This window comes from Cryptomeria japonica, chromosome 1 (assembly GCF_030272615.1).
Source record: "Cryptomeria japonica chromosome 1, Sugi_1.0, whole genome shotgun sequence".
Lineage (NCBI taxonomy): Eukaryota > Viridiplantae > Streptophyta > Pinopsida > Cupressales > Cupressaceae > Cryptomeria > Cryptomeria japonica.
This window is the reverse complement of record NC_081405.1, coordinates 34,020,544-34,164,722: the sequence shown is the minus strand read 5'-3', so window position 1 is coordinate 34,164,722 and position 144,179 is coordinate 34,020,544. Positions and strand designations below refer to the sequence as shown.

Genomic DNA, 144,179 nt, shown 5'->3' with positions numbered 1-144,179 from the left:
CAAAGAAGGTGGTGGAGCATGGGTCATTGTGTGGAGGAAGGCCTGGAATGGTGCCAGGTGGTGGGAGCGAGTAGCAAGTGGTGGGTTCTAGCAGGGGTATTCCCAATTTCTCAAGAGAGGAAGCTTTGGGATGGTTTCGGAGTTAGGCTGGGCTAGTTGGGGTTAGTGGTGTGGTCTTTTTTTGTATTCGTAAGTGACCCTTTTTTGTGACTATGGGTCTTAGTAGGTAGATTCTTAGGTTTTTTGTAGTAGGGGCATGACCCCTTGGATTTGCAGATTGTCTTTCTGCCCCTCGAATGTAAAACTTCTCTTTCAAAGCAATATAATTCTATATGTTATCGATCAAAAAAAAAAAGAACAAGACAAACCTTTATTTATGCAAAGTCTTAAAAAGAACCTCACCATCCTTTGGTGTCTAAATTGATCCATTACTTTTTCTTGCATAAGTTAAAGAACCTCACTTGTTTTCAAGTTCTAGATAAAACAAAAGAGGGAAATCTTTCCCCTATCGAATTCATTTTGTTGACCATCTCAAAAAAATTTCTTTGTTGACCAGGATTTTATTACTTAGCTTAAAAAATCAGTGATTTGGGAGTTAAAAAGAACACCATCCTTTTTGGAGCAAGATCTCCAAATAGAAGTTAACAAATCTTTTCTTTGAAGGATAAAAAGAACTTTGTGTGCCTTGTCTCGAAAGTGGAAGGTATATGCTCTCCCCTTAACTGGGTGACCAAAAAGCCAAACTACTCTTAAAATCTTTCTTTACTTCAAGCATTTTTAATCCCTTAGCAAGCCTTCCCTCCCGAGTTGCTCTTAGAGTACCATTTAAATGGTCGGTGAGAGGGGAACGACCTAAGCGGGAAACAACTTTATCGCCAAGTGTTCCAACCCACTATAATCAAAAGTGGAGGGTGACAAAAGTCCCTTTCAACGGTTTTGTGCAGCGATTAGCCTTCCCCCAATATCTTTACGATACATAAAGCCTTTGTTCTAAAGGTTGGGAAGCCTCCTGAGAGAGTTTATCACTGACGGCTAAACAAGAAGCTTGATTACAAACCTTAGAAATAGAAACCTTGAGCCGAGCCAATATCCAGACATCTTCAATATCATAGTGCAAGGGCGGGGAAGAATCCGCCCCCAAGATTACTCACCATATATCTCCCAAGATAGCTACTCAATTGTGAAGCAATTCACTTTGAGTTAATTTCTGGCAAAAGGCAAAAAAATGGGCGCCCCCTAGGGGGTGACACGACTGTTTGAGCTGACGGAGTATCGAGACTAGTGGGCTATGGTATTGTTGATGACCCTTGAATAAAGAGTCTGCCTGAATTGTATTTTTTTTATCCAAACCTGTGAAAACATTGGGGATTTGAACACATCCTCGCAGAACACACACTCTTTGTTTAGAATAAGATAAAATGGTTGTCTTTTTCGTGTTGTGTTTGCATTTTAAAAATCATCCATCAAAGTTAAACAAGTGTTGAAAAATTTCCAGAAAACCAAAAACAAAACAAAGCAAAGTAGTTTAGCGCGTAGGAGAAACATCCTAGCTCATCTAAAGAAAACTTTAGAACATCAAAGCTTAAACTTAGTGCATTAATCCTCAAAAACAACACATAACAGTCTGAATATTTGGCAACTAAACATTAGCCCTTCTTAAAGACATATTAGCACGTTGAAACATCAGCATAGCGCATTGGGGGAAAACTGTAGCGCTTTGAGTCTAAAATTTAGCACATATTCAGGACAGATTAGCGTATAAACATTCCTGACATAGCAGAAGTCAAAACTCTAGTTTAGCACGTAGCACAGGCAACTTAGCGCATTGGTGGTTTTAAACAGCTCATCTAAGTCAAAATTTAGTGCATCTAGTCTCTGTCTTAGCACATAAGTAAAACTATGAAAAACAAAGAGCAAAAACTGAACATTCTTAAAAAATTTTAACATCAGTTTGAAACACCCTTTTGGATCTTCAGTCGACCTCATCAAGCAAAACTTGAGTTTGAACATCAGAAACTATTCCAAACAATCAAACAATCAAACAAGTCATTCTTAAAACAACAATTGTCAAAAATCTAAAACTAGCTAGGGATAAACACTTTCTCCTATGAAAATTAGGTAACATCATCACACTGTTCAAAAGGTCTACCAATTAAACATAATCCATCACCAAAGCATACCTAGTTTAAACCTATGTTGTCAAATTGAGTTTCCATCTCGAGAAACTCTTATTCCAAATCATTTGATGCACTTTGTCGTGAGGGGGCATGTAAACCTTCATTTGATAGAGTAGGCTTAAGTTTTCAAACCAAGTATAATAATCCAACCAAATCAAAGGAAACCATTGATCACCTGTGTATGACCACTCCTCATATTTTGAGAAGAAAAAATCTTCATCACAACACTAAGTTGAAGAAACAACAACCTAGTTCCCGGAAACTTGCTAAACATAATAGATTTCTCTACATCAATCGCCAACCCTTCAAATCTCATTGCACATTTCTCCGACATATGTGCTTATTTCTTCAAGACAATTCAAACAAATTTGACAAAGAGCTATTGAGAAGTAGAGCCTTTTGCCAAAAATCAACATTCAGTCAACGCTTAAATTGCAGAGGAAAGATCAATCCAACTTTCTTCCCAGAAGTTTGCATCACTTATAACATAGCTTGATTTGAATCACCAACCCCCAAACAACATGAAGAAGAGGAGTTCATCCCCTTTATCATAGAAAGCTTCTATTAGATGCCCGTTGTCACTCACTTTCAACAAAACAAGCAAAGTGAACCACAACCAGAGTCCAGTATGGGTCGAAGATTATCAAATCCTTTCGAATATCCAAAGCTAGAGGACACAGAGATTACTAAGGAGCTCCTCCAAGAATGTCAAGAAAGCGCCTCCTTTCAAAAAATTATGGAAAGACTCATAGAAGTTGACAAATAAAAATACATGCTCATGCTAACAAGCAAAGGAGTTAGAATTCCTGAAGACTTTGACACTGATATTTTTAGGACAAGATCTCAAAATTATACTTATAAAGAACAACAAAGAGAAGAGGAAATAAGTGAACTTGAACAAAACATACTTGAACAACATAACATACTAGAACACATTCATGCCCGAACTAGGGATAACGAAAGGGAAGAACCTTTCCCTTGGCAAACAAATGCGCCCATGGTCGCTCTTACACAACAAATGCAAATACTACAAAGACAAATACAGGACATGCAACAGGGGACAACAGTACGGTATTCCTTAAACTAAATTTGTCCTTACCCCTTTGACAGGAGATTGAACATGATACCTTTTCCCCCGAATTCTGACATACCCAAATATGACAAATATGATGGTAAGAGCGATCCTTGTGATCATGTTTGGGATTTTTCTACCATGAGCCTTGAATTTGCCCACGATGACACCTACTTGATGAGGCTATTCCCAAGAAGCTTGGGAGGACAAACAATGGAGTGGTTATCCAAACTTACACCTCCTGTCAGATCCTTTGATGAGTTGGTCAATAAATTTATCACTCAATACTCTTACAATATTCAAGACGCAATCACCATGCTAGATGTATGTAATACCAAATATAAAAACAATGAAACGTTCATGGTGTTTCTTGAACGTTGGAGATGGATGGTTTCGAGATATCCTTGAGATGTGCCCGAAAAGGAAAAGATGGAAATTTTTATCGACAATCTGAATAGTGAGATGAGTTACATACTCAAACTCCAATGCATACTATCTTTTGCCTAATTGATTGAAAATGGAATCCAAGTAGAGGAGGCATGTATTAAGAAAGGAACATTGAAGTTCTTCAAAGAAGGATTTAATTACTCCAACTCTCATTTCAACAACCAAAACAATAACAACTTAGACAAATCTAGGTTCTGGACTAGAAACAAGAACTCTGGTAACAAGGGAGGAACTGATGCTAATGATGTAAAATCCAAACAGCTAGTATTGGCTTTATCAAGGAATCCTCAGGCTGCCAAGAATCAAAAGGGTGATAACCAAGGCACTAACACTTATACACCAAATACCAATCTAGGACCTTCAAATACAAACAACACCAACAATACCCAAGGCAACAACACAAATCGAGGACCTAATCCAAATTCAAGGGGTAACACCAACAATTTTCCAAATAAGTGCATTTACACACCATTGGGGCAATCCTTAGAATCAGCATTTCGAGAACTCTTGGCAAACAAGATTATCACATTACCAGCTATAAACAACTTTGAACCCTAGGTCAAATCACCTTGGTGGAATGACTCACACTTCTGTGATTTTTATCGAAACAAAGGACATCAAACAAATGATTTCATGAGGCTTAAAAACATTGTTCAAGATATGATTGATAGAGGTGATTTAACGGTTGATGGTCTCAAAACAAATGGTGATCATGACACCTTTAAAAATACGCTTCCAAATTACAACAAAGAATGAGCTTCATCATCGAACGATACACGAGGAGCTCGCATCAATCATATATACAATAACACCATCAATCATATATCGAAAGATGACAATCAAGTAAATGTCATTAAAATCAAAGACAAACACGAACATGAATCGATCAATGTAACCACCAGAGCTCAAAATATATGTCTTGAAAGGCCATACATCAACAACAACTACTATTCCAAAGACTCAATATGATTTGGTGAGTCAACTACGCAAAACCCCTGCTCAAATATCCATACTCGAGTTACTCAAACTTTTGCCAAAACATAAAGACATCCTGGAACAAGCACTATTGGAAACAAATGTACCTCAAGATCTGAATATTGACAAATTTCAAGCCATGGTGGCTCACACGACAGGGCCTCATAATATCACCTTTGCTGAGCATGATAATATCTCGTTGAGCCATCCACATAATACTCCTCTTCACATTGAAGTCTTAGTCTATAAACATTGAGTTAAAAGAGTATTAATAGATGGAGGAGTTGGGCTCAATATCTATACCTTAAAACTTATCCATGCATTAGGCTTCTTTGAGCATTCTATTGATCCACACAAAAAGATCACCATCAAAGCATATGATGATGAAGAAAGATCATCCAAGGGAGCAGTAATATTACCTATTTAGGTAGGACCAATACAAAGGGACACTATGTGCCAAGTCTTAGACATAGACCTCACATATAATATTTTATTAGGTCGTCCTTGGATACATGAAATGCAAGCGGTACCATCAAATTACCACCAGTGTGTCAAATTCCCATATAATAGGGAGGAGATTTCCATATCAGCATATAATAACCCCTTTCAACATTGCAATGTCATGGGGGCAGCCCAAGACAACTTGGTTCCACATAACAAGGAAGCCCAAACTTCCTCAGCATCAAATCATCATCAAGAAAAGCTCAAATCTTTATCCATGGATTTCAAACAAAAGATGAAAATCAAAGAGCAAGGCATGGGAGAATACTCTTTTGAACCCATGTGTCTAACCAACTTACTAGCATCGCCAAAATCTCATGGGCAACCTTCTGCATCAACACATCAAGCAACACAGCCCATCACCAAGTTTGATGGCAAATTTATCCAATTAGGCACACTAGCACATGAATCATAAGAGAAGGACATCCTTAGTTGGATATACAAGGATGAGGAAGAAGTCAGAGTTGCTACTATGGAGGTAACTATACCAACACAACAACATGGAAAGGGATTCCTGATCATGCAACAGATGGGATACAATGGAAAAGGACCTATAGGCAAATGTCAAGAAGGCATTACAGAACCATTGGACCCTTCTTCATAGTTTTCTATGGACAAAACGGGATTGGGATATGGACACAAACTACCCCCAAGGCAAAAGAAGAACAAATATCAAAAACCTCAGTGGAAAGCAAAGAAGAAATACAAGGAGGACTCATGGCAGGAGGCACTACATGAATTAGCAGAAACAATTAGGAAAGAGCAAGAACACCAGGAAAAAGAGAAACAACAAGAGGAGTTGGCCATTCAAAGAGAAGAAGCACCTTATGCAAAAGTACACCATGTTTAGGAACCTATTCCAAACAAGGCAAAATCACCCCCTGAAGACATCACTACTCCTCAAGGAGAGATAGTATATGAAAAAATGCAAAGAGTACAAGCAGGTTCTAATACGGAATCAGAGAAAACTATCAGACTGGTATCAATTATCGGGGATCTCTTTTTGCCTTACAACATACCTGTCAGCAGCACTGAAAAACTCTGGGACAATACTTCTGAAACAGATTCTAATGACTATGAATGGGGCAGTTGTTCAAATGTTACTAAAAAATATTCTTGACGGTACTATTCATACACCCCTTTCTTAAGAAGGACAAGGCACATAGTTTAGATTGCTTGAATTTGGTCCACAACATATCTATGAAGCCAGAGAAAATGAGCAACGACATTACAAGCAAGTCTACATGGAAGATGATACCATCGAAGACCTTGACAATATCATTAACTTATCCAATATCCCAGACAACCTTAATGATTCCTTTATCATGACACTTACTGCAGCTGACCTTGACCCACCCAATGACTCTTTACCACTTGTATTTCCTGATCTCATAGACTGGGATGAGCCTGAACACCATGACTTACCCATATTTCCAGATGACGAATCCATTATCCATTACTTGTGTACTGTCAACCCGAAAATAGACTGTACCAGCAAACAAAGTAACAACATCTGCAATTAGGAGGGTGTCAAGTCTCTCAGTCGCAAAAATGAAAGAAATAAAGGATCTAATGTTGAAAACCAGTCAATGGCAGCACTAGATCACAAAAAAGTTAAAATAAAGGACGCATCTAAGGGTGAAAACCTTTTTAAGGCACCTAAGGATGGGAGACTTGACACTCTTCTTGAACACTATCAGGAGTGATCACCCATATTGATTGAGCCCACTCAATCAATCAACATTGGTACAAAATAAACAACTAAGAAAATACATCTAGCAGAATCACTGACAGAGGAAGAAAAACCAGTTTACCAAATTCTTCAAAGAAAAGCAAATCAATTTTTCTTGGTCCTATGCAGATATGCCCGGGATTGATCCACACTTAATCATGCATCATTTATCTATTGCTCTAGGAGCTAAGCCAATCAAGCAAAAAATGAGAAAAATGAATCCACATGTAGCACTAATGGTCAAAGTTGAACTAAAGAAGTTATTAGACATCAGATTTATTCGACCTATAGACTATATTGAATGGATTACAAACATTGTGTCAGTTTCAAAACCAGATGGAAGCATCAGGATATGCATAGATTTTAGGGATGTTAACAAAGCCTGTCCAAAGGATGACTTTCCTTTGCCCAGCATCAACATAATTGTAGACCTCACAGTAGGCCATGCAATGCTATCATTAATGGATGGTTTTTCTAGCTATAATCAAATCAAGATAGCTCTAGAGGATCAAGATAAAACAACGTTCACCTATCCTTGGGGAACACATTGTTGGAATGTCATGCCTTTTGGCTTAAAGAATGCTGGGGCAACTTATCAAAGAGCAATGACGACAATCTTTCATGATATGATGCATACCTTCATGGAAGACTATGTGGATGATTTACTGGCTAAGTCATTTACCTGGGCAGAACATCTGGGCATATTAGAGAAAATATTTGAAAGATTGGAGAAATTCCAATTCAAGCTCAACCCTTAGAACTGTGTCTTTGGGGTAACATCGGGCAAATTATTAGGCTATATTGTGTCAGCAAAAGGCATTGAAGTAGATCCAGCAAAGGTACAAGGCATCATGGAGGTGCCATCTCCCAAGAACATTAGCCAACTCAGATCTCTACAAGGATGACTCCAGTCAATTAGGCGATTCATCACCCAACTAGAAGATAAAAGTCTACCATTCAATCATTTACTACATAAGAATATACCATTTAGATGGGAATCCAAATGTACAAATCATTCTATCAAATCAAGCACTATCTAATGAACCCACCAGTTCTGGTACTACCAATAGCAGGAAAGCCGCTTATTCTCTACATATCAACAACAAACATATCATTGGGGGAACTATTAGCACAAGAAGATCAAGAAGGCAAGGGATGAGTTATTTATTACATCAGCAGAACATTAAATGGCTATGAGCTCAAATACACATTCATTGAGAAGTCTTGCTTAGCTATAGTCTTCACTTCTCAAAAGTTCCAACATTACATGCTAGCTCACACAATCAAGCTAGTAGAAAAAAAAGATCCTCTCAAGTATTTACCCAGCAAAGCAGCTCTCATAGGTAGACTAGCTAAATGGGTCATGATTCTCAGTGAATTTGATATCCACTACACAAAGCGTCGAGCTATCAAGGGACAAGTAATTGCAGATCAATTAGCTAAAGCACCACTACTAGATAAGAAACCAATGGAGGTCGAATTTCCAGATAGGGATGTCCTTACTATTACCACCAAGCAATGCACCCTATACTTTGATGGTTCCTACACTCCACATGGCTTAGGTGTCGACATCTTGTTCATCACTCCTGAAGGACACACCATACCAAGATCATATAGACTCATGTTTCCATGTATAAATAACATTGCTGAGTATGAGGCACTAGTCACAGGAATCAAAATGGTCATGGAATGGAGAATCATGGAGCTGAAAGTCTATGGAGATTCCCAACTAGTCATAAATCAGATCAACAATGACTACCAGACAAAAGATGACAAGTTGTTGCCATACAAAAGAATGGTGGATGACTTCAAACAATACTTTGTACACATCACCTTCAAGAAAATACCCAGGTTGGACAATAGAGTAGCTGATGCAATGGCTACTTTCGCTTCACTGCCACAAATTCTAGAGCAATAGAGTCGTTATGAGTTTCTGGTAGAGCAATTGTTTTCCCTAGCCTATGGCAATTCTACATCCCATGTTATATATACCTTAACCGGTTCCAACTCTCCTTTATACGAAACAATCTATGAGTATCTTAAAACCAATACCCTACCCATTGACCTATCTCGGAACCAAAAGTGCAACTTTATCCGGCAAGCCGCCTATTATACCTTAACTGCTGATACTCTTTACTGTCGAGGTCTAGATGGTACTCTTCTTCGTTGCCTTGATTGTAATGAATCTGACTCTGCTTTACACGAGCTTCATGAAGGTATCTGTGGCACACATTCAAGTGGTCCTACTCTTGCTAAAATACTTTTGAGAATAGGATATTACTAGCCAACAATGGAGAAAGACTCTTATCAATTTGCAAAGAAATATCCTAAGTGCCAAATCTATGGCAATTTTATCCATGCACCAACACAGGAATTGCATCCATTTAAAACATCTTGGCCTTTCTATCAGTGGGGAATTGACTTAGTAGGCAAAATACACCCTTCATCTTCAAATGGACACAAGTTCATTATCACGACAACAAAATATTTTATAAAATGGATTGAAGCAGTCCCAATGACCATAGTAACGGGAAAACAAATTGCCTCTTTTATTCTTAATTACCTGATCTGCAGATATGACATTCCCAGTTCCATCATCACAGATAACGGACGTCCCTTCAAAAACCAAGATGTGCGAGAACTATGTGAACGATTTAAAATCCAACTTCATTTCTCTACACCTTACTACTTGTAGGGGAATGGTCAAGTAGAGGCATCAAATAAAACAATATTGAAAATCCTAAAGGAAAGAGTAAATGATGCAGGAAAGGATTGGCATGTGCAACTCAATCCGACACTTTGGGCATAGAGAACTAGCATCAGGACACCTACAGGAGCTACACCATATTTATTGGTGTATGGATCAAAAGCAATTTTACGTGTTGAGGTAGAAATTCCATCACTCAGAGTATCTTTGAAAGGCCTTGTTACAGATGAGGAGTATCGAGTAAACAAATTGCACGAACTAGAACTTCTAGATGAAAAACGACAACATGCCTATAATCACCTCAAAGCATACCAACAATGCATGTGCAGAAGCTACAACCACAAAGTCATCCCTAGGATTTTTAAAGTCGGTGATCTCATACTCAAAGAAAATCCCCAAAATCAACAGGATCGAGAAAAGAAAGGAAAGTTTGAACCTAACTGGTTGGGTTCCTATGTCATCATCTTAGCCTATGGATCAGACACTTATCAGCTAACAACTACAGAAGGAGATGTGCTCGACGAACCAACCAACAACATCCATCTGAAGAAATACTATACTTGAGTGGATCAAAAAATCAGAAAAATACAAAAAAAAAAAACAACAAAAAGGTGCAATAAAAACAAATGGTGAAAACCTGGCAGCAAGCGCTACTTGTGAGAGAACAGCTTCTCTATCTATCATTACTCATATCTTTTGTATCCAAAAGTCAAAACTATTGGATATTGTTGGCATATGAGGAGATTGTTGGATATTGTTGGCCTATGATGAACTGGCATATTGATATGATGATAATATATGTTGTCATTGATGTCAATAAGTTCAAGTGAACCGGTATGGAGAGGTATGAGGAGATGCAGTGAACTGGTGTCAGGGTTTCACTAAGTGTGACTACCGGTTGGCAGTCTCAGCTCTAGGGTTATTGGTTTGGTGATCCAACTTATGCGATGCAACTGGTGATACTTTGTGATGAGTCAGCCAAGTGGTATGAGTAAGATCAAGGTGCCACATTAGCCTTGTGTGCATGAAGGATTTCCTTGAGGATCTTGCATGAGAAGATCAACTGTGTTTGAAGTCTACCTCAGGAATGATCATTCTTCTTGACGGTATGAGAAGAGAGCGTGATGGGTTACTGATTCCCATGTGCGGTGAAGAATGAATGATGCAGATTGTCTTGTGATCTGTTTGAAATCATAATACTCTATGCAATGTGTTTGGACAGTCAGGATTGGACCGTCTGTGTTGTAAACCTAAGATGCTTAGGGTTTAGAGTTAATGCTAGCGACCTAATAGTTGTCTATAAGATCGATGATATTTGTTATTGTAAAGTTGTTGGCAAAAGTTGTGTGTGTGTATCCAAGTGATGAGATACTTGCTAGACCAGTAAGTGGAGAACTACATAGTGTGATTGCAGAGTAGAGGAACTGAAAAGGATCTACCTTGGCATGTAGTGTTGTTATCAGATCAGAAGTTTTACCTGTTGTCTTCTAATCATTTCAACAGTTGGAAAATCCCTTTACCGAGTAGCTTTAACAGGCTTATTGTAAAACCTTTAACCAAGTGACTCAAGATCATTGAGTTCTTCAAATCCTCTAGCGAGGTAACCTTTAACAGGGTTTCAACCTTTAACAGGGTATATAGCCATCCCTTAACCAGGTGATCTCTAACAGGATCGGTTCCTAACGGAACCTTATTGTAAAGTCTTTAACCGGACTAGGCTCCTAACAGAGCGAGCTTCAAAAGAGTTCAAAAACAAGCTTGTGGGTATTCATTCCCACTGTGGTTTTTCCCATTTGGGTTTGCACGTGAAACATTTGTGTGTTATGTGTTACGCTTTTTTCATGTGATGTGTATGTATTATTTGGTTGAAAGATTATGCATGCAGAGTTGTTAGGTTATGGTATCACTGGTATACCACATGCATATGTTTATGGGTGAAGTTGTTATCAAGTATTGAATGTAGTTGAAGTGTTCAAAATTATCAGTTTATGATTATGAAGTCTTACTGTGTTTAATCGATATTGCCATGGTTAGGTTTAGTAATGATGACAATCAGTTGGTATTGTTTTAACTTGATAAGTTGTGGAGAAATTTTTTGCCTGTACTGATTCACCCCCCCCTCCTAGTACCAGTTAGGGTATTTGTTGTTCATCATTATTCATCAAAAACCACTAGCCATTGCCCGACACTTTATCAACAACATTATCCTGGACATACTTAGCGTAGTCACTGTCCTTGCTCATCTAAATATCAGTTCATTGTATCCCACCATGGATTGGTAATCACTGTACATATCCACATTGATCGGTATCTATAACTAGGGGCAACATTCATCTGACTTGAAACAAACAAGAATCGCAACACACCGAGAAAATCCTATCAACAACAACTCCAGTAGTCAAGAAAGCAAAACACACTGATCCGATCAACAACTTCAACACACATAATGGATGATTTTTTGAAGTATAATTTGTTAACACCTTGCATGAAGTTTTGGACTATTTTTGCACTTGAACCTTTTGAATTATTGGATCCCCTAAATTTTCTCAATGATGCATCGAGCTAGAGAAAGTGGTTGGAGACTCCGATATTTTTTAGTTTTCTGTCTATGAGGCGATCACTTGTACTGTGCAAATACTTGTCTTGAGACGTGCTTCAAAGCATATCACTGAAGACATTGTTCCACTTTGCGCATACAAATGGTTTAATCTTGTCTGTTTATATGCAAGCAACACTCAGGTCATCTTGGTTCAATTATACCTCGACGCTTGTGCCATCTTACAATATCAAAATCCATGTAACTTTTTCTCAGGTCATTATGGTTGAAATATACCATGATGCTTGTGTAAATTTTCAACATATCAACAACTCAATGATGATAAACACGAAGAAAGCAAAAACATGTGACTATATAGGAATGACAAACGACAGAATGAGGATGATCAATTAGTTGCATATCATTTTACAAATTAGTTGCATATCATGTAAATTTGCATTTAGTCGCAGCACATCATTATCATACATCTCATTTTCAAGATACATCTCACATCATATCATTATCATACATCTCATTTTCAAGATACATCTCACATCATGTCATTATCATAAATCTCATTTTCAAGATACATCTCACAACATATCATTATCATACATCTCATTTTCAAGATACATCTCATAGCATCTCATTTTCAAGATACATCTCACAAATCATATCACAACATCGTCATCATCAATCATATCAAGAAAATAGCAAATCAAGTGTATTTATCTAAGCATCGTATCATCATCATGGAACCATCATATCAATGCATAAATCATCATCCATGAAAACACATCACATGTGGATCAGAAAATCGGTGTCGTATATATATATATATATCTCAAAAATGGTCAAAATATACAAAAGATGTCATGTCTGTCAAAATACAACACAATGATCAAAATACAATGGAGACAAGTCTCTCAGGTATGACTATCTCCTGAGGCTAATGGTCTTGTAGCATATGTCCCTGCATCTGGATCTCTGGGTGGATCATGTCGAGATGTCCTGGTCACACCTCTGCTCTCTATCCTCGAATGAGTCCACATGGATCAACTGGATATCACCACAACATATCTAGGAGCTCTGTGATCTCTAGGAACCACCTCCTCATATAAACACTTGTAGTACTTAGTCTCCTTGGATGCATATTGCATCTCTCTCAGTGTGTCTCTCACAGAACCACCAGCCGTCACTCTCTCTAGGCTATCCACCCGAGCCTTTGCTCAACCTAAGCCCTCTACCACCGTATCCCACTCTGTGGTAATCTGCGTAATTTGGCATTGCTGAGCCAGTACCTGTGCCTGAAGCTGTTGCACTAACAACTATAGGGACCTAATCTATGCATCCTCTTGGTGGGTGGGTACCCGAACCTAAATGGGTACTTGTGTCGTGGTCCCCCCTATCCTTGTCCTTGTCTTAGGTGCTAGTGGAGGTAATACATCTGATCTCCTCCTTTGAGTCAACCACCTAAACTCATCCATCCCACCCATAGCTGCTATCACCTCACCCTCCCCTGGCCAACTCCACCAGCTCCAACCACCAAACCTCCCCTCCCTCCCTCACCAACTGCTCGCCTGAGTAATCCACCTCCTCTCCTCCCTCTATCTCCTCCATCATCTCCTCGTCTCCCTCTACCACCTCCCCTCCCATCTCCCCATCATCTCCTCCACCATCCCCATATCCCTCCTCTAGCTCCTCTCCCTCATCTCCTCATCTCCCTCTACCACCTCCCCTCCCATCTCCCCCATCATCTCCTCCACCATCCCCATATCCCTCCTCCAGCTCCTCTCCCTCATCTCTCTGTCTCCCTAGCCTCTCAGGTTGTTCATCCTCATCATCATCAAAAGCAGGAATCATCTCCGCTAGATCTGATATCTATGCTACGACATGGGCCATGAAGAGCACTCCAAACTCCTTCATCATCCCAACATCTACCACTCTAAACCTGTAGTCCCATATCTGTCCAGCCAAATGCATATACTCCTCCACCGCTACTGCACTATCAATAGCCGGACCCCACTTTGGCACATCCTGCCTTTGACGAGCATATAAACATGCTCCCTGTGGTACACCCTATTGTCAACCATATTGCCGTTGACCTCGGCTGTGCAAGAACCTCTCAATGATAAATGACATCTGCCCTATCAAGTATCGTGACATATATACATAGGGAATCTCTAGCCCGTCCTCCACCCACACCTCACAATCCATATACTGTCTCCAAATGACCGTATCAATGCCATCCAACACCCTCATCCAATGCTCTAGCTTGCCCAGCTTACACTGGACAACTATCCCTATGTACCCATATGCATATGCCCGACCAACTGGCCTATCATTGTCTGCAAGTGGCCTCATTGCGGGAATGTGCTCTCAAGCCCACACCTATAATAATGTGACCTCGACTGATAAACTACTATATCCTAAATACACCACCTGAAGCAGATCTTTGTACAGATGGGCCAACATGCAGGACCCCCATGCAAACCTGTGACCCTATGTCACCATATCCTTAAGCACCAATCCCCATCCCATTGCCAGTCCCTTTGACCTAGGGTCGGGACACAAGAATCCACCTACAAAATCTGCCAGTACCGAAGGTAGTGGGGCATAATCGAAATCTATCAACTCTTTCCAAGGGATCTCATATCCGCAAATCTGATCATCATGGAATATTCAGTGAAGAGCCTCTGTCCCATCCTCCTCAGTCTGCTCATAAGGCAATAGAGCTCCAATCACAAGAATTCGTAGAATCTGATAACAGTCCTCTGGGGTGATTGTAATCTCACTAGTAGCCAAGTGAAAGGTGTTTGTGTCACTGTGCCACCTCTCTGCCAACGTTGTCAACAAACCCCGGTTAATGATATACCAAGGCATGTCCAACAAAGAGGACAACCCACACCTCTCAATAATATCCCTCTCTGGTTGTGTCAATCGAGGAATCAAAGACCATGGTCTCAGAAATCACTCTCATGACTGTAGTACGCCAAGTTGTTCCTGTAACAACAAAACATGTCCACATATCAGTTTTCACATCTATTTGATATATTCAACATAAAAAATCAACTTGAAACAATGAAATATCAAATCAAGTTCCATATCAAAAATCAAATCCCATATCGAAATCAGAACATCAAACAAATTGAAACAATGAAATATCAAATCAAGTTCCATATAAAAAATCAAATCCCATATTGAAATCAGAACATCAAACATCAACTTGAAACAACGAAATATCAAATCAAGTTCCATATCAAAAATCAAATCCCATATCAAAATCAGAACATCAAACATCAACTTGAAACAATGCAAGTATCAAATCAAGTTCCATATCAAAAATCAAATCCCATATCGAAATCAGAACATCAAACATCAACTTGAAACAACGAAATATCAAATCAAGTTCCATATCGAAAATCAAATCCCATATCAAAATCAGAACATCAAACATCAACTTGAAACAATGAAATATCAAATCAAGTTCCATATCAAAAATCAAATCCCATATCAAAATCAAAACATCAAACATGAACTTGAAACAATGACATATCAAATCAAGTTTCATATCGAAGCATCTCATATCAAAATCTAAACCAAATCAACTTGAAACAACACAAGTATCAAATCAAGTTTCATATCAAACATCAAGATCCATAATGCAAGCACCATATCGAGCATTCATATCAAAAGACCCATAACACAAACAACTCAAAAATCCATATCAAGAACCATATTGAAAATCATGAATCAAAACTCATATCGGACATCCAATTCAATGGCAACGCAAAAATCCACAATCTAAATCAAAAGAAAATCAGGATCATCATTCAATCAATCAGCTTGGTACTTCAACAGCAAAAGCAATTTCAAAAATCTATCAAACAATCGCACATCAGCATAGCAGGCACAAAATCAGCTAAACACCCATCCCAGAGCACTTGGAAAATACCTACCCACCCCCCCAATTATCTTCCTTCATCTATTTTTCCCCCCACACCGCCACCTTTCCACTCCTTTCTAGCTATTTTTCTACTCGTGCGCTAAGAAAACCCTCCCATGCACTATGTTGCCACCTATGCTCTAGCTAAACTCGGCTACACGCTAACAACTTTACCCTATGCGCTATCACCATTACCCTCTGTGCTAACCTGCGAACCCTATGCGCTACCCTGTTCCCCGCATGCGCCACCTTGTTAGCCCTATGTGCTAAGATATCCTATGTGCTACCCTAAACCTGTGATGTGCTACCCGACGACTCCTATACACTATCCTAGTTCACTAACCCTATGCACTAACTGTTGTATCGTATGCACTAAGCGACATACCAGACGTGCTAAACCATGAAAATTTGACACAAAAAATTAAAAACGTGACCAAAATTGACAAAACAAAAAGGAAAAGAGGTAAAATTTAGATGACTTACAGGTGGACCATATGTGGCGACCCTTCGGTATCGACGAACGTGCTCGAATCGGTGCGAAGCATAGGGAATCGACATCTTTTCACTCTCCAAACATCACTCTCACCAAAAGTCAAAAGGTGCAAATGATACAAATAAAATCACTTTTTACTTTTTTTATAGGGTAAAAGTAAATTAGGTTTAGTAGGTGGGGCATGTATTTTGCTCGTTCTCTCGCTTTTAAACCCTAGCAAACATCATTATCGGGAGATGAATCAATTGGCACGCATTAAACATAGACAAAATTTTAAAATGCGATCAAATCTACAATGATTATCAACTCAACCAAATTTTCAATTTTTTTGATTCATCTCCCGAGGGGGAATTATCAATAACATTTATCAAATCTAGGGCACGCAATCGACATCTCGACACACGACATCACACCGATCAAATTTTGGCAACACATCAGATTTTTCTTTGAATTAACATGTGCACACACGTCACTTGAAAGAGGGGCAAAACGTAAACATATAAAATGACCACTTTCCTAAGTGAATATTTAATATTTATTTTATTCTCATTCCTCTATTTAATTAAATTAAATTAAATTTAAGCATTCACATTCATCTGTTTGATTAAATAAGTTATTCAATTTATTTAATTAAATTCACTTAGGCCTTTCATATCATTTAATTGAATAAATCACTTTATTTAATTAAATCCCCCCTTCCACTCTTTTTAATTAAATTTACATTTAATTAAATTGTTCACTTCAAATAAATAAATCGAATTTATTTAAATCCCCCACTTACATCTATTTTATTGAAATAAAGCAATTTATTTTAATTGAAATTACCCCCCATCCACTTGCATTTCCCTACATCTCCTACTTGCCTCTCTAAACCCCCTTCTAGATTCTTCTAATCCCTTCTAAATTAGCCTAACCCATCTACTAAATATTGTCACATCCCTAAGCAAAGGGAAGTCACTTCTCAAACCCTCAAAGTCTTTGGAAACTATTAAAAGCTTTATGTCTTCAACAAGTTAACCTTGAAAGTCTTCCAAACCATTAATGATTAACTCAACCCTCTTATATGATTAGAGACTTTCTCTCTAACTCAACGGGCTCATCTAGCCCAAGGGTCTCATCAAGCATTGATGGCTTTAAACTTGGTTATTTCTTTAACCCTTGCACAAGAGTTTATCCTTTGGATAAAAGCTTTATCCAATGGGTAATCCTAACCTAACCTTAACCCTTACCTCCTAAGGTAACCATAAGGTCTTCTCAAGAATTTAATGCTTCTTACATCTCCTCTCAAGAAGTCTTATGTTGACAATTATCACCATTTCATTGGTGAGAATTGTAAACATGGATTGAAAACTTTCAATCCCGACCCTTGATAGAATCATCCAATCCTGACCCTTCATTGCCCTATTTTCCCTATAAATAGAGTCATTCTTATATCATTCTAAAATCCAAGTTTTATGCATCTAATCTATACTCATTTTTATCAAGCATTTTAGTCTCTCTTTGAATAGAAATAATCTAATAATCATTTTAGAAGTATTTCTCTTTATCATAATAATCATATTAAGCTAGTGTATCATGTTAGGATAGTTCTCTTACTAATCCTTTCATCTTATCATCATATACATGCTAGTTTAATTCATATTTGTTAATATCATGCACATTTAGGATTGCATTCATGTTAGATTGATCAAACATCCCTCATTCTCATGATTGTCATCCCTAAGTCACTTTGCTCTGTGATATGAGAGCAAAGGCATTGGCTTGAGGGGTCTTGTGAGATAGAGAACAATGGAACATCCCTTGGGAAGTTGAGCTATTCCATATAGCTCCATAACTTGCACCAAGAGTCCCATTGGTGTGTGGACTAGTCCCGAATTCATAATTTTTGCTTCATTGCACCACTTTTCCCATAGACAACTACTTATCATAATGTCCCACCACCTTATTCTCAATCCATGCCTTCCTTCAATAATATCACACCATCTTCTCAATCAACCATGTCTAACATCAATTCTTCCACCGAAGCAACAATTAACAATCTTGCTCAAACTATGTCTTCCTTGCAACAACAAATTGCTTCCATGAGTCAATCCAAGTTTAGTGTGCCCACATTTGATGTTGCGAGCCCACTTTCTCTTGATATTGTGAAAGCCGTCAAACCTAAGCATGTTGAGGTCCCTCAATTGGAACTCTATAATGAAAAAGGTGATCCTCTCACACATGTTAAAACATTTCAAACCTTGTGTACCAATTTTGCTTATGATCAAAGATTACTTGCAAAATTGTTTACAAGAACACTAAGGGATAAGGCTTTACAATGGTATTATTCTTTGCCTTCTTATTCTATCACTTATTTTCAACAATTTCAAAACAACATTGGTCCTACAATCACTTTGACTAATTTAATGCATTGTAGATAAGGTGTTAAAGAAAAAGTGATTGATTTCATTGGTAGATATAAGCATTTGTGTGCTCAATTTTTTTTTCTATACCTGATAATGATATTCAAAGAATTTTCATTTCTAATTTACAAAAAGATATCAAGGAAAAGCTTGTTGTGTCTGAGTTTACTTCCTTTCCGTAGTTGTGTGCAACAATCCATAATTATCAATTGGTTGTGAGTCAAACGGAGCAATCTACTCCTATGGCTTCGAGTGATAAGGGGGAGAGTGTTCAACAATCATTTGTGAAGTTTAAACCAACAAAAAGCTTCATCAAATTCAATGACACAATCAACAACAACAATGTGAATGCTACAATAGGTGTGTCTCCTATTTCTAAATTCTTTAAAAGAGAAAGACAATTTACTCCTTTGAATGAATCTTTACATAGTATTATGTCTCAGTTGTTACAAAGAAATGTGATCAAACTTCCCTCTATCAAACCAGTTGACCCATTTAAGCTTGCATCCCCTTATTTTGATAGCAATTCCTTTTGTCAATTTCATCGTCAACCTGGTCATGATACTGAGAAATGTTTTGCATTAAAAATTAAGATTCAAGATTTGATTGATAATAATACTATATCCATGGCAGGTGTGAATGATAAGGGAAACAAATCAGTAGCTCCTCCTAATCAAAATCTTAAGATTTTTCAGTGATCCTTTGCCTTCTCATACCTCTAACATGATTGAGAGTGAACATACCTCTTTCTCTCCTTTTGATCTTACTACCACAACTTCGAATTTGGTGAACATGGTAGAGAAACAAAAGACACCTAAGGATCCTTGTATTACATTTGACCCTAGTGAGACCATTAGGGCACCTGATGGGCCTTTATACATAGGTGCGAAGGTTAAAAACATACCTTGTCGTGGTGCTCTTGTTGATTCTTCTTGCATGGTTAATGTTATCATTGAGGAATATCTCTTCACTTTACGATTGCATAAACCGATCTATGATGACTCTAATGTGGTTGTGAAGTTATTTGATATATTCTCTTGTCCTACAATTGGTTCTATCACCCTTCCCATTGAAGTTCACACTAAATCTATGGATGTCAACTTTTCTATCATTCCTTCTTCTGATCACTTCCGTGTGAAGTTGGGCTACCCTTGGCTATCTTCCATGAAGGCTATTTCTTCTCCAATTCATAAGTGTTTGAAGTTTCCTCACAATGGAGAGATCATAACCATGAACCATAACTTACTTCATCCATCTGAAAGAAGCCCTAGTGTTCCTATTGATCTCTTTTGGCCTAGGCAATTTCAATCTCTTCCACAAAGGAGCGATGCTCTTTTTCAATCTTATAAAAAATGGAAGAACGATATGATCGTATCCTCGAGTCAACCTAGATCTCCAACAATTGACATTCCCATCCTTCTTGAAGATGAAATCCTTCCCCTAACGGATAGGACTAATCTTCTTCCTAAGGAAAATCCTCAACCTATTCCTATGGATGTGACTATGTCTTCTCCTATGAAGAAGAACAATATTCCTCCTAAGGTTAGACCTATACCACCTCCTCATGATGGACCCGATCTCCTTCCTACACCTAATATTCCTCCTTTATATGGTGTTGTTCCACCTCCTTTCTCTTATATAGAGAAGAGGCCTGCCTCTCCTCTTGTCCAACCTAAAAGACCTCAACCTACACCTTCAACTATCAAAGAGGAGATTGTTCCTTCTTTCATAAATATTCTTCTTCCTCTGTCTTCCGCTAAGACTCGATGAAATCATTATGCGAGAGACCATCGATGAAGGCGTCATGCTCGAGCTCATGAAGTTGTTCCTCAAAACATTCCATCTCCCAAGACTCCAACAGTTGATATGATTTCATTTTCTCCCAAGAAAGATGTTGAACCTACATCTCCAAATCCTAAGTTGCACAAATGATGGTTTTACTCTTATTCATGTTTGTATTCATCTTTCTATAAATTTTAATGAAGAAATGAGTGAAAATGTTATTCATGATGGAAAAACAACTCCTAATTCTTCTAATAGTGATTATGAATATGTTGATGTGGACAAGCATTTATCAACTGAATTTTCACAAACCCTAATCCTAGCTCCTAGAATTGAACAAAGTGACTTACCACATGAGCATAGTCCTTGTATGGATCTTGTGATAGCTCCATCTGTTGTGTTCGATGTCACTCCTCTGAGATGTTTCTCACCTTCCCGAAATAGTGATCTGCAAGAGCAGGAGGTGGATGTCGTGCTAGATTAGCAATATTAGCACTGTAGATCTTCTCTCTCTCCTTTCTTGTTCTTTTGTGACTGTTCTTCTATGTGTATCCATGTTCTTCTATTTTTCCTCAATGTCTACTTGAGGACGATGCAAAGCATTGAGATTTCAAGGTATATCAAATGGATGTTAATTCTACATTTTTGAATGGTATACTAGAAGAAGAAGTTTATGTTGAACAACCTGAAGGATTTGTTGAAGACAAGAATAAAGATCAGGTATGTAAATTGAACAAAGCTTTATATGGTCTGAAACAAGCACCTAGAGCATGGTATGAAAGACTGCACTCTTATTTGATCAAGATTGGATTTATAAGGACAAGTGAAAACAACAATATGTACATGAAGAATGATGAGGACAATGGAATATTGATCTCAGCCATATTTGTTGATGATATTATTTTTTGTGGAAATGATTCTCTATGCAAGAACTTTGGAAATGAAATATGCAAAGAATTTGAGATGTCATTAATCGGTGAAATAAAGTATTTTATAGGTTTACAAATACTGTAAATGAAAGATGAGATTTTCATTACTCAATCCAAGTACATAAAGGAAATCTTGAATAAATTTGGAATGGAGGATTGTAAACCTGTAAGTACTTCTATGACTACTAACTGTAAACTATCAAAGAATGATGAATCCGCATCTGTTGATGAGACACTCTACCGATCTATGATTGGAAAGTTGCAATATGTTGTTCACAACAGGCCGGATATAGCACATGCAGTAGGAATAGTTGCAAGATTTTTTGCAGATCCCAAAGAAACCCATATGACAGCAATCAAGAGAATTTTCAGATACCTGAGAGGCACTGAAGACTATGGCTTAGCATATGAAAAAAGGAATGATTTTTATTTAAAAGTTTATACTGATGTTGATTGGGCAGGAAACATTGATGACAGGAAAAGCACAAGCGGTGGAGCTTTATTTTTGGGAGATAGACTAGTAAGTTGGCTTAGCAAGAAACGAGGATGCATTTCACAATCAACAGCTGAAGCTGAATATGTCAGCGTAGCATTGAATTGTACCAATATAGCATGGATCAAGCAACTGTTGGAAGGTATAAATGACAAAGCTACCAAGCCAGTAACTATATTCTGTGATAATACTAGTTCCATTAACATTTCAAAGAATTCGGTAATGCACTCTAAGACAAAGTATTTCTCTATAAAGTATCATTATCTCAGAGAAGAAGTTGAAGAGAAGAAAGTTGTGCTGGAATATATTAGTTCAAATGAGAAAATAGCAGACATCTTCACAAAGCCATTTCCAAGGGACACTTTTGAGTATCTCAGAAGCAAGTTAGGGGTCCTACCCCTATCTTCTACTCACTGACAGAGTTTGGTGAAAGCATCAATTTGATGACTATATAGAATATTATTGTGGATTGATGTTGATTTACACACTTTAGGAGGTTTTCTAAAGGTGTGCAGGAAATAGTGAATAGAGACAAGTTGCTTTGACCAAGACTGAGATGATACATGCGTAACACAACAAGGAAATTACTTCAAAAAGGAAGAAATCATGAACTAGTTCTTTTTCTTTTTGGCATTGTTGTCAAAGGGGGAGAAGACTAAGTGGAGAAGACTAAATGAAAAAAGATAGATTAAATGGAGAAAATAACAGACGACTAATGACAGGGGGAGAAGACTTGAAGAGAAGGTTTAAACAGTTCAAGGATAACAGGAGAAGTCTAACAACAATCTGAATCCAAATCAGTTGGAACAAATCAAGTTGGTATTGCCATTTAAAGTTGGTTTTGCCATCAATGTCAAAGGGGGAGATTGTTGGCATTACAATAGAAAGGAGATTGTTGGTATTTCAATAAGGATATTGAGAAGGTTGTTGGAGATTATTGATATAACTGAAGAAGGATGATTACTATCTTAATAATATTATATTGTCATTGATGTCAAGAAATTGATTTTCTGATTCAGTATGATGTTGCCATATCTTGAGAAGTATGTTTTGATGAGTATTAAGAGGTCGGTAAGAGACACAGAAAGAATGTGATAATGAAGGGGAGAAATAATTTATTCAATGGGCAACTATTACCGAGTTAGACAATGATGAGATCATGTTGTTTTTTATTGTTTTGATATCCTACATATGTTGCTGATTATAAGTTTAATACTGTACTATGTCACCGAGCAAAGAACCTAGTCAATAAACCCTAAGGTACCTAGTTGGTAAACCCTAACGTTATCGATATCGGTTAAAGAAGGTAGAATGTCTACCGAGTGAAGTTCAGTATTAACCGAGTAACAACCGAGTTATAATAGATCACATTGGATGGATAAAAGCATTATTTAATGAAGGATGCTGATGAGCTAGAGATGAATAAATGATTGGTATGTCGTGCAAGAAGATTGTTAAGAATCTACGACAATGGAAAATCAAGAGGAAGATCTACAACACAGATTGAACCACAATAACCTAGCACAAATTCCTAGGGAGGAATGCAAGTTCCAAGGCGAGGTAAAACATTTTTTCAGATCAAAGGATACATTGAACCTAGTCAAAGTTTGATGATCTAATGGCTAAAATTGATCATGGGAAATGTGATCAAGGAGATTAAGCGGTTAGAAGTTGTTTATAAATAAGGAATTGTTGATAAACAATATATGCGAGAAAATGTATGCACAGTGATGCTACAGGAATGTTTACCAAGCTCAGAAGCTTGAAGATCTGATTGAAGAACAGATTGAGAAGCCCAACAAGCCCAACAAGGGACAAGATAAGTCTTATGACAAGATTGTTTTGAGCAAATAGAATCTGCTTTAGCATTTCAGATGTGAAGTTGCTGATATAATTTATTACTATTATTTATTTTGTAAGTGACAGGAAATATCTTAACCGAGTGGACCTAACAGTCTTATTTGTTAACCCTCTAGCAAGGTAACATTCAAAATGAGTGTTTGAAATCCTTTGACAAGGTCACTTCTAACAAAGTGCAAGACTCTAACAAGTTTGAGGGAAATCCCTTAACCGGGTCACATCTAGCAATGTGTTTGTAATCTTTAACAGGATTAGCTTTTAACCAAGCATACTCTAGAAGGGTATATTTCTTAGTGGGTCTGAAATCCCACATTGGTTTTTCCCTATTTGGGTTTCCACTTTAAATCTGGTGTTATATGTGTTGTGATGTTATCTGTTCATGAGTTTGAATGTTTTACAGTTTTGGTTATATATTCTGAAGTATAAGCTACCGAGGTTGAATCTGTTGAATATATTGAACAAGTTAAGTTTGTATGATTCACCCCCCCCCCCCCCCTCTCATCTTATTAACTATTGGCATCAGAACTTTACACCTAAGCCAATGCTTAGAATAACTACCTTTTTGAAGACAAGTTAGGATTTACCTAACTTTTACAAAAGTAAGCCAAAAAGCTAACTTTAATTATAATTGGTAACATAAGTCACTTTTACAAAAAAGATAACTTGAAACTTGTGGCTTTCAACTCATTGGCATTATGCTGATGTATTTCTCCATCTTCGTCCACTTCATCTTTGATTCTTGTAACCATCTCACCATCTAGGTAGTTGAGAATGTGAAACTCAAAGTCTTTTTGTTGAAATGAATAGATAATCTCAGAGTCCTGCATACAAATGAAAATGATTAAGCCTTGCAACATGTCGAGAAGTTGGTATGTTGACCATTGGCACATAAACTATACATTAACAAATAAGGATATTACAGGTCTATCAATCATGTAAGTGCACTTGATCACCATAGGTACGAAATCCACAATACACACATAATGATATATTTATAGGAACAAAGTGAGAGTCAGTCATCAAATGAATGAGTTTCTAATCACATAATATATCCATGAATTTCCCTACACTCGCATTCCTGAATAGTGAATTTCAATTCATCACTATATCATCTTTCTTCATGAACATTTACTCTCCTTGTCGCCACTTTAACTGCTTTTCACAATTCTTCTAAGATGCTAACTTATGATTTTCTATTGTCATCAACCTATTGAAAACACTCGATAACCTTTCATTGTCGACATTTTGAATGTGACCTTTAACCTTTGTTTGGAGTTTGGAGTGAAGTTATGAAGTTAGGAATTATTGTCGATTCAATCTTTATGTCCTTACCATTTCAATCACACTCAACTTGCCCACTTAATGCTCCATTTAATGTTAGGATATATTCAGAGAGTGCTACATTAATTTAAGAACTTTGAAAGATTCCTTGCAAATGTGCACACACATTCTACAATCATCTCATTTCATGAGAGGACATTGTTAAACAATCCACATTCTTGTATATGCTTCTACATTTTGCAGGTTGTGAGGATGTTGAAAAAGGTAGTGAATTTGGTTTTGTCATTGCCAACTGCATTTCATGAAAGAGTTCATGTCTTTCAATTTGCATTCCATTCAAGGACACCTCTCTAAGCATTCCATTTGATGACATCCCTTTGAAGCGTTGTATCAAAACAAGCTGCGGACCTTGTCTAAGCTTCATGTCTCCCATTCATTTATAATAAATCTATTTTGTGCAATATCACCTCTCGCAATCATGGCTTTGTATGAAGTGGTATCTATTTGAGGCATTCTGTAGAGCTGTTATTGTGCCTTGTTCTATTCTTCAAAGTTTTCATCGATGATTGCCAAATCAATTCCATGTATAATATATGAGAAAAATACTTCATCTACTAGTTTTTGATGCATGTCCGAAAAATTGTTATAAAGCTCCCATTTTTGTGCTGACAGAAACAATGGAGGCAAAGATTGTAGAGTTTGTCTTTGGACCTGCATCTTTCCATTCGCTTGATAGTTACCAGGTGGTTTTATCAAGTTCATGTAGTTTCAAGAGATATAAGGATTAGTTAAAATAACTAACTCCTCCTTGTAGAAGGCATCAATGTTTTCATAAACTTGCACAAGTTTTCCAAATCATCGATGAAATAATAACTTACTTTCTCTTAAGAATGTATTGGCTCTCTGGCAACTTGATCAAATTATCAATAAATGGGTTAAGATAACTAACTGACCAATATTATTTCATTTATCTTTGGCATCTTCACTCCATTAGTGACTTTTGAAAGTGTCACAAGCTGCTGATAGTGGATTCTTTTGCCATCTACTCTTTCAAAACTGAGACAACTTGTCGATAATATTAATGAATTAAGATTTTGTTAACTTTGGAAACTTGAGAAAGTCCTCAACAAATGAGTGAAACTTCTAAAACATGCCTCATACAAGTGTATCGGCTTCTTTGGAAAATAAACCAACTTGTCGATGATGGCTTGGTCACCGAAAGTGTTTGAAAAAACTTGGCCAACTTGTTAAATCTCTGATGAATGAGCATTTACAACTAAATTTTCATGGATGGAATGCATGGGCATCTTTCGAAATGAAAACAATCCACCGACAAGTGAAGAACTAAGTGAAGTGTTTTGGTCTTTTTAAATACTCTGGAAGCTTTATGAAATGGCTGATTCAACATATTTAATACGAGCTCCTATACAACTTATCGACTCCTTTTATTCTTTATTCAACTCAACACTAGGTCGATTGGAGTTAACCTTCTCTTGCTACCATGAAGTTTCCACAACTTGCGTTAGAAACTCAAGCCACTTTGGCAAGAAAGTTTAAAGACCAATCCAACATACCTTTGTCCATGTTTGGAATTGATTTCGCAAGTACTTGGAGTGGAACATTGTCTTGAACGAGATGGATGCAATTCTTGATCAACATGATTCCATTCTAAAATGATAAGAAACTAAGCATTTTTGGATGATAGGAAACCTTCTATACCAACAATTATCACATGCAAGATTTCAAATGCCAAAATTTCAAAATTTTCCAAGTTTAAAATTGGGGCTAACAACTTGCAAGTACTTTCTTTCATCATTTGGTTTATTCCAAAACTGGGGTTTGACCTGAAGGCAAAACTCCAATCCCAACCCCTTTTCCTCTCTTTTCTGTGTGTAGGTTTCAGGTGCGCAATTGTGTTTGCAGATTCAGACTCCATTTGCAGAGGCTGAAAATCCTTTCCATTTCACGGATTTTTCGGAGGACCGTGGACACTTTCAACACGGTCCTGACAACTTTTTCTCAAATTCTCAGGGCGGCTTCGTCTCGACATATTATAGCTAGATCCAAGTCCACAACTTCATCTCATGCTTCTATCTCGATTTATAATCAGTTATTTTCTACTTTTACACTTAACATAATTAAGTCATTTTCCATTCTAATAGAGGAGTTAGCTTATCATTTATATTCCTTTATCAATTCATTTAGTATTCAATCTCTATCTTAAGAGATTAGATCTAGTGAATCCACCCTCTTTTAAATGTAATGTGAATAAGGTGTTTGAAGGGAAATCCGCAGTGAAACTTTCATCTCTCCTCAGAGGGAAGAAAAGTTTTCCTCTCAATCTCTCCATCATTCACCCTTTTTCACCATTACACCTTGTAACATATATCAAATCAAAATTAGTTTAGATTTGTAGGAACAAAATTTTCATTATTCATCCAAGTAATCATAATCAAAACATCTCCACAATATTATTACTTTATTTTAATTATTATATTGTTAATTTATTATAATTTCAATACAATATTATCGTACGAATTTTAGTATATAATAATACTATATTATTGATTATATTATTATATTGTTAATTTATTATAATTTCAATACAATATTATCGTACAAATTTTGATATAAAATAATACTATATTATTGATTATATTATTTTATTATCCAATTTTTATATTATTAAAATACATTAACATTATTAAAATAATATTATTAATTCATATTTTATGTGTGTGTGTGTGTGTGTTTATTTATTTATAGAAAGCTTTAAAAGATGTAGATTCTAAATAATTTGAAAAAAAAAATTAAACATTCTAAATATTATTTTAATGTACCTAAAAATTTGCCTAAAACAATCATTTAGTGAATTGTATTCCTAACCTCTTTGAATCCTAATCATAATTTAACCCTCACCCCAAATCAAAAGTTTTTCCTAGAAGCCTAATTGATCCTTAACCCTAACTACAATTTAACTTTATACGTAACTCTTACCCTAATTAAAACCTTACCCTAACTAGGTTTGAACTATAATCATAATTTAACCCTAACTCAAAATTTATGTTTATAACTTTAATTGAATCATAGTCTTAATCATAATTAAACTCTTACACTAAGACAATTGAACATAAATCTAACCCTAATTGAACTATAATCCTAACCCTAACTATAATTAAACCTAACTATAATTATAATTGAGCTATAATTATAATGAATGCATTTGGTAATATTTGTATTTTTAAGTTATTTCATTCAATCTTAACAATAATAAATATGTGTAATCTTAGTTGAATATTAGAGAATACATTTTTTATTATTCAATAATGAAATATCAATAATGATAGAGAATATATTTTTTATTATTTAATTAATATAAGTCATTTACTCACTTGTCATGGTAGTTACCCTGTAATGGTAACTACAAAGATTTTCACAATTATTTAGTTAAAATTATTAGATTTTCACAATCCATAATGATATATGTAGACACCTAAAATTGTCCTAACTTAATTAAAATAATATTTTATTTATTTAATTATTTTATTCTAAGTCTTCTATTAATTAAATAGATTCTTATCTATTTAATTAATTTATTTATCCTTTTCTAGCCTTTCCCTATTTAAATAAATATTTTTATTTAAATTATCTTTTCCCTAAATTAAATAAATATTTTATTTATTTAATTGGTCCCACTTCCTCTATTAATTAAGTAAATCTTTATTTATTTAATTAATTCATTACCTTTTTCACTCTATGACACATGTCATTTATCTTTTAATTTTTCCTCTACCTACCCCCTTCATTATTTTATTATTTCTTATACCTACCCTTTAATCCTAACCGACCATTTATTTCTTTCACCTCTTAATCTTATCCCTCCATTTTCTAAAATGTCTTCTATATAAGGGGATACTTTCATCTTTGTCAACCCTAACTAACACTTTTATGCAATCTAGCCTTCTTGTGATCAAGCGACTTTATAACCACAATCCGTTCTTTGTTGAGCTCATGTGCACAATAAAAAATCTAAGAGCAAATATATTAAACAAGATCAATGGAGATAGGAAACAATGAAGATCAAACCCTACTTAGCATATGAATGGTATTATTGTTTCATTTGTCAATTTGCATGTTCTTAGGTTTCTTCATTGGTGTATAGTGAATGTTTTATTGCGAGACTACGATTGTTTGTGGTTGGATTTTGTGGTTTTTCAATACTTTGTCATCGTCATTTTTCACCTCACATATTTTGGCACACCTAGTGGGACTCTTGTCCCTTAGTTTCTAATATTTATTTATTGTTTTATCCTTTTTTGTCAAGTTGCAGGTTGGATCAGCGACGATTACAGGCGAAATTGTGTTTACGAAACATAATTTCACGTCTACATCTATGTTCTATTTTCTGTTTTGCAGGTTTCAGGTATTTATGCATTTGTGTTCAGATTTCATCTTTGCGACATACATTTTTGTGTCTGTGTTTTTAATTCTATTTTGCAGGCCCAGGTTCTGGATTTCACATCTGTGACTAATTTGTCTGTGTTTGTGTTTTCTTTTCACGTCTCCGTTCTTGTCTGATCTTTTGTTTTGCAGGTTTCAGGTGTTTTCCGTGTCTGAATCATACTTCCACGTCTGCATCGAATCTTTTCGCGTCCGCATCATATTTTTGCATCTGCGTTTTCTAGGATTTTGGATTTTACAAGGTTTTCTCTTTCCACATCTGCGTTTACTCTTTCCTCATCTGGGGAAGGTATAAGCATGTTTTTGTTTCTACATTTTTTTTAGTTTTTGATTTTTCATTTAGGGTTTTCAAATTTAATTTTTTTGTTTTATTCGAACATTCTTGTTTCAACTAACAAAGTGGTGCAGTTGTCCAAAAAATTCAAAAAACGTATTGTTGAAGGCCCCTTTTTCACATTTGGATTTGGATTTTTTAAAATTAACTTAACGAGTGTGCGTGCAAGTGGGGGTTATTCAAAACTACTAATCACTTGTTGCAGGGGTAATCTTAGTGTGTCTCTTTGCATTTCAATTCCTAGTTTAATTAGGCTCACATGTTTTCATTGATCTTTTTTTTGTTTGTTGAGGGTTAATTAACTTGCTTGAAGTGTCTTGTGCCTTTGGCACGCTTGTGCTTAGAATAGAACCCTCAAGGTGATAACAAAATTATCCTCTCCCTTTTCCTTCCATTGGACCTTGGGTGTAAGAGAAATTGTTATTGTCTTTTAGAGGGTATGTCTCCCATCTTATGAGAGGGAACAACCCAAGCAGTATTTTGTTTTGGTCTACCATAGAAAAGATTGTGGTTTTAGATGAAAGCCTCTTATCACTTGGTGTCGATGTGGTATATCGATGAAGGTCTCCCTCAATACCTGTGAGGTGCATAAAAACCTGAAAGGGTTGGGAGGCCTCATTAATTTGAGTGAACCACCGCATGTATAGCCATCAGATGCCCCAAAACATGACTAGACACCTTTAGGATAGTGGGCCACCCTATTTTGACCGAACATCACTATAGTTTCAGTGCAAGGGGATAGTTGGTTTACCTTCCAAGATACTCACCATAAAGCTCCCATGAGATGAGACCTAAATCCTCAGCTTAGCATAATCTACGTGTAGCTTTCCGGGAAGAGGGTGATAGGGTTATCATTCCAATCCTGGAGGCCCCTAGTTGTCTGCTCATGAAAAAGGCAAAATTAGTGAATACACCCATTAAGGTGTCCCTACACTTGAGCTGACAGAGATTCTAGGTTGTGGATTGAAGTTACCACCATGAGAACATTGACCTTAGGTTAAAAAATTATTTGACGTGTTTTTGATTGTGCTAGAACTATGGAAATTGGGCTGATTCGGCCTATTGTACATACACATTTCCATTAAAATTTGACAAAACACCTTCTAACATTGTGTCTTCATTGTTTGTTGTGTTTTCTTGCCAAAAGACATTCAACAACAAGATCTTGTCACAATCAACAACTATAAATTTGGATAGATTACAATTTTTTAACCAGAAACGTGTCTGCATTATCTGAATCTGCATTTGTGTCGAAAAAATGCGTTTGTGCAGGGAAAAAGTGCGTTTGTGTCTTGAAAAGTAATAAATTGTCAAAACAACATAAAACACGTATGTGACAAATGAAATTGCATCTGTGTCCAAAACATGCGTCTGTGTTGAGCAGAATCACGTACTTGATCATCAAAAAATTCAAAGAATATTGCATAAATTGGTTAAAACATGTTTCTATCATAATAAGGTGTTCGCGCAGTATATTACCACAATTGAGTTCCTAAAACCGCGTATTTGAAAAAAAAATTATCAACTATAAAGAAAAAGCATCTGTGCAAGATAGCACCGTGTCTATGATTCACAAAAAACTGAAACTGTAATTGTCAACATTAAAAACGTGCTTAAGTTTTGAGATCAAAAGACCTTCTAAGGCATTTTCCTAAGGCTTCATTCTTAGTCAAACAGTCTTTATTGCGGCTTTGAAAATCCTTCATATATACCTTCCAAGCTAGAGTCAAAAGGTTCCTTTGTTGTCCATATCATATCTTACAAACATACTACAACATATCACTAAGTGGTGCCCGTATCAGATCTATCATCTTAGAGTCCTATTTGGTCCTCTTTAGTCAAGGTCAACTTACCTCATCAAGAGATCTATCATCTCTTTGAAAGCCACACCTTACTTTAGAGCACAGATATCTTGGACTTATACTCTTGGACATTGTAAGACAATCCTAGATTCGTTCCATCTCATATACCTTCTTGGTCTACCATAATCTTCACATTTTCTTCCATCTCTCATTTTAGCCAAGGTTTTATTCATGGTTGAAACTCGTTCCCAAAAGTCTAAAAGAGAAGTCGAGGAAGCTCTAAGATCTCTCAACATGAGTACCTATTAGTTTGGTGGGGATCAATTTTATAATCCACAAACTTTTGATAATCGCAATAATCCCCCGAAATTGAGAACAACAATGACAATGACAATGGCAATGATAATGTGTCCAATGCATCCATTATTTCCACACACATTGAAGAGACTATCATAGATCCAAGATTAAATAGAATGGTTGAATAAATCATGAGAAGAGACAAACAATACTTATTTCAAGTCATGGTGCAAAATGGAACAATATTACCTCATGATTTTGATGTGTCACAAATTCTAGAGGAGTATCCTAATCAAGAGAATCAAACAAATGCAAATCATAGAGGGAACAATGGTGGTAATAGGAGAGAAAATTTCATGCCTGAGTCACATTCATCCTTATTCAAAAAACTAGAAGTCACTAACACTCATGCTCAAGCCAATTTTCCTAGGAACTCTCATGAGCAATCCCGTTCTCACCCTCTCGCATGGAGGAGAAATGCTAATACCCGTACTCAACAACATGCTAGCACCCATTATCATACCAATGCATACAATTACACTTAAGGTAATATCCAAAATCATGACACAAGGAGACCCCATGTCAGATTTGGGGGAAATATCCAAGATCATTCTTATGATACCTCTTATCCTCATAGTCATGATATGTGCAATAGACCTAGGCCTAGTGCTCCACATTATAATACCATACCTAGTGGTCCCTACACTAATTAAAATTATGTCCCCCCTCCATATGAGAACATCTATGACCAATACCATCCATACACGCATTATATCCCTCTTCATCCACCCGGTGGCTTAGGCATGGGATTAACTCAAAGAGAAAAGATACCACCTAAGAATGACTTGCAACAACAAATCAAGGATTTACAAAAACAAATGGCAGATATGAATGCACCAAAGCAGGAATACAACATGAAATATATATGTCCTTATCCATTTGACAGAAGTATTCCAATGCCTCCATTTCTCCACATTTTGTGACACCAAAATTTGATAAGTATAGAGGCAAGGGAGATCCTAAGGCACACTGAAGTAGTCACCGGTAAGGAGGGACCTCAAAGAGATCAATCTGGACTGGTCAGCAAGAGTAAACACAACATAAACACAAAGATATGATGGAGGCAATGCATAACAGATTATATTATAACATGAAAATTGATTACAACCAACCGGTTACAACCGGGTTAAAACATAACCGGCTCACAGGCCTAGTAGAACATACAAAAATACAGAATAGGTCACAACCGAGACCTTGAATCTTAAGAAATCAGCAATTTTGATAGGAACAATTTTGATTGTACTCCTCAAGAGGCCAAAGAGATGGTGATAAACAACAGAATGCTCCTTGTCCTAGGGTGGAATTTTGAAAGGATATTCTTGTTGGATTAGATCCTGCGTCAAAAGGATCCCAATTTTGCAAGAGGGTTTGGAGAACATGGCTCTGGTGTCAATATAAGCTCAAAGGCTTTTGTTGTATGGTCAAAATCTCCTAGCACTAAGAAGCCCATAGTTTTGCAAGGGGTACAACACAAAATAGGGGATGCTATTGTAAGGACCCTAGAAGATACTACTGCTTCAGAAGTTGTGGCAATTTCCAAACATGCAGTCCAGTTTGCTCAACTTGCAGTGGAAGGTTTGAAGCAAAAACATATAAAGCTAAAGGATATGCATGTTGTTTTGAATACAAAATACAATGAATTATTTGTTGAGAACATTGCATTAAAGGAGCAAATAAAGAAGATGTTAGTTGATTCTTCTGGAGGGATTAGACCCAAGATTCTTGAGAAAATGAATAAAGAAATGCAAAGGATCAAAGATGAAGCTAAAAACAATAATTTTGAAATTAGGAAAAAATCAATTTTGAGAATTTCAAATAAAATCGTTGATAAATTGGATGAAGTTCACACTTCATATTCTTTGACTTCTAAGCTCTTGAGTCAGCTTGATGAATTCATGTAATTGTTTCAACCAATTAGAGCTATGTGGCTTCCAAGGGGTCAAAGCCTGAAGGAGGTCATGTTGGCAATGAAAATGTGGCTCAACGACATTAGATTGTAGGGGTAACCTGGAAAAACTATAATTTATTAAATAAAGAGTTACCCAACATAGAGGAGGAGAGAAAAACATTAATGGGAATGATTGATTCTTTCCAGGGGCTCAAAAAATGGCATGTCCCTACAATTTTGACAGATGATGGGCAGATTAAGAGCCTAGAAGAATGGAAATAGGGCTTCCAAGAAGCAATAAATGCAGTTCTGACATCCTTGGAAGGTGATCCAAACTAAGATGATACATTTCTTAATATTGTTGATAAGATTATGGAAGTTGAACAAATATATCATAGATTTCTTTTAGGAGTTGCATTTGTGCCTGCCCACAAAACAAAGGAAGTTATGAACAAGTTGCATAGCTTGAAGGGTTTTTCTTGGCCAGTTGATGAGATTGAAGCATTGCATAAAAGATATTGCTCCTTGGAAGAAGAGCAGCCTGAAGAGGAAGACTAGTCACAGTCATTCCATTTTTGTTATTCCTAAAAGTTTTGTGCAGGATGTCTATTTTGGGGAGAATGATTAGAGCGCTTAGCCAGCAAGGACCAGTCTCCAAGGTGTTTGTCGCATCATGCCAGATTGTACTTTTGATCCTGACAAGAGCAGATTTAAAGTACAAATGAGAGAACATCTTTTGCAGGACCACAACCCAAGCTCCCAGTATGATGCCTCTTCAGCCGCTAGCATTCAATGCAGGTTGCATACAGAAGTCAAAAACCTAGGCTTTAGGTCAATTTTGTAATTAGGTTTTGACATGTGTCTTCTTCGGCCTGAGGCTAATTTTGATCCCTTGTGTTATAAAAGGGAATTCAGGGTCAAGAAGAAGGATTCCAAACTTTTTGATATGTATGCATTAGAGAAAACTTTAATATAACAACAGATATTGTTTTGACAGTTTTGGGTGACTCATTGTAGCATTTTCATGAATGTATCAATTTTATCTTGAAAATCAATAAAGAGAACATTTATTTTCTTACTCATACCTTTTGTGATGTGTTGTATGAATTATTATGTTAAATAACATATGCAATTTGTCTTCTCTAATGGGGAATGTGTATTTTTTGATGGGTTTCATTTCTAGCTAAATGAATTAAATTTTGTCTTGAATATTGCGATAAATTATGAAAGAGTGTGAGGAGGTCATGAATGCATTCTCAATCTAAGCACTTTAAGCAAGTCTTAATTGTTTAGTATTGAACTTTAATGTTGATAATGTTACTTTGTTTGTCACTAGGACCGTGATTTGACTTTGTTTTCCCTTAGAACAAACACTGATCATACTTTCTTGAAGTTTGCGGGTCATGTTTATACTCTTATTTCACCTTTTATATTCAATTTTTAGTAGTTCTGTATTAGGAATAGAAGTAGATTAGAACCATTTTTTAATGCAAGCAAAAGTGATAAGAAACTAAGGTTCAAGCCAGAATTTGTGGTATGTTATGCTTTTCCTTGGTATATTTTCATTGAAAGCATCTGCTACATAGTGCATTGTCAAATAACATAAAGCCAATATATGGATAATAGTGCAATAGGTAAACCTGCCTAGGTCTTGCAAAGCTTGAAGAGTAGAAGATTGCAGCTTCCATGTTGAATCTTGTTCATTGGCCAAGTCCAATTCTAAGTCTATTCATGAGTTAGTGATTATTTCTTTAGGATTTAGGATCTGTTGATAACCTATATATGTATTAAAATTTTGAGCTTTGGGTGTTTTTGGGGGCCACTAATGGAGTAGAAGAACTAGGAAAGTATATGTACTAAACTATGAAGTTCATTGTTTAATAGGAGGGTGAAATGTATGTAAAATATTTTAGTGTGTATGCCACGAAATATGTGCAAAGGGTAAACATGGGTAGTGTTGGTATTATCTGCAACACTTCTTAATGATCCTTTAATGTAACACACATTCCCTAAAGTATTATCTACAATAACTCATGCAAATATCATAGACTTGTTAAAATATCAAGATTGGAAAACATCATCTCCTTGAATTAGATTAAGAGCATAGATACAAAATAGTATCAGGTGCATCATACATCATAATAGGAATCATTGTGTTATTGAATAACAAACCATTAAAAGGATTCATCCATTAAATTTTCCATAAATATCTTAGCAGGGAACACAACATGATGCACATATTTGTATTGTAAAAGTATAATGACTTGACATGCAAAGATACATGTAAAGATAATCACAAAGTACAAGTCCTCCCACATAATTAAAAACAAGTCCTCCCACATAATCACAACATTTAGATTTCACCAAAAAATATCAAGAAATCAATATCAAATAGATAATAAACTAATTGCATACATCATACATTTAAATCATGTTATTGATCTTCTTCTTCATCCAACTCTTTGTCTGTATCTTTCGATCCAGAATCGACATTGTAAGGATTATTGGTCATATCATCATCATCATCATCATCATCATCATCATGAACATTAACTCCTACATCATCGTGATCTTGTTCTTCTTCTTCGACATCTTCGTCGGGCACATCATCAACTAATTGTTGGTCCTGATCATCATGTACATCATCTTCTAGTTCTTTTGTATCTTCTTCTTCCCTAACATTATACTTTAGTAGCCTTCCTCTAGGATCATGTCTAACAACAAATGACCAACTTGGTTTATGTGGAACCTCTGAGTAAAATACCTGCTCACATTGGCTTGGAAGAACATAGGGCTCATTTCCAGCTTGCTCAAACGACCTTGTATTGACCATTGTAAATTCATTATCATGTTCAATAACAGTTCTGTCAGGATCATTTTCATTCAATCGTAGACTATACCATTGGACGATGAAAAGAACTAATTTAAAGGACCCAAAGTCACACTCAAATATATCATCCAAAATCCCATAGTGTCGATTTTCTGAGACTTGAGGATGTATGTCGCTTCTAGATGAAACATTAGCCACCTGAAATACTGCAGTACCTTCCCATGTTAATGCACGACCAGATTGTTGACATCGTTCAATCCATACCGTCATCCAATCCAAATTGTTTGCGACATACGAATGTACTACATCCCACTCTCGAGTAACTGTAGAAAAAATAACTAGAAATTTACAACTGATGTATATTGAAGATTAAGAATTAATTAACTACAATATATATAAAACCAAATGTAACATGTATTCAAATTAATGTCCATGAACATCCAATAATTACCTCTCACTTTCCTCAATCTACCTTTCCCCATCAGGTACTCCCCTTCGAATTTGTTAATGGAGTTGGGATCCCAAATGTGATCTGCATGGATCTTTGCCGCAAACTTAGGAAGATATTCAGTAATGTACACCATAGTCTGGTATACCATATGTCCCTCCACCATAGAACCCTCAGGATGTACTCTTTGTCGAACCAAAGCCTTCAAAAATTTCAAGTGCCTCTCAACCATCCACATTGACCTTGTGTGTACAGGTCCACACAATTCAATCTCCTCAACTTGGTCTATGAGGTAGTGTTCTTGTGCATTGAAAAATGTCGAAGGTAGACACTTTTGCATTTCACACATTAGATGAGGAATTTTTGTCTTCCAATATTTTATATCTTCTTTATGGATTTCTTTAAATGACAACCATCTATAAGTGATTCGAGATGCAAATATATTAACGAGAATTAACACAATAATATACAATATATAACATAACAAGTAAAACAAATAGCAAATATAATACCTATACAACAAATTGAACAAATAACACTACTTACCCCATGTATTTTCCAAGATCATATATAACTTGTTTGACATTATTGTCGAAGTGGTCTGGGAGAGATAGAGGTAGAACGTACTGCAACAATTATAAAATGATCCTTTCATTGTTTTTACAAAACTAGTACTAAACATTATACAATGAAAAGTACATGAAGTATACAAATATATAGAAAATATACAAGAAAACATGAATTACCTTAATGAAGATATGTAAATTATGCATTTTTATCTCTGACCCAAATTCACTTTTCTTTGTTACGAGATTTTTTATGTTCACAACAAATCCTGTGGGAAAACGAATTTTTCGTATGACCTTTTTTATAGCATTGCTTTGTTGCTCCGTTAATAACCAAGGAAGGGAACTTATATTAATTCGGTATCCATTGCTATTTAATTGAATGACATTTTTTATTGCATGATTGGATTCCTGAATGTCACTACAAATTTTGACAATTTTTTCTTTGTCACGCCTTCCATCCAATATTTTCCATAACGTCTCTGTTATATTCTTTCCAATATGCATAGTATCAAACAAATGCACAATTTGTAGCTTCTCATAGTAGGGCAACCTACTATATTGTTTGGGATAACTTTTTAGTCCCTTTGGAAGGTGGTAATTAATGCCTTGACGACCTTCATGAAGCATATAAGTTTAAAAAGTTAACAACTACAATCATCGTCAATTACAACATGAGTAAGCAAAATATAATATAAAAATATAAATTCCAAACATATCATATATGGTAGATAAACAATTAGATTGAATGACATTACCTTGACAATTGATTATATTATATTCCAACTTCCATAGGCGAGGTGTCATTCTCCCTGGTTTTGATGTAGTCTCTGCTTTCTCATTCAAAAGATGTTTTTCAGTAGTTCAATATTGTTGGTGTAATTATTTATTCTTATAGGATATAATTACTCTTTACTTAAGTTAACTTAGGATAATGCATCTCATCGTAATTTGGATATGAGACACTTAGGGAAGTGTGCACATAAGGATGTAGCTTGTAGGAGAAATTTCACCTTTTGTGGTCTTATCTTGTTGTTACACTCCACATTGAGTGGGTCATCCACCTCTTGTGGAGTATTATATTATTTCTCCTACCTACCCCTACTTTTTCTTACCTACCCTTATTTCTCATTGAGCCACATGTCATGATTGTGTGCTCACATATCCATTTGGCCTTGCCTATATATGCAGGCTTATATTCATTGTATTGGTTAATACAGTTGATCATTTGTATATTGATGAGAATACAGTTTGTTCTTGTCATACTTTTATCTCTCTTTTGTGCTTTTCATTGTGCCCTTGACCTTGGAAAAATCTCACATGGTATCAGAGCCATTGGGGCTTCATTGATTGGTTTTGGGAGACATCTTGGAAGACTTCTATTTTTGGATCTGAGGTATTGCACATTTTGGAGGTATCTTAGAGCGTTTTCGACCTCACCATTGCGTCCGGGAGGCCGTTTCCATAAAAATTGAGTATAAACTCGACTTATTTTGGTGAAAGTCGAATTTTGGGTGTTGGAGGAATGTTTTACCCAATTCAGGTAGTACGACATGGATTTTCGGAAAATATTTTTTTATTCTGCGGATTGTTTTATTTATTTGAAAAAAAAAATATAAATATTTGCAGATTTTTAAAAAATAAAAAAATAAAATAAAAAATCTATTTTTACAGGGGGAGTTCCCCCCCCTCATGTCGACCGTCGTACTCTGCAGGTTCCGTAGCTGCTTGTACCATCGTTGCCGCTTGTACCTGTCGCCTGTACCAGTATTTCTATCGTGTACCACCTGCCAAACACTTGTCGACTGGCTCGTGTTGTTCTTCAGCGTCATTGCTGCCTTCCTCCCGCTGACGTTGCTGCTGCTGGCACTGACCTGACACCTGCGTTCACCTCTCGGCCACCGGCAGCCTCCCGACTGTCGACCCCGACAGCCCGCCGACTCCGACAACCCGCAGCCCGTCGGCCAGCCACTGGCCTATCACCGGCTCCGGCCACCAGCAACCACCAGCGCCCTCCACGTCAAGCTCTATCACCTTCCCCGGAGAGCCCATGTCCGCCACATGGCAAGAGGCCATTGGCCCGTGGGAAAATTTTCTGACACGTTAGCCGCCACGTCAGCTATCCGTGCAACCATGGCGAAGGGTGTGACAACCATTTTGATGGTCATAGGACCGTCATATTTAACACAGTGATTTGCTGACGTCAGCTTGCGTCAACACTTATTTGAAAATTTTAGACCCCTCTCCATTGAGCAATTTGGTTTTTGGGGTCAACTTTAGAGGCTCATAACTTGCTCAATTTTGCTCCTTTTTGGGTGCTATTTTTTTTATTTGGGCTAATTTTTTGTGCTCTTCGTAGTGGTATGGTTATTTTCTGATTTTGGTGCACAGTTTTTTCAGAATTTTCAGATTCTCTCAACTGTACCTGTCCAGTCCTTAATTTTGCAACTTCAAAGGCTTCGTTTTGGTTCATATGACCTCCTTTTCAGGTGTCATTTTTTTTTTAAAGTGCATATTTTTTTGTCTACTTTCATAATATATGATGTTTTCAGAGATTTTGAGTGGATATTGTACTATCAGATATTGGTCATTTTTGGCCTACTTGGTACTTGTAATTTGCTTGGATCTTAGTTTAGATCTCTTGCATTCAGTTTGAGTCTCCTTTGGCCTCTTTGAGGCAGTTGTATAGTTGAAATCAGAAATCCACTTTGTCATTTTTTGCAAGTGGCTCATTGTACACACACTAAGTATAAAGTGTCAAATCATGATTTTTGGGGGGGTTCTTTGATTGAGTGAATTTGGGGGGGCGTCTTGTGTGATTGTGCCTCTTTTTCCTTGTGCTCTTTCATTTTTGTTGCTATGAGTCCTCCTAAATTTCCACCTTTAACTCCACATAATTACGTATCTTTGAAAATTAAAGCATGGAGCAAACTAATGGAAAAAGGGCTCACACATTACATAGATGGAACAATAGCAGCACCACCAGATCCTAAGGCTGATCTTAATGCTCAGTTAGAATGGTTCACTAAGAATTGCATGGCTCTTAGAACTTTGCGTATGTATTAGATGACCTCATTTTTCACATTGAGAAGTTCAAAGAGGCTTGGGACATCTTTCAGAAATTGTATGGTCAAGTTGATGAAATTGGAGGTTACAAGATTGACAATGAGCTCACCAACTTGGATCCCAAGAGTTTTGATACAATCCAAGATTATGTCACCAAAGCAAATGATCTAAGAGCAAAGCTTAAGGATTGTGAAATTGACAAAAAGGATGCTCAGTTGATATTCAACTTGTTGGACAGACTTTCACCTGAATATGCAGCATTTGTTTCTAGCTTCCAAACTCATCGTTTGATAGTGGGGAGTTCCTACACTATGCCTTCATTTGATGCTTTCACAGAAATGTTGATGTTGGAACAATCTAAGTTGTTGAACATGGGGATTCTCAAGTCTTCAAAGTCCAAGGCTTTGGTAGCTAATCAAGGGAGTCAAGGGAGTCAAGGCAAAGATTCCAAGAAGAATAAGAAGAAGCAATCTAAGTCAAAGCCAAAACAAGAAAAAGGACAATCATCCTCTCCATCACAAGGCGATTTTTCATCATCTTCCAAGAAGGGGGCTCCACCTAAGAAGGATAAACCAACTTGTTCTTATTGCAAGAAATATGGTCATGATGATCATCGATGCCACACCAAGCAAGTTGATGAGTTGACAAATCTCCTTAAGAAGAACAACATCAATTTTCCTTTCGCCTACAACAAGAAGGATTCATCTCCTTCCACTTCCTCACAGTCTAAGGGAAAAGGGAAAGCATTTGTCGCTAAAACAAGTTCTTCATAGTAGTGGATACTTGACTCGAGTGTCTCTTATAACATGGGTTCTACAAAGGAGCAGTTTTCTTCATTGGAGCCATCAAAGGTACCTCACATTTGCATAGGTGATGTTACACAAGTTGAGGTTGAAGGGAAAGGTTCAGTTAACATGGATGATGGAACATTTGAGAATGTTCTTTATGTTCCTAACTTGTCTACCAATCTTCTCTCTATCTACCAAATCACTCACTATGGGAATGAAAAAAAAGTTGAGTTTACACCTGATTCAGTTGTGGTAAAGGAACTTGATAATGATGCCTTGATAGCAGTGGGACAAGTCAATGACAACTCAAGACTTTATTCATTCTCCCACTTTGTGCCAAGTTCTCCTTCTAGGGCCTTGCTTACTCATTCAAATTCAGAAAGTAAGCTATGGCATGATCGGTTTGGTCAGCTCAACTACCACTATCTTGAGCAGCTTAGCACTAAAGACATGGTCACAGGTCTACCTCGAATCAGTTTTTCAGAGGGTGTATGTTCAGGGTGTTCCATGGGCAAGCATCCCAAGGAGAAGTTTGATAAGGAGAAAGCTTGGAGAGCTTTGGAAGTTCTTCAACTTGTTCACAGCGATGTAGCAGGTCCAATTCCATCACCTTCATTTAGTAAGGCCCGCTATGTCCTCACCTTCATTGATGACTACTCTCGCTTCACTTGGGTCTATTTTCTTGTTCATAAGAGTGAAGTGTTTAATAGATTTCTTGACTTCAAGGCTCATGTGGAGAAGCAATCAGGGAAAGTGGTCAAGATTCTTCGCACAGATAATGGAAGGGAATGTGAACAAAAGACTTGAGGATTTTTGTACATTTGAGGGAATTGATCTTCAGCATTCCATTGCTTACACTACACAACAGAATGGAGTTGCAGAACGCAAGAATAGAACTCTCAAAGAAATGGCTAGTTGTATGATACATGCACGTTCTCTTGATCCCGTCTTTTGGGCAGAGGCTATCAGTTGTGCCACACACATCCAAAATCGGGTTCCTCACAAAGCTTTGACATGTATTACTCTTTTTTAGGCTTGGGCTGGTAGGAAACCGATTGTGAGACATTTCAGAGTCTTTGGGTGTCCAGCATGGGCTCGCATTCCTTCGCAAAAATGCAAGGCATTGGAACCTCAGAGTAGGCCTTGTATTTTTGTTGGATATCCCGAGGGTGTTAAAGCATATCGATTGATGGATCCTAAGACACATGAGGTGTTTATTGAGAGGAGTGTTCATTTTGAGGAAAGCTCTCCTAGCTTAGCCTCTCTTCCTCCTCTACCTTCCTCTATTGTGGATAGTGATGAGAGTGATTCATATGGTGAGACTCCTTCAACTCTGACTCGCAGGGTTGCACCTATGCAGGGTCCACTTCCAGTTGAGGAGCCTCGTTCTCCACCTCCACCTAGACCTCGTTGGGCTCGGCAAACACTTGAGTCAGTGGGTTCTCTTGTTGGGGATCCTTCATATACACGAAGGACTCGATCACGGTATCGGGACCTTCCACATGCATACATTGCTACCACTTCCGATCCACAGACATTTCAGGAAGCATCAGGGGTTCCCGAGTGGGACCAAGCTATGGAGGAAGAGTATAGTTCCTTGATGAGGAACAACACATGGGAGTTAGTCCGTCTCCCTAAGGGGAGATAAGCGATTCGATGTAAGTGGATCTATCAGACCATGTTTGCAGCAGATGGTAGTGTGGATAAGTTAAGGCTCGACTTGTTGCGAAAGGTTTCTCTCAGGTTCCAAGTGTTGACTATACTAAGACCTTTGCGCCCATAGCCAAGATGAACTCCATTCGCTTGACACTTTCTATTGTTGTAGCTCATGGTTGGGTTGTACATCAGATGGATGTGAAGAGTGATTTTCTTCATGGGGCTCTTGATGAGGAGATATATATGGAGCAGCCACAAGGTTTCATTCAGGATTCTTCCTTGGTTTGCAGACTGAGTAAATCTTTCTATGGCCTTAAGCAGGCCCCCAGGGCTTGGTACGCCAAGATGGATTCCTTTCTTCTCTCAACAGGGTTCACCAGGTGTCATTCTGATCTGAATGTCTACATTTTGCAACAGGACGACTCACGCTTGATGCTTGTGCTCTATGTTGATGATTTGATCATTACAGGGAACACTGCATTCATCATTAGCAATGTCAAATCTGCTTTGCTGCTTTGCATGATAGATTTGCTATGACTGACTTGGGTCTTTTGCACTACTTTCTCAGGATAGATATTTCAAAGTCATCTTTCAGGATTACTCTTTTGCAGCCCAAGTATGCTCTTGATCTACTTGCACACTTTCATATGGCTGATTGTAAGCCTACATCGACTCCCTTTCTTTCAAGAGTCAAGCTTGAGCCTAGGTGCTCTTCTCCGCCAGTTGATGCCACATTGTATCATCAGCTTGTGGGTAGTCTCATCTACTTGACTCACACACGCCCTGACATTTCATTTGCAGTTGGCATGGTATCCCACTTCATGCAGAAACCACATGAGCTTCATTGGAAAGCCACCAAACACATCCTACACTACATCCAGGGTACACATCATTATGGGATTCACTATGCAACAGGCACAAGAATTCGCTTGGTTGGATACACAGACTCCGATTGTGCTGGCGATCTTGATGATTGTAAGTCTACTTCTGGTTACAGCTTCCACCTTCGTTTGGGCCTCATTTGTTGGCAGAGCAAGAAGCAGCATGCTATTTCTCTCTCTTCGACTGAGGCTGAGTATCGAGGGGTTGTTAACGCAACGATTGAGACTATTTGGCTTCAACATATTCTCACAGAGTTTGGGTTCTCCACTCTACGACTGACGGTTCTACATTGTGACAATCAAAGTGCTATTGCAATCTCAAAGAACCTGGTTCAGCATTAGCGGACCAAACACATCGAGATTCATATGCACTACATTCAAGAGGTAATTCAAGAGCAGGTTATTGATTTGCACTATTGTCCTACAGCGGAGCAGGTTGCAGACCAATTCACCAAACCCTTCACCGAGAGTAAGTTCCAGCAGTTGCGAGCTCTCTTGGGGGTGCAGGATGTCTCATTAGGGGGGGTCATCTGAGTTCTCCTTCCTCTCTTATGGGGGGGACTTTTTCCTCTTTGAGGTTTTGTCTTTCTTTGAGAGTCTTTTGTACATTTAATCTCTCTTTTGGGGGGAGTTTTTTCTTACTAGGTTTTCTCCCTTTCTTCATTTGTGAGAGATTGCATTGCATAAGTTTGCTTGCATTTGCATATTGTACATGGGTACCTATCATGGTCTAGTAGCCGAGACCCATCTTGCATTGTCAACTTGAGTCTTCATTCCCCTAAGTTGCACTTAAGGGGGGGTGTTGGTGTAATTATTTATTCCTATAGGATATAATTACACTTTTCTTAAGTTAACTTAGGATAATGCATCTCATCGTAGTTTGCATATGAGACACTTAAGGAAGAGTGCACATAGGGATGTAGCTTGTAGGAGAAATTCCACCTTTTGTGGTCTTATCCTACCTACCCTACTTTTTCTTACCTACCCTTGTTTTTCATTGAGCCACATGTCATAATTGTGTGCTCACATATCATGATTGTGTGCTCACATATCCATTTGGCCTTGCCTATATATGCAGACCTATATTCATTGTATTGGTTAATCTAGTTGATCATTTGTATATTGATGAGAATACAGTTTGTTCTTGTCATACTTTTCTCTCTTTTGTGCTTTTCATTATGCCCTTGATCTTGGCAAAATCTCACAGATACTTATGATTTTTGTGGAGGAAGTGCCTATACTCATCAAACACCTATTTTTCTAAACTTGTTGAATGACAAGATTTCATCTTTGAACCACAAATTGGACATGCAAATTTTCCCTTTGTTTGAAGACCTGGAAGATCATGTATAATTGGATTAAATATGTTAATTTTTATAATTATATATATTGAATGGATTTTTTTTAAAAATCCATGATTTATACTTTAAAAAATTGAACATTATTAAAGTGTGCAAGTTGAACATTATAACATACCACAAAAATGTGTTAGCCCTGGGGCATCATGAATTGTCCATACAAGCATTGCATGGAATTGAAATTGTCTTTGTCCTATTCGTCTAGAAACGGCATACATGGTGACACCATTCTATAACTCCAGCAACTCGTCGATAAGAGGCTCGATATATACATTCATATCTTTAACTTGGTACTTACCTAGTTGAATGAACAAAAACATTACATAACTATTATAACCATTTTACTGCAATATATATAATTTAATGTACATGACTATAAAATGAAAAAAATACCTGGAACAATCACTGTCAACATTATGTGCTCCCTCTTTATTGACATCCATGGAGGAATGTTATTGTTGATAACAAAAACAGGCCACATCGAGTTAATAGATCTTAGCTCTCCAAATGGATTGACATCATCCACTGCCAATGAAAGTCAGAGATTACGAGGTTCTTCTTTAAAGTGTGGCCATTTTTCCTCTATGTCCGTAAATGCATAACCATCAACAGGCATTCGAAGAATGTCATCTCGACTTCTATTGCGTGCATGGTAATCCATAAATTGCACCAAGCTTTCGCACCTAAATAATTGTTGCAAACGTGGAATAATGGGAATATAATGAAGAACCTTGCGAGACACCTTTTTGTTAGTTGATTTGTTCGATATCTACTGATATGACATTCAGGGTATTTTGTTGCAAATTCATGTTGTTTATGATATATAATATGATCATTGGGACATGCATCTATTGCTTGATACTCCATTCCAATATCTTTCATAATGGTAGATAACTCTCGATATGAGCAAGGTAGAATATTTGATGGTGGTAACAAAAAATCACCTATCAATCTAGAACAAAAAAAATAATTTGTTAATATAAAGAATATTAATGGTACATATTTCACCTTTTATTTATTAGTGATGAAATAACAACAAAAATAGATGAAAAAAGATGACATATATGACATACCTTAACATATGTGAGATTGTTATGTTGGATAAACCATTCATAACCTTCAAGCTCACCAACAACAATACAACAAAGAGAAGAGTTGTTTGAGAGTCTTCATAAAGGGACTCGTATACCTTCTCAAGTACAGGTAAATCATGAACATCAAAATAATCTTGATCATCATGATCAGTTGCGCCAGTACTAAATGTGTCATGGATCAATGTATTTGTACCATCATCTTCAACTGTGTTTTCTGGCGCATGATCATCTTCTTCCATAGGATCATTATCTTCAGCTTCGATATTCACACCTCCATGTTCCTCCATTTGGAAAACCACATTCTCTAGGTCGTGGTAGTCCATATCATGTGCCCTAGGGCACCCCACCTATATAAAAATAATCAATATAAATAAACCATGATCATGATCTCATTAACAAGTGATTTTTTATGTATATAAATTGTTAAAACGATATAAACATTTACAAATGCAATCAATATAAACACATGTAATGAACAACTTACCAATGGACGATAATCATGCCCCCCTTCAATGTGACCATGCTGCTACAATGTTTCTTAGCTGTTGTGATTAAAAGTCTTCTAGTCTTTAAGTCCTTACAATTTTTGTAGGGACAATAACATTTCCCATCACCTTTTCTTTTCAAGCTAGACCACAATCTAGCAATTGTCTCCTTATTTTGTTCTTCATCGATATTATCTGACACGATTTTTTTTTACAGGCAAAAAAATCGGGCTATGGAAAATTCGGTCTATAACCTTCACAAACCAAGCAAAACAATGTCGCAAGTACGGAAAACATTGTCTGTGCGATTTATTATATTATTTACTTGACTAACCCTAAGGGTTTTATTTATTTTTTTACTTTTTCACTTTTCCGTTTTTCGTCGAAATTCCGACAAACATCGAGCAACATTCTGACGATAGTTAGTTTCATCGGAATTTCCACAAACGTCAGTCAAGATTTAAAAATAAATAAATTTGACACAAATTGCCTCCTAAGATCCGACAAAACGAAAGAAATCTCATAGTTCGTCGGAAATTTTCGTCGGAAAATGCACCCAAATGAATTAGTGTGAAGAGCCCTTGCAGAGGAAAATTTTGTTCAAGACCATATGTAAGGTATCTGATAAGTGTTGTAAAGTTGTTATTGATAGTGGTAGTTCAAATAATCTTATTTCAGAAGAGATGGTGAATAAATTGAATTTGGAAAGATTGAAGCACCCTAAGCCTTATCAGATAGCATGGATTAAAGATGGACATAAGTTGTTAGTAAGTGAGCAATGTGGTGAAATTGAAAATTGGGAATTATCATGATGAAGTCTTGTGTGATAGTATGCCTAGGGATATTTGTCATCTTTTGTTAGGTATACCTTGACAGTTTGATAGGCAAGCAATACATGATGGGAGGAAGAATACATACTCTATTGTGGCCAATGGGATGAAACAAACCTTGTTGCCCTTGGAAGAACCTTTGAAGAGTGAAGTTTGAACGAATGCTAGAATCTGTTTGGTGGATGGAAGAAAATTCCTAGATGGATTGAGACATGAGAATGTGTGTTTTGTCTTAGTTCCTAAGAAGACTAAGAATCTGGAGCATGAAGAAGAAGAACCGAAAGAAATAAAAAATTTGCTGACAGAATATGGAGACATCATTTCAGATAATGTGCCTGATGGATTGCCACCTGTAAGAAGTATTAGTCATTGCATGTACCTAGTTCCTGGAGCTAGTTTGTCTAACAAAGTTGCACACCAGATGACATCGACAAAGAATGAAGAGTTGAATAGAAAAATGCAAGAGTTGTTGAAGAAAGGTTTGATGAGAGAAAGTCTGAGCCCTTGTGCAGTACTAGCAGTATTAGCACCTAAGAAGAATGGAGAGTGGAAAATGTGCACCGATTCCAGAGTAATAAACAAGATCATAGTGAAATACCGGTTTCCTTTGCCTAGGATGGATGACATAATGGACTGTTTGAGTGGAGCCAAATACTTTACAAAAATAGACTTGAAGAATAGATATCATCAGATCTTGATCAAAGAAGGAGATGAGTGGAAGACAACATTCAAGACAAATGAAGGACTGTATGAATGGTTGGTGATGCCTTTTGGGTTAACTAATGCACTAAGTACTTTCATGAGGCTGATGAATGAGGTGTTGAAGAAATTCTTGGGTAAGTTTGTTATTATATATTTGAATGACATTCTGATTTTCAGTAAGACAAAAAATGAGCATTTGTTACATTTGAGACAAGTTTTGCAGAGGTTGAGAGAAGAAAAGTTGATGATAAATCTTAAGAAGTGTACTTTCATGAAAGATGAATTAGTCTATTTGGATTTGTGATATCTAAGGATGGTTTGAAGATGGACCCTGAGAAAGTAAAAACAATTGTTGAGTGGCCTACACCGGAAAGCATTGGAGAGGTAAGATCATTTCATGTATTGGCTAGTTTCTACTGGAAGTTCATCAGAAATTTCAGTTTAGTTTGTAACCCTATGACTGAAACCACAAGGGGAGATCGGAAAGAATTCAAGTGAACCACCAGAACAAACAAAAGTTTTGAACTATTGAAACAGAAAGTGATTGAGCAGCCTATGTTGGCTTTACCGGATTTCAATAAAGTATTTCAAGTGGATTGTGATGCAAGTGGAACACCAATAGGAGCAGTCTTGAGTCGGGAAGGGAGAGCAGTAGCTTATTTCAGTGAGAAATTGAATGATGCCCGGAGGAGATATTCAGTGTATGATCAATAGTTTTATGTCATAGTTCAAGCCTTGAAGAAGTGGAGACATTACTTGTTGCCTAAGGAGTTTGTGTTGTATACAGATCATCAAGCCTTGCAGTATTTGAACAGTCAGAGTAAGTTGAACCAGAGACATGAGATAGGTAAAAATTTTGTAGAGTTACACCTTTGTGTTGAAACATAGAAGTGGGAAATCTAACAAAGTTGTTGATGCATTGAGTAGGAGAAGGAATTTGTTGATAGAGATGAGAGTGACAGTATTAGGATTTGAGGAATTGAAGACCTTGTATGATGACGACTCGAATTTTGCAGAACCTTGGAGAGCATGTAGAGAACCGGTTACGGTAGATAGAAGCAAGTGGTTGGATTACTTCATTCAGAATGGGATGTTATTTAGAGGAATACAATTGTGCATACCTTAGAGTTCTATGAGGGAGAATCTGATAAGGAAGAAACACAATGGAGGATTAGTCGGACATTTTGGTATTGACAAAACAGTAGCATTGGTGAGTGAGCATTACTTTTGGCCCCAGATTCAGAAGGATATTAGAAAATATGTGCAAAGTTGTAGAATTTGTCAAGTTGCAAAGGGTGGTAGTCAGAATGTGGGATTGTAGAAACCTTTGACAGTACCAGTAAGACCTTGGGAGGATATAAGCATGGATTTCATACTTGGATTGCCTAAAACACCGAGAGGGAATGATTTTATATTTGTGGTAGTGGATAGATTTTCAAAGATGGCTCATTTCATACCTTGTAAGAAGACATCAGATGCATTACATGTAGCAGACTTATTTTTCAAGGAAGTAGTGAGATTGCATGGATTACCTAAGAGCATAGTTTCAAACAGAGACACTAAGTTTGTTGGCTATTTTTGGAGAGCACTTTGGAAGAAAATGAAGACAAATTTGAAGTTTAGTTCTACTTTTCATCCACATACTGATGGACAGATAGAAGTAGTTAACCGGAGCTTGGGAAATTTGTTGAGATGTTTAGTTGAAGATAAAACCGGAAGTTGGGATTTGATTCTTGCACAAGCAAAGTTTGCCTACAATAATTCAGTAAACAGGAGTATTGGAAGAACACCTTTTGAGATTGTTACCGGAGCACACCCTAGAGGTATATCAGAATTATGAGATATTAGCAGTGAAGACCAGAGAAGTTCAGAAGCCGAAGAGATTTGCAGATCACATGAAGGACTTACATATTCAAGTTAAGCAACATCTAGAGGACATGAATAGCAAGTATAAGGAGAAAGCAGATGAGAAGAGGAGACATAAGGAATTTGAAGTAGGCGATGAAGTGATGATGTATCTGAGAAAAGAAAGATTCCCGGTTGGAACTTATAACAAGTTGCAGATGAGAAAATTTGGACCTTGCAGGATTTTGAGAAAGTTCAGTTCTAGGAATGCTATGAAGTGGAGTTACTGGATAGTTTGAGTATTTCACTTGTGTTTAACATTGCAGATCTTCATCAGTATCATGAACCAAAATTCAATGAGTACAATATTGCAGACTAGGAAAAACAGTTGCCCCAGAAGGAACCGAATCAGATCGAAGACATTTTGGATAGTAGGATTGGGCATAGTACTTAGAGCAGTCAATATAAGGAGTATCTTGTGAAGTGGAAGGACAGACCAATTGAAGATTCATCTTGGATTTCTCAGGCAGAGGTAGACCGCCTAAGTTTTCCTTTGAGCCTAGCAAAGTGAGAGACTCGCTTTTTTTCCACAACTCCGGATGTCTGATGCCGGAGCATCCCCTGTTCATAGCAATCTTGCATCAACCAAAAATATTTCCTTTCTGTTTTGCTTTATGTTTGCAATTTTAGCATTTTTTTTGTGTGTCCCGGATGTGGCTCACCAGAACCTGTGGAGTTGGATTTTGCTTGAAGACCTGATCATCTTATTTCCACACTGTGGAGCATTTGGATCATTTTCCAACAAGTTATCGCTACCGGTTTCCAAAACAGTTTTCTGTTACCAATTGCCTAGACCTATTTGCATTGGTGATCTACTGGATCCCTTCTGTAGCTTGTGGAGCCCTGAGCGTTGATTTCGATGTTCCTTGGCATGTGGCCGACCTTTTCCCATGATCTACACTTCATCCTTTGGATTTTCCAAAGGAATTTCTTTGGCGGAAGCTAACCTTGTTGGTTTTGCACATTAGGTCTTGTTCTTCGGGTTTTGATCCCTTTTTTTGGGTCGACCGGATCCCCTTGGATCGTATATATCATTGTAATAGAGCATTAAGATGTAATCAAGAAATGAGATTGAGCATTGAAGATAGATCTTAAGATTTGAGGTCCCGATTGTGACCTATTCTGTATTTTGAGCATGTTTTAGCAGGCATGTGAGTCGGTTTTTGTAACCCGATTGTTACCTATTGGTTGTAATTAGTTTTTATGATATAATTCAATCTGTTATGCATTGCCTCTATCATGTCCCTGTGTTTCCGTTGTGTTTACTCTTGTTGACCGGTCTGGACTAATCTCTTTGAGGTCCCTCCTAGCCAGTGACTGCTTCACATTGACATTCTTAGAACAAGTTTTTGGTGAACAATTATATGTTAGATTAGCATTGGATTGAAGTTACAAGATCAAAACAAGAGAATCTATGTATATTGTAAACATTACACTCGTCAATAGATTGAGTGGTGATGTGTTTCTTATCGAGAATTTCCCTACAAAAGGTAATCCAAGGTATATCTTGTATTTACTCTTATGTGTGCAATTGTTTAACACTATATTGTGCTAGTTGGCTCCTCTTGTATCGATTATCAAATCCAATATTCCAATGCTAAAATTTCCCTGTATGTCACAATTTCTCTACATCACTTGACATGTATAGTTGGAGTAAAAAAAGTTCCATTTCCACATTGCCCTAAACACCATGGCATACACAAAAGTAACCATCACATCTATCACATCTTACAAGTTTTGCTTCATATTTGTTGCAATGCTATGATTATGGATTATGGATTTTTGTGTACCATACTTTTTGCAAGTACAACTAATGATTTTGCATGCAAATGGAAAAGGATGGTGTGTTTTTGTGAGTACATAAAAACATTGAAGCATCATTTTAAGATCCAATAGTGTCTTTTCATGCTTGTCTTTCTTTTAGTACATATTTACTTTAACATGCATACCTCATACACTTTTACATAAAAACCAAAGTGGAGGAAATGCAAAAAATAAAATAAAAGTGCATACTCTACACTTTACACTACTTTAAGCAGATTTTATTGAATGTACAATCATAGTCCCCAATTTGACTTATTTGGTGCACTATCCAAATCATACACTATAATCCACCAGCCAACCACCACTATAGATCCCCTTGGTTTAGACTAATCACCATTCCTCACGCATTACCACCCAAAGACTAGGCTGCATGGTGCAGCCCAATCCATGGACTAGGCCACCGGACATGACCTTGTCTACCTTATTCAACTTCCAAATCACACACCTCATCGCCAAATTTTCTGAATATTAGAACCTCCTTGGCTCATGTGCCAAAAATCTCAAATTGAGCAATTATGGCCATATAATATAGACAATCCTAGGACACTAGCAAAGAATAAGCAACATTGGAAATCACTTCAAATTCATTCTATTAGAGAGCATCCAAAGTCATATCTCTACATCACATGACATGGCACTTGCATTTTACTTTGCTTGCAATGTATATTTGTGATTCAGGGGCTTGACTTGCAAACGAGACAAGCCTAGGTATTCTCCTTCTGTCAAAGAAAGCACCAGTGTGCTTTTAACACAACTCAGTTTCAACTATAGGTTAGAAGACACAAGCACAGCAATTTTTAAAGAATGAAACATTATTCATAAAGTTAATTTTGAATTATAGGTGTTGGATCATTCATCATTAGTTTTAACTTTTTGTTATAATAAACTTGGACATAAGAAGGATGACCTTCCTGACTATGAGGCCTCTATGGTGTAAATACCTCTAGTACAAGAGTTTCATTATGGCACTTAAACGATCCACATGTTTCTATCCAAATCTTGGAAATGTTGTCTTTTTCTAGAATGAAGATTTTGTAGTAAACCATTTGCCAAAGCTCTTTTGGATAACCTGTAAGAACATATATTCTGATTTTTCCCTGATCAAGGAAAGTTCCCTTAATTAATTTTCATATCAATTATTGTATTTTAAGGACTCTTTTTAATAGTAGTCTTTAAAAGGGCCCTTCAACTATGAGAGACTTTGGACAGAAATGAAGAAAGACACATTTAAGCCAACTGAGGAAACATTGCCTTTTGGATATCTTAGACAATTTTATCATTTTTGACAATACAAAAATGAATATACAGTTTGAATTCTCATTGCCAAGAAAGAGCTCACACGGTTTCATAAAATTCAGGATAGTAAAATTTCAAAAAAATTGACCATTTGATCAGTTAGCTTATCACATTTATCTGTACTCGAGCTGTAACTTCAGGGTGTAGTTTAATCTCTGCAACATATTGGCCAAGTTCACGGATCTCAGGAATGGTAATAATACGCTTGTCTATATTCCTGTCAAAACAGCAAAAGTATTCCCCTTGGAGATTAGGAAGGTGTTCCATGAGAAAACCCCACTGATATTTTTGCCTTTAAAAGACAATCAAATACATCACACTGACCTCTGCAGTTGTGCCTTGATAATATCTGATAGATCTTGCTCAGATACACTGGAAACATTTGAAGAAAACAAACAATAACAGTCAAATTTCTTTTGCATAACTATAAATTTCAAATCTGTGCAGCCATCAATCCTAAAAGCATTAAGTATCTATACATTGGAGAGGTTTCAATGGTCAAAGGATGTAGAGATACAATAGATTAAAAGTTAAAGTAAGAAGAAACTTACCGTCCAAATATTTGTTTACCCTTTCCTACAGTCTTACGCTTCACCTTAAAAGCTCCTGCAGCTTCCAGCATTAATGCAAGGGATTCCAACTCTTCCCTGACCTGATACAAACCAAATTGAAAACACACATTAAATTGGGACAAGGATCACATGTATATAACAAAAGCACTCAGGATGAATGCTCCAATCTGATGTTTAGACTGAAAGAGAACAGTTCCCTTATTTCCTTTCCTATAGACCATTAAAGGAGGTTTGTAGCAAGGATACAAGGGGGCATGTCCCCCAGAAATTATTGGGTGTCCCCTTTCCTGTACTGTTCCAGATATGTGAGGAAGGCAAGGAAATTTCATTAGTCATCCCTAATTTTTTTTAAAAAGCAACGGAAACACCCCACAAATGTTAACTCAAGATAAAAAAAACATTTCAAGAACTCCTGGATGTCATCATTGTGGCTGGGGACAGTCACTATAAAAAAGAAATAATCACTATTTTGTCACTATGTTTGTCTTAATTTTGTCAAGCATTTCAGCATAAGAACAGGCATGTCTAACAAATTAAATCAATCAAGCATAAATTAAATAATAAATTAAAGAAGAGAAACAGATGACAATATAAATTCTAAAGAATAAATTCTAACTGTCAAAAGGGTCTTCCATTACTAAATATGAAGCTCTCTATCATAGTATGGGCATTGAAATCTTCTTTTAGATGAACGACACATTAATTCAAAGTGATCTAAAAGCAATGCGATAATGATCTAATTCTGACTCAATGAGGAAACTGCTCACAATGCTTGTTAATATATTCACAAGGCAACATGTTTTGTCTGCATCTTAAAAATTAAATAAATTGGTACACAGCCAATCTCTTAATTTGCATTGTTGCTTAAGACAAAAGAGCCACTGCTGGAGGAACAAAATAGTGGCATAATGCTTTATTGCTTTAGACAACAAAGCCTTTATTAGAAAAAAATTAATTTTCATATACAACTATACTTAAATTTATTATTTTTTTCTATTTTCATGTTCTAATATACTTGTTTTAATTTATATATTTTATAATTTATTGTAATTGTAATTTTATTATTTAAAAATTTCCCCTCAAATTTAAATTTTAATGTACTAGCATCCCTGTTTCCATCGTAGAAACACTTAAACATAGTTTTATAGATCTTCTATGGCCTCTCACTGCATTGTCGTAACTCTGTTTTCAATTGTTCAGTTTTGCAATAGCAATACTTTTCATATTTTGACTTACTATCATATTAGCAGATTATTTGGCATATACTCTGGTACTGATTTGGAAGGTTTGGTCGTGGAGATTGCACCAAACTTAGTTGATCTGTAACATACAACTTTACATTTCATTATTGGATTTCATCTTTTTGTAACATGCAGATACCGCTGATTAAATTCATGTTGTTTGATGCAGGGAACATCATCAGCATCGTACACTTGGTAAGGGTACCCTGGTGCAAGAAACTAAATTTTGTACGGGCAATCTATTGAAGAGCAAAATAGTGGTGATCACAATATGAGGATTCTAATGTTAAGATCTTGTCATCTTGTGGGGGTTTGCTTGTATTTCTGGTCACATGATGGTGTGCAGTTATGGTCATAGTGCTTAGCATTTTACTGATCTTGTGTTATACTTATGTTTAAGTGACTTTGTGTTATGTTTAAGTAACTAGGTGTTATGTTTAAGTGACTTTGTGTTATGTTATGTCTTATGATCTAGTGTCTTGTTGGGAGCCCTAATTTCATTTTCCTATTTTTTGAATTGAAATGTTTATTGGTAAAAACTTTGCCATGTTGGTGGGAGGCTTGGAAAGGAGGCAAGGGCAGTCCAAGGACTGTGAACACTGAAAGCTCCTGGCCAAATGCATTCAATGTTGCACCTCCTCAAAGCTTGTAGAGGCCTTTGTGGCTTTGTTGTGGTCATTTTGGTTTTTATTTTCATTTTGGTTGTGTTCAGTGCTGGTTTTGTGCTTTTGAAGGCCATTGACTGAGTTGTTCTCTTTAGCCTAGATTCCTGCACATTTTGAGGCACCACCATGCCTAGGCTCGCATTGTGGCAAAGTAGTGGAGACTGGAGAGAACAGATGAATTTTTGGGGGAAGAAAGAAGAAGAAAAAGGGAAGTTTGACAATTGGCACTAAGGTTTTTACTGGAAGAGAAGAACTATCTCTGAACAAATTGGAGAAGATTGTTTCTTTGGTGAACAGTGGTTATAATTGCTTAGCATAGAGTCTTGGTTTTTGTTGTAAAGTGCCATTGAGGTATCTCTGAGTGTGGCTAAACTGATTTCAAGCTGCAGGAACGATATCTTTTGGAGCCGGCCTCCAAAATTGGTTTTATGAGTTCTATTATATTTTCAAGTGATGTATTTCGCTTATACTCTTTTAATACAGTTATTGTTTCTATAAATAGTCTTTGTTTTGTTCTAACTATTAACAGTGATTCTTAGATGCTTTATTTACTTCATGAATGTGGGTATCATTTGATCTAAACCTTTATTTTGGTTGGTCCATCAAGAAGTGCCATAATCATAGTCTTGAGGGGTTGTATAGCCACTGTCCGGGGATTTCATGTTAGGCATAGTTGGGCTTTCCAAACCTTGATTGGTAAGCCCTATTTTGATGTTGCCCTATCGTTGGCTTTGTTTCTATGAGAGATGTCATCGTGTTCTTTTAGCTTTAAGAATTGGGTGATGTTTTTTGTTTGCATGGGATACCACAATTGGCTTTAAGGCTATGGTAGCTACTAGCTATGGATGAATGTAATGTCCCTAGCTGGAAATTTTGTAAAAATATGCAATTTCTATTCTATTTTCTGATTTATAGTAACAGAAATAAATATGGAACATAGAATATAGATGCCAAACTCCAATAACTAAATGTTGATTGGCAGTATTTAGTAGCGACAATGAAAATGGGAAACCCTCATACATCAATGATCAAACATAAAGGGCACACAATATACTGAGAGGGAGGTGGGGGTGAATCAGTATATGCAATTTTTAATCATTCCTCTACACTAATTACCTTAAATGACATCTTCATGTAAATACCATATCTACCTATCTTATGTAAATCAATGATGCAGCACTTAAGGCATGCAATTCAAAACACATCATCCAAAGAACACAAAATATACGTGGAAAACCCAATATGGGAAAAACCATAGTGAGAATAGCTGCTCTAGATCTACTGTCCAAATCCAGCATCACAAATAATAAATATTTACATAAATTTCTAGGCACTGACCTACAAGAGACACCAATCTGCACCAACCCACTAGAGACACCAATCTCAAATGCCTAGTTTTAAGCAGCACCTCAAAGGCTAGGACCTCAATCTCAACAATATGAAAGATATACAATTAGGACCTTCAAAGTACAACTTGCCTCTAATCCAGTCAGCTCCAACATTCACTCTTCATGATCTTATAATGTTTTGATAGTGGCACACTTGAATCAGGAACTCTCCCTTTGATTCATTCTTCAACTCACTTGTATCCTTAGAAGTGTTGATGTGTTTTTTATGACACCATGCAACACAAAATAAAATACTAAGTATTCTATCCTCTCTTGAACAAAGACCTCTCGGATGCCAAACTATGTGATCAAATGAGTCGACTCCAAGGTTCCGATAGTCAAGTCTTGACATTATATTGTGGATAGACTCAGTGATAATAGATGTGATATTGCTGGAATCACAAGGGGACTTACGTTTATACTTGAACTTTGTTTGAACTTGAGATCTAACTAACTTAAAAAAAGATAAAAAGGACAAGGGTTTAGAAAGACTATGCTACTCCTAAGATCAATGATGATGATAGGTGTTACTTAGATAGACAAATTCCCTCAAATCAAGCCTTGCTTCCTCATGATGACAAGAACTACACAAGACCGATGCAATCTTCTAAGGAAGTGGAAGATTTTCACATTGCAAATACATCACTTAAATACCCAATACTGATGCAACTTGAACAAGCATCCACAATCGAACTTAGCACAATAACAAGGTTTAGGCTAACTTTACATTGTAGCTTACAATCAGCAAACTACAAAAAGTATGAACCAAGGAATTCATCACAATTCTTCATAGGCATCCACCATGATCAATGAACTTTATCTTAATTTGAGAAGTAACAAGGAACCATGCAAAATGTAGAAACACAACACATACATCCACCATAACTTCAATGAAAGTATTAAATTGATTTCAACATAACGTGGCAACAATTACAAGCTTCCTCCTCCTCTACTTCTACTTCTTACTATTGATCCACTATTATCTATTATCTATATTAACCTTTACAATGAGGAGACTGAGCCTTATATCGAGAGCTCAATACATTTCAATGGCTCAGATTGATTTTTCAAATCAATGGCCAAGATTTGCACAATGAAACCCTAATTAGGGTTTGTTATAACAAACTTCCTTTTGGCCAATGAGATCATTACATGTAATTGGACACATGTCCATCTTTGAATGCTGACCAATGAGTGATGAGGTTAGGTACATAGAACAAAATTTGATAATTGCCATGTGTCACTTGCTCCACCTTGAATGTGTCAAGTTCAATGTATCTGGACATATTGATGTGGCACAATCTGATATGTTGGATGATGACTAGGATGCCACCTCAGCTTGTTCCTAAATTCTTTCACTTCGAAATGTATAGCTTGATGCAGTTCTTGATTTTGCTATCATCCTCATGTCACAAATTTGCCCTTTCATTGATGTACTTGAAGAGTAGAACATGTTGCAAATGTGTATCTTGACATCTCCTTCATTGATTTTACTGATCTTCATTGCGATTGACTCCTTGATGTTGATCCTTGCATAGGGGCTCCTTGTGCCTTTCTGAACAATCCTTTGTTCATGGCGTGACTGATCTCCCTTTATCTTCAATGCCTTGAATGTCTTGGAGTTGCCTTGGATTTGTTCTTCGCTTTGCACATTATTGAGTGCATCCCTTAGGTGAGAAGGAAATTCTCATATCTTAAGGGCGATATTGCAAGACCAATGTGTAATTGTGCCCTTGTTCTTGATATTGTGGGCTTCCTCATCTTCCCTATATTGTAACAACTTATTTTCGTGCTCTTTGCTGGTGATCTTCCTCTTGATTGGCCATGTTGAAGTATGAATCTTGATATTGTAAGTGTTGCCCTCTTCATGTGGTGGAAAAGTTCTTCATTCCATGCTCCACGTTTCCTATTCCTTAATTGCATCAAACCTGGAAAAACAAGGAAAGAACCTTAAATTATGATGGTGAACAAAAACCTTAAGTAAGCAAAAATGCAAGATAATCACAAAATTTACTTCATGAAGCCCTTCAACATCTGGAAATGACACCTATGAGTTCTGGAAATGCATTCTCAGGTGTGGGAACATATGATTTGGGGTCTAGTTTTCCTCCCTTTGATCTGGAATAAATTTGTTTTGAAAGTACCAAGATCATGTTGAATGCTACAGGTCTGATTCTTTATTCACTTAGTCTGATCTGCCTCCTTTCATTCCTTCTTCCAACGATTTTCTCTCAACTTTGCCTTTAAATTGTGGAAAATCCGATTGAATTTCAACTTCCTAAAGTCTGCTGGTTGAGTGCGAACTTAGGGAAAATTTCTTGCTTAAAACGAATTTGCTGTGTTCATCCCTTGATGCAAATTTGTTATAGCTCTCCTTGGTGCGAATTTAGGCAGGTTTGAACTTGAATTGGATGACTTAGTGCTCTTCCTTTGCTTTATATGTCTTGTTTCAAGGAATCGCACCTTTCTATGCTTGCTTCCAGCTGACCTTGCATCTCAAGAAAAAAAGTTTTTTGCTTGCAATTAAATTAAAATTTGCCTCCCTTTCATGCTTGCTAAGTGTTGTGACCATTTCACACATCGCCCCATTAGAATGGGGACCCCCTCTTTTTGCTTTAGGTTTTGCTTTCTCTTTGCTTGTTTTTCTCTCTGCTTTTTAGGGTTTTGAGTGAGTGAGTCATCTGCCTTGGCTGGGTAGATTAGGGCTAAACCTTGGAAGCTCGTTTTAGGGTTTCTTTCAAGCTGAGTCTAGCCTAATTTTGGGGAGTTGTTAGCCGTCTGCCTGAAACTTCAAGTTTACCAGAATGAAGCATGCCTTTCAGGAGAGTCAAGTTGGTTAGATCAGGGGACAGGGAGAATAGGTCTCAGGTCAAGTCTAGATTGAAAGAAGGTTTTCTTGTCAGGGTCCTGTTTGTTTCCCTGTCTAAGTCAGTTAAGCAGAGCCAGTGAAGAAAAGGAGTTGGTTTGATCAAGTTTGATGGAGGATGAAGCGAATCAAGGTAACATCTAGCCTGGAAATGTCAAAATCGCTCCTAACCCTTCCAGAGGGTCCAGGGCGAAAATCATTGTAAACCTCTTTTTCTCCTCATTTTTGACTAAGTAATACTTCCTAGGGCATGTTTGGAGGTGAATTGATATGTTCTTGCCTGGAGAGGGATTTGATTGATTTTTGAAGAGCAAGATGATGCCTGAAAGAGGATTTTCGCTCCTGACCCTTCCAAAGGGTCCAGAGCGAATTTCATCCTAAACCCTATTTCTTGCCTCGGACAGATTTGCAACCTTGTTCTTAGCTTGGAAAAGGACCTAACTTTACCTTGTGAGATGGTTTGAGACTTGAAAACTGAGCAATTTGGCCTGGAATGGAGATTTCACTCCTAACCCTTCCAGAGGGTCCAGAGCGAAAATCTTGTTAGAGCTTATTTCTTCCTAACTTTGGCTAAGTTTTCATGTGCAGGGTCTCTTGGAATGAAGATTGGACATCATTTGATACCTTTGAAGATTTGGAAGCATGCAAAATGAAGAATTTTGGACAAGAAGGGAAATTTCGCTCCTGACCCTTCCAAAGGGTCCAGAGCGAAATTCCCAAATGCTCTTATTTTGCAATGAAAAAGGTCAAGATTTTGGCATGAATGAAACGAGAATAGCTTGCTTTTACCTATTGAGGTTGTTTTGACTTGGAAAAATGAAGGATTTTGCCCAAAAGGAGAATTTTCGCTCCTGACCCTTCCAGAGGGTCCAGGGCGAAAATTCCTCAATCACCTATTTTTATTGCAAAGTCAAGTCAAGTTTTGGTTTTTATGGCATGGATGAGAGAGGAATAGTGTTTTCTTCCTTTGAGAGGTGAATTCAACTTAAAATGATGATGAAATAGGCCTAAAATGAAAGAATCGCTCCTGACCCTTCCAAAGGGTCCAGAGCGAAAATCTCTATAGGAGGTATATCTTGTCTTGTTTGGTCAAATTGAGGTGTCAAAGGCATGATGAAAGGAAGAATGAGCATGTTGAAACCCTTGGGCATGTGTAGAAGTGATGTAAATGAAGGATTCTGGCCAGGACAGGAAATTTCGCTCCTGACCCTTCCAAAGAGTCCAAAGCGAAATTCCTTATAAACACATTTTTTAGCCTTTCTTGGATATGAAACCTTAATCCTAGCGTGATGAAACATGAAATCCCACTTGGCAAAGAAGTTTCAAGGTAAAAGAAATGAAGATTTTTGGTCAAGATTAGAAAAATCGATCCTGACCCTTCCAAAGGGTCCAGAGCGAATTTTCTCAAAATCACCTTTTGCTATCAAATTTTGCTAAGTCAAGTATGGGATAAGGTGAAACATAGAAAGAATTGCCCCTGGGAGTGAATTGAGGTTGCAAGAAATCATCAAAAAGTGAAGGAATTGAGCCAAATGGTGAATTTCGCTCCTGACCCTTCCAGAGGGTTCAGAGCGAAATTCCTAAAAACACCTATTTTCTTGCAAGGTCAAGACAACTTTTTAGTTTTTATGGCTTGAATGGGTGTGAGGAAGTGTGTTTTGCTTGTTGAAGATGATTGAGATTGTCAAGAGGAAGCAATTAAGCCTAGAACATGATTTTCGCTCCTGACCCTTCCAAAGGGTCCAGAGCGAAAATCCTCAAAATTATCCTTTCTTCCAAATTTTGGGCAAAGCTAAGCTTAGACATGGGTGTGAGAAGGCATTTGAATTGCCTTGAAGTGGAATTGGATTGCTAAGAATGCAAATTTTGAAGCCAAGAGGGAAATTCGCTCCTGACCCTTCCAAAGGGTCTAGGGCAAAATTTCCAAATCCTCCTATTTTCCTTGTAGTTCAAGATAAGATTTTGGTTTTCAGGACTCAAAGAGGAGTAAGGCATGATGTTCTATGCCTTGGAAAGGATTTGAAGTTGAAAGGATGAAGGAATTGCCCTAAAACCTAAAAATCGCTCCTGACCCTTCCAAAGGGTCCAGGGTGAAAATCCTAAAGCCAACATGTTCCTTTCAAGTTTGTGCTAAGGCAAGACTAGACCAAGGTAGAAAAGGCCTTTGAGACCACCTTTGAGTGGATGTTTGTTCCAAAAAATGATGATTCTAGGTCAAAAGAAGAAAATCGCTCTTGACCCTTCTAGAGGGTCCAGGGCGAAAATCTCAAAATCCCCTATTTTGCCTTGCAAAAACAAACCAAGCTTGGGTGGAGTGAATGAAGAAGACCATTGCCTAGCCTTGAGGGGTGGATTGAAGACAAGATGATGGAGGAGTAAGCCCAGGCAAGAAAAATCGCCCCTGACCCTTCCAAAGGGTCCAGGGCGAAAAACCCTAAAATCACCTTTTTCTTCCAGATTTGAGTGAGACTAGGCCTGAACTACAATGAAAGAACCTATTTGGAATGCCTTGAAGAGGTTTTGGACCTTCAAAAATAAGAATTTTGAGCTTAGCAGAGAAATTTGCTCCTGACCCTTCCAAAGGGTCCAGAGCGAAATTCCCAAAAATGCAATATTTCCTTCAAAGTTTTGATGAGCCAACTCAGTGATGGAGATAAATATACCTTAGAGATTGCCTTGAAAGAGGTTAATGATCAAATTAAGGTGAATTTTGGCCTAAAATGTAAAAATCGCTCTTGACCCTTCCAGAGGGTCCAGGGCGAAATTCACATTTTCCCCTAATTTCCTCATGTGAAAGACTAAAAATTGAAATGCAAGACTTTGATCAGGGCAAAACAAACATGAACTCGCCTTCCGAGAGATTTTGGAGTGAAGGGAATGAGGTATTCAAGACCTAATTGGAAAAATCGCTCCTGACCCTTCCAAAGGGTCCAAGGCGAAATCATCAAAAAACCTATCATTCAACATCGTTTGATTAAGTCTAAGGCAAATTGCAAGATTGTGAAGACAAAGTCATGGAAATTTGCAAAAATAAGTTGTGAAGTTTTTAGCTCATGAAGTGAGTAAGTCTAGATGAGAGGTTCAAACAAGTCTTGAAATAATCTAGACCTTCATCACTTTGGACATTTCAATGCCTAAGGGAGAAAGGAAACTTCATTAAGCCTCAATCAAAACTTAATATTCACAAATATTCTCTAAATTTGCCAAATTCAAGAAGTTAAATGAAATTCGCATGAATTAAGGCATTTGCAATTGGATTAATTAATTTTAAGCCTTAAAACAAACGAAAAAGGACACCTTTCAAGTCTTAAAATTAATTTTAAAATTTAAAAAAATAAAGGTGAGCGCTCAAATGCATTTATTTGCTTTTACAAGCAAGTCGTCCTCTTTCTAAAGGTAATTTTATTTGTTTTATTGCTAAAAACCTAGGTCGGCCTCATGGTCAATTAGGGTGAGCGCCTGTTGTGACGTTTTCACACATCGCCCCATTGCAAATAAGGACCCCTGCTTTTTGCTTTCTAGGGTTTGTTTTCTAGGTCTTTTAGGGTTTTGTCTGTTAGCCTTTGCATTTTGAGTGTCGCCAAGGGGAACCCCTGGATAGCAGGTTCTACTGGAGTGATGTCCTGATCCTGAAATTTGGCTAAGTCTGAGAGTCCTGATCCTGAAATTTGGCTAAGTCTGGAATGTCCTGATCTTGAAATTTGACTAAGTCTGGAAACTGAAAAACCTCCAAAAATTAGATTTTGCAATATAACTCCTGGAGGTCTGAAACCACTCTCAAACATCCTGAAAGTATATATGGAACTTTCTTATACTTAAATGTTATATTCCATAAAATTATCCTGACAGAGAGTTCAAAAGTCAAATTTCGCTCCTGACCCTCAGAGAGGGCCCACAGCGAGATTTTGATTTCCTTCATTTTGCAATGAAAAGAGACCAAGTTTTGAGCATGAAACGGAAATGAATGACTTTCTTCACCCACATGAAGAGGTTTTGGCTAGAAATAATGAAGGACCTTGTTGAAAACAGAAAAATCGCTCCTGACCCTCAGAGAGGGCCCACAGCGAAAAATCGCTTCTGACCCTCAGAGAGGGCCCATAGCGATATTGTTGAAAATCCTCATTTTACCTTGCAACAACAAAGCGAATTTGGTTGGAGTGGATTAAGGAAGGACATTGCCAAATGATGAATAAAGTTTTAATGAAAAATGATGAAGAATCAAGCCCAATTTGCAAAAATCGCTCCTGACCCTCAGAGAGGGCCCAGAGCAAAAAACTTCAAAATCACACCTTTTCTCCAAAATTGGATAGAGCTAAGTTTGCAGTTCAATGAAAGGACCTGGTTGAAATATCTTGAAGAGATTTTGGAGGTTGAAAAGTGCTAAACTTGAGCAAAAAATGAAAAATCGCTCCTGACCCTCAGTGAAGGTCCAGGGCGAAATTTACATTTTCACCTATTTTTCCTCATAAAAAATGTCAAATTTGAAGTGCAACACGTTAATGGGATATCAATTTACCCTCCAGGAGATTTTCAAGTTGAAATGTGAAATATTCAAGGCTAAAATTCAAAAATCGCTCCTGACCCTCAGAGAAGGTCCAAGGCGAAATCCTCATTAAATCTCATTAAGCCTTGTTTTAGAAATTCATACTCTCCAAATTGCATTAGATTGCCAAAATTGCTAATTTTGAGGCATTTGGGAAATTTGAATTAGCATTAAATCAAAAATATTTTGGCATTTAAATAAATTAATTTTAAGCCTTGGGAAAATCGAACTTTTATTTTGGAGGCATTTAAAATTAATTTTTATTAAATTAAAATTGAATATAAAGCGCTCAAGGCCTTATTTTTGCTTTTATTAACCAAGTCGGCCTACTCTTTTGAGGTTTTATTTATTATTTCACCTTTTGTTTGACAAGTCGGCCTCAACAGGAATCAAGGTGAGCGCTCTTAAGAGAGGGGTTTTGTTTCACATTTCAAATCATTCAATCATTTCCTTAAGTGCGAAATTGGAGGGCTAATTGGAGGAGCGAAATCCAGAAGATTGGAGGCAAAGTTTGCTAAGTGTTGGAGGTTAATGGAGGCATGATTCATCCAAGAGAGGGCTTTGATCTACACTTTGCCTAGCGAAATTCATCTATTTTTACATCATTTCTTAGAGTTTAATACTCAAGAGGAGGTATGGCAAAATCATCTTGACACCCTTGTTTAAGGTTTGATTTTTGGACATTTGTTTTGGAAAAATCTAAGTATTACATGGTTAATTAGGAAATGACAACTCAAGATTTATCATGAAGTTTCCTAATTAAAATCTTAAATCTTCTTTTTAAGTCTAGATTTCTACACTTCAAGATATAATGCTTGAGAACTAATTTTGAAATGTTGTGTAGGTATCAAGATGGCGACTCCTAAGGCTGAAAATCTACAGGTCGGCAGGCTCTCATCGAAGAAGATCCGGTCCAGGACAAAGATGATCTCCTCCAACTCAGTATCATCAAAGAAAATCAAGCAAGGATAAGGGCAACCTCCTCCAGTCTAGCATCATCATGACTAACCTCTTCCAATCCAGCATTCCAAGACGAGGTACATCATCATCCTGCACATCAAAGAAAAAAGAAGTCAGAGCAAGGGTTCGTTGAAGAAGCAGATAGTTCCAGAAGAGTTAATTAAAGCTAGCTTCTCAGCATCACCAAATTGGATATCTACCAAGTTACAAGTGTTAGACGAGGTGGCATCCTAGTCATCACTCCTCCAGTCGGATAGGTCCACCTCAGCGTGTCCAGATTCAATGTACCTAACTCATGGGAGGTGGCACAAACTTCTATGTACCTACCCTAGCTATCCATTGGTCGATTTTTCCAGAGAAGACATGTGTCCTAAAGATGTAATTTTATCATTGGTCAAGCATTAAATGTTATGTAATGGTTGTAACAAACCCTAATTAGGGTTTTCATTATTGAATCTTGGCCATTGATCTCAAATTAATCTTAGCCATCGAATTGTATTGTGGGCACTATATAAGCCCCGACTCTTCATTTTGTAAAGGCAGTTAGAAAGAAGTTAGAGAGGAGTTAGTGAATAGAGAATAGTTAGGAAGTGATTAGTCAGTTGATAGAATAGCAATTAGAGTAGAGTAGAGAGAGAAGGCAAAGATTGTTGCCAAGATGTTGTAAAAGGCTTGTAAAACTTCATTGAAGAAATGGTGAAATTTATGGGTCGATTCAACAATTTGCATGGTCTCTATACTTCTCATATTTGATTTCATGTTATTAGATGAGTGGAAGAAATGTGTTTGATTGATGGTGAAATTCGTACATCCATACTACTAGCAATTTGTTGATTGCAGACTTGCCTTGTGTAGTCAACTGGAATCATTCAACTTAAGCTTAACTTCAATTGTCGCTTCTTCATTGATATGCATCAGCATGATGGTGTCTATGCCTGTAGTGATGATCTGAACATCATAAAGCTTTCCTTCGAAGATCGTACTAACCTTGTGGAGATGGTCCTAGGATGCCAAAACAAGACTTAGTTAGAATTTCATCAAAGATCATTCATTGCTCCTACATTCTTAGTGTTAGGATTAGATCCTTTCCTCGCCCTCATCTTTTTTCCTTTTTTTCAAGTCAAAGCTAGTAAAATCCTGTGTTCCAGCGATATTCAAAGCAAATCAGACGTTCAGGTCATTGAGTGTAAGTCCCCTTGTGATTCCAGCAAATCACATCATACCACAAAGAGCTTATCCACATGTAGAGATCCTACAGCAAAGAACCTTGAAGTCATCCCGATTGATCCTTTTTGCGACATCTTCAGCATTCGGAGACTTTACTCAAGAGAGGATAAGGTACCTTTAGGTATTTTATTTTGTGTTCGCATGTGCATAAAAAACACGTCAACAATGCCCTATATAAGAGAGGAGTATTGTTTCAAAATGCAAATCATTCATTCATTGTTCTAAATGCGATTTGAGGAGCAGATTGGAGGAGCAAAATCTAGCAGATTGGAGGCAAATTTCTTACTAAGTTGGAGGCTAAATTCCAGAATTTGCTAAAGTCTTGGACGCTAGTGGAAGGTGAAGTGCTTTTGAAGGTTAATCAAGACATAATTCATCCAAAGGGAGATCAAAATTCAATCCTTATCCAGCAAGATCTGATATTCTTTCTTCATTTTTCCAAGGTTCATAGTTAAGCTTTCAAAGAAGGAGGTATGAGGAATCGAATTTTTGAAGTTTCTATTCAAGACTTATTTTGATTTCATGGCAATCTTTTAAAGTCTAAGTCTTGAAAATCTAATTTTCATTCATAATTAATTTGAGAATTTATAATCCTAGATTTATCATGTCATTTTCAAATTAATGTTTTGAATTACTCCCTTGAAAGGTCTTAGATCCTATGCTTTAAGATATGATGCTTAAAAAACTAATTTTAAATTTTTTGTGTAGGCATCAAATGACGACCCCCAAAGCCGGAGGATCAATTACTTAGCAGACTCTCATCAAAGACGATCTCCTCCAGTCCAACATCATTGAGGACGACCTTCTCCATCTATCCTCCCGTCCAGCATTTGAAGGAAGGCATCACCAAATTGAACATCAACCAAGTGTTGGACAAGGTGGCATCCCAGTCATCACTCCTCCAGTCGGGTTGGTCCACCTCAGCATGTTCAAATTCAATGTACCTGGTTCATTAAAGATGGCACAAACTTCGATGTACCTACCCCGGCTATCCATTGGTCGAATATTCCAAAGAAGACATGTGTCCAAATAATGCAATTATTTCATTGGTCAGAATTAAGTTTGTTGTAACAAACCCTAATTAGGGTTTCATTGTGAAATCTTGGCCATTGATCTTGAATTGATCCAAGTCGTTCATTGTATTTGAGGATGCTATATATGCCCTCACTCATTTCATTTTAAAAAGGGGGTTAGAAAGGTTAGAAAAAAGAGAGAGAGCTTAGAGAGAAAGTTAGAAAGTTATTGTTGTAGAAAGATTGAGTAGTGAAGAAAGAATTTTGAACAATTGTTGTCCGTTTGGCTATGAGATCAATAAAATATTGAAGTTATGGTGTTTTATTGCAATACTTGTGGCTATCTTCATGATTGTTTATCTTCTTGAATCACTCTCAGTTGAAATAGCATTTAAATTTTAAGTTTGAAGGATGAAGTGTTGTACTTGATCTTTGATAAGATTCACATTCCAAACCACTAGCTTCTTACTGATTGTAAGAACGCCTTGTGTGGTCAACTGGAAACATTGAGATTGATTAAGAATTCAATCATTCTTGGAAGTATTGATATGTATCTCTATGATAGTATCTATATCCTTGATGATTTGAAAGTTATTGAATCCCCTTAGAAGATCGCATTAATTCCAGTAGAGTTGTAATTTCTTGGCGATACTGAAATTGGTAGAATCCTATCAAGTCTAGTCTTCATTGAGTCATTCTTAGGATTAGTTCAAGTATTCCTTCCTTGAAACCCTTACCTTTTGACATTTTTGAAATCTGTTAGTGTTAGGAAAATCCTGTTCCTGCATTTAGAGAGAAAGTAACACGGACAAGCTTTCTCTGAAAGTACATAAGGCCCCTTGAAGAAACAGCATATACAATGACCACTGGTGCTTATCCACACGTAGAGATCCTACAAAAAAGAACCTTGAAGTCATCCCGATTGATCCTTTTCGCGACATTTTCAGCATTCGGAGACTTTGTTCAAGGGAGGATAAGATACCTCTGGGTATTTTATTCTGTGTTTGGTCGTGTACAAAATACACATCAACACTAAGTCAGCACCCTTTCATGTGACTTGCACTTCCAAATGTGGTGCACTAAAATAGGAACTCCATGTTATATAGCCTTTGTTTTAACTTGATCTCGACTTCCTTGTTTTTGGAGGTTGATGTGAACTTAGGCTTGAAATCTTTCGTGTTTGTTAAGGTAAATTCAGACAAGGTGAACCTCCACGTTTTTGAAGGTTGATTTTCTTCCTTGTTTGTGAAGGTAAATTTGCACCCTTTCGTGTTTGTGAAGGTAAATTCACACCCTTCCATGTTTGTGAAGGTAAATTAGCACAAGGTGAACCTCCACGTTTTTGGAGCTTGATTTTCTTCCTTCTTTGTTAAGGTAAATTTGCACCCTTACATGTTTGTGGAGGTAAATTCGCACCCTTCCATGTTTTTTGAAGAAGCTTTCTCAACAATTTCATCCAAACTTAACTTCTCAAAATCGCTCATCAAATTGCTAAGACCCAAACACACAAGATAAGGAAGGTTGGAATTTCCTTGTTTTTTTAAGGAAGATTATCAAATTCGATGCTCAAAATTGCCAAGGCTAGGAGCACACAAAATGATGAAGGCTCAGATTTCACTCCAAAAGTGCTCAAGGCATGCTAAATTTTCCTTGTTTTACAAGGTAATTCATTCAATTCCATTGCCTTAAAATTTTGCTCTCTCTCATAGATTGAAATTAAAATGCACAAGGGAGATTTTATTTCCTCATTTTACAAGGAAGATTTTATTTCCTTCAAAATTAACCCTTTAAATTTTGCTCAAGAGTGGAAAATCGATCTCCATAAGGAAATCTCAAATTTGTTTCTCATTCACCATTTATTCTCCAAGGGTGAAAAATCAAATCCTACAAGGAAATTTCCAAAATTTTCTCACCTTGACATTTTACAATTTTGCGAGATGACAACCTTACCTCAACCTACACCTCTTCCTCACTAGCAAAGGTTAACGACTAAAGAAACTACTACCAATTTAAAACCATACTAAAACACCTAATCTAAGCAAAACGTGGGGGTCCCCATTTGCAATGGGGCAATGTGTGAAAACGTCACAGCAAGAAGTACACTGCTACTTCACAACAACAAACTAATGACTCTAGGACACTCATATATATGAGTTCTAGTTGCAATTACAAACAAAAGTCAGCCACATACATAGCTAACCATCTTACAAGTCGTCCATTGAGTTTATTTCATCAAACGTGTAGTAGGTTAGGTCCTAATTAGCCCATACATAAACCAATATAAAGAATCTCATCATATGCTTCACGGATTAGCTTAATCAGGTTCAAAATGTTATCCTCACGTAATAATCGACAGATGCACACACTACATTCCTTCCACAAGTTGGCCATATCAAATGTGCAATAGGTTTGGCCCAGTAAAAAAGGATTCACACACGGCTCCCCAAATAGAAACTTGTCATGCGGATCTGGCCAAGAATCAAACTTATCATAGGGAGCATCCACCCTTAATTTCCAGCAGCCCACGCTCAAATCAACTGTCAAATCATTCCGAAACACAAATCAGGTCTGCTGGCTACATAGTAACAAACAAGTGAGCCATACCAAGAATCCAGAAACACGGGATACTGCTAATACTTGTGTAGGCATACTCACCATACAAACCGCAAGTCATTACACTTGAGCATTAGAAGGTACAGACCTCTTCCGGTTGCTAGAACAAACTCACTGTCTAGGTAACAATATCAAATAGTCTTGGAATAGACTTCCAGACCACTTCCATCAACTTGAGGAAATGCACCATGGTAATACACATGTTTCAGCCAATTCCATAGTCATATCAATCAATGGGACTGCATAAGACTACCATAACTCAAAAAGCACTGACATGACAATGAAAGTAATAAAATTAACTATCAGAAGTAGCTGCAACATACTCCTCAATGACAACTTTTGCCTCATACTTTGACATCAATGACAACTTCTGTTCAACAAAACATAGTTATAACAGCAGATCTGAACAATAAATGCTGATATTGATTTGACAATAGATGTAAGCAAAAGAAATACTTGTGTAACAACAGCAAATAGTGAAACCCTAACATATTTAAATAATATGACAAATATTGCAGGGGTCTGACAATAATTAATGCTGATATAGATATGGATGTTCATTTGCATCAAAACTACTCCAGTCCCTTCTCTTGAAGCATCACACTCTAATACAAAAGGAAGTAAGAAATAAGGAGCAACTAACACAGGGCATGAACTCATTACCCTCTTGTGCTTGTCAAAAGCTTGTTGTATTGAACTTGACCATGAGAAAGCTCCTTCCTTTGTCATATTTATCAAGGGTTTAGCCAAATATGAGAAACCCTTAACAAACCTCTTGTATTAGTTGCAAAGACCAAAGACACCTCTCACCTATGTCATGATCTTCAAAGGGGGCCAATCTAAGATTGCTTGTATCTACTATTGATATACCTGGACATCTTGGGTACTAGCTATATGCCTGAAGTAAAAAATCTCTATCATCCCAAACTCACATTTGGATGCTTTGGCAAAGAAAGACTACTTCTCAAGAATATCAAGTACCTCATAAAGATGCCTCAAGCGATCCTCACAAGTCTTGTGTAGACAAGAATGTCATCAAAGAATACTATCACAAGTTTTCTCAATTAGTTAATGAATACCTGATTCATACAAGACTAGAAAGTGGCACATGCATTTATCAAACTAAAAGGCATGACCAAAAACTCATAATATCCACAATGATATTTGAAATTTGTTTTGTGCACATCTTCCTCTCTTACCTTACCTAATGATACCTTAATCGAAGATCAATCTTGGAGAGCTAAATTGCCCTATTAAGCTCCTCTATCAACTCATCGATCTTGGGAATAAATTATTGATCCTTAATTGTCTTCTTGTTGAAAGCCTTGTAATCAATGCAAATTCTCATTGTGTCATCCTCCTCCTTGACCAAAACTACTGAGGAAGAAAGGGGTTGGAGCTCAACCTAATGTGTCCCATGTCAAAGAGTTTCTTGATTGCTTTCTTTATCTATTCTGTGTGCCTTCTGGGATGGTGATAAAGAATAGAAATGAGTGGCTTGGAATGTCTCAAGCTCCACTATGTGTTAAAATCCTCTATTTAGTGGCAATCCTAGTGGTATGTCATTGAATACCATACTATGCTTATGCAGAATAGACTGAATACCAACATGATAAGATTTTTCATCTATGGATGAAGTTGCGATTATCACCAAACAATGTGCTGCCCAAATTGCTTGCCCTTTTTGAAATGATCTCTCCATCCTCTTTGTTGACATATCTCTTTGGGCTTCATTTGCAACCAGTCGAAGGACTACTTCCATTCCCTTCGATTTGAATTTCAACGCCATAGTCTGATAGTTGTGAGTAAACTCCCAAGGGAATGCCAACATTGCACACTTAACACCATGTTGCTCTCTCCTAGACCCATAATATAGAAGTCATCACACATAGTGTGTCTACCAAATGTTATATCAAGTTGCTATATATGGTGCAAGGAAAGTTGAAGCTATCTGCTACTATGACATTGAATCTTTCAGAGACCCTTGTTCCAAATCCTCTTTTGGATACCAAATTCTCATCTATGAAGTTGGGGGTTGCCCCACTATCAATCAATGTCGTGACCTTTTTTCCCATGTAGAATTCAATGAACTCTGAAAGGAAGATACATAGGATCACTAGAAAGTGTGGCAAAGGTGCCTTCCAAGGCCTCTTCTTCTTCTTTACTTTCAAGTTCTAGTTCTTCTTCTTCAATCTTGGGTTCAAGATTCTCTTTTTCTATTCTTCCTCTCATATCATCTCTATGTAATGTACCTATCCTCAGCCAAGAAATCTATGACCAAGGTCCCATGGCTCCTTGCAAGAGAAGAACAATTTCTTCCTTCTAAGCTCATTCTTGGATTCTTCTTGCTTACTTGTTCTTTGTACCATATCCCTCTTATAACGAACTTCTTTTTGAAATGGTTTCTTTAGCTGTGACTTGGAGTACAATTTGGTCTTAGATAATAAAGTTTATAAACTCAAAGCTCTATTGATGGCTTCCTTTGAGAGGCTCGGTTGATCCTTCCCCAGATAAAATAGTTAATCTCTCTAACAGATCAAGTGCTATGATTGATAACCTTTGGAGTTTTACAATATCACTGTCTATTGTTCCACATTGCTTAAGCTGAGCCAACCCTCTAAAATAGATCTCTAAATCTTTCCTATCAAACATTTTCGTCAATCTTTGCCTGAATTCTTCCAATGTAAAAATAGACCTATGTCCTTACCTGACCATCTTGTTGATGTGTTTTTTACGACACCTCAAACACAGAATAAAATACTAAGAATTCTATCCTCTCTTGAACAAAGAAACCTCATATGCTAAACAATGTGATCAAATAAGGCAACTCCAAGTTTTACAATGTGAACAATCGACTTTAACGTTGGATAGACTCAGTGTATATGATGTGATATGCTGGTAACACAAAGGGATTTACATTTTTCTGGAAGGTGGAACACTTAATTAACTTGGAAAGTAAAAAGACAAAAGATGAAAGGTTAAGGAAATCTAATTTAGAACTACTTGTGAATTCTCCAAATTCAGTTTCATGCATGTTTTTGTAGATTATTTTATAGATTTACGTGTTTTTTAATGTACAGAAAATTTGTAAATCCCAAATCTGAGTCAAAGTTTGAGCCTGCCAAGTTTTTTCTACGTCCAATTTTTTGAACTATGATACAAGGTTAATGTATCATAAAACAATGTAAACTTCTAGGTTGTGCTGTTTACATTAAAAATAAATTTGACTTGTGTGTCTGTTGTGACCATTTCACACATCGCCCCATTAAAATGGGGACCCCCTCTTTTTTGCTCGGTTTTGCCTGTTTCTCTCTCTGCTTTTGGGGTTTTTGAGTCGTCTGGATTAGGGTTAAGCCTTAGGGTTTCCGTTTTGATGATTTTAAGCCAGAGTCCAGTCCAATTTTGAGGCTTGTTGAGCATCCTCGCGTAGATGCAATTTTTGAAATAAGGTAAATTCGTCAGAGGTCGAGTAAGTTGGTCTAGGTTCAGTCGGAAATTTGAATGTAAGTCCAAATTTTGCCTAGGTGTTGATTATGGAATTTTGTCTGATTGAATAATTTTGATCAAATTTTGAAAATTTTGATAATTGATTCCGGGCATTGGAAAAGTCTTATTGTTGCCTTGTCAAGTGTTTAAAACTCTAAAATCATGATATTTTGGCCTAGGGAAGCAAAATCGCTCCTGTCCCTCAGCCAGGGACCAGGGCGAAAGTGATATTTTTATGCATCCTGGTTATTAATTTGTTTCATTTGTCTTGTGCAGGGTCGCCAGGAGATGCGTTTGAACGCGAATTGAAACCTTTGAAGATTTTGAGATTTGAAAATGGCGAATTTTTGGAGTTTTAGGACAAATCGCTCCTGTCCCTCAGTCAGGGACCAGGGCGAAATGTCTTGTCTGGACCATTCTGACTTCATTTTGATCAAGCTAAAACATCAAGGACGTGATGGAAGATGGAATAAACGTGACGGAGCGTCCAGACTTAGTCGTTTGCGAAGAAAAGATGAACATTTGCCCTTAAGGACAAGTTCGCTCCTGTCCCTCACTGAAGGACCGGAGCTTGTTTCTTAAAATTTTACTGTCCTTGCAGGATCAGGACGAATTTTGGATTGAAAGAGATAAAGGGAGGCATGTTCTGTCCATTGAATATAATTTGAAGAAATTTGCAAACAAGGAAATGTGCCAGGAACAAAAATCGCTCCTGTCCCTCACTGAAGGACCGGAGCTTGAAATCCAAAATTGCCTTGTCCTTGAAAGATTTGAATGATTTCGCAATTTGAGAAGAACAAAGGAAGTACCTCTTATCAGTTGAATATAACTTGAAAATGCCACCATGAGGAAAATTGGCCCTAGAAGCAAGTTCGCTCCTGTCCCTCAGCCAGGGACCAGGGCGAATTTTAGTGATAGCTCCCGTCCCTCTCTCAGGGACCAAAGCGATTTTCCTTATAAGGCAAGTTTTGGGCAAAGATCAAGTAAGTGTTAAGTTTAAGGCAAGCAAAGGGGGCGTAACGAATCCATTGAAGATAATTTGAAGATTGCAAGACGCCAAGAGAAGCTCATATTGTCCTAGGTGCTCCTGTCCCTCTCCAAGGGACCAGAGCGATTTCTTCCTTAGACAAATTTCTCGCCAAGATGAAGCAAATTCCATGTCAAGGATGAGTGAAGGGGAGCATGGCGGATCCGTTGAAAACAAGTTTGAAGGTTGGCAAAGCACGAACAAGCCTACAAGTGAAAGTTCGCTCCTGTCCCTCTCCTAGGGACCAGAGTGAAATCTCTAAGTATACTTAAATTTTGAAGGCCACGTTCGTTTCAAGTGTTCGAGAAGGAATAAAGGACGTAATTTTACGCCTTGAAGATAATTTGACATCAATATGATGAAGGAATTGCACTATAATGCAAAGTTCGCTCCTGTCCCTCAGTCAAGGACCATGGCGATATTCACTAAATTGGCCATTTCTTTCAAAAAACCACGTCAAGGCAAGGTCACACAAGGTCGAAAATGTCTTTGGGAAGATGATAAGCAAGGAACCAAACGTCAAAAAGTGATCAACTTGAGCAAAGAGGCAAGTTTGCTCCTGTCCTTCAGTCAAGGACCAGGGCGATATTCATAAAATCAATTATTTTCTTTCCTAGATCACATCAAAGCGAAGTTATATAAGGTTGAAAATGTCATTTGAAAGGTGACAAACAAGGAGTGAATGTTAAAAAATCACAAATTTGAGCTAGAAACTGAAGTTCGCTCCTGTCCCTCAGCCAGGGACCAGGGCAATAATGATCATAAGGGGCATTCATTTACGACATTGAATCAATCAAGCACAAGATTCCTATTGAAATTGCCATTTTTAACGTAAGGGAAGTGATTTTGAACGTCAAAAACGAGAAATCAAAGCCAAAATGAAGTTCGCTCCTGTCCCTCAGTCAGGGACCAGGGCGATATGGTTTGTACCTCTTTACATCTCCCAAATTTTGGCGCTAACATAATTTTCAAATCATATTAAATGCTAAAATCGATGAAATTTGAAATATCCAATTAAAATTAGCATTTAAAAATTGCGTTAAACATTTAATTAATTATTTTTTGCCTTTAAAAGATCGAATTAATTAATTACGAAGGCATTTTTAATTAATTATTAATTTTAAATAAAAAATAAATTGGTGCGCTTGGATTATATTTTCTAGAAGTCGGCCTTAATTTTTAATTAAAATTTGTTTTAAATTGCTTTATTTGCCAAAGTCGGCCTAGAGGGGATTGAGGAGGTGAGCGCCTATAAAAGGAGGAGTGGTTTATTGCATTTTAAAAACATCACTCAATCGTCCTTTGCATGCGAAATATCAAGAAGACAAGGTGCGAATTTCATCAAGGTGGTGTGAAACATCATAAAAGGGAGTGCGAACTTAGGTTGGAGTTGAGCGAACTTGCCATCATCACGTTGAAGACCCCTTAGGTTGGCGAAGTTACTAAGGAAGGTGTTCGCTTGAGGAAGATCACGTTGAAATCTTCAAATTTCGATTTTTGCCTAGGCGATTTCCTTATTTTGCATTTTTAGAGTTAGCTCTCAAGTGAGGTATGGCGAAGTCTTCCCTTGTCTTGAATTTTCAATATTGATCTTAAATTTTGAATTTTGAAATTTTGAATTTCCTGTAGCTCAATCGAATTTAGGAAATGATAACTCGAAGACTTATCATGAAGTTTCCTAAATTCAATCTCTAATCTAATCTATATTTTTATATTGCAAAATCTATTTCTTATTATGAAATGTTGTGTAGGTGTTACGATGGCGACCCCGAAGGCGGGAGCATCCACCAGTCGTCCAGCCCTCATGAAGGAGGATCAAAAGAATGAAGAAGTGGAGACCAAGATCGTGTCTAAGTGGAGCAACATTGGAGATACCAACTTGGGCAACTTCAGTACGAAGAAGTTTCGAGAGGTCCCTTACATTGGCAAGCCATCACCTGTCGCCAGGAGGATAATTGAAAGTGGCATCATTAAGGCGGCCGGCTTCCCTCCAGCAATCCAGTGCCATGAGTTGATGATCGAGTGTGCTCGCCATTATGATCCTCAGTCCAGATCGATCGTATCCAAGGAGGGAAACACTTTGGCTTACCTTTCAGAGGAGGCTATAAGTGAGGCTTTTCATCTGCCAGAGCACAGAGATATGATCTACAAAAGCATAGAAGGAGCTAGGTCCATGTACGAAGATGATCCAGACACTTGCCTAAGCATCATCAATAAGAACTGGTTACTCAAGAGTCGTCCTCGCCTGAGCAAGATTCCGAATACACCACACAGGATCGACTTCCAGGAGGAGTACAGAGATTTGATAACACTGCTCAATCGAGTCACAGGAGCCCCTCAAGCCTTCTATTTTGAGAAGTGGATGTTCTACTTCATCCAAGTGATAGTTCAGGGAAAAGGAACAATTCATTGGGCTAGAATGATTAGCCATTGCTTGGACGTACAGTTAAGGAGATTGAAGGCTACCAAGTCTTTCCACATGAGTTCATACATCATATATGCCTTGGTTAGGAGCTTTGAGTACGCAGGACTACCTCACAGAGGAGTGATTGGAAGAGGACCCGGCGAGGTCAGAGTCTGTGATTCCTATGTTCACTTGCATCATCTGCCAGGAAGTAACTACAAGTTAGTTAATGATACCTTCACGATGAACATCACCAGGACGTTGCAAGGCGGAATTCACAATAGGCTATCACAAGATGCACAAGAGCTAATAAAGAGGTATGGTGCTTGGTTCATCCAATTTCCGAAATTTACTTATATTAGAATTCATGGATGTCCTTCACCTCCATACATGTTGCCGAGATATCCGACAGACAGAATGGTGTTACTTGAGGTAACAAGACAATTGGCAGCCTATGTGAAGGCATTCAGACACAGGCATGGAAATGGAGTTCCTGTGCCTATCATACTAGGAAATTCAGTTGAGGTATGTCCCAATGCTCTAGCCATGGATGATGCAGAGAAGGAGTTAGCTTTATATTCATTTTCATTCTTTGCTTTGAGAGAGAGTTTTGATCCTTATGGGCATATAGAGGAGACAGTCGGAAGAAAATATAAGCATGAGTTTCAGATAGAGGACTTTATGATGAATCTCTCAGATGATCTTGAAGTGAAAAGAAAGATGCATTCCAGACTACCTTTGGACTTCATCAGGAAAAGTAAAATTTACAGAGTGGCCGACCAAGCTCAGGACAGTGGCAGACATCTCCAATCATCTTATGATCGAGAAAGCAAATCAGTGAGGCTAGATTGGAATGAACCCGAGATTGTGGATCTAGATGCCTTGATGGCTCCAATTTTGTCTTGTACTCGCAGATGGGTTGATGTGCAGCATCAGAAGTTGAGAGAACAAGGCATATCTATGACTTTTACTTTGGAAGAAAAACCAGCTGAAGGTGGAGCAAGTGTAAGTGAAGGTAATCTTAATACCAGGAGCGCAAGTGAAGGCAACCTCCGAAGTGTAAGTGAAGGCAATCCCCATCCTAGAGGCTCAAAGAGAAAAGAAAGGCCTGAGAAAAGAGAATCCTCCAAGAAGAAGCAAGAGGCCAACCAAGATCGTTCATCCGGCACATCTTCTCGACAAGAGAAGAGGACACTTGAAATGGAGGAGTCTATGGAATCAATGGTACAGAACGATAAACAAGAAGAAGGACAGGCAACTCAACGCTCATCAAACCAATCTCTCCAAGTCAATGAGCTACATGAAGACAAGAATGATAACGAAGTGACATCTCCTCTCAGAGAAGAAGAAACATTGCTTAAGGAGATACAAGTTAGAGAAACAAGATCCGCCATTCCAGATTGGTTAAAGGAGAGACTGACAAGGGTGATTGTAATTGAGGACGAAGATAATGTGATTGATTTAGAGAGCCTTGTCGGAAATTCTCAGGAAATGACAGAAAGGAGGAAGGCCACTAAAATGTCCAAGATGATCAAAGATGAGACAGGATCCAGGAAATTACAGATAGCTACACCAGCAGTGGACAAGTATGAAGGTGAAATCCTTGCAGAGGAATATGATGTGGAGACATTTGAGCTCGGTCCACTCACAGCCGAACAGACACTGGATGAGGCCACTGATTCATTTGAAGCATTGAAAGACAAGCTTAGGGAAGAAATGGAGAAAAATAGAAAGCTTGAAAGAGAGAGAGGTGCATGGAGAACATATTTCAGCCATCTCAATCAGCCTTTGGGACGTCAGGATCTAGCAAGATCACCCGTACAGGCACTTCTCCTTCAATCAATTGGTGAGGCAGAGAGAGTCAGGAGTTTGGTCCAGCTTATGAGCTCTTGGATTGACAAGTCTCATACAGTTGCTATGGAATTTGTAACAAGGATGATGCAGACTATTCACCGAGCTATCCAGGTTCTTGAGATTATCCACAATTTGATGATAACGGTAGCCGCCTTTGCTCATACTAAAGATGTTATCATTCCTGTCCTGCAAGTAATCAGACAAACATCGAGAAAAGTCCTAACACAAGAAAAGATAGTGGATGGTGGACCTCATAGTTTACTTCAGTGATCGACTTTACTCCAGATGAAGGAAGTTCTCTTTGAGGACATTAGTACTAGATGCAATCATGTTGAGGAGGTTATCCACCCAATCCAGGATAGAGTGTTTGAGGTACTACGTACTATTCTTGGCAGGAGGATCGAAGTTGAGACAGATGTGGATTTGCAAGAATTGGAGGAAAGAGTTAAGGTCATCTTTTGCAAAGATGAAAATGTTATTACAGATGAGCAACGGGACCAGACGTTTGCTACCATGCTCCTGATTGAGAAGACCAAAGAACTTGAACCTGAATGGGACGCTGCTCTTCTCAAGGCTTTCGATCAGGTCATCCACTTGGAAGAACAAATGAGGAATCTTCCCGAGATTCCAATTGCTGAGATCGAAGGAATCGTATCCAGATTCATTGCATATGCTAAGAAGGAGCATTGGAAAGGGAATAAGATTCTAGAAGAAAGGTTGTTATAGATGACATGGCACCTTAATTGTCATTGGTCTATGTCTCCTAGATTTTTGTGCCAAAATTTAATATTTGGCTATGCATTTAATATTGTTCAGTAAAAAGGGGACTATTTGTAATTTAGGTGTCATAATCTTGGCCATTGATCTTCTTTTTGATCTGGACCGTTCATTGTAATTGAGGATGCTATTTATACCCTCATTTCTTTTCATTTTGAGACAGATAGATAGAGAGAGGAAAAAACTAGAAATTAGTGATTGGAGATTAGCAATTGGATAGAAGCAAGTATTTTGTAGCAAGATTGAGCTTTGAAGAAGGAATTTCAAGCAATTGTTGTTCATGATGGCTTTGAGATCAATAAAATATTGAAGTTATGGTGTTTTATTGCAATTCTTGTGGTTATTTTCATGGTTGTTCGTTTTCTTGAATCATTCTCAATCAAAGTAGTATTTTAATTTGAAGGACAAAGTGTTGGACTCGATCGTCGGTGAGATTCACTTTCCAAACCACTAGCTTCTTGCTGATTGTAGGAACGCCTTGCGTGGTCAACTGGATCAACTTGAATCACTTAAACTTTCAATCATTGTTGTATCTTGGATATGTGCCTTTGTGGTAGTGTTTATGATCCTTGATGAATTGAAAAAATCATTTGTTACCTTAGAAGATCGCATCAATTTCAATTGAGTTGTTACCTTATGGCAATATTGAAGTTGGTAGAATCTTGCCCAGTCTCGTCCGCATTGAGTCATTCTTAGGATTAGATTAGACTTTATCTCTTGCAAGCCCTACTCTTTTGATCTTTTTGAGAACTTGTTAGTATTAGGAAATCCTGTTCCTGCAGTGCGGATTTGGCGTAAGACCCCTTGATGAAACAGCAATCACAACGACCACTGGTGCTTATCCACACATAGAGACCCTACTTAAAAGAACATTGAAGTCACCCTAACTGATCCTTCTTGCGGTATCTTCAGCAGTTAGAGATTTTATTCAAGAGAGGATAAGGTACCCTTGGGTATTTTATTCTGTGTATGATTGTGTACAAAATACACGTCAACAGTGTCCTTTCATGCATAACAGTATTATGTTCTGAGTCAGCTACATCCCTCATGTTCACAAATACCAACCTTATTAGAAATCATTTTTACAACATGACAAGAAGGTGAACTTTGCTGATTAAATTCACCCACTTACCCGTTTCTTCTCAGCTTCCTTCCTTTCTTGTTCCAGTCTGATTTCCCTGTCAAAATGGATTACCCAAATAAATCAGCCACTTGCATGGACCACTTAACAAACTTACTTTATGATATCAATACAAGGGAGAAAGAGAAAAGCTATTTTTAAAGTTTATAATATCAACGCGAAACAAAAAATTGTAAGGATGTATCACAAGAAACTGCCACATGAAAAAAAGAGGAAACTTGAAAATGATTGAATTCAGAGAAAAACTTCCTATCTATTTGTATAAAATGAAGCTCAGGCGTGTTATCAAGAATTTCACAGTAGTGAAAGGCTTTCTCATCTTGGTATTGCAGACAAATTTAATTGTGTTTTGTGTGACTCTTAAGTTGAAACAACGAACCATCTTCTGCTTAATTGTTCCTTCTCTTATACTTGTTGGTCTTGGCTAACCAATAAATTCCATTGGCAAACTCCCCTACAACTATAGCTCTATAATGTCTTGGCCTTCTTTACACCAAAAAGATTTCTTTGGTTGCATATGGCATGTAGCCCCAGCTATTCTAGTGTGGAACTTGTAGTGGGAAAGAAATTCAAGAATTTTCAGGAAGAAAGCTAATTCTTTCGAATCAGTTATCAGGAAGATTGATATAGCAATTTCAGAATCAGTGAGGGCATTCACCATCAAGTCAAAAAAGATTAACTCGTGCTTCACTTCTTGGGATTCTTACATTCTATCTAAGTGGGATTCAATTTCCTTGCCATTCAAAGGGAGTTTAATGGCGAATAAGCCTCATAGAGTTAATAGAAAGGAAATCAAATGGGAACCTCCAGATTAGGATTATATCAAACTAAACTTTAATGGTGCTGTGAAAGGCAATCTGGGTAAGCTTGGCATAGGTTGTGTCTTAAGAGATCATCATGGTGGTATAGTATCAGCTTTGGCATCATATATCCTGGTAGGAACAAACAATATGGCTGAAGCTAAGGCTCTAGTATCAGGCATTAAACTGGCTGTATCTCTGGATATCAAAAAATTAATCATTGAAGGTGACTCAATGAATATACTCTTTCAGCTCTTAAGTAGATGGATTCCTCAAACTGGAATATAAACTATGTTTTATAGGAGTCTTGGCAATTGCTACCTTGTCTGTCAGAGTATCAAGTTTCTCATTGTTACAGAGAGGCCAACAAAGTTGCAGATAGACTAGCAAATGAGGGTGTTTCTTCTCAGCTTGCAGATCGCATTTTCAACAAAGAGGAAGTGGCGTCTATTCCAAATTTGGCCCCATTAATTGTTAAAGAATCTAATCCTTCTCTCTAGATGCAAATATCTAGATCAATGTTGTGGGCATCATTATTTGCAAGGGGAGCTCATTTTATCTAATCCTTTTTGGTTTTGCAGGTTCTATCTTTTCATGTCATTCCATATGTGCCACTTTTGAAGATGTCATCATGATGGCATCCTTTGATTCATATCCCCATATTAAAGATTTGCAATTTTTTTTCACGGTATGCCAAAGAGCTTCGGCTGTCCTTTCGCTTGCGCATTTCCTATACATGTGGAGCCAAAAGAATTTCTTGCTTGTGCGAAGTCATTTCAATATTAATGTCTCACAGCACCTTGGGTGTTTAGGTTTGCCACGATTTATATTTCCCCAGCTTCTCTCCAAATGCACCCACCCTCTGTTTTTGTGTCTTGCTTATGTTTTGTGTAGTGTTTTTTCTTCCTAGTTTCAATGGCAACTTTGGCTAACAAAGCAAATGCACAAATGGTGACCTAGGCTAATAAAGCAACTGAGCTATACAGGCCCTTCAACTTCAGAATCAGGCTTCCAGTCAGAAGTTAGGGATACCCTTTGTCGGGCCATTTCTCAAAGGAGCACTTATGCAGGGTATTTGTTTTGCATAATCGCCACGTCGATGAGGCCATCAGAGATTTAATTGGCAAACATATCTTGGCTCTTCCTTCCCCTTGGCTCATTTTCCTGTCTCAGGTGCTCTCGGTCCTCTCAAACTACCTAGTTTGACTCAATCTTATGAACATATTGTTCATATAGCTTCTGAATTTTCTCATGAAGAATTCATAGCTAACCAAGCATTAGATGAAGTTGTGAGAACATATAACTTTCATAATGGCTTGGAGGAAATTGGGGGGCTCTTTTCAAGGGAAGATTTACAAGCTAATGAGGCAATTGCATCTATTTCTGATGCCTTTAAATTTTCTCTGTGTGATGTCCCCATCCAATTTCTAAACAAGCAACCAACTGTTGTGACCTAATCACACATCACCCCGTCTCAAATAGGAACTCCCTTAACTTTTAGCCCCTTTCGGTCGTTTGGTCTTGGTTTTTGTGGGTTTTGGTGGCAATCTCGTCAGTCTCTCCGCTTCGCAGATGTTCGAGGGTCATTTGGAGTTAATCGGCTTCTCTGTCGAACGAGTTCTATGAAGTCTAGGGCCTATTTTGTCCCTTTTAAGGGTGTCTGCCTTCTGTCCTAGATTTTAGGGGTTTTTGTTAGGGTTTTGGAAAAACTGAACATACAACTAGAAGTAGGACCCTTTAAGGGACCTCCCACTAAAATTTGAGCCAAAACGGAGCAACTTTCTATTTTTAGAAAGTTCCTATTTTTTAGGGATTTTTCTTAGTCCCAGAATGTCGTCATTTTGCCAAAAATCAAACTTACTATTTTTAGTTATTTCTATTTTTAGTAAGTTTCTATTTATAGTAAGTCATTCCTGCACCCTGCCTAGGGGTCTAACGCTGACACTTTAAAGGTTTCTATTTTTGGAAAGTCGGTACTGACAGGGTCAGTCAGACAAGGCGACAAAGATTAGAAATTTGCAGATATTTCTAATTTCGGAAAGTCAGAAAGCAGACAGAGAAGCCGGAAATTGGTTAAGTGCGGGAAGCCCATGCCTGAAATGGAAAGCTCAGAAATTCACCAAAGTTCAGGAAGTCACTTCAAAATCACAAGGAGATCAAAATGTTCTAAGTCTGGAAGATTGAATGATGAATTCCAAGAATCCATGCCAGGGTGAAAATTTCGCCCAAAGGAGTAATTGGGTGCCAAAGTGGTCTTCTCATGGACAATTCACAAAACAATGAATTCCTCCCTCAGGAGGAATTTCCACCCTAGACCAAGGATGGGCACCAGAATGGAGAGTGCATGGAGAAAAAGACAATTGCAAGAATCGTTGGCCAAGTCAAAAATGCGCCTGGACATGAGGGAGGGTGCTAAAATGGTGTACCCATGGACAACGAGCAAATTAAGGAATTCCCTCTCCTAGGTAAAATTCCGCCCTAGAGCAGTGGAGGGTGCCATATGGGGGTCAACATGGAAAACATGAAGAGTGGAGAATTCCTTGCCTTAGTTAAAATCACGCCCAAGGAAGTGATTGGGCGCCAAAATGGAGAATGCATGGACAACGAATAAAGTGCAAGAATCCTTGACCAAGGCATTTTAGCGCCCAAGAGAGGTAAAGGGCACCAAACTGAGGGATAGAAGAAGTCCATGGAAGTGAAGAAATTTCCTTCCTCAAGCCAAAAATGCACCCAAGTGCTTAGGAGGGTGCTAAATAGGAGAGGGCATGGAAGACAAGACAAATGGTGAATTCCTTGACCAAGTGTAAAATGCGTCCTAGCCCTAAGAAATTGCGCCCAAATGAGGAGTGTTGAAATGGCCAAGTCAAGGAGAATCAAGGAAATGATGATAAAATTTCAAGACAGTGAATTCCACGCCCAAGCTAAAAAATTGAAATTTTGCCTAAGGCATGGAAGCCAAGGGGTCAAGGACGAATCAAAGAGCAAAATTCCCCTCGGGCAAATTTTTTAATTTGCCATTTTTAGACACCGAATCTCGCCGTAATGGGGAAATTTTTATAGAGACATGGAAATTCCTTCAAAAGCAGGAGACGACAAGTGAGAATGGAATCAAGAAAATCCTGAGAGAATCCTTCAAATTCCCTCCAAAATTGGAAAGAGTGAAAATCAACAAGTTGGCGAAGAGAATCTTCCAAGTATGACGCATGACTTGGTGCATTTAAGGAAATTTCTAAATTCAAACTCACCCGCATGGGAAGTTTCTTCTGCATGGCGTAGTAATTGGGGAAAGTATGACGCGTCATGAATGCAATTGCTAATTTAATGCCTCTTAAGAATTCTATATAAGTTTGGAAAGGCATTTCATTTCTCACGTGCAAGATTCAGGAAAGAAGAAGTGGAGAAGTGAAGAGTGGTCATACTTAGTCTCTGTTTTCATCATTTTCAAGGTGCTTCCCAGATGGCAGAATCAAGCAAGGCAGCTACTCTCTCCAGGCAGGCATTGATCAAGGCGGAAGCGGAGCTCAGGCAGTATATGAAGCATGTCCTGCCAGGTGTGCTGATTTAATTAACAAGCAATGGTTGCTAAAGCCTAGGGTGCATGCCTCCAAAATGCCAAAAACTCTCACCATCTTCGAGTTCAAGCAGGAGTATGTGGACCTGATAAAAATGCTAAGCAGAGTAATGGGTTGTCCACATTCTGTGAACTTTGAGGCCTGGATGTTCTTCTACATAGGCAAGATTATGAATTCAAATGCACTGATCGACTGGGCCAGATTGATCAGTCACTACTTGCACGAGCAGTTGAAAAAATTAAAAGAAAAAAGGTCCCAGTCATTTTTCATGAGCTCCTACTTGTTCTATATGCTTGCACGAAGAGGAGGATTCGATGGGCTGCCAGCAAGAGGAATCATGGGTTGCGGACCAGCTCAGCTGAAAGTACATGAGTGTTATCCCCAACTGCATCTTCACAATGTCAATTCCTATAGGTTGGCGAATGACACCTTCACCATGTACTTGACACGGCTTATGCAAAAGAAGTTGCATGTAAGGGTGTCGCCGCAAGCGAATGCCTTGGTCCAGAAGTATGGAGCTGCGTTCTTGAAATTTCCTAAATTCACCTACATCAGGACGCAAGGATTCTCATTCCAGTCATACAAGTTGCCAAGATATCCATCAGACAAGCTTGTATTGCTGGAGCTCATGAGACAGTTAACCGCCTATGATCAGTTGCAGAAGAAGAAGAAAAAGCAATCAATTGAATTTCTAGTTGTCTTGGGTGACTTCATGGAAATATGCCCAGGCTTGGAAGCCGCTGAGAGTGCAGCAGGGGAATTAGCTTTCTATCGTCTGCCATTTTATACATCCAGGGCCCAATATGATCCTTACTGCCAAATTAGAACGGTTGCTGGCGTCAAATTCATACACAAGTTTCACTTGGAAGATTATTGGGCAGGTGTTAAGGATGACCTTGAGGTCCAGAAGAGAATGCATTCCAGATTGCCCCTCGACACCATCAGGATAAGTGAAATTTATCAGGTGTCGGATCAGGTGAAGGAAGATGCAGATTTGATACAACCTAAATTCGAGAAAGTAAAGGACTAGCCTATTCAGTTGCCAGATTGGTCAGAGCCCGAGATGGACGATTTGAGTATCTTAGCTAGACCGGTGCTGAAATTCACCAAGCACTGGATTGACAGGTAGATAAGGAAATTGGCGGAAGGGAATGTTCATCTAACATATCAGCTAATGGGAAGTCTAGATTCCCACAGTGAGGCAACCGAAGGCTCTTCGCAGGTTCAGGTAGGAAGGGAAGTTCGGATGGATAAAGGAAAAATATGCCCAAAAGAGACCAAGGATAGCAAAGAATAAGGATATCCAGCAGGAAATCCCACAGGAGGTTCAACAGGAAGTCCAGCAGGAAGAACCTCCACAAAAGAAAGCAAGGACGGAAAGAGATCACTCACCAGCAAGTTCCTTGAGTGTGCAGGAGGTAGAGATGTTTCCACATACCACAGGTCCACTTATAGAGAGCATTCCGGCACCAGATATACTCAACATTAACACTTCACAGGGACACCATTGGCCAAGAAGTCAAAGGCAAGAAAGTCCCCCTCATCAGGAAGAGGCTCGCCAGGATAGCTTCGTGGAAGCTATCTTTGGTGAAATGGAGGAAGAGTCGCAGGAACAGGAGCATGTAGAGGATCATAGTCACTCCATCCCCACTCTCGATTGGCTGGTGGGAAGGCTGACAAGGGAATCAGAAAGGGAAACTGATTCTGCTCGGGAGTTAGAAGAATTATTGAAAAGGATGGATCAGCCAGCAGAAAAGAAGGCTCCTCGAAAATTTTCCAAGGTTGTTAGGGGAGAATCTGGATCCCGGACCTTGCACATTGTTGAACCTGGAGTTGATAAAGACAGAAATGAGATCAAGCAGGAGAATTATGTTATCAGACAGATTGATCTTGGCCATGCTTTTATAGGTCAAGTAATGGGAGACTTTGAAGAATCTTCCTTGGCCATGAAGGAGAAACTGCTGAAATCAAAGGCAAAATGTAAGCGGCTGAGGGAAGAAAATAGAGTCCTATACGAGTACGTCAGGAGTTTCAAAAGACCCCTCGGGGAGGCAGGTCCTTCATTCACTCCTCCTTCCTCCCTTCCTAAGGAAGTGGTCGATGATGCAGAGGTTATTAGAGCGATGGCGCAAAATTCCAGGGAATGGATAGAGGATGTTTATACTGAAGCAGGAAAATTCATTGAAGACCAAGCTCTGCTTCATTCAAAGTTTGTAACCCTCTTGAACAGACTAGAGATAGCAGAAGGATTATGGGAAGATGTACACATTTACCAGGACTTAACCATTCCACGACTCAAGGCTCTGACGAAGGTTCTGATGTGACGTATTCACACATCGCCCCATTGCAAATGGGGACCCCTGCTTTTTGCTTTCTAGGGTTTGTTTTCTAGGTCTTTTAGGGTTTTGTCTGTTAGCCTTTGCAGGATGAGTGTTGTCGAGGGGATCGTTGGATTGCAGGCTCTGCTTGAGCCAGGGTGAGTCCGAAGGGTCCCAGAATTAGGGTTTCCTTGAGAGTCTTCCTTAGGGCCTGGTTTTGCTCTTGTTGTTAATTGTGTCTTGCTTGGTGAGCGAGTATCATTCTTGGAGGTCCGAGCTAGGTCAAGCTGGTGAGTGATAAAGTCTGGAATGTCATCCTGATCTTCAAATGCCCTGAAATTTGGCTAAGTCTGGAATGTCTTGATCCTGAAATTTGACTAAGTCTGGAAAACTGAAGAATCCTCCAAAAACTAGATTTTGCAATATAACTCCTGGAGGTCCGAAACCACTCTCAAACATCCTGAAAGTATATATGGAATATAAAATGATCCTGACGGAGAGTTCAAAAAGTCAAATTTCCCTCCTGACCCTTCCAAAGGGTCCAGAACGAAATTCTCCATAAGACATTCTAGTTTGACCCAAACTTAGAACCAACTCGTTCCTAGGCATTTTTGAGGGCAAAACACTTGTTTGGGTGGAGAAATGTGAAAATGAAGTCAAAATCTTGGCCAAGATTAGGAATTTTGCTCCTGACCCTTCCAAAGGGTCCAGAGCGAAAATCTTTATAACTCTTGTTTTCCTCCTTATTTTGGCTAGGCGTTGGCTTGATGGGAGATGAATGGGTATGTTTTTGCCTTGTGAGGTGGTTTGAAACTTGAAAACTGAGCAATTTGGCCTGGAATGAAAATTTCGCTCCTGACCCTTCTAGAGGGTCCAGAGCGAAAATCTTATTAGAGCTTATTTCTTCCTAACTTTGGCCAAGTTTTGATGTGCAGGGTCTCTTGGAATGAAGATTGGACTTTATTTGATACCTTTGTGGATTTGGAAGCATGTAAAAATGAAGAATTTTGGACAAAATGGTGAATTTCGCTCCTGACCCTTCCAAAGGGTCCAGGGCGAAATTCCCAAAAGGCTCTTATTTTGCAATGAAGAAGGTCAAGTTTTTGACATGAATGGAAGAAGAATAGCTTGTTTTTGCCTCCTGAAGAGGTTTCAACTTTGAAGAATGAGGGATTTTGCTTAAAACCTAATTTTCGCTCCTGACCCTTCCAAAGGGTCCAGAGCGAAAATCTCTCTGAGGGATATTTCTTGCCTTGTTTGGTCAAATTGAGGAGTCTAAGGCATCATGAAAGGAAGAATGAGCATATTCAAACCCTTAGTCATGAAAATGAAGGATTCTGGCCAGGAAAGGCAATTTCGCTCCTGACCCTTCCAAAGGGTCCAGAGCGAAATTCCTTATAAACACATTTTTTAGCCTTTCTTGGACATGAAATTCTATTCCTAGCACAATGAAAGATGAAATCCCACTTGGCAAAGAGGTTTCAAGGTGAAAAATGAAGGATTTTGGTCAGGAATTGAGCCAAATGGTGAATTTCGCTCCTGACCCTTCCAGAGGGTCCAGAGCGAAATTCCTAAAAGCACCTATTTCCTTGCAAGGTCAAGGCAACCTTTTTAGTTTTTATGGCTTGAATGGGTGCGAGGAAGAGTGTTTTGCATTTTGAAGATAATTGAAATTGTCAAGAAGAAGCAATCAAGCCTATAACATGATTTTCGCTCCTGACCCTTCCAGAGGGTCCAGGGCGAAAATCCTAAAACCTATCTTTTCTTCCAAAGATTGGACTAGACCAAGCTTAGACATGGGTTTGAGAGGACTTTTGAATTGCCTTGAAGTGGAATTGGATTGCTAAGAATGAAAATTTTGAAGCCAAGAGGGAAATTCGCTCCTGACCCTTCCAAAGGGTCCAAAGCGAAATTTCCAAATTCTCCCTTTTTCTTGCAAATTTAAAACAAGATTTTGCTATTCATGACTTGGATGGGAGTGAGGCGTGATGTTCCATGCCTTGGAAATGATTTGAAGATGAAAGGATGAAGGAATTGCCCTAAAACCTAAAAATCGCTCCTGACCCTCCCAAAGGGTCCAGAGCGAAAAATCCAAAACCAGTGCATTCCTTTCAAGTTTGTGCTAAGACAAGGCTAAACCAAGCTGGAAATTGCCCTTGAGACCACCTTTGAGTGGATGTTTGTTCCAAAAAATGATGATTCTAGGTCAAAGAAGGATTTTCGTTCCTGACCCTTCCAAAGGGTCCAGGGCGAAAATCTCAAAATCCCCTATTTTGGCTTGCAGGAACAAACCATGCTTGGATTGAGTGAATGAAGAAGACCATTGACTAGCCTTGGGAGGTGGATTGAAGACAAAATGATGGAAGAGTAAGCCTAAGCAAGGAAAATCGCTCCTGACCCTTCCAAAGGGTCCAGGGCGAAAAACCCTAAATTCACCTTTTTCTTCCAAATTTGAGTGAGACTAAGCCTGGACTACAAGGAAAGAACCTATTTGGAATGCCTTGAAGAGGTTTTGGACCTTCAAAAAAGAGAATTTTGAGCTCAGGAGAGAATTTCGCTCCTGACCCTTCCAAAGGGTCCAGGGCGAAATTCCCAAAAATGCAATATTTCCTTCAAAGTTTTGATGAGCTAACCCAGTAATGGAGATAAATGAACCCTGGAGATTGCCTTGGAGGAAGTCAACGATCAAACTAAGGTAAATTTTGACCTAATAAGCAAAAATCGCTCCTGCCCTTCCAGAGTGTCCAGGGCGAAATTTACATTTTCACCTAATTTCCTCATGTGAAATGATAAAAGTTTGAAATGCAAGACTTTGATTAGGTCAAAACAAGCATAAGCTCGCCTTCCGAGAGATTTTGGAGTCGAAACACAAGGTATTCAGGACCTAATTTGAAAAATCGCTCCTGAACCTTCCAAAGGGTCCAGGGCGAAATTCTTGAAAATACCTATTATTCACCTTGTTTAGGCTAAGTTGAAGGCAAAATGCAAAATTGTGATGGCAAACCTAGGTTGTGAAGATTTTGATTCATGAAGCAAACTAGCCTAGATGAGAATTCAAACAAGTCTTGAAATAATTTAGGCCTTCATCACTTTGGATATTTCAGTGCCTAAGAAGCAAAGAGCCTTCATTAAGCCTTGATCAAACCTTGATATTCCTCAATTTTCACTAAATTAGCCAAATTCAAGACATTTGGGGAGTCTAAATCAAGTTCACATAATTTAAGGCATTTGCAATTTAATTAATTAATTTCTAGGCCTTGAAATAATTGAAAAAATCCACCTTTGAGCTTTGGAATTAATTTAAAAAATTATGAAAATTATGCTTAAGCGCTCAAAAATCATTATTGTGCCTTTACAAACAAGTCGGCCATCTTTTGAGAGGAATTTTATTTTATTTTATTCCCTATTTACCAAGTCGGCCTTGAGGGAAATCAAGGTGAGCGCCCTATATAAGGGAGGTGTATTGTAGCATATTCAAATCATTCTTTCATTATCTCTCATTCGAACTTGAAGAGCATATTTGGAGGTGCGAAATTGAGCAAGTTGGAGGATAATTTCCAGATTTTGGAAGGTGTTTGAAGGCGAATTTCCAGATTTTGAGAAGCTAGTGGAAGGTGAAGCTTTTGAAGGCTAATTGAGGCATAATTCATCCAAAGGAAGACCACAATTCAATCCTTATCCGGAAAAATCTGATCTTCTTTCTTCATTTTTCAAGGTTCATAGTTAGGCTTTTAAAGGAGAAGGTATGAAGAATCCTTTTTGAAGTTCTTATTCAAGACTTGTTTTGATTTCATAGCAATCTTTTAAGTCTTGAAAAATCTAATTTCTATTCATAATTAATTTGAAAATTTAGAATTCTTGAATTTATTTTGTCATTTTCAAATTAATGTCTAATATGTTCCCTTGAAAGGTCTTAGATCCTATGCTATAAGATATTATATTCAAAGACTAACTTTAATCTTTTGTGTAGGCATCAAATGACGACCCCCAAAGCCGAAGGATCAACTACTTGGCAGACCCTCATCAAAGAAGATCAAGTCAGGACAAGGATGATCTCCTCCAGTCCAGCATCATTAAGGACGAACTTCTCCATCTATCTTCCAGTCCAGCATTTGAAGGAAGGCATCACCAAATTGGCATCAACCAAGTGTTTGACAAGGTGGCATCCCAATCATCACTCCTCCATTCGGATTGGTCCACCTCAGCATGTCCAGATTCAATGTACCTGATTCATCAAGAGATGGCACTAACTTCGGTGTTCCTACCCCGGCTATCCATTGGTCGAATATTCCAGAGAAGACATGTGTCCAAATAATGCAATTATTTCATTGGTCAGAATTAAGTTTGTTGTAACAAACCCTAATTAGGGTTTCATTGTAAAATCTTGGCCATTGATCTCAAATTGATCTGAGCCATTGAATTGTATTGAGAGCATTATAAAAGGCTCAAGCTCTTCATTTTGTAAAGGCTAATAGTTAGTCAATAATAGCTAATAGTTAATAGTTAGTAATAGAGGCCAGAATAGTAGAATAGCAATTAGAGTAGATTAAGAAGTGAAGGCAAGACATTGTTGCCTTAATTGTAAAAGACTTCTTTTCATTGAAGATATGGTGGAATATGTTGTTTCTTTGCAATGTGCATGGTCTCTTGTTGAATCTTCATTTTTGATGATAGATGATTAAATTGAGTGAAGAAAATTGTTGAATGCACCTGTGTGGAATTTGTCTAGTCCATACCACTAGCCTCTTACTGATGGTAAGTGCGCCCTACGTGGTCAACTGGCATAAAATGAGCTTAATCTTAGGTCGTTACACGTCTATTGTTCATGCATTATCTTGAATGGTGATCATTGTCAGATGGTGTACGATTTGAACAGATTGAAAGCATCCCTTAGAAGATCGCACTGAGTTGGTGTTGAATTGTTCAACCTGATGGTGAGACCTAGCCCAATAGGACTCCACCTAGTCATTCATCCATCTTCTCGCATCCTAGATAGTAGAGTAGACGTCCTGAACCCTGCATCTTTTGTCATTTGTTTATCTTCCAGTTAGTTAATAGGACTTGTGATTCCAACAAATTGGACGTTTTGGTCATTGAGTGTAAGTCCCCTTGTGATTCCAGCAAATCACATCATACCGTGAAGAGCTTATCCACAGGTAGAGATCCTACATAACAGAACCTTGGAGTTACTCTGACTGATCCTTCGGCGAGATCTTCAGCAGTCAGGAACTTTGCTCAAGAGAGGATAAGGTACCTTTTAGGTATTTTATTCTGTGTTTGGTCATGTACAAAATACACATCAACAGGTTCCAAGGCAAATTCTGGTTGACGGGAAAGTGATTTAGGAAAATGAAGCTTATGATTTTCCCCGATGGTTCTACGCTGTCTGCTCAGGAAAGAACACCTTCGATAAATTCAATGTAGACTCCTTTACTTTGAAAGAGTCCATCAGAGGCGTGCAGGAGGAAATCATTAGTGCAATTGAGGCATTGTTCGTGAGGAAACTCAATGATGATGGAATAACAGTGAACTCCCTGAAATCTCAGTTGCACGATTTCTTCTTCGTAGGTTCATTCCCCAAAGAGCATTTTGCAAATGTTTCTCCATTTTCCAGTATAATGACGAAGACACAGGAAGTCATGATGGAGTGGGAGAGCTTCTTTTCCAAGAGCGAGGAAGAAATTGCCTTGATGGAATTTGACATTGAAAATGTGCCAAGTGTCTCCATCAGAGAGATGGAAGTCGTAGTCAGCAGATTCATTGCATAAGCCATAAATGAGCGGGATAATGATCGTCCATTTTTGGACGAGAATCTTTTGGTTGAATAGTAGTGGCATATTTACTGCTGGAGGTATTTTGACTAAGTGTGGGTCAAGTCAATGCATTTCGCCGTCGGATGAGGAATCTTCTTGCATGCAGCCTCCTTATTTATGGTTTTATGACAGATTCTCCGTGCATGTTGCCGTAATGTGGAATGATGGACATTTATTCCTTGCATAAAGGTGTTCGTTATATTTTGGGCATGATCAGCATCATGGGGCGTATTTAATGCACTAGTGGGCGCTATTTTAGGCTTTTGAATTAATTGTGCATGGGCATAATGGTTTATTTATTACCGATTCCCACCTTGTTGCACCTTGGGTGGAGAATCTTCTAGGGTGAAACCCTAGTTAGGGTTTGCATGGCTTGAGGCCTATATAAAGGGGTGACCCCCCTTGGGTGGAGAATCTTCTAGGGTGAAACCCTAGTTAGGAGAGATTATTGTCTAAGATTGTTGCATCAGGATTGTTGAAGTAGCCAACTTAATGCATTGTTCGATTTTGATGGTGTATTCTTGTTCTATTTTGGCAATCTGCATGGTCTTGCTCTCTTCAATTAGATTAGATTTGCTTATATGTTGCTAGAAGAACTGGATCTGATAGGAGTACTTGTTGCAGAATCTGAGCTCATACTTTGGTGTGCAGTTGATTGTTGTATACCGTGCAAAGTTAGCCTGAGCCTTTTGATGTGTATACGCTTAACTTCGATCATCAGTAGAGATTGTTCGATCCGATGGTCCATATTGATGATCTGAAAAACCTCCACGCACCCTTTGAAGATTGCACCGCCTTCGTGTAGTTGTGCTCTACTGGCGAAACGAAGCGTGGTTTGATTTTGCATGAGTGATCCCGTCTCCTGTTCTTAGGATTAGATTAGCTTTAGCATAGCCTTCTCTACCCTACTCTTATTTACTTTTCGCATAATTCGAACAATCCAAAAGATCCAAAACTAGAGCTTTCATTGCAAATCATCGGTGCAGTAATCTTTGAGCTTGCATGAGTCTTCTCCAATTGAACACACATATGGCCCCTTGGGTTATCAGCAAACCCATCAAACATTTGAGTCACGTCCACGCACTAAAGGAACCTTGGGATTAGCCATTTGAACTTTAAGCAATCCTAGCATACGGACTAATCTTGATCAAGAGAGGATAAGGTGACCGTTGGTGACTTTATTATGTGTTAGACGCGGTCATAAAAAACACATCAACACCAACCTTGTATGGTCTGGGTGCAGCAGGCCAGGACACCTTCAAATTAGTTGGTAGCAGAAACAATGAATGTGTTTAGAGTTAGACTTCTATAAGTGTTGTGTTGAGAAAGCTCCTTGTATTATCTTTACAAATGAGGATACATATAAAGGATAAACCAATTCTCCTAATAAGACTCTGCATATTCATGACAGAGCCGACTTCATGTCTTAGTAATATACTTGGGCAGCGATTATACTAGAGAAGATAATGATATAGTGTGTAAACATAGATATGGCTGACTATGTGGACAATTAGCTTTGAAGAAAAGATGATCAATATCAGACATTAGAGAATAATGAAGACAGTGAATTCATATGTCTTCTCAGACTTCAGCGATTAGAAGTCAAACAGCGAAGTGATTATGCTCGGCCAGATTACAGATTAAGACAAGAACAGATAGAATGGTGACTTAAGAAACAGTGATTAATCCACTATTCAGCAACAGCAATGATTGAATAGCATATCCTAAGATACTATGACCAAATAGCATATGTAATTAATGCCTAGACAATATAGTGATTGAAGTTAGACTATGAATCAAGATAAAACAAACAGCAATCAAGATAAACAGTGATCATGCAAGACAAGTTAAACCAATATTAACCCAATACTAAGGTGACAAACTTGCTAAGGTGGCGATTCATTTATGAATTATGATTCATATTGAAATGATGCGGTTCAGATTAAAGAAATACGATTTGTTCTAGATCATTTAATATTCTAATCAAAAAGAAAGGAGAATAATATAATACAAAACATGCGATTCTATAACACACGGGTTGACCAAAAGCAAGGGTATGATTAATAAGTGAAAGGGTGTGGTCTTGAGATGCATTCTTGATAAACCTTCTCAAGGAACGATGAAGAACAAAACAGATAAGTGATGGAATCAATTTAATTGTGTTAAGAAAAAAGTGCTTGCTAAGAAAAGTAATTGTGTAATAAGTGTGACTCTTCATTTGTGAAAAGACATGTCATTTTGATGAGGAGATATATATAGAGGTTGAAGATGGAGAAGAGTGGGCATGGTGTGAAGAATTTATTTTATTTACTATATTCCCGTTGTGGGGCGCTCAAGGAGCAGCACGGAAATATTCCTAGAAGCATAAGAAATTTAGTATTATATCAGACATGGCTTCTTAAAATGGCTTGCATGTTTATAAGGAATCAAATCAGGAAAGGCAATTGATGTCAGGCCTATCATATTAGCACATATAGGCAGAAATAGTACTCAGACTTGTGCATGATTTTAAGGTAAAAAATCAGGAATAGCAATATCATTTGTAGCAGACATATATTCAAGTTTATGCATGTTTTTAAAGACATTATTCAGGAGCAGTAATCTGATCTGATTAAGGATCATCTTTTGTGCATATAATTCAGATTTTATATCAGAAATCCAAGGAAACTATAGCCCTCATAGTTATTTAAAATCTTCTTATTGATTTGTAATTGTTCATTTGTTGAATCTCCTGTAAATTTAGTAAACTTATTTCAAGGCTCCTACAGGGGACATTACAAGTGGTATCAGAGCTAGTGAACCTGCCAGCCTTTGGGGAAATGTTGGAAAAATTGATTAATCATGGAGACAGAGAATATAATGCAATCGGCAAGATCACTCTATGAAGCAGGCAACCAACTTAGTACTGAATTTCAATCTAAGGATGAGGTCGTGAACGCACATGAAAGGGTGGAGGAATGTTTGATACACATTGAGGAGTCATCCTTTGAAGTGTTAGATATAGCCTTAACTCCTACAATGACCACCTTGAAACAACACAAGTGGTTGAGGCATTATGATGAGGAGATAAAATTGTTGGTAACCTCTTGTTTAAGTCAGGTAATGAGAATTTTGGTACCTCTAGTTCCTTATGACAACAACACAATGAAAGAAGTGTTGCACCTAACCATGGATAGTTTCAAAAATCTTGATGCTCTAGCAGTACAATTTATACAAAAAGGGTGACCATGTTGAAAATCTTTGCGGAAATCAGGACAAGTATCCTTCTTGTAGACTTAGGGATTTTGTTCTCTGGCCAAAAGATGAACATAGATGCTCAATCTTCAAGAAAGGGGTTTTTGGTAACAATCAATGGATTCCTTTTCCTCAATCCCAGCTCCTTTTATAATCTCCTATTTGCTAAATTTAGGCCACTAGAAGAACTCTCTAGAATTTCTTTTTCTTTTAATTTAAATAGTTCAATTTGCCCCTTGGCCTAGCAAAATCAGATTAGGGCATCTTTTAAAAAACATTTTATAATATTATTTTTAGGTACTTTGTGATTTAATAATAAAAATAAAAGTTGATTTTTTTATAAAATTAAAGCTACTTCTCAGGCAACTTAAATTAAATTATTAAATTTTTTCCTTACTAAGAAAAAGGGAACATGACAATCTGCCCTTTCCCGAAGATTGCTTGTCCTCAAACAATTCTAATTCAATTCCTCCCAAGATCCCAAATCAATTTGGGGAATTTGCAATTGCAAATATTCGATCCTTCTTGTGATGTAGTTAGCTTCTATTGTGCTTCTTTAACATTATCACAAGCTAAGGAACTTGAATTCGGAGATATCTCTACATCCATCTCAAAGAGTGGATTGTTTTCAACCCAATTGTTTGCCCTCTCGGGTAAACGGTTAAATGCAGAAAGTAAATGCGCAGAACATAATGGAAATACATTAAATAACCAGTCTCTATATTAATTCAACAGTCCATGTACATCAAGTGCTTATAACATTACATTTGACACGACTATCATGATCATACTTCGAAGAAAAGGTACACAATATATAATACCCGAAGGGGTACGACACAACCGTCGCGACTCCAACTACCTACCCGTCGGCTAACTAACTGACCGCCGTAACTCATTATTACCAACGACAACATAAACATAATATGACAACATAACATAATGATTATTCCCGGTAACATCATCCCCCCCAAGAAAAGAAGTCAACTCCAACGACTTAATACAAAATAGAGATGAACGGCAAAAACTACTGACGCCAGTCGGGCCCGGATCTTATACAGTTCCAGCGTCCTCGCCTGAAAACCCTTTTCTGCTACCATCCGATGCTCAAGTGCGGATTTCACCAATATTGCTTCCTTTGCCATCACAATCCTCCTGTGCCTAACCCAAACTTATCTGCAAAACACGTTTTTCAATCTCAGCTTCCACCAACTGCTACTCAATTGATACTATCTCCCTAGCCAATTTGTCCTCGATAGCCACCCGTGCTGCTCTCCCGGCATCCAACTCCTGGGTACGCTGAACTAAGTCTCACGCGACTATTGCCCCCAACCTGGTGGTCAGCTCCTCCCGAGCCCTCTGTGCATCCACCACAGCAACCTCACGTCTAGCCGAGACATACTCCGAGTTCCTCAAAGCGTACCTATCCTGGAGGTGGCCACAACCCGCTGGCACAAAGGCTAGGAGACACCTCAAATCCTCCATCACACTCCCCAAAGGCTAAAAACTGAACTGAATAACTCCCTCGTGTCATACAACTGCGCGGACCTGCAATGCCTTCCCTGAAACTCTGTTTGTTCCCAACCTCCAAATCCGTCTCCCTCTACGGCTTATGGCTTCCCCGCCAATGCTTAGCTGTAGGCTTCTTTCTCACAATACGGACAACCACAACACTTCCCGTGGTCTTCTGTAGCTCAAAATAAACTGGGGGTCTGGGGGCACAACCCTCAGAACCATACGAAAGTCCATGGCGCACAGCATTTCAGTGATATTTTAAGATGCCAAAAACCCTTCTTTTCCACTCTGAATTTCCAGTGTCCTGGCTTCAAACTCCAGCGAATCATTTTAAATCTGGTCGTCATCGTTTTTTTTTTTTTTTTTGGCACTGTAATGTCCCCGATGGCACCCCAGCCATACAACCTCCCTGTACGGTCAACAACAGCATTGGCACCTCCGATCGTGCGGCCACCTTTCCAATCGTGCGGCCTACACCCCTCCACCGTACGACAGACCATGACAACGGAGCGGCTGCGCGGCTGTGCGGGGATTTATGCTGAGTGTGCGGTTGACCACCGCACGATGGCATCCTCCTTCAGTGGCATCCACCGTCGGTATCCACCGTACGGTGTTACCACCGCCGGTGGCCCACCACACGGTGGTCGCCGTCGGTGTTGCCACCGCCGGGGTGGCCCACCGCACGGTGGTCACCGTCGGTGTTACCACCGCACAGTGGTCACCGTCGGTGTTACCACCGCACGATGGTCACCGTCGTACGGTGGTCCGTTCCTTTTTTATAATTTTTCTTTTTTTTCTTTTTAATATAATTTTTTGACCGTACGGTCGTTGTCGTACGTACGACCGTACGGTTTTTTCATTTTTTAATAAATTTTTGACCGTACGGTCACCTGTCATACGACCGTACGTTTTTTTTTTGTTTTTTTTTTTCTCATCTCCTAATTTAGTTGTCTTAGAGAGTCGTCTGCTCGGGTCCCCTGTCTCTAGGATTGCCCTTCATCCTTCTCGGTTTTCCTCGCCCGAGAGTCACCTGCTGTGGTCCTGTGCCTCTTCAGTCGCCTGCCTGGCCTCTCAAGTCCCCTTCCATCCTCTCGGGTGTCCGTCCGGCCTCTCAGGTTCCCTGCGCGCTTCGCGTGGTAGGGTTTCAATTTGGGCCCGTTGGTGGCCAATCTATTTTCAATAGCCATCTGAAGACCTGGAACCACAATTTCTACAGGGACCACGGTCTCCTTCCCGTACATAAGAAGAAGAAGGATAATAAAGATTTTGACTCGGTTTTCCTCGCCCGAGAGTCACCTGCTGTGGTCCTGTGCCTCTTCAGTCGCCTGCCTGGCCTCTCAAGTCCCCTTCCATCCTCTCGGGTGTCCGTCCGGCCTCTCAGGTTCCCTGCGCGCTTCGCGTGGTAGGGTTTCAATTTGGGCCCGTTGGTGGCCAATCTATTTTCAATAGCCATTTGAAGACCTAGAACCACAATTTCTACAGGGACCACGGTCTCCTTCCCGTACATAAGAAGAAGAAGGATAATAAAGATTTTGAAGGCTGCGGCCTTCCACACAAGGTTCCAATCGTTGCCGACACTCTTCGGATTATTTACGCCGCCAGGGTTTGGGGCGTCTCCCTTCCAATATTCTCTGTATTCCGGCAGGTACACCTCTGTTGGTTGCTCTGGTTCCTCTACTTCGAGTCTGTAGCTTTGGAACATTTCGTAATCCTCCATTTGCCAGTGGAAGAGCCCGTTAAGTGAGCATACCTCATCTTCAGAACATCCCTCCAATTCGAGCACCCCTTCACTGTTCGGCTCCATCGCGTTCTTGCCCTTGCTTTCATCGGGACCCCCTTCCCCTTTATTAGAGTCCTCTGAGTCCGAGTCGGAAGAGGCGAGCTCTTCGCCAACATCTTGGGTGTGTAGGTCAATGGTATATTTCCGCCCTCCCTTCTCCATGGAAAGTGTATTTTTCTTCCAGTTGTGGTTTACCCTCACGTTGATCAACCACGCTCTCCCCAGGATGGCGTCATAGCCTTTCTTCTTCGAGGGAATAACCATGAAATCTAACAAGAATGGTTGCGTACCAATCGTCACTTGCTGGGCCATCAACAGGCCGAGTGGCTTAATGCCGTGTTGGTCCGCTCCCACCAGGTTGAATGTGGGTGGCCACAGGGTGGGCTTCCCCAGCCGCTTCCATGTTTCTTCTGGTAGTACATTCACCCCAGATCCCCCATCCACAATGGTGTCCTTCAGAATGGTCCCACGGATACCCATTTCTACCACAGCTGGGTGTCTACCACTGCTCACGGCTAGTAACATTGGGTCAGTCGAAGGGCTGACGGAAACCTCCACCTGTGGTGTACTCTTCGAAGCGGTGGCGGGAACCCCTACATGTGGTGCACTCGACGATGCGGTGGTAGGAACCCCTACCTGTGGTGCACTCGACGATGCGGTGGCGGGAACCCCTACCTGTGGTGTACTCGATAATGCGGTGCTTTGCACATTGGTGAGGATGGCAGTCCTCAATTGTGGCATAGAGTCTAGAAGGTCTTTTACCTTTATCGGCACCTCTATCTGCAAGATTTGCCCAATGATGTTATTTTCCGCTTCCGTATGGGATGATGTACTCGCCACCTCGTTGTCCCGTCGTTCGGTCGTCATCTCACGTTCAATATTGGCCTTTGCCTCCCGTAATCTCTCCTTCTCCGTACGGGGGTCGGGATAAGTGGCTTTTTTCGTCTAGGCGCGGGTGATCGCCAGTACTTCTTTCTCACTAGTCTTCTCAGCCTTCTCAATGTTGAGGAGATTAACCCCTACCTGCGGGCAATTTGCGTCCTCATGGTCGCCTGGCCCACACCAACGACAGAGGTGCTGAGGGGTGGCTTCCTTCGTGCAATCACGGGTGAAGTGCCCCCACTGATTACAGGCCCTACATTGGATAATTGGCCGGCCCTTAGCATCATACTGGATACGGCTTCCGTTATTGTTATTGTTGCTATTCCTTCCGCCGCCGCGTCTGTTGTCCTGGTATCCTCCAGATGATGCCGTTGTGTTAGTATGTTGACCGGTACCCGCTGGTGCGGATGTTGTGGGCTGCTCCGTGAACAGCACCTGATTCATTTGCGTACTTCGGGTTTTCATGTTGTATGGGCACTCCTTGGTGGAGTGTCCCATCACTTGGCAAATCTCGCAGAATGCCTTCTTTTGGCAAGTACCCTTTGTGTGCCCTTCCTCTTTGCACTCAGTGCACCATATGTCCCCTTCGTTCCAACCAGTGCTCTTATTTTGAATTCCTTTCTCATTCGCTCCATGTCTTTCTGGAGCACTTGCACTCGTTTGCCAGCCTCGTCGTCGTTGCTGCTTTCCTGTGAAGAGTCATCGTCCTCGAATGAGGATTTATTACTTTTCTTCTTCTTTGATGTTTTGTGTTCGCTCTCCAGGTCCATCGCCCTATTATAAGCATCGTCATATGACGTCGGGGGTACAATTTTCATCTTCCTCCGTAGGGAGGATTTCAACCCTTCAACGAACCATCGTTTCTTCAATCCATCTGCGGGTTGGCTTTCCATTTTACCCAAGAGTTCTTTCAGCCTCCGACTGCATGCCCGTACTGTCTCCCTAGTACCTTGTTTGGTACTGTATATCTCCGTTACAATTTCATTGTCATCACGGAGCAACCGAAACTCCCCCGTGAATTCCTTTTGTAGATTGGCCCACGTGGCCACTTTTTGCTTGTCCACATCGGAGTACCAATCTATGGCAACTCCTCGTAATGTGGCTGGGAACTGCTATACCCAGTCATCATTGTCTGTTACTCCGTTGGCGGACCAAATGGTTTCACATGTACGGCAGTGCCGTAAGGGGTCTTCCTTGCCCTCCCCTGTGAACTTTGGCAATTTTTGTTTACTCGCCATCCCTCTGTTGGGTCTCGCTCCTCTAATTCCTTGTGTGCTTGTACCTGGCGATCCTCCGCCTCCTGCAACTGAACCTCCACTCGTGGGTCCTCTGGAAAAAGTTGCTGACACCGAACCAAACAAATTGCCTCCCGTACGGTACCCTTGTGCTCCCTCGGCACCTTCGGTCGTACCGTCACCTTCCGATGTCTCCCTCCGGTTGGTTGTCTCCCTCTGATTGTCCTCTGAAATGGACAAATTCTTTAGCAAGTCTTTGGTAGCGTCGATCAGGTTTAGACTTCGCCTTGTTTGTTCCACCAACTCTTCGCGGCTTCTTACCCTACGGTGGTATTCTGGCGAACTGTAGAGTTCTCCTTCGACACCCTCCGTGACTCCTTCTGGCAGCCCTACAACAGTGTAGACAGTGTAGTTCTCTCCGTCTATCTCTACCTCCGCAACCTCCGTGACACCTCCTGGGTTCCCTTCGGGCAACCCCTCGGTCGGTCGTCCCTCGGCAAGCTGCCTTAGCCTATGCCTTCGTTCTATCTGCTGTTTGAGATTCAACGTGGTTTGTGCCACTTCCCATTCGTCACTCTGTATCTTTTTATTTTTGTCCTTATTTAGTCTATTGGGCATAAGTCACTTCCATACACAGCAAACACACGCCATGTACACAAAAAAACTTTTATTATTTTTATTTTTTATTTTGCCTTTCGGCCATAATTTATATCAGCAGTGTGTCGGGATTATTACAAGGTTCAATTTCCCCTTCGCCTCTTGCCATCACGCTCTGCGTCCCATGACGATTGTTCCCTTTGCACGTCGTCGGCCTCTAGGTCAATCTCACTGACGGGTAGGCCCGTTGTGTCCGTGCGCCATCCGTGTCTTCCGTTCCCGAGTACGTCTAGGCAACGGCGCCAAATGTTTGCCCTCTCGAGTAAACGGTTAAATGCAGAAAGTAAATGCGCAGAACATAATGGAAATACATTAAATAACCAGTCTCTATATTAATTCAACAGTCCATGTACATCAAGTGCTTATAGCATTACATTTGACACAACTATCATGATCATACTTCGAAGAAAAGGTACACAATATATAATACCCGAAGGGGTACGACACAACCGTCGCGACTACAACTACCTACCCGTCGGCTAACTAACTGACCGCCGTAACTCATTATTACCAACGACAACATAAACATAATATGACAACATAACATAATGATTATTCCCGGCAACACCAATGGAATGCTATTTAATAATATTAATTTCATTTTCGTAAAATAACGATAATCAATAAAAGAAAAGGTATTTTGCATTGCTGTATTAATTCTTATTTTGTTTGAGGCCCATTTTCACAAAATGCCACAATAAAATATGTATCAACAAACAACACATTCTTGTGCTAAGTTTGGCGCATGACCCGATGTTGACCTGCTCTCTCCAAGTTACTTAATCAATCTACAATTATATAAAGAAACTAATATATTTTTGCATCATTCATAAAATAATGTGATTATTCACATACCAAAACCTGAAGCTTTTAATCTTAATCACACACATGTAACCTAAGTACATAAGTCTAGGTGAGTGTGTGTTGATGCCATCATGACAGGTTACCTCCACCGACTAGAACCTTTTCTCCAATGATACTCTCTCTCCATCCGAAGAGAATGTCAACGACTCGTGTCATCCTTGCACAATTAGTTGTCAGCATAATCATTCTCTAACAATACTTAACATAATCAAATTGTCTACCTAATTGTTTACAATTAGTTTAATAATCCAGTGATTAAAACAGGCTAATTAAATATGATGTGACACCTTTGGCCACATCTTTGATATGTTAAGGAAGTGCCTCACTAAGAATTGGTCAGGTGACAATTTATAATGATCCTACACTCTCTAGCCAGGACAAACTATATATACAATTTACATTTGTTTCAAATGTGTTGTTTATCAAACTTGTTGCAACTAGTTCTACCTCCATGGGCCAGTCTCACTTTAAAACACCCCAATTCTCCTCTTTGGAAATATGTTGATATGATACAACAGTTCTAGGTGGTGATGGGTAATATTTGGATTTGCAATGAGTGTGATGTTAGATATCCAAGCTCATATAGTTGAGTGAAAGCCCATTTGTGTGACATTCCTAGACAAGGCATGGTGTAATCATGCCATCAAGGCAAGTGATGACATATATTAACAAGCAATATCAAGCAAATTAAGTAACAAGCCATAGAGAAAATCATCATTTGGCAAAAAATGGATCTTGAAGAATGAAACTCATTCTACCTCCATCTAATCCTAAAGTTGTGGTAGATAGCCAACCATTTTTCACCACACCTCAAACAACCCATAACATATAAGAGACCAAAGGAACCACTGGTAATGGCATTTCAAAATGAGTCCTAAGAGATTGCCAATCAACACAGCCAAATGTCTATGCAAATAAATTGGCTTTCAATGTTGTTTGCTCACCATATTGGCAATAAATGGTAAAATAATTGAGGCTCAAAAAGGTTACAAAAGCCTAGATTATGAGTAGGTTCGTGACAGCTTATTGGAAAATGAGGTCAAGTTTCTAGAAGATTCAATCAGCCCATATGGGATTCATTAACAAAGATAGGGGGTCCATCATTTCCAATGGATGGAAATATGCTAAAAATTGGTCCTTGATCAATGCGATCAGAATGTCCATTAAAAGGGCAATGTTTTGACAGCCACAAATTGCAAGTGGAGGTGAAAGATAGCCAATTTATTGCTAACAACCTCATAACAGCCACTAGGGAAATCCGACCTCATAACATTGTTCAAATCATAATGGGCAATGCGAAGAATTAAAAAGTGATTGATTTATCAGTTGAGGAAAGTTATTCACAGATCTTTTGGATGCTTTGTGCTATCCACTCCCACAACCCTATGCTACAAAAGACGAGTATCAAAACTGATTAAATCAAAAAGGTGTATGCATAGACCAAGGAGATCCAAATGTTCATCACCAACCACCACGTATTGCAGAGTATATTCAAATCATTCTAAAAATTGGAACTGCTAAAGGTAAGTGAAACAATATAAAACATTATGTTTCACTTAAGTTACTTGAAAAAAAAATTTAAACCTTATTTAAGTTTTGAGTTTTCTTCTTGGAATTTTCTTTTACTTTTCTTTTATTTTTTATTTTTTTAATAGGTTGCTAAGACCTGTTCCACCTCCAACACAATCATCTTTAGATTACTTATAAATATTTATTAAGGCAGTCTCCAACATGGTCATTAGCCAAACTCGGTCCAATAGAGCAAGCCAACACTAAGAGGGCAACAAATATTAGCAGATGATCCTAAATGATCAATGGTGGGATCATGTAGAGTATCTCCTTAATTTCACCAAGACCATTTTGATTATAAACCATTACACCAACATAGACAACCCTTGTTTGGAATAGATATATGATGGTATTGACTCAATGTTTGAGAAGATAAAAACCATCATAAATGAGAAAGAGTGAGATCTTAAATAAATTTTCTTCAAACAAGTGCACAAAATTATTGAAGAGAGATGAAATACATTGAACATATTGCTACGTCTTCTTTCCTTCACGTTGAGTCCAAAATACTAAAATGCTAAGATCATGTTTTTTACCGATAAGGACTGCCCCATATAGAGATTTAAAAGTCAACAAACGATGCAAGACAACAATTCGTAGCTATCCCTAATCTTGATTTTCAAGATGCAATCATGAGTGAGTTCATTGATTTTGTCAGTGCAATGGTCAAAGTATTGAACCTCTTCATGGCAAGTTGAAGAAGGATACTCAGAATTGGTGACACTTCCATGGCCAAGCAATTCAACAACTACAACCTCTTCCAATCAAAGTTTTTATCACAAGAAAGTTTTACTTTTATAAAAAATTATGCAAGACTAGAAGACTAAAATATTATTGTTTGAAGTTTCATTTTTATTTAAAAATTTTCTCACACTAATTTTCTAAGGCAAGCGACTTAATGAATGTGCAGTCCAATGTGTGCCTCCTTTCATACAAACAAAATGACTACAAAGAAGAGGACATGCAATTGTGTGATATGCCCTAGGTTAGTTCCACTTCTCAACATGGTACTTTTGGGGAGGAACTAGATAGCCAACACACTTTTAGTTCAAAGTGGCACTACATATGGTTCAAATCTATCTAATCATCTAATGTCAATGATGATGATGATGATTTTGAAGATCTATATGCCATTGAATGAAGCCTAATTGTTGATATTATTATTTTAGTTATTAGTATCGAAGTTTGAACAATGAATATTTATCATGACATTCAAGATTTATTAGTTTGCATTGAAATAATATTTTTATTTTTATTTCTTAAGGTGATTTTGTTCAATATGTGATGCTCTATGTTGTTCTAGACTTTAATTCTTACTTTTAAGTTGAAAAATATATATACCCAAAAGAAACCCAACTTCAAAAAACATTTTGTCAAATCCATGAACTGAACTCATGAAACCAAACCCAAATTTAGACCAAAACAGTTAGTTCAATTTAATTATTATACTCTAAATTATCAATTGTGAAGTACATTCTCAATTTTATATTTACTATTTGATTTAGTACATATATATTCCCTCTTTTATCTCCAAAATTTAAGAAATGTTATGCCATCCCCACATTCCCTATCCCCCATCCCACAAACTAGGAGAAACATTACATCCATAAATGATGCATTTTAACTTATATCATTAAAAAAAATACTCATTTGTAACTGCTTCGCACAATGTCAACTTACGCCCAATTTTTATCTAATGATTTGATCAACTAGTCTTCGTACAGATTGGTTGGCAGGATTTTGATTACTCAAATGCTAGTAATGAGCTCGGTACTCCCCACAAGTTGGTACACCATTCAGATTCTTTTGGGGCTTTTAGTGCTTCTAGTGATGTTCTATGGATTTGAATTGTGGGCTAGCGGCACCTCAGACTCAAAATTGAAAACAAACTGAAAAAGTTCAGAAAAGCTTGAGCACAAGCAATCAGTTTCTTATGATATTATCCTATGCGAGATGGGGGCACATCTTATTGAAGTTATTGCTATACTGTGTCTCATAAGATATTTAAAAATAATTGAACAAATAGAAGTCAATAGATGATCTAAGGTTGTTTTCAATGATACCATGACCAAAAGAAAAAAGATATGAATAAAACAAAACAGCAAATGGAATATTTACTTGAATGCTTGCCCCATGAATAGCAAAGAGATTAAAGCTTTTTGTCTTAGATAAGTTTCACAAACATATATGGGGAAAAGTGCTAGGGTGAAAAAATGAGTATTTTTTTGTCTTAGATAAGTTTCACAAACATATATGAGTATTTATTTATGGTTAAACAAAAAATTTAAACTAAATTTGAAGCATTTTTGTCTTCGATAAGTTTCACAAACATATATGAGTATTTATGAAAAAATTAGTATTTTTTGTCTTAGATAAGTTTCCCAAGCATATATGAGTATTTATTTATGGTTAAACAAAAAATTTAAACTAAATTTGAAGCATTTTTGTCTTAGATAACTTTCACAAACATATATGAGTATATATGAAAAAATGAGTATTTTTTGTCTTAGATAAGTTTCACAAACATATATGAGTATTTATTTATAGTTAAACAAAAAATTTAAACTAAATTTGAAGCATCTCCTTGTTCCAAATTCAGTACATTTCATCCAAATTGTATAGAGCTGTGAAATTAAAGTATTATCTTGAAGAGATCAATTGTGGGCTTTTAGTGCTTTTAGGCAAAGTTATCTGATTGGAAAACCATTCAGATTCTTTTGGGGCTTTTAGTGCTTCTAGTGATGTTCTATGGATTTGAATTGTGGGCTAGCAGCACCTCAGACTCAAAAGTGAAAACAAATTGAAAAAGTTCAAAAAAGCAGCACATCTTATTGAAGTTATTGCTATACTGTGTCTCATAAGCAGTGTTCCACGGGGACGCGTCCCCCCCCTTTTTGGGCATGTCCCCCTGTCAGAGACGTCTCGGGGACGGGGACGCGACGTCCCTCGCCGTCCCGCCACCGCCACCCAAACGCCGCCGGGACGTGGAGACGTCCCTGCGTCTCCGCGTCTCCCAGGGAGACGTGGAGACGTCTGGGCGTCTCCGTGGGAGACGCCTGGGCGCCTCCCCGTCCCTCAAGAGACACCCATGTGTCTCTCATGCGTCTCTCGAGGGACGGGGAGACGCCCAGGCGTCTCCCGCGTTCCCACGCGAAAAAAGACACTTTTTTAAGTTTTTTTAAAACATGTGCCTTTTGGGGGGGGTTAAGGGGTAACCCTAATTGGACGTGGGCCCCACCCTACCCCCCAAAACAACACAAAAGCATGTTTATTTTGGATTTCACTCTCATTTTGGAAAACTGATTTTTTTTCCAGCAACTTGAAGAGGAGGAAATACTTGAAGAAGATTGATTGAAGGGGTGAGAAAAGTGATTGCAAGCGTGATAGGAGCTAGAAGAAGAGGAAGAAGAAGATTCTTCTACATTTTGGAGAGATTTTTCAAGCACAAGGTAGGGTTTTTCAACTTCTTCTTGTTTTTTTTTTGTTTTACTTTCTGATTTTCATTGTTCTATATCATTTTTGGTTTTTTTTTCCCGATTCATCTTAAGACTCAAAATGAGATTTGATGTTGAATCTTGAGGGCAAAATGATTCATCATTTTGCCCTCAAGATTCAACATCAAATCTCATTTTGAGTCTTATAGGAAAAAAATTTAAAAATATATTGTTAAACAAGGCTGATTTTATTTTTATTTTTATTTTGTGAAATGCAGTGTCAATTTCACAATGAGCTCCCAAGGCATGAGTGAAGATGACATGGAAATCCATTCTCATAGTGAGAATGATTCAGAATATGAACCTGAAAATGAGGGGGGTGACCATGGGGCTGATCCTGGAGCCCAATCTAGTTCTATGGCAAGTGCACCAGCTAGTACAGGTTGCCCTTCAGAGTTGTTGGCACCATATGCTAGGGGTCATTTTGATCCTAAGTCTCCTCTAAAACAGTTTGCTTCACGAATATCAGTACAAGGCACTGCATCACATTCAAGTGGGGGAACAAGGAAGTGGAAGTGCAATATTTGTGACAGAGAATGGTTTGGTAGCATTAGCAGGGTGAATGCACACTTTCTGTTTTGGAGAGGAAAAGGCGTGAAACATTGTAAGTTTTTGGAGGAACCCAAAAATATACAATACAGAATTGAGTTTAACAGGCTTTGGGGGGTTCCAGATGACACAAATATTTCAATGCCTACTACTTTGTCTGCTAGGGCATCACTTCACGACAACCATAATGAGCCAGTGCCACATACTTCTCATGCTTCGCAGGCGGGAGGAATGATGTTTGGATCTCCATCTACTTCCACTTCTACTGCTGCCAAGGCTGGGAAACGTAGGTTGCATACACCACAGAGCAACCCCATTGCTGATATGTTTAATGTGCAGCTGAGAGATGAGATAGATGAATCCACTGGCAATTTCTTCTTTGCCAATGGCATTCCATTTCATGTTACACGGTCTCCTTATTATAGGAAGATGATGGATATGGTGGCCAAGGGAGGACCATCTTATGTGCCACCAGGGGAGACGAAAATGAGGACCTCAATCTTGGATAAAAGCTATTCCAAGATCAATATTTTGATGGAGAAGATGAAGGCATGTTGGGTGGCATCGGGGTGCAGCATAGTTATGGATGGGTGGACGAACATTAGCCATCGTCCCCTCATCAACGTCATGGTCACATGTGCAGAGGGCCCATACTTCCTTAGAGCAGTTGATTGTACAGGGCATCGTAAAGATGCTGATTTCCAGTTTCAGGTCCTCAGGGAGGCTATTGAGGAGGTTGGGCCACAAAATGTGGTCCAAGTAGTGACAGATGCAGCCTATGTGTGTAGAGCAGCAGGGAGACTCGTTGAGGCAGCCTATAGACAAATTTGGTGGACCCCATGTTGTGTGCATGCCATGAACAATGCACTCAAGGACATGGGGAAGATTGACTGGATTAGAGGAGTGGTCACCGATGCGAGAGATGTGCAGATGTTTATCTGCAACCACCACACTTCACATGCACTCTTCAGGACCTTCGTGAAGAAGGAGTTCTTGAAACCAGTTGAGACTAGATATGCATCCTATTTCATTCTCTTGGAGAGAATGATTGAGTTGCAAGAGGCATTGCAACTCATGGTTATGACTAATGAGTGGAATAGGTGGGCTGAGGCCAAGACAGAGCAGGGGAGAAGGGTGAAGGAGATAGTGAAGAGTGATGTGTTTTGGACTGATGCGAAATACATTGTCTCCATCATTTCTCCAGTATTCCAGGTGATCAAATATGGGGATGGGGATGCACCTAACCTTGGAGAGGTGTATGAGTGCATTGACTCTATGCTTGACCAGATGAGGGCTGCTTTGCGAGTGAAGGACCCCTCTCTAGCATTCTACAATGAGCAAATCCGGCCTATCATTCAGAGTAGATGGGACAAGTTGAACACTCCTTTGCATATGGCTGCCTTTGCCTTGAATCCTAAGTGGTACAAGGCTAGACCGGGTAGAATGACACCGATTGAGGATGATGAGGTGAAGGCGGGTTTCTTTAGGTGCATAGAGAAGATGTTTGATTCCAAAGATGCCGGCACAATGCGCACTGAGTGGGGAAGATTTGCCACTCTTAGAGGTTATTCAGATGCGGCAAAGATGGATATAGACACTATGGCACAGGAGGACCCACTTTTGTGGTGGACTTGTCATGGCCCGAAATCTTTGACCACCACTCTAGCCATCCATCTGCTATCCCAGGTTTCCAGTTCTTCAGCTGCTGAGAGGAACTGGTCTACATATAGCTTCATCCACTCTCTTAAGAGGAACAGACTTACCTCTAAGAGAGAAGAGAAGCTTGTGGCTGTACACAGTGCTTTGCGTCTCATAGACCGCAAGACACTCGTGTACAAGGAGAGTCCAGCGGCACGATGGGATGTAGAGCCAAAGGAGCCTTCACAGATTGATGAGGATGATCCTACCACTTTAGATACAGGGCTAGTTGGTGTGAGCTTGAGGGACCTTGATCTTCAAGAGTCCAGCAGTTCCAGTGAGGAGGAGTTCGCAGATGATTAGAGGCCTCCATTAGCTACATTTTGAGTTTTGTCATTTTGTCTTTGACTCTAGTCTCTTTTGTAATGCTATTGCTACACGTATTTGTATTTGGCTACTCATTGTAATGATGAATTATGTAATCATCTTTATTATTATAGACTTTGCAATGGCATCAGATATTCGTATTTTCGTTTTCCTTTTTCGATATTCATATGATAGAAATGAGAAATCTCCAATTTGTCAAATTTTATTTAGCATTTAGCAATTAGTATTACTAATCTAAGTAATCTTGGTATTTCCTATAGTTTCATTTGAAATCTAATTCTTATACTGTTATACTGTTATACATCTTTTCAAAACTAGTTTTTCAAGTACTATATGTATATATATGAGCACCACCACCCCGCCACCCCCCCGCCGTCCCCTTGCCGTCCCCAAATTTAGGCCCTTAGTCCCCCCGTCCCGGAAACATGTCCCCCTCGTCCCCCCGTCCCCCCGTCCCCAACGCCCGTGGAACACTGCTCATAAGATATTTAAAAATAATTGAACAAATAGAAGTCAATAGACGATCTAAGGTTGTTTTCAATGATACCATGACCAAAAGAAAAAAGATATGAATAAAACAAAACAGCGAATGGAATATTTACTTGAATGCTTGCCCCATGAATAGCAAAGAGATTAAAGCTTTTTGTCTTAGAAAAGTTTCACAAACATATATGGGGAAAAGTGCTAGGGTGAAAAAAGAAGTATTATCTTGAAGAGATCAACCCCACGTGAGATCATCAACAAAGAGGATACATAGTAGCCAATATTCCGTGGAAAGCCAAGATTCTTATTGCTCATTTAAGAACCAACTCTCATCAACTTCGATGTGAAACGGGGAAGAGGAAAAGAACTAAAGAAGCATGGGAAGAAAAGGTGTTTATTTTTTGCAACACCGGAGCAATCAGAAAAAACACTTTATGGAGTCCAATGCCTTCATGGACATCATAGACAAGCATGACAATATAATGACAGCTGTTTCTTGGCACAGTTTATTCAGTAAGGAAACTATTGAGAAGATAGGATACTTATTCAGCAAGGAGACTATTGAGAAGACAGAGACTATTGAGAAGACAGGGATGCTTATCATCTCCTTGAATAGGAAAAGGATTGAAATGCAGAAGACCAGAATAACAAGGCTGGCTGTCCCATAGACTATTTGTAGCCTCGAGGATGATAAAAGATTGATCTATCTATCTATCTACCTACCCTATATTTTAGAAAGTTGATTCTCTTGCTTTCCAATGAAGCTCTGTTCTAGGATGAAATCTCAAACTGTCTAATTTTTAAGATGCTCGGCACTATAACAATTTGCAAGCAATGTTAACAAACAAGAAGTTTTTCACAATAAAAAATTTGTTTATTTCAATCAAAGGAAATAGCCCTATCAAAAAAAATAAAAAAATATTGAGGTCCTTTCATTGAATTCAGAATCAAAAGTAAATGTACAGTTGAGACCCACTTGAGATATTTCGGAGTAGCCAAATTGGCTTGACCACGAGGAGACAGATAATTACGGTAGAATCCTGCTTTCACTTTCACTAACTCTCCTTTTTGACCCACATTAGAGACATCCTCCGTCAATACAATCTGATACAACATCAGAAGAAAGACACGTCAGAATTCAAAAACTGAAAAATGCACAAACTGTGAATGACCCACATTGAAAAAGAGATGAAGTAGATGAATCACCTGACGAGTCTTGGGCGCTTTCTTGTATGCAATAATAATTTGGTAGGAATAAGAACGTTTTGGCTTGTTGGAAATGTTCTGCGACCATAGAGTCGTGCCATTTACACGGAGATTGAATATATCATCTAAAGCCTTAGCAGAGCAGTAAGAAGAGGACATACCAGGTTTAGTTTAGATTGACGTGGTAAATTTCCTAGGCAATGGGAAGAAGATAGTGCCATTGAGATGCTCCTTTCTGCTCCTTTCTGTTACTATGCTCGCCACGGTTTCACTTAGAATGCATATTTCGTTCTTATCCTTTTGGTGTGAGCCGCATGTTCTATCTTAGTCGAGGGAAATGGCAAGAGAAAAAGCAAGTTTTTGATTTAAGAAAATGTGAAAATGGACAAAGGTTTTAAGCTACCATTAAAGCTCAAATAGCCACCATAGGATGTTAAGTTATTTCAGCTAACAAAGAAGGTTGGGCTATTTATTTTTAGGCTGAATTATCGTTGTTTTGTGTAGGGTTTTGTAGTCCTTTATGAGAGGATTCAAATTATAATAGGTAAGGATAATTTTTTTATGTATAATTTTGTATTTTTTATAAATAAGTTTATTTAATTTTTTAAATTAATTGGTGTAATATTCTAAAAGTTGGGTTGTAAGAAGGTATATTTGTAAAGTTTATATGGGACAAAAATTCAAACAAAAAATAAAAGGTCAAAGGGTCAAAGTTTGAACATAAAATAAAAATTAAGTAATTGTTATCATATTTTTTGTTGATGCTTCTACCTGTATCACCATCAATGTTTGCTAGTCCAATGCCTTTGGGCTCTTTTGCTTCATTCATTAGAGTTGCCCTTTAGCTATCACTCTCTGTGTGCTTGTTAATGAAGGTTTTGGCTACCTCCCAACCCATTAGGTGTTTCAAGGGTTGGTCAAAGGTATTATTTTGCTTGATACTTCTACTCAACCTATTAATGGCCACTTTGCATATGATTTGTTCCTCGCTCTCATTAAAGAGGAGCAAAATATCAAACAAGCCCTTAAAATCTTAGATGCTTTTTGTAAAGCCTCTAGTTTGGTCATTCAATGTCACAAGCCATAGTGTTATAAACACTCCTTTATACTCATGCCCCCTTGGTTTAATGCCTCTAGTTGGAAATAGATTGGCCATGGTGAGAAAATTTCACACTCTTGGGTATTCCCTTTGTTTTCCAAGTTTCACGTGTATCCATATGAAAAGTAGTTATTTCTAGAATTGAAAAAACAAGCTTGCATATTGGATCACAAAACCCCTCTCTTTGGCAAGGAAGTTTCAACTTTGCTCCAAAATTTTTGTAGTCACCCACATTTATTATTCGTCATGTTGGGCTCCTTCTAATGCCTCTTACATGAAGCTAGAAAAGCTCCTATGAGATTTTCTCTAAGCCTCCTCAAATAATCACAAGGGTTTGCATCGAATCACTTGGGATTTTTACTCTCACTAGTGATTCTAGAGGGTTGGAGATTTTATCCACACGATGGCAAGATTTGGCACTTTGTGTCAAATGGATTATTCATGCCCTCATTGGAGATGAAACTTGAAAATTTTGGGTTCAACGTTATATCTCCTCTGGAAATCATGTTGGACGACTTGCTTAGAAGGGGATTGGCTTACAAACTCTTCTCACCATGAAGAATCTAGCTCACATAGAAGGAACTTGTGTTATTAAAAGCATTTAGAGATCCTAAAAAATCCATGAAAACCTAGTTTTTTGGAATGTTTTGGTATTTCATGATGGTATTTTCGTCAAACGACAAAATATTCAATGGTCCCTCATTTTGCAAGATCAAGGTCACCCTTTGGCTAGATTGTCTTGGGTATGGACCCTAAGATTTCATGAGAAAGGAATTCAATGTCTAAGAGATTTATTCTCTAGAACTTCTATGAGTCTCATGTCATGGAATGTAAAAGACTATTTTTTGTTGAGCTCTAACTAGGATTGTAAAACTTTTGATACAAACATAGGGTCAACTATGACTAATATGATTCACAAAATTATAAGCATCGACATGGATGTCGTTGGCTCTCTCCCCATCTTCACATGGTGCAAACATTAAACTAGAGATGAAATTTGTATTTATTAGTTTTTGTTTGGCAATGTAGATTTTACACCATCAAGTAAGCTATTTTGGAGCCAAAATTGACCCACTTTTCCTAGTGTATTCTTGTCCAAGGCATTCTTATGGGCTCTAGACTTTCACATTTGGGCGTCCAAGATTTGTTAAACACACCACATGATTAACAGGGGGGTGAATTAGTGCGGACTACAAAAATAGTTTATTTCTAATCTTCAAACTTTAAACCACAACCATATAATCACAACAATTATAAATCATGAAAGCACAAAGCACACAACAAACACACGAACATCAAATTTACATGGAAAACCCAAGTAGGAAAAAAACTACGATGAGAATCACACTCACTTGATATGAATAGAATTAATTGCAATGTTGTCTCTAGAACCCATTGCTCTTGATAGGACTTGTAGAACGAAGGTGCACAACCTTAGGGTTGTTGACTAGGTTGAAAGGACCAAAATACTAAGAGGGGGAGGGGTGAATCAATATTCCCACATATATATATATATATATATATATATATATATATATATATATATCTATATATATATATATATATATATATATGTATATATATATATATAAAGAAAATTTTGGCAATACTTTAATCTTTCACAGAAATATCAAATTTCATCTATCTTCCTTAACAGATATAAAACTGCAAAAGTAGAATAATCATGAAGAACACAACCACAAGAGAAACACCAAATTTTATACACGGAAAACCCAAATGGGAAAAACCACGAAGAGTGTTAACTCTCGGGAGAATATAACTAGTTATATGGTGTTTACAAGGAGTGGCTCATTGCCAGATTACAAAAATGACTTACTGTTAGACTGCTCACTGCAAAGATACAAAAGAACGACTCACTACCGAAATGCTCACTGCAACAAAAAAAGTTGAACTGAAAAGGATTGCATCTCCAAATGCATGAGATCAGTTCTAAGATTAAGCTCGTATCACAATTCACAAACCCTATAATAGATTTGATAAAAGATCTTTGTACAATTGTCTTGCAGCAAGTCCAGTAAAGAACTACTGCAACACTATCTACCTTCGATGTTCGCAACTCACACTACACACTATGCTTCTCTGCTATCTTCTGCATACACACCTCATATACTTTCTCAATCTCTTTTTCACACATACTCTCTCTACCACACACACGCCACTATATATATATATATATATATATATATATAGACATATACATACATACATATATATACATATATATGTATATGTATATGTATATGTATATGTATACATATACATATACATATACATACATGTGTGTGTACACACACACACACGTGTGTGTGTGTGTGTTGTGGTTGGCTAATTGTTTGTGCTTTGAATCTTATGCTCATTTTCCTACCTCACAGTATGTATATGTATATGTATATGTATATGTATATGTATATGTATATGTATATATATATATATATATATATATATATATATATATATATATAGCATTGGTGATGGTTTTCATTTCTTTTGAATGTCTTGTTTTCAATTCTTCTATTGATTGTGATAGGAGTTACATTCATAGCATTTAGTCTTATGGTTGGCTAATTGTTTGTGCTTTTAATCTTATGCTCATTTTCCTACCTCACAGTATATGTATATATATATATATATATATACATATATATATATATACATATATATATATATATACATATATATATATATATATGTATATATATATATATACATACATATGTATGTATGTATGTATACATATATGTATGTATGTATGTATATATATGTATGTATGTACATACATACATACATACATACATACATACATACATACATATATATATATATATATATATATATATATATATATATATATATATATATATATTGTAAAGCGGAAAATCGATCGAACCCTAGTTGCTCTCCCCTCTTCCAACTCCAAGGAGAGAGAAGGGAGGTTGCTAGGGTTGATGGTTTTCACTTAGGGAGACTTTACATTCAAAAGAGGGGTTGAAACCCACAAGATCCAATCCCACACAATGCAAAATTGGATGCTAAATGCGTTTCAAGGGTTAAGACAGCAAGGCTACCCTCTTTTGTAAAGAATGTGCATAGAAGAATTAAGCTAGGAATGCATAGAAAGTGAGAAAGATTCGCTTATAAACTGAGATAGGGATACAGGATGAAGCTGCGGACCTGGAATTAGCAGTAAAATGTCGATACGGCGCTGTCCTGCAAATTTGAGCGAAAGTTGATGGGACGATGGCGCCCGGCGTGCACACGGTCCTCCGAAAAATCCATGAAACGAAGGGGGATCTGTTCGTCTCTGCACAAAGATTCCAGATCTTCAATTTCAGCCGCGTACCTGCAACCTACACACAGAAAAGCGAAGACGATTGGGAGGTTAGGGATTAGGGGTTTGCCCTTAGGTCAAACCCCGGTTTTGGAATTAACCAAGAAATGAAAAATGTTGTAAATGTAAATGTTTGTAATGTAAAACAAGTACTAATACCTTGTTGTAAGGATGTTTGTATCCTTATGTGCGAAGGTATAGATGTTGTTGTATGTTGTATGTTGTAGTAGTATGTAGTAAGTGATCTCCTCTTCAATGGTTGAATCCTTGTCTTGAATGCAACACTTAGCCTTGAATGGAGACTTAGAAGGAATGCTTGAATGCTTGAATGCTTGAATGCTTGAATGTTTGAGTATCATTTCCACGTCTTGTACACATATGTCCTTTTTTACCCAAAATGGGAGAGGAAATGGAGTTTATATTCTTGTCAATTAGGGTTAATAAACTGATTTTCCCGACCTTAGGCCGACCAAGAAAGATAATTTCCAATTTGCAAACAAAAAGACCCGAAGTCCCATAGGAGACTGGGCCCAAAATAGGGCCAGGGACCAGGGCGCTGGGCGCCATGGTCCTGGGGGACCAGGGCGCTGGGCGCTCTAGTCCCACCTCCCGAGACAGCAGGGTGCAAAGGAGGTTCAGGCCAGGGTGCTTGAAAAATGCAGTTTTTGGTGTCGTGGACAAGTTTCGGGGTCTCCATTCAGGTTCCGTGTTGCGTCGCCATCGTGAAGACCGAAATGCAGTCGAAATTGCAAGTGTCGCAATTTTAGGACGCTACATTTAGCCCCCACTTTAGCGGGAGTATGTATGCTCATACTTCCGGTAAAGTACAAGGAAACACATTGAAAGACTTTCACCACGTCAAGGAGGCAAGACACACCAAGCCCCCCAGTGGACTAAGGATCTTACGACTTCGATTGACAGAGTAAAAGGGAAGATCACGAGGGAAAACCACGACTGTCAGTAGTAAGGTTCCCTCACTATGAGTCATGCAAGAGAAATACCAAAAATTTTCAAGGCAAAGCTAAGTTCACCTAGAAATTTTCAAGGGATAGACGGGGTGTATGCCCCCCTACGTTAAAGCGATCGCACACGCCTCAACGGGGGTGATTGTTTTAACGTAGTGATACACATAAGAAATGAGAAAGGAAAGGAGCACGTTATCGCAAAGATTTAGCCCCCAAGTGTGAGATAAACCCAAGGATAATAGACACAAAACACAAAGCACGAGGTGACTTCGCTTTCCTCGGGTCAGTATGTTGTATGATAGTTCATGTATATATATCATATGTATGTATGCATAATTGTTCTTCATTCCCCAATCAAGGAAGGTCACCTAGAAGAAGGGAACACATGTGTCTTTTGAGTCAACATTAGAGAGACCAAAAGAGATCTCAATGCTTTGCATCGTCCTCAAGTAGACAATACTAAGGACAACAAATAGAAGAATGAGAATAACATATAGAAGAAGTAACACAAGAGAGGAGGAGAGAATCTGCTATGCTAATGTAACTAGTCTAGCACGTCATCTACCCCCCGATCTTGCTGATCAATGTTTCGGGAAGGCAGGGAACACGCTAGAGGAGGAACATCCAACACAGCAGATGGAGCTATCACAAGATCCAAACAAGGGCTATGTTCATGTTCCAAGCCACGTTGTTCTTGTCTAGGAGCTAGGATAAGTGCTTTAGAAAATTCGTTAGATAAATGGTTATCAATATCAACAAGTTCATATTCACTATCAGAAGCAAGAGAAGTAACATTTTCATCATGAATAACATTTTCATCTATAACATCATCAAGATTTATAAAAATAGGGTCTTTAATTCGCATAGGATCAAGACCATCATGCATCTTATGTTTAGGAGATTTTGGAGAAAATGGAATAATGCTTGTTGAAGGTGTTTTTGGAGATTGTAAAGTTTGAGAAGCAGCTGCTTGAGCTCTAAGACGACGCTTTCGTCGGCGTTCACGCGCAGAACGATTTCGTCTAGTCTTAGTAGGAAGTGGAGAAGATTGAGGAGGAGGAATGTTCTCATCCTTATCACTTGGGTGTTTAGGTTGTGGTCTCTTAGGCTGGATAATAGGAGAAGAAGAAGGTCTCTTCTCTCTATAAAAAGAAGGAGGAGGAACTGCTCCATATAAAGGAGGAATTTTTGGTTTAGGAAGAAGACCAAGTCCATCATGACGAGGAGGTATAGGTCTACTTTTAGAAGGTTTATTAGGCATAGACATAGTCACATCCATAGGGATGGGTTGGGAATCTTCTTGAGGAAAGACATTAGTTTTATCTTTCAAAGGAAGAACTTCCTTCTCAAGAACGATAGGAATATCAAGTTTGGGTGTTCTAGGTTCACTTAAAGATAGGATCATATCTGTTTTCCATTTTTGATAAGATTTGAAAAGATGATCACTTCGTGGAGGAAGAGATTGGAATTGTTTAGGCCAAAAATAATCAATAGGAACGCTAGAAGTTCTTTCAGCTGGTTTAAAGAGACTATGATTGACAGTAACAACTTCACCATTATGGGGAAATTTCAAACATTTGTGAATAGGAGAAGCAATAGCTTTCATGGAAGATAGCCAAGGATAGCCAAGCTTCACACGAAATTGTTCGGATGAAGGAATAATAGCAAAGTTCACATCAAGGGATTTGTTATGAACTTCAATAGGTAATGTAATAGAACCAATTGCAGGAGAAGAAAATGCATCAAATAGGTTCTTTAGGGTTTTCTTGCTGCTCTACAAAGTTAATCACATTCGGAGTCATAGACACAAGACCATCAGATGAGAGAGAGGAATCACTAGTCTCAATCGCATTAGAGGTATGAGAAGGTAATGGATCAGTAAAAATCTGAAGATTTTGGTTAGGAGGAGCTACAGATGTATTGCCTTTATCATTCACTCCAGAAACAGAGATACTATTATTATCAATCAAATCTTGAATTTTACCCTTTAAAGAAAAACATTTTTCAATATCATGCCCAGGTTGACGATGAAATTGACAAAAAGATTTGTTATCAAAATAAGGTGAAGTAATCTTTGCAGGATCAATTTGCCTTATAGGAGGAAGAGTAAGCACATTTTGTTCCAATAACTTATTCATAATACTATGCAATGATTCATTCAAAGGAGTATACTTTCTTTCTTTCTTGAAAAATTTAGAAATAGGAGGCACACCTGATGCTGCATTCACATTGTTGTTGATGATGTTTTCATTGAATTTGATGGAATCTCTGTTCGGTTTAAACTTCCCAAATGGTTGTTGACTGCTATCACCCTTATCACTCGGAGCCATAGGATGTGATTGTTCCATTTGACTCACAGTCAGTTGATAATTGTGAAGAGTTGCACACAACTGTTGGAAAGAAGTAAACTCAGAAAACAGAAGTTTGTCTCGAATATCTTTTTGTAAATTAGAAATAAAGATTCTTTGAATATCATTGTCAGGCACTGGAAAAGAAATTTGAGCATACAAATGCTTATATCTACCAATGAAATCAGTCACTTTTTCTTTAACACCTTGTTTACAATGCATTAAATCAATCAAAGTAACTTTAGGACTTATATTGTTTTGAAATTGTTGAATGAAAGCATTTGCAAGTTGTTCGAAAGAAGTAATAGGATAAGAAGGCAACGAGCAATACCATTGTAGGGCTTTGTCTCTTAATGTTCTAGTAAACAGTTTTGCAAGCAACCTTTGGTCATAAGCAAAATCGGTACATATTGTTTGAAAAGTCTTAACATGTGTTAGAGGATATCCTTTACCATTATAAAGCTCCAAATGCGGGATTTCAACATGTTTAGGAGGGATAGCTCGAACAATGTCAAGAGAAAGTGGGCTCGCAACATCAAATGTGGGAACACTAAACTTAGATTGATTCATAGAGGCAATTTGTTGCTGTAAAGAGGAGACAGTTTGTGCAAGATTGTTAATGGTCGCTTCAGTCGAAGAATTCATATTAGATGTGTTAGATTGAGATGGAGGTGTTATGTTATTGAAAGAAGGTAAAGAGTAAGGTGGTGGGACTCTATGATAATTAGTCATAGGAGATGATTGGACAGGAGGAACACTACAAGGAGGAATGGAATGATTAAACGAATTGCCCCCTTGCATCATGTTCATTTGTGAAGATGTAATAGGAACACTCATTGAAGGAATGAATGAAGAAGTCGGATTGAATGAAGGAAGAGGGTTAATTGAAGAAGAAGGATTTCCCCCATGACTGGTGATCACAGGAGGAATGTCTTGTATAGAAGTAGTCATTATGTTTGATGTAAAGGTAGGTATGCTAGCAATAGAAGTTGTCAAAGGGATAGAGTGATTGACTTGAGTGGGAGGTTGTGTATAACCTAAAGTTTTGGTACAACTCTTCATAGGCATCACATTCGAATCCACAATGTGTGCAATACCACGCAAAATATCAATTCCATTCTTGTCACTTTGAAGCATATGTTTTAAACCCTCAATTAAAGGAAGAGCTTGACTATCGGGGTATTCTTGAGACATCCATTGTCGAAAATCATCAAATTGGTTATCCAATTTCGCAAGTTGTTCTACAGAAACCTCATGGAGAGCTTCTTCATCATTAGGAGGATTAGAGGAATTACCCATGTCCTCATTAAAAAGGCTATTCAAATTAGGTTCCATCTCCTCGGTAATTAAACCTCGGAAAGACTTAATTCTAAGGCTTCGTCTAACGGGAATAGTGTAAGTAGGGCTTATTGTTGTAAAACTCATGCACCAGAAAGAGAGAGAAGATTTTGAATTTAAAGGTAGCAAATTTCAGTAAAATCAGCCAATCTTCTAGATTTAAGCTGTTAAATACAATCAGGACAATCTCCCAAAATTTCAGAAAAAATGTCAGGGACCATGGCGCTCAGAGTGCACACGGTCCCGACAACTTTTTTCGAAATTTGCAGGGATGAAAGTTATGATGATTTTAGAGCTAATCTAAAAAAATTGAGTGATTTTACGATCTGTAGATAGGCCAAATTAAAGTTGCAATCTCGAAATTGAACCCTACCAAGATTGTCGAAAAATGCAAAATTTGAATTTTGAAAAAGAGAGGGAAATTGAAAATTTGAATTTTATGATTTTAGAGGGAATACCAAAAGCAATGCAAGTTTTGAAATTTAAAAGTTGACTCAATTTCACGCAAAATTCAATTTTGAAAGCGGAAATCAAAGTTGTTGTAATTAGGCACTTAATTTCAAAAGTCACAAATTGCAAGAATTTGAATAAAGCACTGAAATTTCGAATGAATGCCAACACACTTTTCAGATTTAGGATAGTAAGAAACACAATTTTGACACAAAATTTCAATTTCAATGATTTTTGAATAATTAGAAGCCTTAATCCAAGCAATCACAAGACCAACTTTGACTGTAATTTTGAAAGTGTTATAATTGATAAAATCAGCCAAAATTCTGGATTTTAGCAGGAAAATACAGTAAGATCTAGCTCCCGAAATTTCGAAAAAAATATCGGGGACGATGGCGCTCGGAGTGCACACGGTCCTCGCAACTTTTTTCCAAATTTTCAAGGATGAAAGATATTGTGATTTTATTGCAGAATCCAAAGTTACAGCTGATTTGGAGATGTTTTGATCAGTGAAATTATCAGTCAAAGGTTGAATCAAGAGGGTTTCAAAAATTAGGGTTTTGACACTTAACCACTTAATTTTCAAAATTAAAGCACAAATATGAACTGATAATTTGTAATAGAAGGGCAGATCTAAAACAAGCATTAACATTTAGACATTTCACAAGCTTAATTACTAAAAAGAAAATTTAGGGTTTTTATGCAATTAACCTCTAAAATTTGCAAAAGATCAAACATGGAAATGTAATCAAGGAATCAAATTTTCAAATCTAACGATGAATAATCAGAAAGGATGTTCACGTCGGGTTCACCAAAATGTAAAGCGAAAAATCGATCGAACCCTAGTTGCTCTCCCCTCTTCCAACTCCAAGGAGAGAGAAGGGAGGTTGCTAGGGTTGATGGTTTTCACTTAGGGAGACTTTACATTCAAAAGAGGGGTTGAAACCCACAAGATCCAATCCCACACAATGCAAGATTGGATGCTAAATGCGTTTCAAGGGTTAAGACAGCAAGGCTACCCTCTTTTGTAAAGAATGTGCATAGAAGAATTAAGCTAGGAATGCATAGAAAGTGAGAAAGATTCGCTTATAAACTGAGATAGGGATACAGGATGAAGCTACGGACCTGGAATTAGCAGTAAAATGTCGATACGGCGCTGTCCTGCAAATTTGAGCGAAAGTTGACGGGACAATGGCGCCCGACGTGCACACGGTCCTCCGAAAAATCCGCGAAACGAAGGGGGATCTGTTCGTCTCTGCACAAGGATTCCAGATCTTCAATTTCAGCCGCGTACCTGCAACCTACACACAAAAAAGCGAAGACGATTGGGGGGTTAGGGATTAGGGGTTTGCCCTTAGGTCAAACCCCGGTTTTGGAATTAACTAAGAAATGAAAAATGTTGTAAATGTAAATGTCTGTAATGTAAAACAAGTACTAATACCTTGTTGTAAGGATGTTTGTATCCTTATGTGCGAAGGTATAGATGTTGTTGTATGTTGTATGTTGTAGTAGTATGTAGTAAGTGATCTCCTCTTCAATGGTTGAATCCTTGTCTTGAATGCAACACTTAGCCTTGAATGGAGACTTAGAAGGAATGCTTGAATGCTTGAATGCTTGAATAGGAATGCTTGAATGCTTGAATGCTTGAATGTTTGAGTATCGTTTCCATGTCTTGTACACATATGTCCTTTTTTACCCAAAATGGGAGAGGAAATGGAGTTTATATACTTGTCAATTAGGGTTAATAAACTGATTTTCCCGACCTTAGGCGGACCAAGAAAGATAATTTCCAATTTGCAAACAAAAAGACCCGAAGTCCCATAGGAGACCGGGCCCAAAATAGGGCCAGGGACCAGGGCACTGGGCGCCATGGTCCTGAAGGACCAGGGCGCTGGGCGCTCTGGTCCCACCTCCCGGGACAGCAGGGTGCAAAGGAGGTTCAGGCCAGGGTGCTTGAAAAATGCAGTTTTTGGTGTCGTGGACAAGTTTCGGGGTCTCCATTCAGGTTCCGTGTTGCGTCGCCATCGTGAAGACCGAAATGTAGTTGAAATTGCAAGTGTCACAATTTTAGGACGCTACATATACATACATATACATACATATATATACATATATATATATATATATATGTATATATATATATATGTATATATATGTATGTATATGTATGTATGTATGCATGTATGTACATACCATGCATACATACATACATACATATACATACATACATATACATACATATATATATATATGTATGTATATATATATACATATATATATATATATACATACATATATATACATATATATATATATATGTATGTATATATATACATATATATATATATATACATACATATATATATATATATACATACATATATATATATATGTATGTATGTATATGTATGTATATGTATGTATGTATGTATGCACATACATACATACATACATACATACATATATATATATATGTATGTATATATATATATATATATATATATATATATATATATATATATACTATGAGGTAGGAAAATGAGCATAAGATTAAAAGCACAAACAATTAGCCAACCATAAGACTAAATGCTATGAATGTAACTCCTATCACAATCAATAGAAGAATTGAAAACAAGACATTCAAAAGAAATGAAAACCATCACCAATGCTAATGTCTTCTCCATTGACCTCCATTGTTTCTCTTTTCCTCCAAATGTGTTGTGGCTATCACCTAAAAGGTTGCAAGTGTGATAGAAGAAAGATGATAGCAAAATCGTCACCATGAGGATACTAGAGATGTGGTTGAAAAAGATTGATGAAAGAGACCAATTTATAGAGAAATTGGAGAAAGGATGAAATTAGCATGAAAGATATGAAAGAGGCAATTTGATTCAAAAATGGGAAAATTGGATTGAAAAGAGAAGGCTATGACACCTTCTATGTCATGACTATGACGAATTTCCCATGCAAGGTGTGAGGACAAGTTGCTATGTCAAGAGTTATTGCATGTTTCTATTTTAACACTTATGACAAATTGAGAGAATCATGCTTCCAACTTATGACAAAGGAAGCACAAAAATAGGAGCAACTAGAAGAGGATAATTAGTGGGAAATTAGATTTGAAAAATTAGCAAATTAGGTGGAAAGGAGGAATTAGAAAATTAGGAAAATATAAATGAGGAAAGTAGGAAATTAGGTGACATTAATTAATAAATTCTCATTTATTAATTAATTCACAAAGGGTACATAATTAGCTAGTTAAATGAAATATTTATTTGTGACAAGAGGGACCTAGGATAAATAAATTTATTTAACCTAGAGGGAAAAGTTAATAGGATTAAATGATTAAATCATAAAACCCTAGAAGAAAAATTATAAATGGAAGGATGTCAATTAATTGAAACAATTGATATAAGATCGATCATGATTAAATAATAAAGATTTGATAATTGATAAAGAACCGATGTTGACTGACAAAGATCAATGACAAATTGATCAAAAAATGATTGACAAGGGATCCAAAAGGATCGAAAATGATGATAATTGATCAAAGATGATTGAAAATGACAAAGATAGAGGAAAAAACCCTAATTTAACATCAATTAGGATTGACAATGTCCAATTTACATGATAAGATGATTACGACTGAAGATTGCAATTTGAAAATGATATTGACAATACCTAATTGCAAATGCGAAAAACACAATCGAAGGGGAAAGAAGTACAAAAGAATGACAAAATATCGACAAATGATAAAGATCAAGTGCGTGACATAGAAGAAATGTTAATAAGATGTGAAAACCCTAAAAGAAGGTAACCCAGCCATGTTAGAGTATGACACTGCAAGCGTTGACCATTTTTAGATGCCTACATTTTGCCCCTCTTTGAGACAATGCGATTATGAGCATTGTCTCAAAGAACAATCAAGAAATATGCCCCAAACAACAATTAGGATATATGTATGCCCCTCAAAAAATTGGGCGAAAAAATTAGAAAAGAGGCCAATTTGTCAAAAATAACACCAACATTAGACCAAGAGGATTGCAATGGCTAACAGAAGAAATGTTAGTAAGAAGTAGAAATTAGACGAAGAACAATTAGTGGTGAAGAAAACTTGCTTTCACAAATGCACAAATGTAGGTGAGAGCCTTTATTTTCTATGGAAAAATGGATGTGGTGCACCATGGCAATGAAGGCCAGGGTGATAATGCAATCCCTTTGCATAAAACAGATACATTGCAGACAAGGAATGAGTCATAAACAACCTAAGACATTACGTGTGTCAAGGATCGAGGTATGTGCGGCGTTCACAGAGCGAACGTACTTATCATAAACACCCAAGACATACTTGCCCCAAAATGTTAGAAACACTTCGCAAACAGAAGATAAAAACAAAAAAGGACCATGAGCCATCCCGATCACTCTAAATCACTCAGTGACATCATCGAGTAACATAGGAAAATGGTCGAAGATAAACCAATAAAAAGATAAGACTCACAAATTCAGAAAAGTCAAGCAAACATTTTGATCTTCATTGCCAAAGTGATAGTGTTGTAATAAAAGGACAATCATGCAGTCTGGTTTCAGGGAATGTTGTACCTCATCTAAGACAGGACACAGTCTGTCTAAGATAGGACACAGTCTGGTTTCGAGTATACCACACCCTGTATAAGACCCATGATAATGTTGAAAAAGACCAATGATAATATTGATGTTGTTGATTGATAGGACAACTTCGATCAGGTTGAATGCTTGGTTGATTGAAAAGTTCATCTATTGATGCGTGATTTCGTTAAGCACAATTTTTAACTATGTTTCTACTAGATATCTGCTAAAATGTATGTCTATGTACAAAAGGGAGAGTTTATTGATGGAATGAAACAAAAGTGACTATTTTTGGAATTTTTATGTTTTCAAATTTTGAGCGTTTTTGAATTTTATTTTGTTTTTGTTTTTTTAGGACATTTTACAAAAAAAATTGATTTTTTTAGGACGTTTTATGATTTTTTAAAAAAAATTCAGGACATTTTATGATTTTTTTGAAATTTTTTCAGCACTTTATTTGATTTTTATTGATTTTTTATGAGTTTATCCCCAATTTCTAGCAAGGGAAGGAATATGACAAATGGATAAGCTTGTTGAAATGTTGGTGGATAGAAGGAAGATAAAGGCCATTTATGATGGAGACAAAGCAGATTCAATTTCCAAGGGCTATTGCATGATGGGAAAAGGGATGGGATATGACAATGTAAAGCAATGGAATGGTGTGAGGGACATGTCAAGAGGTTTTTGAAACCATGTTTTTTATTTTATATCCTTATGTGATATCAAGATCAAGGGACTGAAAAGAGTGTATGGATGGTGACAATATATGTTTAAGACAAGCAAGATCAAAGATAGATAAGGGATATGAATAGGATAGGGATGTGATAGGCTAAGGGATAATGAAAAAAGGTTGCAATAAGCCAATAAATATGGACGAAAGGTTGTAATAAGCCAAGGAATATGGATGAAAGGTTGTGTTGATGTGGCTAAAGTCATGGAACTATGACTCCATCCAGCCAACACGAAATAGAATGATCTTGTCGAGTATCCTATCCTCTCTTAAGATAAGGAAATCCCTAATGTTGTTTTTAATTGATCAATGGGGACGACCTCAAGGTTTCGATTGTCAGGTCTTGACTGCAGGATAACTCAACAGTTGATGTGTTTTGCTGGAAACATAAGGGGACTTACGTTTTGCAACAAGCTGGTCTGCTATGATTTTCAAACTGCAAAATAAAAGCAAAAGAAGAAGGGTTAAGAGACCTAAGATTAATAAGGCTGGTATGCGGGTAGACAGATTCAACATAACCAATCCCTGCTTGGCCAGAATAACTAACCTCGCATGAATGGTGCAATCTTCAAGGCAACTTGGAAGATTTTCAGACTGCAGAAGCATGGCTAAGCACCCAATTCTAGCGCAGCTCAGACAGACACCTGCAATTGAACTAAACACAATCAAAGGCTCAGGCTAACCATACACAAGGACATACAATCAATATATCTTCAATGGTATGAGCCTGAATCCATCAAATACATGCACACCAAAAGATCTATCTAAATTGCTGAAAGAAACCATGCAAACAAACTAAAACCAAGACGATAAACACCAAATCAATGTCCATTATATTGATTCTAGCTGCCTATTACAACAATTTTTGCAGCATCTCTATGCTACTCCTAAAATTTAACCTTCTACAAAACTCTAACCTATTCTAACTAAAATCTAATAGCCTAACTAGAGTCTAACTATCTAACAATCTAGCAATCTAACCCTTTACAAAAGAAAGGCCTTTGCCTTTTATAAATTTTACAATATGAATCGATGGGCAGGATTGACTGCATCCAAGGGTTGCAATCTGCCTTCTAGAAGCTAGCAGCTTTAACCCATGCCCACTCAATTCTCAGTTATCCTCCCAACCACTATCTCAACTACCTATCACTATTTGGATTCAATTTGGGTTTATCTGGTAGTTGAAAATAGATGACCTATGTCCCCTCACTTTGAATTCATTAGACGGGACCCACAGAAAACTTTACATTAAACAATTTCAGTTTTTAAAACTGAATTTTTGGAATATCTTTTAGTTGTGCATTTCTCGAGAATGTATAGAGTTGTAACATTCTGAATGTTCTTCAGTATTTGGTTTCGGTGGTGGACTTCAACTTTGTAGTCTGGTGGTTCAGGTGGTGGCACGCATCTCCATGCTTTGCTTTGGTGCTATGTGGTGCGATCCTACATTTCCTCTTCTTTTCTTCCCATCTTTGCTTGAGATCCTTCCTCAATTTGCATTTCAGGCTCTCCCGACGACGCCTTCGACCTGCAAACAATCAATTTCACCTTTAATCAATCAATTTGAAAAACTAATTAAATTAATTTGACAAATATTAAATTTATTTAATGTCTGGCTTCGTCTTAGTGGAATTTGGGCTTGAGAAGCTCTTGGTGCGACTTGATGAATTTAAAATTCAATCATTTTGAAAATTCACCCCCTTAAGTGAATTTCGGGCCTGTGAAGTCTTTTGCAGGACTTCGACTTTGTAAGTTTTAGAAAATGTGTTCCTTCAAAAATTGGGCTTGAAAGACCTTTGAGAGATGTGTCTCTTAAGTTGAAATTTGCTTCACCTAAGTTTTTCGGCCGATAGAGGTGAAATGTGAGATTTTGCTTTTAGACATTTTCCCTTTCATTTTCGGCTTCTAGGCTGAATTTGTGATTTGAACTCATTACTCTCGACTTTTAGCAGATATCCCCCTTTGCACGAATGCCTTTCTAGCCACCAAACTCAGGGCTATGAGAAGAAATTCACAATTTTGGACTTTCTTCATCATTTTAGGCCAAATGACCATTTGTGTGAACTTGGGAGATATTGAACTTTTCGGCCAAAATGAAGTATTTGCGCGATTTTGGTCTTTTTTGGGCAAGTTGAGAGTTTTTGCGCGATTTTAATTGATGTGTGATTATGAACTTTAGTTCATTTTTGGGATCTGAAGTCATTTTGTAAGATTTACCCTTCATTTCATCTTTTTGGGAAAACAAGAGATTTCACACGACTTTGATTCTAAAGGGTTTTTCGGCATAAAAGATGACTTTGGCGCGATTTTAGCCTTCACTGCATTTTGGCCTGCATAAGGTTTTGGCACAAATTTGTTTCCTTCTCCCATTTCAGCCTTATGAGCTGATTTGAGAGTCCTTGTTGGCATTTCGGGTTACTAAGATAAAATGCGCGATCTTGACACTTGAAGATTTTCGGCTTGAATGCTTATATTTCACGATTTTCATTTTGCTTCCCATTTCTGCAACTTTGGGTATAATAGAAGAAATGCAACTTAGGGTTTTTCAGCCTACACAACAAACTTGGGAGATTTGGATTCTGGAAAAGTTTTCGGGTTAGTTGAGCTTTTTGAAAGCCTCTGAAGATTTTCGGGATGAAAAGCAACTTTGCAAAATCTACACCTAATGTAAGTTCTTTCCAGTGACTTTGGTCATTTTGCATGATTTTTGAACTTGAGTTTTTGCGAATTTGAAGACTCTTTATGTGATTTTTGGGTAATGAAGCCATAATACGTGATTGGGAACTTAGCATTTCGGCATTTTTCCTCTCATTTAGGCTTTTTGGACCGCTTTGTGAGTTTTCAGTTTGCATTTAGGTCTGGGAGGATTTCGGCAAACTTGTCTTCTCTATTTGCCTTCTGTCAAATTCGGGCCTATGGGCGATTTTGGAAGTTTTTGAAGTTTGCTTTAGCATTTTCGGCTCATAAGATTATTTTGAGAGCTTTAACGTTTTCGCGATTCTGGCTTTTGAGCCGAAAATGGTCTTTGTTTTGCACTATGAAATTCGGGATTTGGTGGCTTTGAAAGCCTAAACCTCTCAGCAACCCTCTCTCTAAGAAAAATAGACAACATGATTATTTGTTTGTGGGTTAACAACAACCTTATCTTCTTGCTGAGTACTGGCTCGATGTTGTGCTTCCTCTAAGCGAATTTCAAATGCCTTCATTAGATCCTTAGCTGAATTTGAATTTAGGATGTTTGTACTTTCTAGCTCCCATGTGCATTGATATTTCTCTCTCCATCTCTGCGAGAAAATACCAAATACGGGGGTTCCCTATGAAGCAAGGGGTGTGTGTGCATTACGCACAACGGGTTGTAATAAGTCAATGGATAAAGACCAAAAGCTATGATAGATTGAAAGTTGTGAATAGGATGCATGACATTAACAAAGATACTCACCCTTGTCAAGATCAAAGGTGGAAAATGGGATATGGACATGAGGGACGATAGGATAATGGAGGAGTATGATAGGGTATGATAGGATATGATAGGAAGGACAAAACCTGCCCCCAAGTACGAAATGCAAAAAGTTCATGGATTACGAATGATGCTTGTTTGCCAAGTTTTCATCATGGTACTTGCCCAAGGCGCCTATTTGCCAAGTTTTCACCAGTGGATGAATTATTTTTATTTACTATTTCTCTTTTTTGTTTTTTTGCTTTTTGCTTTTTGCTTTTTTTTTTAATTTTTTAATTTTTTTTACTTTTTGGAAGAAAATGGACACATGATAGGGGATGGATGAAGGACTCAAGCATCCTTTGTTTGGATAAGATCCTTGAAAAAGTGGACCATAACTATTAAAAGTATGCTTAAGGACGTTGGCATGATAATGACATGGAAATGAGATTAGACTAAGGATTTAGGCCAAAGATTGGATAGGATGGATGAAAGGATGGAACAAACATGATGGATAATGGATAGGGTATTGGAAGAATTGGGCTTGAGCTGATGGAAATTCTGGCAAGATCAACATTGGCACACAACTTGAGGGGTGGTGGACTGATGGAGGAAAAATGGATCTCAAATTGTGAGATTGGGATGGAGGAAAGGCTACGGATTTTGGGACATAAGGACCCAAAATAGATGAGGAAGGTGATGGAGGAATAAATCTGTAAGGTTTGGATGGAGGAATAGAAATTTTGGATGCCAATTTTGGTGCTTCTTTAGACTGTTGTGCTTCAAGAAGCTTCTTAGGGATCCACATGGTTTTTTATTTTTCATTATTTTGTAGTTCTTTAGAATGAATTGCTTGCACAAGTGATTTAGGAACCCATATAGCTTTTGACTTTTCTTTCTTTTGCTCATTGGTCCTTTGTGGCCTTCTAGACATTTCTTCTTCTTTTTGGATCACATTTTTCTTTGCTGTGACATGTTGATTAGACTAGACATGTTGATCCTTGACTGTATGTGGATTGTTGGACTTATGACTTTTATGCTTGGCATCCCAATTGCTCAGAGAGGGAAAGGAATGTGTGGATGGATAGGAATGAAATGGAGGTCTTTTGGATGGATGGAATGTGCTCAAGGATGTGTGCCTTTGTTGATCCTACATAGAGGACGAAGGGATATAAGGACCTAAAATGGATGGAAAGAATGAAAGACTAGGTGTATGTTTGGATTTGGGCTTGGTAGGGATTCCAATATCGTGAGGATGATCATTGAGGCCATGACCATTAATATTTTCTTTAACATGGAGGGTTTCTTGCTTGTGAAGGTCTACTCCTTTGCCTTTATGAATAGTTTGACCCGCAAGATACTCTTTACTTTGGGAAGAAGATGTGAGTCCATTATGAGGTGGATGTGATACAATGGTAACAATGGGATCATGAAGTGGACCAGACTTGACCAAGGTGGAGGAACCAATTATGCATGTAGGGGGTTCTTGAACATCTTGCACCAACATATTAGAATCATGAGGGGGATCAGGATCAATGATAATCTCTTCATGAGATGAAATGGAAGGAATGATGGGATCATCAAAGGAAATGAGATCTTGGGGTGTATGTGGAGGATTAGGACATGGAGATGGAGGAACATTTAAGGAATATTGTGGTGGACATGAAGCTGAAAGGATAGTTTGATCTTGACAAGGAGGAAGATCACTCTATTCCTCTTTAAATATGCTCTGCTCTTGACTTTCATTGGGATCATTAGGAATGGTAGAAGGGATATCTTGATCTTGATCAGGAAGTGGAATTTCAATGGGACTTGAAAAGGCATTATTTTCTTGGATAGGAATAGGGGGATTGTCAAAGGAAATGAGATATTGGGGTGTGTGTGGAGGATTAGGACATGGAGATGGAGGATCAAAGGAATCTTGCAAAGGATGTAAAGGGATGATAGCATCTTGTGGTAGACATGAAGCTAAAAGGATACTCTAATCTTGACAAGGAGGAAGATCATTAGATTCCTCTTTAAAGGTGCTATGCTGTTGATCTTCAATGGGATCATTAGAAAGGATGGAATGGATATCTTGATCTTTCTTAGGCAGTAGAATGCCAATGAGATTTAGAAGGACATTGTGTTCATGACGTGGAAAGGGATCATTTGGGATAGGATGGACTAGGATATCTTGATCTTGCTTAGGGAGTGAACTGTTGACATGACTTTGGATAGTATAGAAAGGGATGGTCGGAGTGTTTGGGAAAATGGGATCCTGGTCATCAATTGGAGGGAATGATAAAGTTTCAGGATCTTGATCTTGATTTGTTTTAGGACTCATTTTGTTATTCTCTAAATTATCCTCTTGATATGGGGTTGGACTTTGAACATGCATGGGGGATTCTGGCAAGGAATCAATGCTTGGACATGAGGGAGATGAGCTTTGAATGAGATCCTCTGAAATAGGTTTGATGGGAAATGAAGCACATGGTGGCATTGGGTATAGCATTTTTGAAGCATGACAGGGGTGCGCATCATGCATTGGATTAGCTTGGCAATCAAATGTGGATACATCTTGAGAAATTTCATCCTTGGGTGTATCATTTGATGAGGATGATATGGAAGGTTCTTGTGAAGCTTATAAAGAAGTAGGAATAGATGCCACTGGAGAGTCAATTTGTTTATGAGGGGATGAGCTATTGCTAGATAGAGGTGCATGATTTTGATCTTTCTTGGAAGAATCGTCAAGGAATATCTTTAAAAGCTTTGTAATAGAGCCATTTTTCTTTGGAGATGCATTTGAATCCTTGCAAGGTTTTGACATGGTTTGGTTTTGATTTTGGACTTGTTTTGGGACTTTGTTGAATTGGTCTGACATGTTTGAAACTTATCCTGATGTGAGTTACATTTTTGGTTTTTGAATGTTTGGTTAAAGTTACTCATGAGTTTGTTATTGATACTTGACTATCGGTTGAACAAATTGTTGACATTGTATAGTTGGTTGGACATATTCTTGAAATTTCACCATTGATTGTGTTGGCTGGACATGTTGGACCATTGGTGTATGTTGGATCATTGGTTGGATATGTTGGAACTGTTGGACCATTGATTGTTGTTGAATAAGTGGTTGAATGATTGGTTGTTGTTGGATCATTGGTTGTTGATTCAAAATTTGATCGAACAAGGTTTAACTTGGGATTTTATTGAATGAAGTCTTATTTGGAACTTGGTCAAACGAGACTTGATTTGGAACATGGTTAAAGTTTGTGCTCTTTGCTTGAAATTATTTCATCATCTCTATTTGTGAGAGGAGAGTAGGTATGTCTAATTTTTCAATAAGATCCTTCACATCAAGTGGCTCAAGGTTTGTATTTGAACTTTGAAATTTTTGAAGTGTTTTCATCATTTAGGATCTAATCTTGTAACTGTTTTTCACTTTTTGCTCTACGATCTCTCTTTCTTGAGCTAGTTTTTCCTTTAGTTTTCGTATTTAGACACTTAAATCATCATGATAAGTTTGACCCAAGTTTTGAGACATGTAGAAATTGGATTGACATGATTGATCGTTCAATTTTGATGACATGGATTCATAAGAAGGTTGGGACCTCTTTTCAACAAACATGTCACTATGCAATGCAACTAATGGAATTTACAAATGCAACTAATGGAATTTACAAATGCAACTTATGTTTTAGACTCTTTTTGGATTTTTGGAATGACAATGATTAAATGCAACTAAGTGAAACCTAGATGATTGACAATGCAACTTATGTTTTTGGACTCTTTTTGGATTTTTGGAATGACAATGGTATGCAACTAAGTGCAATCTTAAAAGATGATAATGCAATCTAGGGCAAAAATGAAACCTATGTTTTTGTTATTTTTCAAGATTTGGTCAAACTTTAAAATGAAACCCTGAAGACATAACCCTTAGGAAATTGAATTTAAGTCAAGACCTTAAAAGGACAAAGGACAAAATGACAATGTATCACCTATACGCTTGGATATTAAGCTAGGTTTTGACAAAATGATGTTGATGACAAAAGAACAAATGTTGGAAAAGGTCAAGACTCCCTAACAATGACTTAGGGTTTAATCTAAAGCTTTGAATTTTCAAGTTTGGCAAAACCAAATTTTGAGACTATTATGAAAAAGGACAATTATAATGACAATGACCTAGGGATATGGACCCAAAATATGATATGAAAATGATGTCAAGATGTGTTATGACTTGGAGATATGAAATAATATAAGATCAAGCTAAGACAAGACTAGGGTCTAGAATATGCAATGATAAAGCCAATGTGATATGGATATGTGAGGACCAATGACTTTGGAAATGCAAAATGCAACCTAGGCAAAGACCTACTTTAGTATGACAATGATAATGCAAAAATGTCACCTAAGTGAAAACCTAGCTTGGGTATGACAATGAAATGAAGACTTGGGGAAATGATTTTAAACCTAAGTGAAAAATGAGGACACTACAAATGAAAAGGACTACAATGAAGAGTAATTATTATGTCCTAAGACCTAAGTTTGGACAATGAAAAGTCTAACCCTAAGTGACATGTATTTTGAGACGAGGATTTCCAATGTTTGGACAAGCCATGTTTGAATGTTGGATGAATACTTGGATAAGATTTTGGACCTTTGTTTTGACTTTGTTTTGATTTGAAACTTGTGTTTGACTTGTTGGAATTTGTTTGAACTTTGATAACCAAGTTTTTTTATGACCACTTGTGAGAATTGTTTTTAATTCAACCTTTAACAAGCATAGAAGACAAGATGTTTGTTTGACTTTGACCCAAGACAATCATGCACCTTTAGCAAAAAATCCTATGGCTGGCAAGGATAATATTCATTGGATCTCACTTGGTTTCCCAACTACACCTACTCAAAGCAGATACATATAATATGCTTGACCCCACTAGATCCACCCCATTACACTCACTTCTCTGGGGAAGCCAAGCATCAGGTCCCATGAAAACTCCCCATGGCAAACTTTGTATCTCTACTAAGAGCTGTAAAAGTGTGAGACAAAATCAAAGGTCCAACCTCTTGTACCAATGAATAGAAGGTTTTTGGTCTCTAAGCACAAAGGTTTTTAGTCAAGGCATCCATTCAGGTGGGCATAGATCCGATAGATTTAATCGTCTGTATGCCATTCCGACACTTGTTTCTTACAACTTTTGTTGCAAACACAGTTATTTAGAGTGGTTTGGAAGAGCTTGGCCTTAGCCCGTCACCACTTTGGGTCATTCCCTCTCACCAATGCTTGTGCGAAGTGCCAGGCAAATCGGGAGGCAGACCCACTTCTAAGGGTAAAAACACACAAGCAAAATGAAAGAAAACATAGCATACATGATATTCTTTATCCCTTAGAAAAATGAAATGTTCTCTACACTAAGACAAATAGTCTTGCTTCAAAATTTGCATGATATGAGTTCATTGATCCATTTGCATCCTAGTTAAGACTAGATGAGGTTAATTCCACCTTAATTTGAAAAGGATTTGATCAATTCAAACCATGATTAAATGTAATTTGTTGTTCATTTTAAACCCTTGCATACATGAAATGCGAAATTTGTTGTTCTTTGATCCAAATCCTAATTAAGACTATGTGAGAATTGTAGGATTCATTCAAACCTCCTAATTAAACTATATGAAGAATTTGTGTTCATTAAAACCTCCTAATTAGGCTATGTGAAAAATTGTTGTTCATTAAAACCTCCTAATTAGGCTTTGCGAAAAATTGTCATTCATTGCATGTTAAGAAATCATGCATGAATCATTGTTTAAAGTTCATAAAACCCACATGCAATAATAGATCCTCACATAAAACCTGCATGCAACAACAAATTATTTCAAAAAACCTGCATGCAACCACATATCCACACATAAAACCTGCATGCAATAACAAATTAGTTCAAAAAACCAGCATGCAACCACATATTAGGACAAAAAACCTGCATGCAAGAACATATCAGCAACAAAAACCTGCATGCAAGAACAAATCCACACATAAAACCTGCATGCAAATATATCAACACATAAAACCTACATGCAAATATATTAGATGCATAAAATTATCATATTTACGTGTTCACGTCAGGTTCACCGAGAAAAATGTGAGGTAGGAAAATGAGCATAAGATTCAAAGCACAATCAATTAGCCAACCACAAGACTAAATGCTATGAATGTAACTCCCATCACAATCAATAGAAGAATTGAAAACAAGACATTCAAAAGAAATGAAAACCATCACCAATGCTAATGTCTTCTCCATTGACCTCCATTGTTTCTCTTTTTCCTCCAAATGTGTTGTGGCTATCACCTGCAAGGTTTCAAGTGTGATAGAAGCAAGATGATAGCAAAATCACCAGTGTGAGGATACTTGAGATGTGATTGAAAAAGATTGATGAAAGAGACCAATTTATAGAGAAATTGGAGAAAGGATGAAATTAGCATGAAAGATATGAAAGAGACAATTTGATTCGAAAATGGGAAAATTGGATTGAAAAGAGAAGGCTATGACACCTTCTATGTCATGACTATGAATAATTTCCCATGCAAGGTATGAGGATAAGTTGCTATGCCAAGAGTTATGACATGTTTCTATTTTAACACTTATGACAAATTGAGAGAATCATGCTTCCAACTTATGACAAAGGAAGCACAAAAATAGGAGCAACTAGAAGAGGATAATTAGTGGGAAATTAGATTTTAAAAATTAGCAAATTAGGTGGAAAAGAGGAATTAGAAAATTAGGAAAATATAAGTGAGGAAAATAGGAAATTAGGTGACATTAATTAATAAATTCTTATTTATTAATTAACTCACAAAGGGGACATAATTAGCCAATTAAATGAAATATTTAATTGTGACAAGAGGGACCTAGGATAAATGAATTTATTTAACCTAGAGGAAAAAGTTAATAGGATTAAATGATTAAATCATAAAACCCTAGAAGAAAAATTATAAATGAAAGGATGTCAATTAGGTCATGAAAAAATTGAAACAATTGATATAAGATCGATCATGATTAAATGATAAAAGATTTGATAATTGATAAAGAACCAATGTTGAATGACAAAGATCAATGACAAATTAATCAAAAATTGATTGACAAGGGATCCAAAAGGATCGAAAATGACAAAGATCGAGGACAAAACCATAATTTGACATCAATTAGGATTGATGATGTCCAATTGCTAAGATAAGATGATATGTATGTATATATGTATGTATGGTATGTATGTATATATGTATGCATGTATACTGGAGGATACAAACACAAAATAGTGTGTCGGCCAAGCCCAACACATTATCCAACATAAACAAGACACTCATTTTGACCTCCGCAAGATCTCTACACGCTTCTTTTTTCATACTTCATTTGCCAATGCATATACCGATATTACCGGAGTGGGGGAGGGTCATTCAGACCCAAAGATACTAACCAATTATTACAAAATTAAGCATAACATATCCAATCATCCAAAGATATAGACTCCACACATACCAAGAATACCACAACATAAAACTTGAAGAGATACTAGTGTCACGACCAAAACATCTAATAGTAGAACTCATAACTGATACCGGTACTAATGGGAACTCAAAATTCTGGAAAGAAGATCTTCTAGAGATTACCTCATCATATCACCTCCATCTAACTGCATCATAACATCTATCCATAACAAAGAACTGCACATAGCGATTATATATAGTTTCTGGACCAATCTGGATAACACAAAATTGCATATACTGTTCGGTCCAAACCAGATAGCTAGTTTGACATCAATGACAATAATATTCACACAAGTCTAACAAGGGAAAGATACAAATAACTTGCAATACTGAAACACACTATCTTAGGGCAAGATATAGAATGTTGTCAAGAGACTCATTATCTTTATAAAGAGAAAGGAATAGTTGAGTTGAAAAGAATAAGATATCCTTATCATGAAATTGTCCTTGGACCATTATGTCAAGCAACCAAGATCATGGCAAACACATATGGCTTCAAACACTATCTCAAAAACACTGTCATAGTGAACATATCATCATTAAAGCTCTTCACAGCTAACTTTCACACAACTCTAATATCAAATTTGCTTGCAAATTATTAACATCCACAACTTGTCAATTCACACTCCTCTCATGCCATTACTCACACATTTTCACTTGTTTATATACAAGATTAATCATTAAACCCTTAACTAGGTCAACCACAAACAAAATGAATAATATTACATAAATTTGGCAACCCAAACCTAAAATATTCATACGTCCACTCCAAGAGATAGAGAGGACCCAAAAACATCACAATACATCCTTTCCAAATGATTCTTGTAGACATATAAATCTGACCACTTTCTTAAATAAATATTTAATATTTATTTAAAACCCATCCCAGAAATTAATTAAATCTTATTTAATTAATTTCTTCATTTTCATCTATTTAATTAAATTACTCAATTTATTTAATTAAATTCACCTAAACCTTTTCTAGCCTTTAATTAAATAAATCACTTTATTTAATTAATTCCCCTTTCTTCCTTTTAATTAAATTTACATTTAATTAAATTAACCCTTGCATATAAATAAATCTAAAAAATCCTCCCACTTGTATTTTTGCAAGTTGCATCTATTTTAGTTGAAATAAAATATTTTATTTTAATTAAAATTCTTTTCCCTCATCCACTTGCAAAATCCTACATCTCCCACTTGCCTCCTAAACCTCTTCTAGAGCCTTCTAGATTCTCCTAATCATCCTAATTAGCCTAATTCATCTCTTAAACATTTCCACATTCCTTAAGAGAAGTCACTTCTCAAAAATGCCTCAAAGTCTTTGAATTGCATTAAAGGCTTTATGTCCTCAACAAGTTAACCTTCAAAGTCTTCCTAACCATTAATGGTTAACTTAACCCTCCCTTCATGGTTAGAGACTTTCTCTCTAACTTAACCCTCATCTAACCCAAGGGTCTCATCAAGCACTTATGGCTTTGACCCTAGTTATCCTATTAACCCTTGTACAAGAGCTTACCCCTTGGGTAAAAGCTTTATCCAATAGATAACCCTAACCTAACCACAACCTTACCTCCTAAGGTAACCTTCATGTCTCCTCAGGCATTTATTGCCTCTTGCATCTCCTCTCAAGCCACCTCTTGTTGACAATTGTCACCATTTCATTGGTGAAAATTGTAAACATGGATTGAGTAAACTTTCAATTCTAACCATTGTTAAGATTATTCAATCTTTACCCTCCATTGCCCTATTTTCCCTCTAAATAGAGCTCTCATTCCTCATTCTCCATATCCAAGTTTCATGCATCTACATTATAGTCTAATTTACTAAGCATTTTAGCCTCTCTTTGTTAAAAAATTATCATAAACATTTAGAAGCATCTCATTTCATATCATAGAATATTCATGCTAGTATATCATGTTAGGATAATTTGTTAATCTCATTATCATATTACTATCTTCATCTTAACTTAATCATCATAGATTTTAACATATCATATAGATCTTAGAATGCATTCATGCATATAGATCATAATATCACTCATTCTTGGAGTTGTCATTCCTAAGTCATTTTCTCAATGATATGAGAGCAAAACATTGGCTTTAGGGATCCTATGAGATAGAGAAGAATGGGACACCCCTTGGGAAGTTAAACTAGTTTAAATTAGTTTATATACTTGCACTGAGAGTCTCATTGGTATGTAGGTCATCTGATTTTGATTTATTCGTTTTGATTACCATGTTTCCCTGTGCACAATTCCAATGAACCACACATGCTAACACATCCTCCAAGGTTGACATCAAATGAAATGTGTAGATAAACATTAAATAATTTTAACCAATCAACCTAAAAACAAACCCCCAATGCAAATTACACAATGTGGATCTACATATGCCATGGTGAGACCCAAAACGCTAACCAAACTCATTCTCCAAAGAAAACCCAGACCAAAATAATATGATCCAAGTAGATACATCACCACAATCAACCAAAAACAAGACCAACTGACATCATAAAACTTTGAACATACTAACTCTACTTTCCAATCAATTCATCACTTGGAAACTGAACTACAACACTACACAAACCACATAAACATGTCCTCCAAATTGCAACACTTAAATCCACATATCCAAAAGCCACCAAACATTATCTGGACAAGTCCTGACAGACAACCTTACTGCCAAATACAACAACAACCAATTCTACCATCTAAGAAATAGAGGACCTATAGACTTAATAGTGAAATATACATAGAACATAAATAATATATCCAAAGACACAACACATAATCTTCACATATCAGAGGAATGCAAAGCATTCTTCCACTGGAACATTATATACTCTTTCCTACATATTGAAACTTCCACTACACCATCCTTTCGAAAAAACCTCAAAAAATTCACTAGACCACTCAACAATACCAAAACACATAGTGACATCAATGATAACACAAGACAAGTTTACATCAATGACAACACAACACAACTACTCAAGTTTCCAACATTCTCCCCATGTCATTGATGACAACACTTGTGTACCACCAATAAAAAAGACAACTAAACTCAACCTATATATCTCTCCCCCTTTGACATCAAGGACAAAAACATAAATTTAAATAGATCTTCCTTTTATTGAAACTCTTTCTCCTAATGAGTACGACATTGTAGACTGTAGCCTTACTTAGATTCTATCTTATCCTTTCAAAAATATCACAAATGACTACAATACTCCCCCTCACAAGGATATCATTCTTCTGTAACTATTTTCAAAAAGCCTCATCCTTATCTGATCCCCTACGAGTAGCAAAAACATCAATCCAGAAGAAAGAGCAGAGCCCTAACAGCTCCCCTTAGACAAATGTGCCACTGCTTATACTCTTTATGTCGTCTACATTTCTATCATCTCATATTTCCTATTTTTTCTTGAATCTTCTAAAGTCATTCCTACAATATTATCTTTAGTAACTTCTTCCTTTGTTGAATTTCTTCAATCTCCCACTTCTTTCTCTGTCATATCTGCATTATGTTGGCATTATGTGAACCAGTATGAGGACATAATGACATTGTATGTTGTCATTGATGTCAATATGCTGAAGAGGTGAGAATCGACATATGAGAGAATCAGTATAACACTGTGAACCGACATTTGTGCCAAAGTGAAGCGGTGTGCTTGTTCAAGGTGAACCGACATATGGTTATGGGAACTGGCACATGGAAGCATTGTATGACTACCGGTTGGTAGTCCCAACTTCAGGGTTTCCGGTTGAAGTGCTTCAAGCCTATGTGGCTCAACCGGTGACATTGTGTGATGTGTTAGCATTGTAACGAAGAACATATCATGTTGCCACGTCAGCCTTGTGTGCATGCAGGATCTTGCATGAAGGAGATTTTTCCTATCTACCTTGGGAATGTACGAAGTCTGTAAAACGATGATAATGTGTGATGCGTTATCAACCATCATGAAATTGGTGAAAATGGACGATGGAGAATATTTTGAGATTGGATCAAGACTGTTGCAATTAATGGAGTGTTCTCAATGGTCAAGATTGAATCGTTTGAATTCCTTAACCTAACAGGTTTAGGGTTTAGGGTTTATGCTACCGACCTATCTGTTTTCCTATAAGGTCGATGTTGTGTCTCTTTCTAAGGTTGTTGGCAAAAGTTGTGTGTGTGTATCCAAGAGAAGGGATACGTGATTCTTGCTAGACCAAAAGAAGAGAAGTGATACCTACAGAGTGTAAGTGCAGAAGGTGAAGAGGAGATTAAGTGGATCTATATTGGCATTGAGTGTTGTTACCAGATCATTGTAATACCTGTTGATCTCTAACCACCTCAACAGTTGGAAAATCCCTTAATAGGGTAGCCTTAACCGGCTTGTTGTAAATTCTTTAACAGGGTAATTCAAAGCTATTGAGTTCAAAATCCTTTAGCTATCGAGTTCTTGAAATCCTCTAACAAGGTAACCTTTAACAGGGTTTAACCCTTAACCGGGTATTGTAGCCATCCCTTAACCGGGTGATCTCTAACAGGATCGGTTCCTAGCAGAACCTTTTGTAATGTCTCTAACCGGACAAGGCTCCTAATAGTGCAAACTTCTAAAGAGTTCAAAAACAGCTTGTGGGTATTCATCCCCATCGTGGTTTTTCCCAGTTGGGTTTCCATGT

General features: G+C 37.8%; 1 protein-coding gene across 1 annotated transcript; it reads right to left on the bottom strand.

Moving 5' to 3' along the window:
* Window positions 1-53,845: 53,845 nt before the first annotated feature.
* Window positions 53,846-114,033, bottom strand: LOC131048662 (large ribosomal subunit protein bL9c). Its single transcript, XM_057982707.2, has 7 exons — window positions 113,836-114,033; window positions 113,675-113,752; window positions 113,445-113,572; window positions 81,673-81,718; window positions 54,456-54,556; window positions 54,229-54,276; window positions 53,846-54,121 (listed from the first exon to the last, which is right to left on the bottom strand). The coding sequence occupies exons 1-7, from the start codon at window positions 113,893-113,895 to the stop codon at window positions 54,004-54,006; spliced, it is 579 nt and encodes a 192-aa protein (XP_057838690.1). The 5' UTR covers window positions 113,896-114,033; the 3' UTR covers window positions 53,846-54,003.
* Between the last annotated feature and the right edge of the window lie 30,146 nt (window positions 114,034-144,179).

What these genes read in the sequence shown, in the direction of transcription:
- LOC131048662 (XM_057982707.2), bottom strand. Translation starts at nt 113,895, where the DNA reads ATGGCACTATCTTCTTCCCATTGCCTAGGAAATTTACCACGTCAATCT. An exon ending in GTCAATCTAAACTAAACCTG is followed by an intron (nt 113,753 to 113,835) that starts GTATGTCCTCTT and finishes CTATGGTCGCAG; the next exon opens with AACATTTCCAACAAGCCAAA. An exon ending in AAGCGCCCAAGACTCGTCAG is followed by an intron (nt 113,573 to 113,674) that starts GTGATTCATCTA and finishes ATGTTGTATCAG; the next exon opens with ATTGTATTGACGGAGGATGT.